This window comes from Cryptomeria japonica, chromosome 3, assembly GCF_030272615.1.
Source record: "Cryptomeria japonica chromosome 3, Sugi_1.0, whole genome shotgun sequence".
Taxonomy (NCBI): Eukaryota; Viridiplantae; Streptophyta; class Pinopsida; order Cupressales; family Cupressaceae; genus Cryptomeria; species Cryptomeria japonica.
Genome location: NC_081407.1, coordinates 194,725,340 through 194,831,292, shown reverse-complemented (window position 1 = coordinate 194,831,292; position 105,953 = coordinate 194,725,340). Strand labels below are relative to the sequence as shown.

The 105,953-nt window shown below is 37.3% G+C and overlaps 1 protein-coding gene across 1 annotated transcript; it reads left to right on the top strand.

The window, feature by feature from the left end:
• The first annotated feature begins 10,790 nt into the window (after nt 1-10,790).
• Nucleotides 10,791-85,806, top strand: LOC131035060 (octanoyltransferase LIP2p, chloroplastic). Its single transcript, XM_057966683.2, has 5 exons — nt 10,791-11,118; nt 72,015-72,162; nt 84,490-84,754; nt 84,924-85,074; nt 85,167-85,806. The coding sequence occupies exons 1-5, from the start codon at nt 11,064-11,066 to the stop codon at nt 85,502-85,504; spliced, it is 957 nt and encodes a 318-aa protein (XP_057822666.2). The 5' UTR covers nt 10,791-11,063; the 3' UTR covers nt 85,505-85,806.
• Nucleotides 85,807-105,953: the final 20,147 nt, after the last annotated feature.

The following is a 105,953-nucleotide window of genomic DNA, read 5'->3' as shown; positions in this document are numbered from 1 at the left end:
GAAGTAAGATGAGAGAGAGGGGGAAAAGAAGAGATACATGCATGTATACAAACATATATACATATATCTATATAAATATATGTGTATATAAATATAAATATGCATATATACATATATAAACACATATTATCTAGGTATGTCTAAAACATGTGTAGTAAATGCTAAGTTTACAAGCATACATTATTATGTCTTCATAACCCGTACGGGTTTTGTGAAACAAAAAAAAATGTTTTTAGTTCTTCATAACCCCTACAGGTTTTGTGAAACAAAAAAAAATATTTCTAGTTTTACATAACTCGTACGGGTTATTTAGAACTATGAATAGTACTTTTGGTTTTTCAAAACCCGTGTGCGCGTTTTGGCTGGGTAAGAGGGTTGGAAAACAACCCTAAGGCTTGCAAGCCCATTTCCCCCCCTTTTTTGTTCCTTTACACGTTTTTCATCTTCCACCATGATTTCTTGACTTCATCGTCATCAGGTTTACAAATGATCAAGTGGGTATCTATAAAATTACCACCATAATCTTACACATCTTCTTAGTTTTCTGACCATATAAATTTTTCTAGTTTTGGACAACATTAGCATAGTAAACTTTAATTTTCTTTATCAGTGCCTTGACAGTGCTCACAGACATATGTCTACCATTTTTTTAATAATTTTTGATATACTTGACCAAATTAAAAATAAATTATATATTATTGTTCTACGCTAGATTCTATACAATTTTTTTTTTTTAAATTGCATTTTTTAGTATTTTGATGCAAGTTATGCCCAGCGCACGAACAGGTACCAAATTTTAAGGATGCAGTCACTTCCAAAAATCATAAAAAATAAAATACTCAACGGAAAAATTACAAAAAAATATACAATTTCTAGATCTCACTCTTACCTATCATCCTACCAAAGGGTTTTGCAAAATACTAAATCTAACTATATATTTTGTGCAACGCACGAAAATAGCTATGTTATATTTTCCTGAAAAAATCAGGAACAATTTTTTGTGCGTGAAAGGTTTGACCCTCTTAATCTTATCCAATTTTTAAAAAAATTAGTAGTTTATAAACTAGATTCAAAGTAATACAATTCTTATTCTTTTCTCAACTCCTAGATTTGAGTGCATGACCTTCAAATAGCTCTTTCAAGTTTACCTGTTTTCAGAAAATAAAAATAAAAAATAAAAAATAAAGTGGCCACTTATACCCCCCTTTTTGTTCACCATCTTGGTGCACTTACCCTACTTCCCATTTGCACAAGTGATAAGTTAGAAGTTGGAAGTTTTCATAGATCATGCATTCAAGCATTCAAGAGCATTCAAGCATTCCTTTCCAGCATTGAGCATTCTCAAGTCTCCCTTCAAGGCTAGGTGTTGCATTCAAGTCAAGGATTCAACCATTGAAGAGGAGATCCCTTTCAACATTCAATTACATACAAGCAAATCTACCTACATTCTATCTACAACCTCCCTTGAGGTGACTTACATTTCAGTCTTTCATTTACATTTACTTGCAAGTACTTTCTTTCATCATTTGGTTAATTCCAAAACTGGGGTTTGACCTGAAGGCAAACCCCCAATCCCAACCCTTTTTCCTCTCTTTTATGTGTGTAGGTTGCAGGTGCGCAGCTGTGCTTGCAAATTTGCACTCCATTTGCAGAGGTGGAAAAACCCTTTTCATTTCGCGGATTTTTCAGAGGACTGTGGACACTTTCAGCATGGTCCCGACAACTTTTCCTCAAATTCGTAGGGCAGCTTCATCTCGACATATTATAACTAGATTCGGGTGCACAGCTTCATCTCATGCTTCTATCTCAAGTTATAATCAGTCCTTTTCTACTTTTACACTTAGTCTTACAACACACAATTCAATCATTTTCCATTCTAAAAGAGGGGTTAGCTTATCATTTCTATCCTATTATCAATTCATTTAGTATTCAATCTCTGCTCTCAGAGATTGGATCTAGTGAATTCCCCCCTCTTTTAAATGTAATGTGAATAAGGTGTTTGAAGGGAAATTCGCAATGAAACTTTCATCTCTCCTCAGAGGGAAGAAAAGCTTTCCACTCGATCTCTCCATCATTCACCCTTTTTCACCATTACATATACATAAAATATTTAACATTTACGTATAAGTTATATTTTCTTTTTAAAATATGTTCTTATACTTTAAAGTTATATTTTATGTATATTTTGGCAAGATGTTTGAGAGTGGTTTCAGATCTCTAGGAGTGATAATGTAGATTCTAGATTTTAAGAGAACTTATGATTTTTCATACGTAATCAAATTTTAGTAATAAGTAGGCTCTTATCATCATTCTCTTTCTATCTCACTTTCTTTATCCCTCCACTAATACATTTGGCTTAAAATTCCGACGGAGGATTTTGATAGAGAAGGTATATTGTGAACAAATTTGATTTTTTTTTGAAAAATTGTCCACATTTGTCGGAATTCTGACGATAATTCATTATTTGTTTTCGACAGAGAAGGAATTGGCAATGAAATTTGTGTTTTTTTACAAAAAAGTGCCCGCGTTCATCGCAATTCCGACGACCGCGAGCATTACTTAAAAAAAAAAAAAGATGACGAAGACATTTCAAACATTATTCTCACGGCATCTTCCCATTCTCACATTGCCACCCAAACATACATTCCCGCCTAGAATCAAACCCATGGAACAAATAGGTTTCCATCGACATAGCCGGGCTTGCGAAAATAGGGGCAATGTCAGCTCATGGAATAGGGCATGCTCCTGGGGGCTAAAGACTAATAGGCTTCATTCCCCTTCTTTCATTCATTAGTATCGGTCACTCATCTATCTATATCCGCCCCTCTCCTCCAGAACTTCCATGCGGATCCCAACCCTTGATTCTTCCTACTAGAATGAGTCAAAGCAAGCATTCGGTCGATCGGTTCGAAAGTGGTAAGGTTTTGACTCTACGGGGTCAGAATCACGACAAGAATCTCCGTTGGCCTGGGCGTAGGTGTAAAGCTCTGTCAACATCCCCCAGCCTGTGCAAAAATGGGAGCTTTGGAATAGGGTGTGGACGTCCAGGATTTGTATTAGTTGGTGTAGCTGCAATTGCCCTGACAGTCATGTATGCAAATTGTGTGAGATGAGATAAGGCACGCTGACTGTTTGGCAGAATGCCTCAGAGAAATTGGAAGTTTTGGAACAAGGTATGAACATCTATCATAGGATAAATAATAGAGGAATTTTGTCACATGTTGTAGCTACAATTGCTAGGGTACATGTTTTAAAGATGTTTTATATCATAGAATCAACATTCCAATGTCTATTTATTTTTTAAAATTTGGATATCATATTCCCAACTAATGTCTATTTTCATGAAACTATTGCAAGCAAAAAAAGCCTGAAAAAACTACACAAGGCTTAAACCATTATTCATGTCCATTTGAATGAATGTCTATTAAACACAGACCTTGCTCTCTCGGTAATCTCAACCACCAAGGGAGTTGCAACACCAGATGCATATGCCATTTCGAAATTAGGGTATGAAAAATAGTTCGAACTTGAATAAATACCTTCTCAAATTCAACTGGATGCTAGGAGTCACTTTCAAATCACTTCAAGCTCAGTTATCACTACTCAACCTCGTTCACCTTGCCCTTCTTCTCTTTTCTCTTCGTTCTCAATGTGAGGAATGAATGATTGAAATGTCTTTTTATCCATCGAAAAACCTAACTTTAAGTTGTAATAAATGCACAGCCCTAAAAGCTTTCAGATACCCTGCATCTTCAAGAATTCATCACCGAATACGTAGATAGGCATGCAATCTTCCCGATATCAACTACACAACTAATCTTCATCATCTGCAACCATGTTTGACCGGTTACAGATCTTCAAAAAGGGGGGTTTAAGAATCTACATGAAAAGCTTCCCACTAAGGTCAAATGCCTTAGTTACCGGACACTGGAATCAGGTGTGGAGCCATTCTGAACATTTGAATCTTCCTTCTTAACCCGCATCTTCTTATGCTTCTCTTTGACTTCTTCAACCTTTGCTTTACCTTTCTCATTTGATCTGTTCTTGTCTACCAGAGCATTCTTTCTTACATTCTTGCTTCTGCAATATTTTGCAATGTGACTGGATTTGTTGCATGCATGACAAACAACATTTCCTTGCACAAGCTCGAAGTTCATCTGATTTGGTCTCATCTTGCATTGGTTAGAAATGTGCCCAAACATTCCACAAGCATAGCATCTCTTATTTTGAAAATTATTTATCACTATTCTGCACATGTTTGACTTATGACCAAAGTTGTTGCATATGAAACATTGACCGATAAAGATAGGACCATTATTCATCATCCCATTATTCATCTTATTGTTGCATTGACTTGCCATATGACGAAATTTTCCACAAACAAAACATTTACCATTGAATTTATAGTCATTTAGGTTGTCTTACCAGAGGTTTCTTGTTCTTTTGATGATTGCTTTGTCCAGAATCGAAGGATTCTCCTTTCTCAAATTCAAGTCCTCGCATGTCTTTCCCATGTCTTTGACTTTCCAGCATCTCATCTAGTCGGGCTGAAATAACTTTGAATTTTTCTCTGTACTCATTAGTAGTAGAAAGCTCGTCTCTCAAAATTATGATCCGCCTTTCAAGTTCTTATCCATCATTGTTGCATTGCACCAATTCAAGTTTCAACTGATCATTCTCAAAGTTCAACCTGCAACATTCATCAGATCTATCCTTCAATAACCGAGTCAAATTTTATTCACTCTTCTTTCAGTCTTCAATATCCTTTTTCAGCTTCATCACAATAGATTGCATCTCATTCTTCAAGGCTGCATTCTCTAGCAAGCTTCTCACATTCATCTATATTGTCTTGTAGGGCTTGATTGTCAACACTTTGTTCTTCTTTCTCCTTGAGTTTATCCATCAGTTCCTTTCTCTTCTATCTAGATGTACTCACTTGTTCTTTCAAGGATTCAATGAAATTCTCAGTTGCTTCTAGGCTTCTCTTTAGGCTACTTTTCTCTTTCATAGTTGCATCAAAATCTTCAAGTGCCACAGTAAGCTACTTCTGCAAACCAGAGTCCATTGATTCAATCTTTCAGATCTTCCTCGAGTTGTTAGGCTTCTTCTGAGGTATTATGCTCTGATACCAATTGTTGGAATCAATGAACACTGAGAAGGGGGTGAATCAATGTTTTGCAATTTACAAACTTATTAAGTTGATTCTTAAACCACCAGATGCATAAGAATGAAAGTGAAATGCAGAAACATAAAGCAATCAACCACACAATCATAACACCAATATTTTTACGTGTAAACCCAGAAAGGGAAAAAACACAGTGGGGTTTGAACCCACAATATTATTATACTATGGCTAGAAGTATGATAATATTACATAAGGGGAATGCACTTGCATTCAGGCACACTGCTTAGAGCTCACTGCTCAAATACAAAAGGGCTACAACCTAGAGGAAGGCTCACTGCCTTACATGATTTTACAATTGATTATAATAATGAATGAACTAAAGTATAGCATCTATATATGCCAAAAAGCAGTTCCGGTTAGGCTCCGATTAACTTCTGCAACTGATCTATCTTTCTGCTCTGTTTTCCTACTCTGTCATACACCGAACCACCAAAACCTTCAATCACATTCACCAAAATTCACACATTCGCTCATACAGACTTATTTGACTCATTACATCCATCAAAATGCTCAACCAAATCGATCTTATATATATCTGCACCAACAAAATGAATCATTTACCATGTCGGCTTCCAAAAACGCATAACACGCAACATGAAACGTGTATTACCAAGTTGGCTCAATCTGTCTACAAATCCATATGCAGACCAAAACACAGTGATAATAAGCTTCCCATAAGTCGGCCCAATCACCTTCAACACGAAACCAATCACCGAAATCAACCCTAAGATTCTGCAACACACATTACACCAAAATAGCTCTGTTCTAATTGAATTACTAGATACCAGACCTTTAATCTTTCTCATGAATCAACACTAGATATCAAGATCAAAAAATAAACTGCCTCGAACCTCGAATCATCTGCCTTTATCATCACAACCAAAATTACCCAATCAAAATAAAGATATGCACACTGAACTCATATTATATCGGTTACTGTGTTCCACCTTCCAGACTTATGCCTCATGAACAATATGACTTCTGGGATGTGATTTGTGAACTGAGTTGCCATTAATCACAACCCCTAAGCATTTATCATGCGTCAATCTTCATCGAAACAATGTCTCTTGCTAACACCACTATCCGTGTTTTTAATCTATACTTGTTCTTCATATACATATTTTTCATTTACATATTCTGCATCTAAATATTCTGCAAATACATATTCTAGGTCTATACCTATTCAATATTTATTGGTTCTACATATACCCATATACCTTCTATATTTATACATTTACCAAAATATTCTTTATCGGTCATTGTCACTAGATCAACAACACATTAGACCCAAATATCACTATTGGAAATTTTCTACATATAACCAACATGGGAACCAAGGACCTAGATCATATGCCCAAAATACCATAGTAGATTATCCCCTCGACTAAGACCCAATGCATTTTTGGCACCAAGGACAAATTCCAAAAAACCCTCAAAACTAAAACTGAACCATAGCTTAATGAACACTAGTTAATTACCATTGTAAAAGGCTTCTGAACTTACCATGGTGGCAAAATTGTTTAACCACTAAGATCCATCTTTCTCAATGCATGTTGCCCTTCGTAGAAACTCATTGCCAATCTAGACCCATATGTGGTGATGCTCTAAGCCTTACTCATCTAGACCGAGGATAAAGAGTTGATGGGCTTTGATATTAGTAGCTTTAACTTCTTTCTTATTGCCTATTTTATTACTACGGTCCTATTTTGCCAAACATGTTGCCATTCGCTGTCATGTTGGCTATGTTGTTTGCTTCTTTGTTGGCTTCCCTATAGACATAGTTAATAGTGAATTCCTTACAGAACTCCAATAGTTCCATGGCTCTCCCAAGTAGTGCACCTAGTTTCCAATTAGGATTCAAACTAGTTCTCACTACATTAACTACTATTGCAAAATCACCTTCTATTTCCTACTTGGTGATTTCCATATCATTATATATCAGTAGTCCTTCATTAAGTGCCCTAAATTCAACAATGTTATTAGTAGCTTCTTCTAATGGAGTAGCTAACTTGGCTACCATTTAGTCATCCCAACAGTGAACAATACATCAAGCTCCCAACGGTCTTAGATTGCCATGAGAGGCCCCATCAAAATTTAGTTTGAACCAACTATGTTGTGGGGGTTTCCATGAGCACTATTGTTTATCATTTCGGCTCACCACACCACTAATGCCAAAGAATGGGGGAACCTTCAGACCATACCATCTTTTCCTGATCTAACTGTCCTAATCAATGAATTGTGTCAACTTTGTGATATGAGTTACATTTCTACTATTGGCAACTTCTATAATGGCAGATTCAATTTTATCTAACAATGCCCCACTTTCCAATTTCTTGTTTTGAAACAATCTCAAATTTCATTTCTTCCACAACTTCCATAGTAATATTGATGGACTAATAACCCATAGATTCCCAAATAGACCTATCTTGTTCTTATAGGGCCAACCTTTAAACAGGCTCATTACGTCATTTAGTAGGGCCATGACCCACCCGAGTTTGGCATAGAGCCATCTCCAACATGTTTGGGATAAGGGATAATCTAGTAGAAGGTGGGAAGGTGGTCCACTATTTCTCCCACCTTCTCCCATAGGGACCTTCAAAATCAATCTTCTTGAACCATTATACCATGAGCACTCTTCCTTGAAGAGCTCCCCAGGTGAACACCCCAACTTTGGGCATTCATAGCTTGCTCCAACAAAGGTTTAGTGGTTTCTTTATCTTTTGCAACTATATTTTCCTAATTATAGCATTATATCCATATCTTGTGTTGTATTGGCCATTTTTTGACCCATTCCATACTAATTTGTCCCACCCCTTGTGAAAGGCGAATGCTGTGTCCTTTAAAATTTGATTGAGTTACGCAATGCCATATTTAGGTAGAGGAAATTCCTCAAAAGTCTTCCTTTTCCATCCAATAGATGGGTGGTTGTCTTCTATCTCAACATAATCCCAAACTCTTGATCCCCAAAACTATTTAACATGTTCTTTAATTCACTTTGTGTTTTTTATATTGTCAATAGTAGGGTATCCCCCCCATGAATCTTCCTAGAATACCTAGGGTATTTATTCCATCTAAGATATCCCAAGAGAGAAGTTCACTGATGACTCGTTTACAACCTAGTATGAAGTTTTATACCCTAGAGCCTTTAGGTGGATTTGGGATTTGAAAGACTCCACAAGGCTCATTGCTCTCTAGATATTTGCTTTGAAGAATTATGACCCATTTTAGATGTGGTTCTTTATACATTCTCCATAACACTTTAGCCCCCAATGCCTTGTTCTGTCATAGTTGATTCAACTCTTCCCATTTCCTTGGGTCTACAAATTTTACCTCAAGAGATCATTTCCATTTTTTTTCTTTTCAGCTAATCCCTACCAATATAATTTCTTCATCTTCAGTGTCAATTTTGTGTTTGCCCCTGTCGTGAGTGTGAGACAGGAAATTAGATATATGAGGATTGCAAATATGACTGTTTTCAACATCACTATTCTTCCTACCTAGAAAAGCCAATCTGCCTTTCCAATAGGAGAATTTAAAATATTAACATTTTATTTATATAAAATCTTTCACGTTTTTTTTATATATTTTTTTTCTAAATATAAGTATACTAAATTATTTGAAATAATTCTTCTTATATTTATAAATAATAAAATATAAAAAACAAGAGCTATGAGCTATGCTATAGCTGGAGTCTCTGCCTTATGTAAAAATAGTTGAGCTAGAAAAAAAAAAAGACATTTGATTTATAGTTTAAAAAACATTCAAATGAGGAATGGAAATAGCTAAGATGAATTTATTGATCTTTATTGTTTTTCTTTGAGGCTTAATAACCTCAAAGTTTTGAAAGACAATGCTTTCATAAATGTGACCTAAGAATGAGCTCTAGCTAAATAAGTTTGCATGCAATGTGGAATTGTAGTTATTGAAACACAAACAACATAGCATTGTATTGAAAGTCTTGCGGTTGTGTTGAAAAATGTAATGTGAACCAAGAATGCTAGCCAAATAAGATTGCATAAAATATGAAATTCTTGTTTCTAAAATATAGGGAACCTAGTATTGCATTGGAAGTCTTGTAGTTGTGTGGCTTTTGTTTAATGCAATCGCAGTTGAGGGGAATGATGTCCTTGTCGCTTCTCAAGAAATCATGAAGTTGGTAAACATGTCATTGGGATTCAGTTATCTTATCTATCTCATCTTAATAGATATATGAACAACAAGTTGGGGTAAGAAATGTACAATGGATTTGTGAGAAAGACTTGATTCTCAATTATTTAAGCATTCAAGTTCTCAGTTATTTGGACCATAAGAGTATCATGTTTCAGATGAGCTTTCTTATGTAGATGTAGCCAAACTATTTGGCAACAAGTCAATGATTGATAGGGGAAGACATGAAATATACGTGCTCACTTAGTATTTGTTGTCATAAATAGGTAAACATGGATCTACTAAAGCCTCTTAAGCTATTGTAGTACTCCTCATCAGTTTATTTAGCACTATTATTTTTTAGCTTTACTACTTATACATTGACTAAAAATATAGAAATATGTATTTGTATATACAACACACTATCAATAACATAGACTTTTTGTTTGGGCATTTGAATGATTGATATACATATATATGCTATATGTAATGGGCAATTTGTTTCGAATCCCACTATGTGATTCATCATCAAGATGATAGAGTTGCAGGAGAAGAAAATGAATTATATATATTATAATTCATATGCTTGATAACTTTTGTACGCCTTTTAATTTTAAATTTTATATTAAAAAATTTATTGATAATAATATAGTATTATTTTTTTTTTAATATATGTTAGATTATATATATTAAATTGAGAATATATATAATAAATAATATTTTATAACATAGTTTAATATATAGATACTATTATTTTTTTGAAATCAATTATATATATTTTATAATACTATACTTAAAAAAAACATCTTAATTATAATTATAATGTATTAGTTTGTCATAATATATATTCATTCAATATTAAAGTTAAATACATATTTATATACAAATCATTTGTCAATATAAAAAGCACAAGATTTAATAAATCAATAAAAATACATATTAGAATAATTTAGATATGACAAATTAAACTAATTTATTTAATTTTAATATCAAATACAATTTATAAATTATAATTACAATTAATTTAAATATTCATATCTATATATATATATAAACTTATATTATTTTATAAAACTATAATTTATTATATATCTCAATTCAATATATATAATTTAACATAAATATTTTTTACTACACTAAATTAATAACTCTTTAAATTGGAAATCGAAATATTCCTCTGCCCATTAAGAGTGCAAATGTACCGCGAAAACTTTGCCATAAACGAACAGCAGCTATAAACTTTGCCGGTAATGTATGGTAGACAAAACATTAGAAAATTAAAAAAATAGTGATATCTGATTGGTTAAAAAAATATCTGTGTTTCAAATAGAAAATTAAAAAAAAACACCCGCAAAAATAGAGACAGCCAATCACAAAAAAGAAAAAAGAAAATTAAATAAATCTCAAAATAAAATAATCTCAAAACATAACGCATCTTATATTTTTTCGTTTGAAACACGATTTTCGATGCAAACTAATTGTAAAGAAAACCTGCATCGAAAACATAAGTCTCCGCCTTAAAAGGCAGAGACTAATAAAAAAACTGTGGTATCTTCTTAGATCTGATAGTCTGGACTGACGAGAAGGTGGGAGGGAATAGTTATTGTTCAGATAGGGCCAGTTCGACGTTCCAATTGAAGCACCCGTAGCAGATTGAGATACAGAGCCCTACTATTCTAATGGGCGAGAGCGAGATCGATAGCCAGCATCCGAGCAAATCACCTACGGTTTAATGGCGGCAAATCCGACTCCTTCTTCCTCCACCTCTGCGTTAATCAAAAGTAATGGTAAGCAATTCATTTCTCTTTCTCCTCCTTGTTACAGGCTTTGTTTTTTCTTATTAAAATCTGACCTATCATGTATATCTAAATTAAATTGAATGCGGATGCATTACACCAAATTCGACTCTGTATGCTTGGCTCATTCCACATTTTTCAAGTATTCGGCGAGAGAAGAGAAGTGGATTATTATATTGTTAATATTTACAATTATTTTTGGCTGCTTGGATATGCCCTCTGTCATAACATTCTTATTATATGTATTGTAATTTGTTATCGCTGAAAGGAGAAGTCGCAATGCTCGCGAATAATCAATATTCTTTAAAGGAGTAATCACGATATACATGATTAGCAGGATTATTAAAGCCCATTTGACAGAACCGTGTAACTATAGCTATGGCAAATTGTCATATCTAATCTTTATAACATCGAATGGGACCTCAGTGCTTTAGTGGTCTGGGAAATTGTACCACATGGGTTGTCTTTCTAGCATCCCTAATTGGATTCGTGAATCAAAAGCAAACCTAACAGGTGTGCTTATCGTATCTAACTTTATAATTGAAAATGGCTCCAAGTCTCAAAATTTGCCACGGCTTGAGCAGTTTTGGTGGAAATCTCTAAGTTGAAAATCCCTTAACTCCCTCGTGGAGTTGCTTCATTAAATTTCAATACTTTTCCCCCGATTTCTTTGCTCTGGCTTGTAGCCTTTAGTTTCTATGTTGGAGTTTGCTTTTCACGCCCTCTTACTTCTGTAATTGATTATACTTTGGACTTTCATTGAACTATTATAGGTGTTTGTGTTTATTAATATAATTAATAATACCTACATTTCTTTCTAGCACTGCGTTATTACTTATTTCTAATTCTGCTTATCAATCACATGACACTTGCTCCTTCAACAATGGTATCAAGACAGTAGAAAAGGTGAAGATATTCCTTCTATCTAGGGTGATGCTGTGATCTGCCCAAGACAGTTAATGGATTTTGCTTCACGGATTCAACATGCCCCTTTCTCCATTTCCCCTTTCCTGTTGAAAAATATGATAAAACTTTACAATGAAAATATGTAGATAATTTTATGTGTCCAAATACACAGATAGCAATAAATCATAGATGAAAATAGATTACAATATAAATGCGAACCATAACTCAAGAGTTACATGGAGAAACCCTTGCAGGAAAAAACTTGTGATTTTATCTGCCTTTTACCTAGTAATGTGCTCATGCAAACTAAAAATTCTTCCTTATCTTCTCCAAACTCATATTTAACTTCCCCTTTTTCATGCTCTTTCTAATTTGACAACTAAAAAACGCCTTACAAGTAGTTGTAGTTGCATTTAGCGACTTTCTTGACAACTAAAAGATAATTACAAGTTGCCAATTAATAATTAAATACTATGTGTTTTCTTCTCTAGCTCCCTATCCTAGTCATGGATCATGGAGTATGATGTAAATGATGTTCAATTCTCAATTCAATATGCAAGTTATATTCTAGTTTATATTTTCTTGATCTATGTATTATCTATTTATATGATAAATCTGACTATATTCTTTTGTATGGCAGGTGAGAGGAGCATTTATTGATTTTGATGTCCTTCTCACAAACATCGATTGATATATATATGCAAGAGGGGAGGATCAAGCAATGCCTTGACTGGTCATGTCTTTTAGACATGACCGATCAAGACATTACTTGATCGCACCCTTTGACTTATAATTACCAATCGGTGTATACTTTAATCAACAGCCCGATACTATCGGTGCATACTTAACTTATTACCCGATACCAATTGGTGTCTACGTAACTTGTTACCCGATACCAATCGGAGATCGTTTAGTTAATAGTTCGATACCAATCGGTGTATGCTTTGCCACCCGATAACAATCGGTTAATCCCGATAACCATTATTTGTTCACTGTTTAATAATCAACCGATATAAATCGGAATACATGGTTAGCCCGATAATAATCGGTGATCACAGTTATAATGCAAACCGATATTAATCGGTATACTATGATATGATATGATTATCGATAGTTTGAGCATTGATCGAACTAAGTAGATTGAACATATACAAATGAAGAATGATCATCAAATGAAGGAACAATAGCTTGAAGTTTTTCCTCATAGCTTATCGATAGGATAAATGATTGAATGAGTGACTTCATTTATCTCTCATTCAATCATTTATCTTACCGAAGCTATCATGCATTAACATATGATCCAAAACATTGATACAAAAAGATACAAGTAGTTGAATCTAGAAGCTTTCATGTACATAAACATGGATTGTGGAAACTTAATGTCGTTAATTGAGACTGTTCATGGGAGGGAATTATGTTTTCTCTTCTTTAGCTCACTATCTTGATGATGGATCATGGAGCATGATCTGAAATGTTAAGACAAAAAGATACATGCAGTTGAATCCAGAAGCGTTCATATACATTAACATGGACTATGGAAAACTTAATACCTTTAATTGAGACCCTTCATGGGAAGAATTTATGTTTTCTCTTCTCTAGCTCACTATCCTAATGATGAATCATGGAGTAGGATCCAAAACATCAATACAAAAAGATACACGTTGTTGAATCTAGAAGCTTTCATATACATTAACAAGGATTGTTAAAACTTAATGTTTTTAATTAATATCCTTCCTGGGAGGGAATTATGTTTTCTCTTCTCTAGCTCACTACCCTGATGGGGGATCATGGAGTATGATCCAAAATGTTGATACAAAAAGATACAGGCAGTTGAATCTAGAAGATTTCATATACTTTCTCCCACTTGTCAAACTCCTTGCAAAAAAGTTGTAATGTCCCCTTCCTGGGAGGGAATTATGTTTTCTCTTCTCTAGCTCACTACCCTGATGGGGGATCATGGAGTATGATCCAAAATGTTGATACAAAAAGATACAGGCAGTTGAATCTAGAAGATTTCATATACTTTCTCCCACTTGTCAAACTCCTTGCAAAAAAGTTGTAATGTCCCCTACTTGATCTATTTCAATATACTAAAATTGATTGATATTCTTCAATTAGTTATTAACAAGTTCTTATTTATTTTCCTCATTAGATGATTAATTTCATTATTCATAGTTTTTAATATAGATATCAGACCCTGCTACTACTTCAGTTTTAAGGGAGAAGGGTCTATGTATGTTACCAAAGCGCTTAGAGACCAAATACAATAGGTTCCCTCAAAGTTTACCGATCCAAGCCCTTACCTATCTTGGGTCTATACCCTCAAGGCTTATGGGTCGCTGATCCCCACCCTATCTTGGGACTTAACCTATTGCTTGTATTTAGACTGCCCCTCTTTGGAACATCTCATTCCCATCTTCTTAAATACTGACAGTAATAACATGATTTAGACTATAAGTATACTAATTTCTTATGTATTATGAATATATATGAAATTAAGTATGACTGTCATACATATTGCAGTCCATATTAATATTACTATTAATCCTGCATAAGAACATTATCAGGTTTCATATATTAAGCATATATACTCAGTTCATCCCCATGCATACCACCAAGAACAAAGATGTTACTGCTTGTAACTTAATAACAGTTCTAATCTTATCAATCCATGGTGATGTTATTGGATGCTTTGATTCCTTTGCTTTATATCTCTCAATGTGAGGGAGAGGTCACACCTCTTCATCATGCATGCCCTTTGGCAAGAGACACACCCTTTCACCATTAGCACCTTTTGAAAGAGTGAAACTCTTCATTATTTCTGCCCTTTGAAAGGGACATAACCTTTCATAAGTTTCTCTTCTCCCTTTTATATATCACGTTTGAGGAAGTCGCAACTTATCATTTCATGCCTTTTGACCTTTCATTAACTTTAATCAAATTTTAATTATATTTAATTATATTTTTTTATATTTATTCTTTTATATTTTAATTTTATTATTATTTATTATTAAATTATATTTCAAAGTAGGGACATTACAAAAGCATAAATGGAAACTGAATAAATCAAGCTTTAGAAGAAGTAAGGTCCATGACCTGTCTGCATCAACTAAATTTTTTTGGTGCTTACTAATTTAGAAAGACAATCTACAACATTCTCTAAAGTGTCTACTTTCTATAACATGACTCTACCACCTTCAACCATTTCTCAAACAAAGTAATACTGAACATCTATGTGCTTCATGCAGGCATGATGCATTTCTTTTTTAGCCAAACATATTGCACTTTGATTGTTACATTGAATACTTACTTGTTTACATTGAAAGCCAATACTTGAACACAATCTCTCTAACCACACTGCCTCCTTACAAGCATGCATCGCAGCGATGTACTCTACTTCTGTAGTGGACAATGCAACTGCAAGTTGTCTTTTGCTCATCCAACTAACTGCTCCTCCAAACAAAGTAAAGACATAGCCTGTCGATTTCCATACTTGTTGGTAAATAGATTTGTCACTGTAGATTTCAATGTGACTTGCCCAATGGATAGTGACAAGTGTTCCAAAAGTTTAAAAAATTATTATGAAATAACGATATTCCTTTGCGTTTGAGGGACAACTCCCTCATATGATGGAGAGAAAGAACAAAACTAAAAGAGAATAGATATCAGAAATACTACTTGTAGACATAGTAGACATATGAATAGTAAATACCAAATAGGGCTTCATGAGTGACAACAATTACAAAGGGGATTTTAGCTCAAAATAAGTTTTGATGTGCAATGATGATAAAAAAGAATGACAAATCTCACCATACAAAGAGATAGGTTGCTTCGACACATTCAAACCAAAATACCAAGATATGAGTGCATCTCATTACATCAATTGCATAGATTACTAATGTTTTATAGATATGCATAAAAAGATTACCAGTTTAATATATTGGAAGTCGGTAATGATAACACAAAAACTAATTTAGAACATATGAACTAGAATGCATTCTTCATTTTATCTTGAAATTACACAATTCCAAAATTCTTTCTATACATATTGTGAACATAAAAGTTCTTCAAAGGTCTCTCAAGAAATTCTCCCTCTGCAAAAGCCCCCCTTACATTTGAATTAGCCTTGCATTTATAAGCTTTTTCTCAATAATCACTTGTAACTACCTAGTAACTATCTCTACTTTCTTGAAATACAATGGTTTTGAAAACCATATACCTTATCTAGTTAGGATTTTTATCACTTTTGCACAAATAAGGCTCATTTTCTAACTTTTGGTTACATTAAGTGACATAAGTCACTTTTACAAAAAGATATGTAGAAACTTGTAACTTTAAAGAAAGACCTAGATGCTGACCTTGTCGAGATAGTTTTTCACCACTTTACCTCTAATAATGAGCATTGTCTACACTTGTTTGAACTTTGTTGCATAGCATGAATCGATGCACATTGCATATAAACAAACACAAGATGGCATATAACAAAGAAGGAATAAGATGTTCAGAATCAAATTCTCTTGAATCAAGGCCTCAATAGTCCACAAATCAACATATTGAAGATCCAAATTGGATGATTTTTCATATGAAAGCAATCCCTTCATTGCATTTTTGTCAAAACTTGAATTGTAGATGCATGTCATAAATGCATACTTTCCAAGTGATCTGCACATTCTCCTAAACATTTCCTACCAACACACTTTAGCAATATCATATGAGGTGACATTAACAATGTCCATATTAGGCTTATTTGAATGAAATACTTGGCGTGGAATTCATTTAGGTAGTGATCCAAACATGATCAAACTTCTTAATAGTACTTAGATTCTCAATTTTGTTAGCAATGGCCCTTAAACAACCTATCCATCATGATGTTCATTGTCATTACAATTGGAAACAAGTTTGCCTTGTTGATGGGTGTAATCGTTTAACCACAAGCAATGACACAGATCATTGTTGCCCTCCCAACCATAGACGATAGACTGCTATCGTCTCCCCTGAGCACTACTTTTTAGGATAATGCAGATTAACTGTATATTTGATTTGCCTATGTATCGACTTGCTTGTCTTCTACACTCTACCCCAATGAGGAAGAAATTAACTTATATATATACCCGTTACGATGACTCTTCATGAAGAGTCAGCCTCTTTCAAGGTGAGGTGACTTTTGGACCGAGTCAACATAAATATAGAGTTGGCTTCAATAGTTATAGATGATTTTGAACTTAGGAGATAACTCCCACCGCTACTAACATCAACACTCCCTCTTAGCTAGGGAGGTATCTTTCCAAATAAACATGTCATGGAGTCTCTCAACATGACATCCACAATGGCTACTCCCATTTGTGGAGAAGAGTTCATCATGGTGTCACTCAACGTGATGTCCACCATGGCTACTGCCATGTGTGGAAAGGAATACGTGCATAGGTGCTCATCACGGAGTCACTCAACGTGATGTCGTCATGGAGTCACTCAACATGACGTCCACCATGGCTACTCCCAGAGGGTGGATAACCACAAGAAAGAGAATCATCACAGAGCCTCTCAACGTGATGTTGTCATGGAGTCACTCAACATGATATCCACCATGGCTACTCCAAGAGGGTGGAAAGAACCACATCTCTGTCTCAGAGATGGACAAGGGCTTTCACCTCAAATTTCTCTGTCTTAGAGAAAAAATGCATTAACAAGGGCTTTCACCTCAAATTTCTCCATCTCAGAGAAAAATGTATTAACAAGGGCTTTCACCTCAAATTTCTCCATCTCAGAGAAAAATACATTATCAACAGATAACACAAATCACTGATGCTAAGCCTCCCTCTCGGCAAGGGCTTCAAGTACTAGTATCAACCTCCTGACCTTCTCGTCCAAAGTTGCCTTTGTCTCTAAATGTTAATTCCTTCTTTCCAAAGAAACTGATCGTAATGACAATCTGTATGGGTTCTTCCTCTTCGAGAGATGTCTCCAGCCACCAACTCAGTCCCATGGTGGTCCAAAATTATTGCCTTTCTTGATTTCTGTTGGCCTGTGCCTCTGCTGAAGTCATTTTCACACGGTCTCTTGTAGATTCATTGAGGATGCGTGGGACAATTAATTTGTGCCAAGAAGAACCAGATTCAACAAGTTCACCATTCACCACTTCGTTGTTCTTCATATATGTCACACAAGTCACCTTGGTCGAGACTCTCGTTTTAACCTTTGAGATGAGGAAGTTCAGAGTTGTGTAGGTTGGGGATTTCGTCGAACATGCGGTCCTCCAGTCTGTCATAGCAAATTAGATGGCAAATGATCCTTGAACAGATCAAAGCCTCCAACAACGCAAATCGTCGATGCAAATCAAACACACAACTTCAAGATCAGTCACAACACTCGTGCATTCACTGGCTATGAAATGAAAAAGATCCGACTTGGTCTGCTACAGAGAAAGGGTTTGTCGTATATGAACCGGCTTCATACAGTGGTGAAGGAAATAGATAATTCACAGAATCAAAGTCTTATCATCTATGCAGCTTTCTCAGGGATCAGCTATTTCACTTAGTCATCATGATAGAGCAGCCTGTAAATAGTGATAGCCACATTCATTGGTGAATTCATGTAGATGAAAATGAAACTCCTCCGACATCCTATGCATAGGAGTGTCTCACAGTTATGAGGCTCACCGTCGGCTAGGCGCTTCAATTCCACCTCTATCGAAGTGAAAATCACTCTTACATTCACCTCGCACTAGAATGAATCCCCCTCGATACAGGCCAAGCCTTGAGTCAAAGGCAATGCAAAAGAACAATTCAAAGGAAATCTAATGTTCAAGAGGCAAAAGTGAACACACCATAATATCATAATACACCAGTCGGCCCGATCTACACACTTCTGATGTGATTGGGTAAGAAAACACGAGCCAAGAAATTGTTAGATCTGGCATGGGCCAGTGAATGAAGGAGCCTTGGATGTCATAACTTCAGAGGATTTTAACAATATTCAGATAGGTAATGCCAAATTCACTATGACCGAGTGCCCTTCTCAACACTTATTTGCTTTTATTTCATGACCGTCACAATTTCTCCGAATAGAAACAAGACTGTTAGAGATGGTAATCTGCCACGAAGGAGAAAGAGATGTAATCTGTTGTAATGAAGGGAATGCCTTATGCAAACTGGCAATGAGAATTTCTAGCAACAATTATCGCTGCCTTTCCTCCTTTATCTCAGACTTCAATGATGGAGTCTAAGAACTCAGAAGCTGCCAACAAATCTGCCGCTGCAATTTGTAACACTAATAGGCACAACATCTTCTTCAACCCCTATTATCGTGCCCGCTTTGATACCATGTTGATGGGTGTGCTCGTTTGACCATAGGCAACGACACAGGTCATTGTTGCCCTCCCAACCATAGACGATATACTGCTATCGTCTCCCCCGAGCACTACTTTTCTGGATAATGCAGATTAACTGTATATTCGATCAGCCTATGTATCGACCTGCTTGTCTTCTACACTCTACCCCAATGAGGAGGAAATTAACTTATATATATACCCATTACGGTGACTCTTCATGAAGAGTCGTCCTCTTTCAAGGTGAGGTGACTTTTGGACTGAGTCGGCTTCAATAGTTATAGATGATTTTGAACTAAGATCAACATGCCTATGACATTAAGCTCTGTACTTTTCAACCGTTCTTCCTCTTTTTTTGAGGCAAGGAAGAATAGAATTGTATGCTATGACCTCTGGTTTGCATCCCTCTTCTCTCTTTTTGTCAAATTGTGTATATGCTTCATCAAACTCTCCAACATTTCCAAATCCCATAACCAATGTATTCATGGCACCCTCTAACTCATTACCTGCTGAAGCAACACCTTCTAGCCTTTTCAATGTATCCACCAATGTCTTTGCCCACCTTGCAAGGGATTAAAGCATGCCATTTATTCTGATAGGAACATAAATGCTTCCTTGGGATACCCATGAAAGAATAACATCTGCTTCTTTTGTGGCCATCAAAATACTTCCAGGCTTATGTTTGAATTTTGAGTAGATTAATCTGGGTAATGATTTTACCCTCACAACCAATGTTTATGTCTGCTACAACAAGCACATGAGAAAACATCATCAACTATTTATCTTCTATTTGAGCCATCAAATGTAAAAGCTTGTCCAGTAGTTTTACCAATGTTTCATTGTTGAAATCCTTGATCTTGAGAGTAAGGTTGACTTATTAAGTGTATCTCTCGAAGCTCTTTGTGGCAATGGCTGTATTGTATGTCTTTCCACTATCTTGGGCTTGTGAATAGCAAAACATGAAGTATCATTAATAATGATAGTGTCTTTTTTTCTCTCTTATTCAATACACTGTAGTCCTGCCTTCAAATCACGTCTCTTCAATACATATTGTCAAGCAATTTAAATGCTATATCCTGTAGTTCACATGTTAATGATAGTTTGTATTGTTAATCTGCACTAGTTTGTATTCTTTTAATTTGGACTATGGGCATAACTAAAACTCATAATCTGCAACCTTGAGTCCATGCTACCACTCCTATAAGTTGTGCTTGAGTTTTGTCTACCTATACCAATTTCAAGAGCACTTATAAATACTATGCTTTGACAGAAGTCTCGATTTGCCCACTTGTTAGGAGGATGTTGGTATAGATTGTGAGTTTGGGGTTACACCCACCAAGCACATTTGTTTAAATAGTTTCTAAATCCTTTTCAACAGCTCGTTTTATGCATAATTTGCAATAATTGCACTCAATGAAATCACATATCTTTGAGGTGCTATTGAACAATTCAAGTGCCTTACTCATGCTTCCATTCTTAGCTTGCTCTAGCAGAGCCAACTAAATATCTGACAAATCTCCTTTGTGTGTTAAGCTTTGATGGATTTTAATTGCCTGTTCCAATGCTCCCACATTGGGGCAAGCGAGGAGGATGATGATAGACGTCGTGATTTTGGCGCTGCCTTGCCAATTTCATTTACTTTTAAGTTTTTAAAGCCCTTTCAGTAAGTCGATTTTGTGCATATCCTGCAAACATTGCATCCAAGAAATGATTTCTCTTTGAGACATTATGTCAAACAAATCACATGACTCGCCTATGCTTCTAGATCCAACACACGTTTCCATTGAGAATTTCCAACTAAAACATCTGACAAGGATCCCTTTCATTATGCTTTGATGGACTTCCATAAGGCATAAAGTTTTCATGTCTCCCATTTTGGCGCAGCAGTGAGGATACTGGCAAATGTTGTGGAACGTGGCTTTCTACTTGCCATTTGCATTTTCTTGAAAGTTTCTAAAGCCTTAATCAATAAATCTATTTTGCACAACTCCTGCAGTTATGAGATACATCTCTTTGAGGCATTTTGTCAAACAATTCAGGCGCTTTGCCTATGATTCCACAGCCCACATGCATTTCTTGCAATGTATTTCAAACTATAATATCTAACTGAAATTCTCTATTTTTTATGCTTCAAATGGATGTTCATACACTGGTTGAAGGCTCCCATTTTGGCACAAGCAGGGAAGATGTTGGCGCAGGTAGCCTTACACTTTTTCACTACATTTGCTAGAAGTTTCTAAAGCCTTATTGACAAACCCATTTAGTGCATGCTTAGGGAGGGAAGAAGAATTCCATACACAGGGAAGGGTGGGCTGTCACAAGGGCAGTTGCAACTCCAACATTTGACAAAAATCCTCCATCCTTTATGCTTTTATGGATGACCGTAAGCTGGTTCAAGGCTCCCAATTTGGCCTAGGCACAAATGGGGAGGACTGCGCGCCTTTGCCAATTGCATTTGCTTGAGAGTTGCTAAAGCCTTTTGAACAATTTTATTTTGTGCCTATCCTGCAAACCAATGCACTGCAAATAGCATGCATAGGGTTAAAGAATTCGCATGCCATTATGCGGACATCACATGCATAAAACACTGTCCATGACCTGTCTCTATTTAGTTCAAACTGAAGTTTGTTTGATAGTGAAGATGATGCATGCATGGGAAAAAGGTAGTAACCACTCAGCACAATAAGCTATTTAATTCTTTCTCCCTTTGAATGCAATTTTTAATTAAAAATAGTAGTTGTTAGTTTTAACAACTTCATGTTTACTATTTTTAGAATTGTGAGTTAGAGAACCTTTTGCTATTTGAAACTTGATATAGTTATAGTTATTTTTCTCTTTGCATTCACTCTTCACAGTTCACAACCTCTTGCAATTTTTGTGTTCACTTTTGACAAGTCACAATCTCTTGCAAGTTTTTGTGCTCACTTTTGACAAGTCGCAACCTCTTGCAAATTTTGCTTTTACTTTTGACAAGTCACAATCTTTTGTAAATTTTGAATTTTTGAAACAAATATTTCGCCATTTTTCACCTATTTGCCTCCAATAGAGAACGTAACATATCTTCAGACAGGCATCGTATATTTCACTAAAAATTGGTCATAATGCAAAATATGTGTTGATTACCAAAGTCCATCAATTTAAAAGCTTGAAAGCTGAGGAAATTCTAAATTTAATCGTTTCTGCAATTAATTGCAGAAAAATTGAAAGTTTAAAATTTCAAAATGGTGAAGTGGGTTGTTCTGAAAAATGGCCACATGGGTTAAACTAACTGAGACATCCTTGCCAAGTAATTTTGCATAAATCACCAAGAATCTTGAATTTTAATTGCTTTCCTGATTTATGTTGATGCAGAAAAGTCAATCTTGAGTGTAAACTGGATGATGGATAAGAAGTTGTCAACCTGGCACTGGAAAAGGAGTTTGAGGTCGTCGGTTTGATTCAAGTACATATGCCCTTCATGCCTTGAGAATGTTTCGAAAAACTATGGGGTGATTCTGCTCAAATAGCACATGACTAACAAATGACAGGGTTTTTGGATGATAATTTCAACCATGCACATATATACATTTGGTCAAAGATACTTGAAAGACGCTCATCCTTGATTAAACTATCAATGGATTTGAGATAAAAGCTCGAGAATTGGGTTAATCAAGAATGAGGGTAACAATACCCAAGATATATTTTGCAGCCCCTAAATCTTTCGTATCAAATGAACCAGATAACCGACTCTTTAAGTTCCCTAATCATTCCCTTATCATTTCCAATAAATAACATATTATCAACATATAGGACAATGATTAGTAATCAATGATCAATTAATTCAAAATAAACACAATGATCTTTCTTACTTCTAATAAAGTCACTGGTCAATGCAAAGGCATCAAATTTCTGATACCATGTAAAAACCCTTGCTAGTGTATCACAAATTTTTGCAACATTTTGTCATACAGTTCGCAGATTGCTGTGTATTGTGAGATGTTTACGTATGCGATTTTGGTGTTTCAGTTTTGCATATGTTTGAATCCACTGCTACTTTGAGTTTCCATGATAATTGTATGCAAGATATATGCATGGTGAATAACAAAGACATATGAATGAACTGAAATTGAGCATTAATAGTCACTGTTAAAACTGAGATAGACAATTATTAAACCTTCAGTGAAGATTGTAGCTACAGAACTCTGGTTACACCATTGTTCAATTTCAGAAATTTTCAGAGATAAATGGATTATTTCTAACCTGGAATTTCTGCAGATGAGCATTCACTGAACGCTTTTCAAATAGTAATAAATTAGCAGACTTGAAACATGGGTTTGCCAACCTTATTTTCTGATTCCAAACAAATGGAAATTCAGATTTAGAAGATACAATGACTCAGATCTCTGGCTATTCCCAAAACGCAGGTCTCCATAAACACAACTATTATGAACTGCCTACGCCACTCTTTGATCTCAACCAGACTACATATATATTCACTAATAATATCTTCATGCCTTTTTCTTCAATAAAGACTTGTCCCCATAAAGAATAGCTCAATAATAAGATGCCCAACACTGTACAAAGCCCCACACATGCTTAAAGATAATATTATCGCCCTTATTATCGACCCCTTGAAAGAAAGTATGTCGGAGATTTCTTTCTCTGCGCTGATGCTTGGAAGCATGGTATGGTTCCAGAAGATTTAATTGCCAACCTTAATCAATCGACCCAATACATATATCAGCTGCTGTAGTATTTCTCTTTATTGCCCAGTACAAAGAGCAAGACATTTTATTCACGCTAGTATCCAAATATTCCCTTAATGTTTTGGGTAGATATGAACCCCATAAAATATTTCCACACCAATATTTTGCGAAGCCGCAATAGTTTTGTTATCCAACTATTTGTATTTATTGCCCAGGGATAAGTGTTGCCATCAATAATAAATCTCATCAGTAATCATTCCTTTATCTTCCACGGATCTCCAAGAATGTCATTGCTCCCAGCAATTATAAATTGCCCAAAAATATTGTAATTGCCCAGCTTAAAGAATCTTTTCATAGAATAATTGTACAACTTATTAATATTTTATTCACCCATTATTATTCTCTGAAAATAGCAATATTTTATTCGCTCCAAACAAAGCATATTTTTCCAGCAATAATAATATATTAATTCTGACAGTTGCAGAATTACCTTTATTTTTTAAAATAAAACCTTTCTCTGAAATGACTCTGAATCAATGAAGCTCCATGTGAATTCTAAGATGAATCCACCCAATAGGTCAGACTGAGTTTTCATCCAATCTGTCGGAAATCCCAAGGGTTTTCGTCCTTAGGTTTCTTGAAAACTGTAAACAGTTTTCCAAATCTTCTCGATAAAATATTTTCATATGATGCTCATAGTCTTCCTTCCACCTCCTTTTTGTAATACTTTGGGCAACTGTTTTAGGCATAAGAAATTTTAATATTAAAGTCATAAAGCGATTTTATTAATCTTTTTATGTTTGACTCCAAAAATCACTTTAATTTAAATAATAATTAATTAAATATTAGTTGCCATAGATAACTTTAGACAACATAATAAATAAATAAATAAATTATTTAATCTTGCTTGTCAAAAATGAGACATTACATACCACATTCTTGGTATCTGCTTCAAACCGTACAAAGATTTCATTAACCTGCAAACCAAGTGTTCTTGTCCCTTTACAATAAAATTATCAGGTGTTTCATAAATATTTTCTCATCAAGATCCCCGTGTAAGAAAGCTGTTTTAACATCTATTTGCTCTACTTCTAAATCAAAAGCAGCAACAATAGATAAAAGGAATCTAATGGAGGTTAGTTTAGCCACAAGAGAAAAAATCTCACCAAAATCCACTCCCTCAACTTGAGAGTAACCTATTGCCACTAACCGGGTGAAGCAGTCACCGGTGAGGAGGGACCTCAAAGAGATCAATCCGGACCGGTCAGCAAGACTAACACAATGGAAACACAAAGATATGATGGAGGCAATGCAGAACAAATTGTTTTATTTCATGAAAATTGATTACAATCAACCAGTAACAACTGGGTAACAGCATAACCGGCTCACATGCCTGGTAGAACATACAGAATAGGTCACAACCGGGACCTTGAATCTTAAGATCTATCTTCTATGCACAGTCTCGCTACTTGATTCTTCAATCCATTACATTATAATGCGCAATTACAATTATATATACGATCCAAAGGATCCAGTCGGCCCAAAAAAGTATCAAAACCCAAAGAACAAGACCTAACGTGTAAAATCAACAAGGTCGGCCAATGCCAAGAGATTCCTCTAGAAAATCCAAAGGATGAAGTGTAGATCGCGGGAAAAGGTCGGCCACATGCCAAGGAACATCGGAATCAACGCCCAAGGCTCTGCAAGCTTCGAAAGGGGTTATGGTAGATCACCAAAATAGGTTCAGGCAACTGGTAACAAGAACTGTCAACCTATAATTGGAAACTGTCAAGGAAACCGATAGCGATATCTTGCCAGAAAATGATCCAAATGCGATGTGGTCTGGAAATAAGAAAGATGATCAAGTCTTCAAGTAGAATCCAACTCCACAGGATCTGGTGAGCCAAAACCGGGACACACAAAAAGAAAAGCTGAAACTGCAAACAGAAAGCAAAACAAAAAGAAAATGTTTTTGGTTGATGCAAGATTGCTATGAACCGGGGATGCTCCTGCATCACCGGGCCTTGTACTTTTCCAACTTGCCATTTGCTCTAAATTTCCTTTTAAATACCTTAGACAACTCAACTAGATTCCATCTGCCACATTTGTCCAAGGCCTTTATTTCATCTTTCATTGCCTCTAACCAAGACTCATGCTCATCATAAGATAAGGCCTCTTTCACATATCTAGGTTTGTTGTCAGTATAAGGTAAAGCAAAAACACAACAAAAATCAGATGGACTATATCCATACCTATCAATATGTATATGTTGTCTAGTGGATCTTCTTAGAGGTGTAACAAGATGCTTTGGTTGTTCCTCTTCAAAATTCTCTTCTAATCCTTCTTCTTCACCTTCATATTCATCATGTTGTACTCCATGTGCATCTTCTTGTGGTTGTTCTACCTGTGTATCTTTTTGTGGTTCAACCCTTAATATCAAAATGCACTATTTTGTTAGGCTTTATGCAAGGTTGTTCATCATTTTAAATTCCTTAAGCTCCCTGAAAATTACATCCTTAGAATATAACATCTTCATTGCTATAGGATCCGAAGCTTATAACCCTTAATGTTCTCGCTATAACACACAAAAACACACTTGTTAGCTCTGAAATCAAGTGTAGAATGTTTTTATTTAGGAACATGAACACATGCCTCGTTGCGAAAGACTCTTAATTGAGAAACTGATGGTCGTTTCCCTGTCCATACCTCATAGGGAATTTTATCAACAAGAGCAGTAGGTCACCTATTAACCAGATAACAAACAGTGTGAACTGCTTCAGCCCAAAAACGTTGTTCAAGCTTTGCACTACACAACATGCTTCTAGTTCTATCCATAAAGTCCTATTCATCCTCTTTTCCACTCCATTTTGTTGTGGGGTGTATGGAGTTGTTTTTTGCATAAAAATTCCTGCATGCTTACAATAGTCATCAAAGACCCTAGAGCAAAATTCACCACCATTATCCATTCTTAAAACCTTTACTTTTCTATTTGTCTATTTCTCAACAAGTGTTATAAATTATTTCAATATAGAAAAAACAATAGATTTATCCTTCAAAAAGTAAACCTATGAATATCTAGAATAATCATCAATAAAGGAAACATAGTAGCGAGACTTTCCAATAGATGGTACATCCATAGGGCCAAATACATCAATATGAAGTAACTCCAAAACTTGTCCAACCCTAGCATTTCTAAATTTAAATCTCTATGTTGCTTCCCATACACAGTGTTCACAAATATCAAAATCAACAAAGTAACCTAACAAACCATCAACTATCTTTTCATTTATGAGGGCTTTGAGATCCTTTTCACCAATATGACCCGTCCTATGGTGCTACAACTTATGTGATACAAAGTTATGAGCTACATTAATAGTGTTACAGAAAGTAGAAGCATCAAGTCTAAATAGGGTGCCACACCTATTACCCTTGGCTAAAACCGAATTCACTTTTCTTAACTTGCAACCACTTTTTTCATAAGTAACATGCACCCTCGAATCATTCATTTTAGATACAGTAATTAAATTTCTAGTTAAACTAAGGATGTGCAATACATCTTTACGGGTTTTAACCCTTCCATCACTGAAAATCAATTTTACCTCCCCCTCGACCTACAATTTTTCATGTGCTATTTCTGTGAAGAAAACTTCCCCACCATCATAAGTTGAATATGTTGAAAATCATTTCTTATGAAGAGCCATGTGGTAGGATGCACTTGAATCTATTAACCAATAGTCATTATAAGTCATATTAGCAGAAAAAATAATAGCATCAATAGCTTTATCATTAGAGTATTTATCTATAGAGGAATCATCATTATTTTTCTTTTTATTCTTACATTCCCTTTTGAGATGCACCCATTTACCACAGTTCAAACCCCTCAATTAACTCTTACTAGATGTTTTAGACCTTCAATTGGATTTAGAAAGATCCTTAGAATTGTCATTTTAACCTTTCTTCTTGTCCTTACCTTTCTCCTTAGATCTACCTCGTACATGCAATGCATCTTTAGACCCCTCAAAGTCCTTATTTCCTCTGAAAGTAGAGTGGCAATTGTTGACTTTGATCAGATTATAATGCAACCTCTACAGTTTAATATTTACGCACTCCTGAATATGCCTTGCTCAATTGTAATTATGAACTGCAGTATATATATATTTGACTTCTTATTACGTTAGCATTCTTCACGAACTGCTGTATTTCAAATCCTTGTTGTATTGCTGTATATATTATCGATCTCTTGCTATGTCCTTTTTATTATTATTTATACTATTGCTATAAAGGAAATGAATCATATTAAAATACGATGCCACATGACTTCCTAAGAAGTCGTGACTCTTCACTAATAGACCCGATGGCTATTGGAATCAAAACCGATTCATATATAATCAGTTATGTATAATCGATTTAACTAAGTTGATTATTAACCACAGCGATAACAATTCAATCATTAACCAATACGACAATAATCGATCATAACCAAACATCGATTATGAATGCAAGTCGATAGTTGGATATGTGCGTTGATGTAATGTTCCCTTGCCAATGTACGGCAAAATTGAGAGCGTGTGGGTGTGATAGTATGGTGAAGGTGAGGGTGTACAATGGAGGAATGACGTACAGTGGGGCGTACGGTTACAGTGGAAGGTAAGGCGTACGATGGGGCGTACAGAAGGCGTACGGTGAAGGAATGGCATACGGTGGAGGTATGGCGTACGGTGGGAGGTAAGGCGTACGGTGGGAGGTAAGGCGTACGGTGGAGGAATGGCGTACGATGGAGGTATGGCGTACGGTGGGAGTTAAGGCATACGGTGAGAGGTAAGGCGTACGGTGGAGGAATGGCGTACGGTGGGAGGTAAGGCGTACGGTGGAAGGTAAGGCGTACGATGGGAGGTAAGGCGTACGGTGGGAGGTAAGGCGTACGGTAGTGATCCGTACGGTGTGTATGCTCCGCCTTCGAGACCTTTAGATACTTAGTCAATTTGTAAAGCGTAGTGGAATTTATTATTATCACAGGCACAAGAGACTTAAGAGTTGATGATGAATATCCACACATGCACAGGAAATTATATTGATAATGATCGCACTGCAGATTACATAGATTCGGAACAGAAGCAGACTAGGGTGAGGAGGACTCCCACCGAAACTGCGGATGCCAAGTAGGGAGGATCTCTCACCTCCGAAATGACAGACAAGCTGAACTCCAAATTGGAATTCGCACAAATAAAGGAAAAATATCAAATTCGCATGCCTACAATAATGACTAACACGGCCATATATATGGGCTCCGGGAAACTTTCCGAAGGGTTACAAACAGGCCGACATGACCAACCAAAACTTGCCTAATCTAATTAAATAAAAGGGGCCCGAAAGATTTGTTATTAAATTTGGGGCCTTACAACAAGGTAATTAGATTTATTATTTAATTATATCGGGGACATCACAGTTGAAGGTAATCATTAACTATATTTATTAAACGGCACATATAAACATTTAATATCATTTTCATTAACAGCCGGCATACGTAATTGTCTAAGTCCGATAGGCCATTTAGACAATTACGTTGTGTCTGTCGGCCCTAATGGAGTCCGACCGTAGCTATTCTATCATCAACACTCCCTCTTAGCTAGGGAGGAATCCTTCTTAATTTCTATAAGTTACATCACCTCATCATGATGATTGACCACAATGGCTACATCCATATGTGGAAAGGAAAGATATCACCTTATTGTGATGTCAACCATCATGGCTCCTTCATATATATCACTTCACGTGATATCAATCATATGGCTTATCTATAGATATCACCTCACGTGATATCAACCATTATGGCATATCCATAGACATCACCTCACGTGACATCCACCATTATGGTTTATACATAGATATCTCCTCATGTAATATCCACCATTATGGCATGTCCACAGATATCACCTCACAAGATATCAACCATAATGGCATATCCATAGATATCACTTCACATGATATCCACCATTATGGTTTATCCATAGATATCTCCTCATGTAATATCCACCATTATGGCATGTCCATAGATATCACCTCACGATATATCAAACCATTATTGTGAGATCATCACCTCACAATAATGGTATGATGTACAAGTGTTCAACATTGTGAGATCGTCACCTCACAATGATATTCGCCATGGCTCAACCAGAGGGTAAACACATGAGTACAAGAAAATCACCACGGATTCTCTCATGTGGTGTTGTCACGGCGTCACACACATGACTTCCACCATGAACCATATTAGAGGGTGGAGATAAGGGCTTTCACTTCAAGTCTCTCTCAAGGAGAAATGCATTAACAAGAGTTTATACATTAAACATCTATTCTCAATTAGAAGAATACATTAGTATAATATATAACTAAATCAATGATGCTGAGACTCAATTGCAGCTATGGCTTCATTCTACACCATACCAAGCTTACCTCGAAAGTACACAACTTTATTCTGAAGAGAGGCTTGGTGAGAATGTCTGTCGTCTGTTCATTAGTACTATTGTATCTTAATTGAATAGCATAACTTTTCACCATGTCTCTAACATAGTGATACTTGATCTCCACATGCTTTGACCTTTCATGAAATACAAGGTTGGAGTCTGCATCACTCTTGGTGTATTCCAAGTTCACCAAGTATTTATCTATCCAGGAATATTATGACCTAGGAGTCAGCATAAAGGCCTTCCACCCTACATACATAGGTCTCCATCCATGAATCATAGTCCTTTGACTGATCACTAGAGAAACCATCTTGACATGGTCCACTCCCTCTGAACCAATATGACCAAGATCCTCGGATTTCAATCGAAGTACATCCTCTTAGTTGCTTCCTCTGTCATGGAAGCATCCCCTACTCACATGGTCCCAATCATGGAAGATATCTTGCTTCAGGAGACTCATCATCTGGTATGATCCTCATACGGCTGGAAGTGCTAGATCCAAAGCCACCATGGATCTACTGTCATAAGATCGAGCCCTAGGCAGGAATATGACCATCCTGAGATTTAGAACAAAATCTCCTTGCAATGCGCTCCCTCTCACTGGAAGAGCCTTCTTGTCTCATCTTGCTTTGTAACCCTAGATGCTATCATCACTTGCACAAATGCCTCTATGGCTTTCACAAGTGAATTGCACTTTTTGCAAGTAAATATTTGTTTTGGAAATGCAGAATCTCAGAATCTCCACTAAAGTCCTCTGCATATTCTTCTTGAATTTCAATCTCTTCATCACAAATAGAACTTCAAAACTCTATAACTTGAAAAACAACAAGCTGTGATTCTAAAGATGTCTTGTATGTAAGGGACAAGTTTCTCATAGTAAATTTGTAATGTCCCCATTTCTAGGTGACATGAGATGAGCAGGGGTTGACCTACCATTCGAGTTCCGTAGGTCAATGACATGGTTAGGGGACTCATTCTGAGGGTCATGGAGCTTTGCAAAGGCTCTGTGAGTCGTTTTGGACCTTCAGACGACAGGTTCCTACTTTTTAGGGAGGTCCCCTATTTTTTAGGGAGAACTGGCAGTTGACTGAATGACCACCTGGGGGACCAAGGAGTAGAGCAGGATCCTTTTGAGCAGTTACAGGTGTTTGGAGAGGTGTTCCTACTTTTTAGGGCGAGTCCCTACTTTTTAGGAGGAACTGTCAGTTGGCCTGCAGGACTTTGACAACATCAGTGATCACAGTGCTTCAGACGGAATTCAAATCTGAGTTGCAGATTTCATGTTATGAATAAATTAGGAAATATTTTATATTTCCTAAGTTGGATTAAATAAATAATAATAAAGAGAAATAATACAGTCACTTTATATTAATAAAGTGGCCCCTTGGCACATTTTCCTAGAAGTTATAACTTAAATATATTGCCACGTTTAATGAGGAATTAGACTCTCAATGGGTCAAACCACTTAGGGGAAGTATTTATTTAATAAAAAGAAACAATTTAACATGTTTTATGATGCCAAAAGTACAACCCTCACCCCAAATTCGAATTAGGGTTTGAGGCATGTTAAAAAGACATTGGGGGCAGCATTTCAATTATTATTGAAGTTGTTTTTTGGAGAGCATTGGTAATTGTAGGTCTGCAACGTTTCTTGCAGGGTTGGTTTTGGGATTTGGAGACGGAAACCTTCAGATCTTGGGTGAGAGGACGGAATCCCCCTCATCTACACTACATTTATTTGTCTGGGAAGCTCATATTAGTTTGTCGGATCAAACAATATTCTTTTATATTCATATATGTACTTGTATATATTTTATATTATATTTTTACATTATATATCTATATATATGTATACTAAGATATTAACATTATACGTATTACTGTAGAGCAGTTCTCACAAGTACTGTAATAATCATAATTATTATTTTTGTTATTAATATTTGTATTATTATTAAATTCTTATTATCAGTGTTATTATTAAATCCTGTACATGAGCCAGCGGCTTCAAACACAATCACATATTAAGTACGTCCCATGCATATCAGCAAGAACAAAGATGTTACTGCCTGTAACATAATAACAGTTCTGATCTGATCTGATCTGATCCATCGTCTGACCTCCTTTTATGAGTATAGACTATACGATAATCCCCCATCTATAAGATGGTTGCCGATAACACCCCCCCTTGGAATGATATTCCAGTCTCCTTTAATATATCATGATGGGTTGCGATTTGGGTTGCAACTCTTTTTAATACAGCTTGTCATCTTACCAATCACACCTCTTTGTAAATGGATTACTATTGTTTCAAGTGACATCACATTCTTTGATAAAACTCTTAACCACCGATTATCATTTAATTAGTGTCTTAATTATAATTCATTCAACATACTAAACCACTAATCATTCTAATTTTTCAATGTCTTTTCCCCGAGTAACAATTGCTGATTGCATATGATCACACCCAGTAAGGGAGTTGCATTCAGCCTCTATAGTCACGGTAATACTAATATTTGATTCATACTAATGCTATGCGCTTTACTTAAGCCTTCGTTTCGTGTGATGAATGTTTGATTCCCATCGGTGGCAATCTCCAGTAGCTTAGTCACCATGATAGGCAATGATAATCGTTGAATTCTTACTCCTCCATCTTTGTTATTATCGATGATGTGTCAAGGATGTTGACCAGATTGCTGCCTTAGCCAATCGCTGTTGTGACTTCTCAATGGTGATATTATAGTCGCTGCCCCATATTATCAATGTCTCTGATATCCTCTTATGAGTGAAGTGGAAATAAAATCAATAATAATTCAAATATCTCCTATTGTTTCTAAAGGCGTGGGTAATATTATTTGGAGGGGATACGAACAGCTATCAGCGGCAATTATACTTGAAGTGAAGGAGAATCTACCTATATGGAAGCTTTAGAAATCAATTCATTATGCTTATAATATAATATTAATTTATTTTTAGTTGAATACTTCAAGAATATTATTAGTAATAAATATTAATTAAATAATAATATTTAATAAATAAATAAATTTCAAATAATCATTTGTTGGTAATTATTATATCAATTAATAATATATATATATATATATAACGATCAAGGAGGGGACATGACACTTCTTTTGAAGCGTCCTTTATTACCTTTCTTCTTTGAGGATTGAGAGGCAAGAACATGAATATCTTCATTTGTAGAACTTTGATCAATGCGTCTTGTGACCAATCTTGACTTTTCTTGAATGCAGTCTATCTTCAATCGATCAAACTTAGGAAGTTTTGATCTTGCGCTCATCCCTTGAATAAATGACTCCCAAGATGAAGGGAGACCATTGAGTGCCAACATGGTTAACTCTTTGCCCTCTAGAGCGTGTCCAATGGTAGAGAGCTCTCAATTCAGTAATCCTCATGAAGAATGAGGTGATGGATTCTTCTTTCGTCATTTTGATGTAGTGAAGTTGTTGCTTTAATGCAAGGACTCGACTAGTGTTGTTTATCTCATACATCTCCTCTAATGCTTTGAACATGCCATATGCTGTCTCCAACTTGGAAATAATTGGCACGATGTGATCTTTCACTAAGTCAACCAACATCTTCATTGCTTTATGGTTCTTTCTCTTCCATTGGAGCTTCTCATCCTCTTCAGTTGGTTCTGCTATGGCTTTCTTCACGAATTCGTCTAATTCATTTTCCCCCAAGGCGAGCGTAATTTTAAACTTCCAAGATACGAAGTTTGATGCTCCCTCAAGTCTGTCTTCAACTCTAATTCCATTCACCATCATGACGTTGATAGAAGCGGTCGAACTTGAAGACAATAGTAGAAGATAACCCTGCCTCTATAAATCTGATCTGATCTTTTCTTAGGCCTGCTCTGATACCATGTTGACTTTGATCAGATTATAATGCACCCTCTATAGTTTAATATTTACGTACTCCTAAATATGCCTTGCTCAATTGTAATTATGAACTGCAGTATATATATATTTGACTTCTTATTACTTATAGCATTCTTCATGAATTGCTGTATTTCAAATCCTTGTTGTATCGCTGTATATATTATCGATCTCTTGCTACGTCCTATTTTTTATTATTATTTATACTATTGCTTCAAAGAAAATGAATCATAGTAAAATACGATGCCACATGACTTCCTAAGAAGTCGTGACTCTTCACTAATAGACCTGATGACTATTGGAATTAAAACCAATTCATATATAATCACTTATGTATAATCGATTTAACTAAGTTGATTATTAACCACAACAATAACAATTCAATCATTAACCAATACGATGATAATCGATCATAACCAAACATCGATTATGAATGCAAGTCGATAGTTGGATATGTACGTTGAAGGTAATCATTAACTATTTTTATTAAACGGCACATATAAACATTTAATATCATTTTCATTAATAGCCGGCATATGTAATTGTTTAAGGCCGATAGGCCATTTAGACAATTATGTTGTCTCTATCAGCCCTAATGGAGTCCGACCGTAGCTTTTCTATCATCAACAACAATGGGGCATCCAACTTCAAATCATCTGAAAAAGAACCACTTATTGCAACAATAAAATTATCCCAAAATTCAAGTAGTGAACATAATTATAAAATACATTTATCCTCCTCATCTATCTTCACATTAATTGACTCTAACTAGCTCAGGATTAGATTAAATGAATTCAATTGTTCTGCAATTGAGTCTTCATCATTTATTTTAAGAGAATATAACTTTCTTTTCAGAAATAACTTGTTAATGAGACTCTTAGTTTGGTATATCTCTCCTATTCTATTCCATAATTTATATGCAATAGTCCCATTAGAAACATTTAACAGAACATAATTAGATAACACAAACGAATAGTGTTGCGAGCCTTTTTATCTAATTCAATCCAGTCTTCATCTAACACACTATTTGGTTTCTTCTCTTTATTAACAACAATCCATTAATTTCTTTCTTTCAAGAGATCCTCAATCTTTAACTTCCAAAGCTCATACCTAGTGTAGTTGAACTTTTCAATGTCCAACTAATATGAGCCAGCCAATCACACTAGATTTGAAACTATGTAATGTCTCTACTAGTTAGGGATCGCTTGTCCTACAAAACAGACTGTTAGAATGCAACAAATATACATATAACTAATCTAATTTGCAATTAAACTTCAATTATTTAATTAAAACCAATCTCAATTCTTATTTAATAAAAAGGATACGAGTGCAGTACTGGGACATGTCCTTGGGCGGTTGTGAAGCTCGCCTTCTTGGAACCCATCTTGGTTCCAAGCCATACCAAGAAATCGAAGGTTAATTCGATTCCTATCTTGTATGTAATTCCTTACACCCAAGCCATACCAGGAAATCGAAGGTTAATTCGATTCCTGTCTTGGATGTAATTCCTTACACCCAAGCCATGCCAAGAAATCGAAGGTTAATTCGATTCTTGTCTTGGATGTAATTTCTTACACCCAAGCCATACCAAGGAAGACCATCAGATATGATCAATTCCTTGCCTTGGATGATGCATCTCATCATCCAAGTCTACTAGAGAGGACCGGCCAAATCCGTCTCTTCTTGGATGAACTTTGTCAACCAAGCCATAACATATATGCATATAGATACTCAGTATATCATAATCCCTGCATGAGGCTAAGGGAATTTCCTCCCACTAGCCTCCATCACAACCAAATTATTGTTATTCATATAACCTTTTAATAACTCATTTCTTCATCATTTAATATATTAAATATATATTAACATCATTTAATCATTTATTTCTCTTTAAGCTATCAAGTACTTGCTAATTTACCATACTAGATAATTAGTCTTATTCTAATTCATTTATAAACTATTTACTTATTAATTAATTGCTAGTTATATGAATTATTATGTATTACTGTAGAACAGTTTCTAAAACATATTATATTAATTATAAATATTATATTAATATCTATTATTATATCAATATCCATATTTATAACCCTTTTATTATTCCTTATTCTTATTTGACTATATATACATATATTTACATAAATATATAAATGAATTCAATAATGTTACCTCTAATTTATATATTTACTAATTACCAATTCTATAAACTATTAGTACTCCCCCTGCTTGTAAATACTAGTTATTAATATATTAAGTGGTTAGTAATGGCATGTGTCAGATCTGGTCTACCACTGTTATGAAATTATGTATACAGATTGCAGTTTATGTTAGTATTTAAATTCTGCATATGAACATTATCGGGTTTCATGGGCCTCATATATTTAGCATACTTACTAAACACATCCTTCGTGCATACCACCCAGAACAAGGGTGTTACTGCCTGTAAATTAATAACAGTTCTGACCTGATCTGATTTGATAGATGTTGTCAGATAATGTCCCTCTCTTCTCCTTAAATATTTATATATTTCATATTTTTAGTTGTATGTAATTGCTGATAATAAGAAGTAAAGAGGGCAGATGATACTAATCCTCAACTGAGTAATAACCAGTTCCGTAAATCTTCCCCCTGAACTCACACTCCTTATTCTCCCTTTATATCGTTACATCCCTTTTTGGAGAGAGGTGACTTTATGGTGGGTGTCGTTTATTCAAGGAGAGGCGCTCTTTTATTCTAATCCCATTAACATTTGATAATAAACAAATATTTAATAGAGATCGCATCTATTGCTATTACTATATGTATGTTATAAACAAATTACTTTCGTCTTGATTATATACCCCGATCACTAATTATAATCATAGCCACTTATTAATATATTTTCCTCGCATTCACTTTAACAATCGGTGTTCTTTTATATGCTATATTTGGTTGTTTAAGATAATCGACAAAAGCTTTTTATGAAGTCTTTTCTTTTTATGGAGTCTTTTCTTCGACTCATTTTTCATAATGTGTATTCAGCGATCTTATTCATATGGTTATCTAACTAGCTTATCCTTGTCAACTGTTAACCACCATTGATGATATTGACCCTATACCTCAGTCATGTGTCATTCTTTGTATTGGTTTTATTTACATATTGTAGGCTATGCTCCTTTTTACGAATAATACAAGAGTTGTATTATTTCATTGTTCATTGATGAGGAGATATAGATATGAAGAGTTGTATTTCACCTTGTGGCATAATAATTAAAAACAAATCAGAATTATTTACAATTAAGAATGTGTAAATAATATTTATAATATTTATGTTTATAATATAATATTAATTTTTTTATTATTTTTATTTGAATATTTCAAGAATATTATCGGTAATAAGTATTAATCAAATAATATAAATAAATAAAATTTAAATGATGAGATAATACTTATTATTTTTTGATAGAGAAAAAATGTCTCTGGGAACGAAAAATCGATGCATTGCATTGACACCCTTTTTCGAGCATTCTTACCCGCAACAAGGAATTTACAGAGGCTTTGTAAATTGGTTCGCAGTTTTGGCTAATATCTCTGGGACTGAGGAACCTGGCAAGGTTATATCATGGACCCGCGATCAAGAAGCCTTCTTTGCAAAAACTAAATATTTTCTGGCTGATACGGTTAGGGCTCCCCCTCCTCTTTGCAAGGGCTGGGATCGGGATTGGCATTTGGTGAGCCGCAGAAACAACAGAGCATTAGGGAAACCAAACTACCTCAAGCGGAATCCCAATCATTGTCGGGAGGAGGGTTTTGTAAAACCTAACCAGTCAAAGATTTTCTCTGCTCACCATATTTTTCCTCCTCGAAGGTCCTCGGGTAAATTATCAAAGAAAATGGTATCCCCGGGCTGTCACTCTTTCATGAATAATCACAATTTAAAGGAGGCTAAGCATCCTAAGACGAATTCACCTTCAAATCCTCTAGCTAATTCTAATGGGCTGGTCATTGAAATTGATACCCATACTAAGATCAGGTATCAATTGCATTGCAACGACCGAATGATCTTTGCTCGGTGGAAAGGCTAGGGGATCCCGTCTGATCAAATTGCTAATTGGGTTTTGGCTTCTCTCAATAACCAGGTAAAAATTGATATCCTTCTTGATAATTTCTTAGCTATTGAATGTGGTAATCAGAGTTTGAGAAATTCTTTGCTAAACGGGGACATATTAACATTCAAAGGTCTAAGGTTTGATTGCCGGGAATGGCAACCCCTCTTTCTTCCATCTCAATTTAATTCCTGCATAGTTAACAGAGCAATTTCACTTGATAAATTCCTTGTAGAATTGCGAAATAATGAGTTCTTAAGAATAATAGGTAACAAAATAGGCAAATTTGTAGAAGTTAAAAAATCAGCCCTAAGCTTCTTTAGCCAACTTTTGATTGTTAATATGAATATTAACATTAAATCTTTAGAGCCCATAACAGTGAAATGCGACAATTTATGCTTAACCCTAGAACTGCCCTTTTATAATGGTTCTTTCGAAGAGTCTACATCGAGGAAGATCCCCTCTGAGAAACCTTTCTCCGAATCGGCCCTCAAATCTAATGGCACCCCATTTAGATTTGTGGAAGGTGGGGGTTTTACCTTCGAAGGCTATAAGTTTAATATCAACTCTAATCATCTCACCACAGACTTATGTCCTCATAGCTCCCCTGTTAAGATATCTCGCCCACCTCTTCCTCCATTGCCAACTATTAATCCACCTATAGTTGACTCATTACTTTGGGATCGAGACCTGGAAGAAGGTGAAATCAGTGAGGTGCTCCCTCAGAAAGAGCAGCTCAGATTGACTAATTTGCCATCATCTAGCTCTCTCATCCCACTAGAGAGGCTAAGTCCTTCGAGGTCTTCCCCTTTAATGGAACTCACCTCCTCCTCTGAGCAATCAGAGAGGGATAGGCCTCCCCTGAATCCAGGAATGGCACCCGTGCAGGGTCAACCGATCTCTCAAGTCTCAAGATTGGAGACCTTTGAGGTGTCAGAGGTCCATCCTCCATCTTTGATGGCTGTTTCATATTCAATTGCAGAATCTGAGAGTGATCAAGTTGCTAGGGAAGTTAACATCATTGCCAAATTTGTAGGGGAAGAAGTAGTAAACGACCTTATGGATCAATTGGTTGATGAAATTTGTGATGATGAGGAACTAGAAAGACAAAGGGATCTCTATGTCAAAAATCTAATGGATGTTGCCAGAGTCGACTTAGAAACAGATAAACTTTTTATAGCATTAGACAACTTAGAAAATGATAACCCAAACACTCTAGGCATTCTCAGCTCTGAAAGAAGTAAAGATTCTCCTGACTGTGCTAAAATCAGTAAGAAAAGAGGCAGGAGATCCCTTGCTGGACTAAGATCAAAGGATGGAGAAGCAAGGGGTCAGTCTAAAATATCTAATCTTTTTAATGCAGGGGGGGGGAAGTTCCTCCCCACAGAGCCATGAAAATCATAACATGGAATGTTAGGGGTCTAAATGCCCCTAACAAACAACGCATCTTAAAGCGCTGCATCTCTGATTCTAAACCAGATATAATGTTAATCCAAGAAACCAAAATGAACTCCTCTTAGGTAGCCCTTTTTGAGAAAAAACTAGGCGTTAGACAGCTAAAGCACTCCCCTGCTACAGGGGCCTCAGGGGGCTTAGCCATCATTTGGGACTCTAGATTCATCTCGTTTATACCTTTAGAGATTAAGCAAAATTGGATGGGAGGAGAAGTAGTAAGTTATAAAAATAACCTAAGATTCAAATTGATTAACGTTTACGGTCCTATCCAAAATAGGGATAAGGCTAGGGTGTGGGTGGAACTGGAGTCTTTCCTCAGAAGTTTCCCAAATGATGTATGCATCATTGGGGGAGATTTCAATGCTATCACTAAGATAGCTGACAAAAGAGGAGGTAGCAACAAACTTCCTCCATCGGCTGTAGAGTTCAATCATTGGATCAATAGGAACTCCTTGTTGGAAATCCAGACGGCAGATAATGCCTTCACCTGGAACAACAGAAGGCTTGGTTTCTGTAACATTGCTGAGAAACTAGATAGGTTATTTATCCATGGAGGGCTCTCGCAGCTTAACTTTACCCTGAATGCAGGACCCCTCCCTTTAGCAGGATCTGACCATTTCCCACTCCAACTAATCTTATTATCTGACCACTCCCCTAAAAAATGTCCCTTCAAATTTGAGAGCATGTGGTTCAGAGATGATAACTTTTTAAACTTAATTGAGAACTGGTGGAGAAGCTCTGTTTTCTTTGGTTCGAAGATGTTTATTATCACAAGCAAGTTAAAGCTTATCAAAAGGAAGCTCTTAGAATGGAACAGGACTAATTTTGGAAATATTTTCGATAAAAAACTCCTAATAGAAAATGATCTTAAGAATGTTAACATTGAGGTTCTTGAGAAGGGGATGGATGAACATCTCTTCCTCAAAGAAAAGGCTCTACTCTCTGAATATGAAAAGACACTCTCAAATGAAGAGATCTTTTGGAAACAAAAATCGAGGGAGACTTGGCTGAGTGATGGGGACCGAAATACTAAGTTTTTCCACAATAGTACTAAGCAAAGGCGATGGGTCAATCGAATTTCTAAAATTAAGAATTGCCAGGGTTCCATCCTGTCTGAACCGGATGATGTTGCCTCCGAGGCAGCAAGGTTTTTTGATAAAATCTTAAACAATATTGAAGGCTCCAACCTCAGGGGCCAACTCAATATTATCAAGAATCTTCCAAAACTCATTAACGATGACCACAACAAAATCCTGTCAAAGAAATTCTCTAAGGAGGAGGTTAAATCGGTCCTTATGAAGATGAATCCCGACAAGACCCCGAGCCCAGATGGCTTCCCCACTAGCTTTTTCCAAAAATGTTGGGGTTTTATGGGGACAGAGATCACGGACACCTTAGAAGGTATTAGGAACTTGTTGACGTGTCTGAAGTCGCATTGCTGCAAACTCCATACGACCAACGCAGAATAGAATAACCAATTGAGTATCCTATCCTCTCTTGAGATAAGGAAGTCCCTAATGCTATTTTTTATATTTGATCAAAGGGGACAACCTCAAGGTTTCTTTTGTCAGGTCTTGACTGCGGGATTACTCAGTGGTTTGATGTGTTTTGCTGGAAACACAAGGGGGACTTACGGTGAAATAGGCAATAAGCTAGTCTGCTGTGATTCTCGAATTACGCAATAAAGAGCAAAAGGAAAGGGTTCAGGAAGCCTAAGGACAAGGATGATAACAACTGATGCAGTGGGTAGACAGATTTCGATAAACCAGTTCTTGTTTCGCCAGAGATACCCTCACAACTAGACAAAAACGGTGCAAGCTCCAAGGGATGAAGGATTTTCAGACCGGAGAGACCCGTTTTAGGCACCCAATTTTGGCGTAGCCTAAGACGAACACCTGTAGTTGAACTAAGCACAGTTTGGGTTCAGACTAACCATGCACGGTGACCTACAATCAGCAGACCCCCAATGGTATGAACCAGAAATGCATCAAATATCCCTCCACACTTCACCATTAAAATCCCTGCACTCTAAAATTAACTAGCTGAAAGAAATCATGCAAACAGACCAAAACAAAGACAACAAACACCATATTTCAATGTTCATATATTTGCTTCTAATAGAATATTAAAATATGTTAATTTTAGTATTAATGCTCATTCAGTGTATATTCTATTTTAGACAGATCGTCTTCGATCTTCTCAGCAGTTTCTTATTAGAAACTTGCTATTCTTGTAAATAGCTTTGTATTATTTATGAGCGTCTTGCTCATTCTGTTTAATCAATCAATTCTTTGAAATCCATTGCGTGTCTCGCATTGTTTTATGGTATCAGAGCCATAGGAGGAATTTTTTCGAAATTTTTTTAATCTTAATTTCCAATTGGTGGAAATTTTCGAAATTATTTTCTGGAAAAATTTATCAAAGTTTTTTTTGGCTTCTGGGGTGGAATCGTCGGTTTTCGACCTGTAGGTTTGTCGTTTTTTCGGCAACCTCTATTTGCAGGGTCGTCGCGACCTGTGTTCGTGCAGGGTCGTCATTTTTTTTCGGCGTCGCGTTTTATCCCGTGACCTGTGTTCTGGACCTGCGGGGTTGTATCGTCGCGTTTTACCGTCTGTAACTTCCGCGTCGCGACCTTCGCCTACAACGTCCCGCGCGACCTGCTACCCTCTGTTCCCGGCGTCGTTCACCTGCGACCTGTTCCCGGCGTCGTTCACCTGTGACTTGTTCCCGGCGTTGTTCGGTGATCGGCAGCAGACTTCGGCTCTGTGCACGTCTGCAGGCTTCGGCGTCGTCACCTCCAGCGTCGCCACCTGCAACTCGTCACTCTCTGCAAACAATGGCGCCCACGACCTCTGCAATCTTCGATTGAGGTGTTTACCTCCAGTTTTTATCGAAATTCAATGTTTCTTGCAGATTCGTGGTGGTTTTTTCAAACCCTAATCTGGGTTGTTGTCCATTTTTTTTGGGCGCCTCGATTTTCGTGCCTCGATTTTCGAGCCCGCGGATCCAGATTCTGACAGGAGAATCCTTCTGGGTTTTTTGCACGCATTTTTGGGCTGTCTTTGGATTTTTCTGGGTCAGCCAGGAATTTTTTTTGGGAAACGTGCAAATGATTTCTCTCACCAATCTGATGTTAGAAGGCAGTCAACGCTTTAATGGTCACAACTACAACATCTGGAAACAGCGTATGTTGACCATTTTTGAATATAGGCGTCTTGACCAGCTTGTTTTGGGCAAAGAGCTCAGTCCTGGTACACCTGGTGCAGACCAAGATAAGTTTGATGAACGCAATCGGGAGGCAGTCATGCTTCTCAAACTCTCAGTAACTGATGATCAGTTACCGCAGATTCCTTCCGGCAAGACAACTTCTGACATCTGGAAGCATCTGAAGGAATTGCATGAGACATCTGACAAGAGCCGAGCATTCTTTCTGAAGAATCAGTTGTTCTCCATTATGATGGACGAACGTATGTCCTTACAGGAGCACCTCACGAGGATTAAGGACATTCGAGATCAACTCGAAGCTATTGGTCGGACTCTGGAGGAAGAAGACATGGTTGTAATCACTTTAAAAAGTCTTCCGAAATCGTATGAACACTTCATTGAAACCCTCAATATTACTTCCACTAATGTTGATCTGAAGTTTTCAGAATTGTGCACCAAACTTCTACATCAGGATCGCTGGAAACAGCAATTTGGTAGTGGTACTACATCAGCCTCCTCGGAAAATGCCTTCACAGCTCAATCCTTTCAGAAGGATAAAGGCAAATTTCAGTCCTCTCAGTCTTCTCAGCAGAAAGGCTCTTCTCAGACACAGGATGGAGCTAAGAAGAAGAATGTGCAGTGCAATTACTGTCACAAGTACGGCCATATGAAGAAAGATTGCCGTCAGAGGCTCACTTCTGAACAAAAGAAGCAGGGAGGGTCACACCAGAAGGCGCATGTTGCGGAACATTCCGAGCAGAAAGAATCTGCCTTTTATGCCTTTATGGCTAAGAGGTCTTCAGATCATGCCAGGTCTTCTGCTTGGTACATTGACTCTGGTGCATCACGTCACTTTTCTCATCGGCGTGACTGGTTTACAGACTTCTCACCTTTCAGTGATTCCGTTGTATTTGGCGGAGGTGAGGAGTATACAGTTGTTGGCAGAGGCACTGTTCAGATACAGTCTGGTGGTAGGACTCTCCTTTTTCTGAATGTGTATTATGTTCCTGGAATGGAACTTGATCTGCTCTCTGTCAGCCAGATTATGAGGAATTCTCCTCAACTAGATGTGGTGTTCAGTGCTCACAAGTGCTCCATCATTGATCGGGAGACTCGTCTTACTGTTGCTGTTGGTCTAGAGGATCATGGCCTATATAGGCTTCTTGACACTGGTGATTCTCCTGAAGTGGCTCTGGCAGCTCGTGTTTCTCCTCTCAGCACTTTGTGGCATCAGAGATATGGACATCTCAACATTCAGTATCTCTCTTAGCTATCTCGGGAGGGACTTGTTTCAGGGTTACCTGATATTCAGATTCAGCATCTTGGATTATGTGGCGCCTGTCAAGCTGGCAAACAGCATCGGACTTCATTCCCACATGGAAAGTCTTGGCGCGCATCTAAGGTACTTCAATTACTTCATGCTGATATATGTGGTCCTATGAATACATCTTCTGTTACTGGTTGCAAATATTTTTTGCTTATTGTAGATGATTTTAGTAGAAAGATGTGGGTGTACTTTCTTAAGCATAAATCAGATGTATTTAGTATCTTTCAGAAGTTTAAGTCCTTTGTTGAAAAAGAGTCTGGACATAGTATCATTACTCTTAGGACAGATAACGGGGGGTAATTTTGTTCTTCTGCATTCTCCAACTTCTGTGATACCCATGGCATCAAATGCCAGTTGACTACACCCTACACTCCTCAGCAAAACAGTGTTGTCGAGCGTCGCAATCGTACGGTTGTTGAGATGGCTCGCTCTATGTTACAACACAGGAGTGTTCCGAATAAGTATTGGGCTGAAGCAGTGTTTATTGCTGTCTACCTACTTAACCGTTCTCCTACTCAGGCTGTTAAGGGGAAGACTCCAGAAGAGGTCTGGTCTGGTCGGAAGCCGAAGATTAGCCACCTGAAGGTTTTTGGCTCTGTTGCCTATGTCTGGATTCCAGATGCTAAGCGCTCCAAGTTGGATTCCAAAAGTCAGAAACTCATGATGACAGGATACAGTGATCACCATAAGGCCTACAGACTGATAGATATAGACACTGAACGTCTTATCTTCAGTCGTGATGTTGTATTTGATGAAGACAGAGGATTTTTTCAGTCCCCTTCTTCTGAGTAGAGTTCTGAGGATCAGCCTCACAGTGTTCTTATTCCATTAGGTTCGCCTGATGGGAGGGATGATGCAGAATCTATTTTCGATGATGCACTACCTGAGTTCCCTCCGGAGAACAATCCTCCTCCTGCTCCTGATCCTGAGCCTCTTCCAGCTCCTCCAGATGTTTGCACTTCTACTCTCCGGCCTAAATGGTGGGCCAAGACCATTGGTGATCTCAGGGATAATGAGCTCATTGAGGGTAGAACCTCCCGTAATAAGAGCAAACAGCAGCATACAGTCAATTTTGCTCTCATGGCTAACATACACAGTGTTTTTGAGCCTCAGACATACTCAGAGGCTAAAGGTATACCTGAGTGGGAACAGGCTATGGAAGCTAAGTTCCAGAGTCTTCAGAAGAATCACACTTGGGCCCTTTCTGATCTTCCTTCAGGGAAGAAGCCCATTAGCTGCAAATGGGTGTACAAAGTAAAATACAAAGCTGATGGAACCCTAGACAAGTATAAGGCTCGTCTTGTTGCTCGTGGGTTCTCACAGAAAGAAGGCATTGACTACGAGGAGACTTTTGCTCCTACAGCCAAAATGAGTACCATACGGCTCGTTCTTGCCTTGGCAGCCCAGTTCAGTTGGAAAGTCCATCAGATGGACGTCAAGAGTGCTTTTTTGAATGGTGACTTACAGGAAGAAGTCTACATGACGCAACCCCCAGGATTCAAGGTTGCTGGTCAAGAACAGAAGGTCTATAGACTAGTCAAAGCACTCTATGGTCTGAAACAAGCTCCTCGGGCTTGGTACATGAAAATTGATAAGTATCTGACAGATCATGGTTTTCAGCAGAGTCCATCTGATGCAAACTTGTATATCAAGCATTCTAGTAATGATATTCAGTTTGTGGTTGTCTATGTGGATGACTTAATCATTACTGGCAGTTCAGCACATTTGATCACTGGGATCAAACAGGATTTGTGCCGCACCTTTGATATGACAGATTTGGGACTTCTACATTACTGCTTAGGAGTTGAAGTCTAGCAGACTGAGAACAGTATCTTTCTCTCTCAGTCCAAGTATGCCAGAAGTCTTGTGGACAGGTTCAGAATGCAGGATTGCAAACCTGCCTCTACTCCTATGGAACCCGGGCTCAAACTTTCAGCTCAGTCATCCTCACCAGTTGTGGATGAATCTTTGTTCAGGCAACTAGTGGGCAGCCTCATCTATCTTACTGCCACTAGACCTGACATCAGTTTTGCAGTGAGCTACATTTCACGCTTCATGACAGCTCCCAAGGCTGATCATTGGTTAGCAGCGAAGCGTGTGCTGCGTTATGTGAGTGGCACTCCTGATTATGGACTTCTGTACACTCGGAGTTCTAATCCTATACTCAGTGGTTACGCAGATTTTGACTGGGCAGGTTCGGTTGATGACCGTAAGTCTACAGCAGGGTATGTGTTTAGTTTGGGATCTGGTGCTGTCACATGGACTAGTAAGAAGCAGCAGGCTGTGGCTCTCTCCTCGACAGAAGCAGAGTATCGGGGAGCAGTTAAGGCATCTTGTGAGGCGGTTTGGCTTCGACGAATGCTTGCGGATTTGCATGTCTCCCAGGCAAGTCCTACTCCCTTGTTCTGTGATAATCAGGGAGTGCTCAAACTCGCCAAGAATCCAGTCTTCCATGAAAGAACCAAGCATGTGGAAACGCATTGTCACTATATTCGACAGCTGGTTGAAGACGGATCCATCCAGTTGCTGTATGTTCCTACCTCGGAGCAGCCAGCAGACATCTTCACCAAGCCCCTTGGTCCTGATAAATTTGTAAAATTCAGGGGGTCCATAGGAGTAGTTAATAGATTGAGCATTAAGGGAGGGTAATAGAATATTAAAATATGTTAATTTTAGTATTAATGCTCATTCAGTGTATATTCTATTTTAGACAGATCGTCTTCGATCTTCTCAGCAGTTTCTTATTAGAAACTTGCTATTCTTGTAAATAGCTTTGTATTATTTATGAGCGTCTTGCTCATTCTGTTTAATCAATCAATTCTTTGAAATCCATTGCGTGTCTCGCATTGTTTTAGCTTCAACTGCCATTACAACAATTTCTGTAGCATCTCTAGGCTACTGCTAAGATCTAACCTATTCTAACTCTAAAATCTACCTATCTAACTGAAATCTCTAACCCTCTAACCCTCTAACAGTCTCCAATTATCTAACCCTTTACAAAAGAAAGGTCTCTGCCTTTTATAGTTTTACAATTTTGAATCAGAGGCCAGGATGGATTGCATCCAAGGGTCCTGATCTGCCTTCTAGAAGTTGGCAGCTTCATCCTATGCCCAATTAATTCTCAGTTATCCAACCAACAAATATCTCAACTACTTGCCACTTTGGCTTTAATTCAGGTTTATCCGGTCTTCTTGGTGGTTGGGAATAGTTATCCACAAAAATATCTTGCGCGGGACCCATAGGCAGTTTACAATAAAGCAGTTTCAGTTTTAAAACTGAATTTCTAGACTTAAATCCAGTTGTGCACTTTCTTGAGAATGCATATTTTGAATTTTCTTTTGCTTTTTGTCTTTAATCTTGCTGGTGGAATTCAACTCTGTGGTTCAGGCTGTGGCATGCTTCCCAATGCTTCATCACTTTGATCCTGCATTGCATCTTTCTCCTCCAGCTTCCAGCGCTAGGCCTTGGATTGCGATCCTTCCTTGGTTTGCGTTTGAGACCTTCTCCTGGTTCTTCGATGACGTCCTGCGATCAATCAACAAATTTTATTTTATTAAATCAATTTGAAAAATTAAATAATTTAATTTAACAAACATTAAATTTAATTACGACATCTGGCTTGAGAAGCTCTTTGTGAGATGTATCTTGAAAATGCTTCTCCTTTCTCTTCGAATGTGAAATTTGATCCTTGGTCTTGATAGTGTTTGGGGGATTTACTTCTGCGTGATTTTAGCTTTGGAGTCTTGGGCGTTTTGAATGGGTTTATGGCGTTTTGAAAACTTCTTATAGCCCGACTCTGGAGGTTTGAAGAGCCCTTGCAAATTTTAAAATCCTAACACTCGTGCCCTTTCTGGTAAATTTCGGAGAATGGGGGGGCACTTTTGCAGACTTTAAACTTTATTTCTCCATCTTCCAAATTACAAACTCTGCGTTTTTTCACGCTTTGTTGTCTATTACACTTTCTGTGCTGTGTTCTTCGGAGGAATGGGAATTTTACCAATCTCGAATCCCCATGCTTGCCTTATGCGTTGCGACTTTGGGCTCTATGGCGAATTTTGGAGACTTAACGTTTTTGGCGAATTTATCCAATTTTCGGACCTTGGGGAGTTTTTGCAAACTAAAAGGTAATTTTCGGACCTTGTAGATGTTTTGCAAATTAAAAACTTCGGACCCTAAGCCCTCTTTTGGAAAATCGGAGAAATTTCGGACCATTAAACACTTCTGCAAATTTGGAGTTTCAAGGCGTTTTTACAAATTTCGGAGTTTTTGAACTTTTGGCGAACTGGAGGCATTTTCGGACCTTAGGCACTTTTGGCAACTTAAGCAATTTTCGGACCTTAAGGCACTTTTTGCAACTTAGTGAATTTTAGACCTCAAGGCACTTTTTGCAACTTAAGTGAATTTCGGACCTCAAGGCACTTTTTGCAACTTAAGCAATTTTCGGACCCTAAGGCACTTTTGGCAACTTTAGCAATTTTCGGACCTCAAGGCACTTTTTGCAACTTAAGTGAATTTCGGACCTCAAGGCACTTTTGGCAACTTAAGTGAATTTCGGACCTCAAGGCACTTTTTGCAACATTTCACATTTTCAACTTTTTGCCCCAGGGTCCGAAATTGAGCATTTTAAGTGAAATTTGGACCTCTAGGGTCTTTTTGCAACATTTCGCTCTCGCCGAAGGATCATTTTATGGAATATAACATTTAAGTATAAGAAAGATTTCTTATACTTTAAGTTATATTCCATATATACTGTCAGGATGTTTGAGAGTGGTTTCGGATCTCCAAGAGTTATATTGCAAATTCTAGTTTTTGGAGGATTCTTCAGTTTTCCAGACTTAGTCAAATTTCAGGATCAGGACATTCCAGACAGCCAAATTTCAGGATCAGGACCTTCCAGACAGCCAATTTCAGGGCATTTGAAGATCAAGATGACATTCTAGACTCCATCACTCACCAACTTGACCCTTCCTATCCCCTTCCTCTTCTGCAAAGACAGAAAGGCACAAACCGGGGGGTCCCTGTCCAAGACGGGGATGGGTGTGCGATTCGCACAACAGAACTCTGGTAAGATTCTCAAAGAAATCAACAATACCTTCTTAGCTCTACTCCCCAAAAAAGAGAATCCTGAAAGCTTTAATGACTTCAGACCAATAGCCCTTTGCAACACTCTATACAAACTCTTAACCAAAACCCTAGCAGCCAGACTCTAGAATCTTCTCCCCATTATCATTAGTGAAGAACAAACCGGCTTCGTAGCAGATAAATCAATCTATGATGGGGTTATTATAGCCCAAGAGGCCATTCATTCGGTCCAGCTCAACAGGGCCCCAAGTATGCTAGTCAAATTAGACATAAGCAAAGCTTACGACAAAGTTGATTGGCACTTCCTATGCAAATGCTTGGAGGCCTTTGGATTTTCCAAATCCTGGATCAACCTAATCTTTGAATGTATATCCACCCCCAAATTCTCGGTCTTGGTTAATGGTTCCCCGGAAGGTTTCTTCAGCAGCTCAAGAGGGCTCAGACAAGGAGATCCTATGTCCCCCTTCCTCTTCATCATCATGGCTGAAGCCCTAGGGAGATCCATCTCTAAGGCCAAAGAGGAAGGTGGGATCCAAGGAATCCCCATTACCAGCAGCCTCCCTCCCTTTACCCACCAGCAATTTGTCGACGACATGATGCTTGTTGGGCAGGGAAGTGTAAGGGAAGCGAGCGCCTTCAAAGGCATCCTTAATTCCTATATGCTAGCCTCGGGTCAAGAGGTGAATCTGGCCAAGTCTGCAGTCTTCATGTTCAACATAGACCCCTCCTTAGGAAAAGTGATCAGCAATGTCCTGGAGATTAGTGAAGGAACTCTTCCTTGCAAATACCTAGGCATTCCCCTTGACAAGGGTAGAAGACCCTCAAAATTATGGGACAACTTGGTGGATAAAATCAAGTCTAGGATTAACACTTGGAAAGGAAAATGGCTCTCATCTGCAGGTAGAGCAACCTTGGTTAGATCGGTCTTGTCAGCTATGCCCATTTACCAGCTCTCCTATCAACATTTATCTTCTTCTAAACTTGCAGAGCTCAACAAGCATCTCATGACTTTCTTTTGGCAAGGTGCTAATGACAATCGTAAAATATCACTCATATCCTGGGACAATATAGGCAAACCTAAAGAAGAAGGAGGAGTTGGCATTAAAAACCTTCATGATCAAGGCAAAGCCTTGGGTGCCAAGTTGGTCTGGAGGATGTTCAAAACCCCCCACCTCAAATGGGCTCGCTTGTTGCACCACAAATACCTTAATGGAGGGAATCCTATCCAAATCTTCAGAGAAACCAACCCTCCCAGAGGGTCCTGCCTATGGAATTTTATGTTAGACTACAGGAGGGTTATCTCTGATAGACTTACTTGGAACCTGGGGTCCGGGGATAAAGCTCTTTTCTGGTCGGATTCATGGGGTGGATATAAGGCTATTGATACTATCCATGACTTTGGTGCTACTCGTATCCTTCTTGAATCTCATAGAGGTCCCCTATTAAACAACTATATCTCCCCCTCAGAGGATGGGGCTGGTTGGCAGTGGATCGAGAAGGAAGATGAGGATATCCCGGTAAGGGATAAACAAAAACTCATGGCAATTCTTAAATCAAGGAACATTGCCTTGGGTCAGAATGAGGACAAGCTCGTCTGGGATGGCTCCCTAAGAGGAGAATACAACTCCAAGGATGGGTACTCTCTCATCTCCAAATCGTTTTTAAGACCTATGCCTGAGCTTCCCTTGAAACTTTGTTGGGATAAATACTGTCTGCCTAAGGCAGGTATCTTCTCTTGGCTTGCTGTTCAGAACAAACTCCTAACTGCGGACAAATTCAGAAGAATGGGGTATGAGGGCCCTAGTAGATGTCCTCTTTGCGAGGCAGACGAGGAAGACACCAATCATATCCTCCTTAATTGCCCCTTTGATTACAAATGTTGGATTTGGTTCACCAACGAACTTGAATGGTCTGTAGCCTTCCCCCACACCATCTTTGGAATGCTCAAGGCATGGCCTCTCCTCAGGCGTGGCTGTCTCTTTGAAGGTTTATGGACAGCTCTTCCTTCTTCCATTATGTGGGAACTATGGAAGGAGAGAAATAGACGTCTCTTTAAGAATGAAAAACTAGAGGTTCCCAGAATCATTAACAGGATAGAGTCAGCTATCCCTGAGCTCATGAACAACCGACTGTCATCAGGCACATTGAAGAATGCCTCTGTCACTTATTGGGATGAAAAAACGATAAAACGTTGGGAAGGCTTATCCTTTCCTCCCTTTGTAGGAGATGGTCCTATTGCAAGTCTTCGATCAAGGGATGCATGCAGATGGTAGCCCCCAGGCGAAGGTTGGGTGAAGCTAAACTTTGATGGGGCATCCCGTGGCAACCCAGGGCAAGTAGGGATAGGTTGTGTTGTTCATAATTGGGAAGGCAAGGAACTAGCAACCCTTGCCTCTCCGGGTGGCATCAACACCAACAATTGGGCGGAACTTATGGCCTTGGTGGAGGGTCTGCATTTATGTAGGAAACTTGGAGTTAAGAACTTGGAAATTGGAGGAGATTCGGCTATAATTGTCAATGCTCTGAGGAAAGGTAGTATACCTAATTGGAGACTAAATACTTTGCTGTCAAAAGCTCTTGACTTATGCAGAGATTTTGATAGGTTCACAGTCAATCATATGTATAGGGAGGGCAATAAAAGAGCAGATGAGTTGGCCAACTTGGGAGCCGATGGCATCAATCTCCTGTCGGTGCCACCTTAAGGCAACCTCCTCTTTTGTTTTCGTGTCCTAAGTGGTCATTAGCATGTTTCTCCTTTCATCCCCTTATGTTTCTCTTGCCTAGACTCTTTTTTAACCCCCTTATTTATTCCTCTTCCTGCCCCCTGTATTTCCGTATAGATACTCAGACAAACATTCAGTTTAAATATGCCCATATATCTGTTCTCCCAAACTTTAACTCAGGTAGTTAGGCTCAATCCATGGTCGGATTGAGCCTAACTATGGCTGTTTCCTCACCGATACCTATCTGATATCCATTGGGTTTTTATGTCGAAGAAACCTCGGGCCTCGGTGACCTCCTTTATTTTTCTACCGAAACACTTCTTCTATCAAAATCATCATGCCTTGTTGATGAATGGATTTATTGTCTCACCGAAGCGCCTTTCTTTATCCTCCCTTATCATCTTCCACCGATAAAGTCGCATCGGTGAAACCATGTATCAGAGGCATGCCTTTTAGCTTCCTCGAAACCTATTTCCTCATCGATATCTTTTATCGATGTAGCTTCCTTTTGTCTGATCGACATTATTCTCTCGATGAGAACATTCCTTTCGGTGAGTTATGTTGCACCGATGGTATTATCTCCTCGAAGACCTTTTCCCATCGATGAAAACCATCTCCGCTTTCCTCGATATCTTTTGTTGATGGAATTACTGTCTTCGATGAGTCTTTTTTGAAGTTCATCGACGCTTCCTTTCTTCGATGGCCCTTCTATATCGATGAGACATCGTTGGGTCTCATCGATATTATTTGAACCCGGATATCTTAATAGGATGCTTGGCTGTTTCCTCATCGATACCTATCTAATATCCATTGGGTTTTTATGTCGAAGAAACCTTGGGCTTCGGTGACCTCCTTTATTTTTCCACTGAAACACTTCTTCCATCGAAATCATCATGCCCTGTCGGTGAATGGATCTATTGTCTCACCGAAGCCTTTCTTTATCCTCCCTTATCATCTTCCACCGATAAAGTCGCATCGGTGAAATCATGCGTATCGGAGGCATGCCTTTTAGCTTCCTTGAAACCTATTTCCTCATTGATATCTTTTATCGATGTAGCTTCCTTTTGTCTGATCAACATTATTCTTTCGATGAGAACATTCCTTTCGGTGAGTTATGTTGCACCGATGGTATTATCTCCTCGAAGACCTTTTCTCGTCGATGAAAACCATCTCCGCTTTCCTCGATATCTTTTGTTGATGGAATTACTATCTTCGGTCACTATAGCTGTTTCCTCACCGATACCTATCTGATATCCATTGGGTTTTTATGTCAAAGAAACCTCGGGCTTCGGTGACCTCCTTTATTTTTCCACCGAAACACTTCCATCGAAATCATCATGCCCTGTCGGTGAATGGATCTATTGTCTCACCAAAGCCTTTCTTTATCCTCCCTTATCATCTTCCACCGATAAAGTTGCATTGGTGAAACCATGTGTATCGGTGGCATGCCTTTTAGCTTCCTCGAAACCTATTTCCTCATCGATATCTTTTATCGATGTAGCTTCTTTTTGTCTGATCGACATTATTCTTTTGATGAGAACATTCCTTTCGGTGAGTTATATTGCACCGATGGTATTATCTCCTCGAAGACCTTTTCTTGTCGATGAAAACCATCTCCGCTTTCCTCGATATCTTTTGTCGATGGAATTTTTGTATTCGGTCGCTATGGCTGTTTCCTCACCGATACCTATCTGATATCCATTGGGTTTTTATGTCGAAGAAACCTCGGGCTTCGGTGATCTCCTTTATTTTTCCACCGAAACACTTCTTCCATCAAAATCATCATGCCCTGTCGGTGAATGGATCTATTGTCTCACTGAAGCCTTTCTTTATCCTCCCTTATCATCTTCCACCGATAAAGTCGCATCGGTGAAACCATGCGTATCGGAGGCATGCCTTTTAGCTTCCTCGAAACCTATTTCCTCATCGATATCTTTTATTGATGTAGCTTCCTTTTGTCTGATCGACATTATTCTTTCGATGAGAACATTCCTTTCGGTGAGTTATGTTGCACCGATGGTATTATCTCCTCGAAGACCTTTTCCCGTCGATGAAAACCATCTCCGCTTTCCTCGATATCTTTTGTCGATGGAATTACTGTCTTCGATGAGTCTTTTCTGAAGTTCATCGGTGCTTCCTTTCTTCGATGGCCCTTCTATATCGATGAGACATCGTTGGGTCTCATTGATATTTTTTGAACCCGGATATCTTAATAGGATGCTTGGCTGTTTCCTCACCGATACCTATTTGATATCCATTGGGTTTTTATGTCGAAGAAACCTTGGGCTTCGGTGACCTCCTTTATTTTTCCACTGAAACACTTCTTCCATCGAAATCATCATGCCTTGTCGGTGAATGGATCTATTGTCTCACCGAAGCCTTTCTTTATCCTCCCTTATCATCTTCCACCGATAAAGTCGCATCGGTGAAACCATGCGTATCGGAGGCATGCCCTTTAGCTTCCTCGAAACCTATTTCCTCATCGATATCTTTTATCGATGTAGTTTCCTTTTGTCTGATCGACATTATTCTTTCGATGAGATCATTCCTTTCGGTGAGTCCTTTTTATGTTGCACCGATGGTATTATCTCCTCGAAGACCTTTTCCCGTTGATGAAAACCATCTTTGCTTTCCTTGATATATTTTGTCGATGGAATTGCTGTCTTCGATGAGTCTTTTCTGAAGTTCATCGGTGTCCTTTCTTCGATGGCCCTTCTATATCAATGAGACATCGTTGGGTCTCATCGATATTATATGAACCCGGATATCTTAATAGGATGCTATTACACCCGCTTGTTGACTTGTGGGCTACCATGGTATTAATGAAAATGATGATTTCTTTTAACAATAGGGGGCTTTTATAATTTAACTCCACAGATAATCATTCAAATTTGATGTTCAACAGGTGGCATCACTTATCTTCCTTTAAACTCCTAAATTTAGCTTTTTTAGTCTTGCCGCTCTGCTAGGATAAGCTTTAAGACTAGAAGGAGGCAATACCTTACATTAATGAGCATAGGTATATAAACGTGCCTCCCATTTTCCTCTTTCTTCCTAGTAATCTCCAGCATCATATTATTAGATTAAGGGTCGACTTGATAAATTTTTATCTCACTTAAAGCTTTCCCACGACACTCAATTAGGGCCTGAAAGGCTCTCAAACCATATTATTTAAGATGGTAGCTCCCCGCTATCTCTTTGCAGGAATATTTATGGAATTTGCCTCGTTAATATTAATTGAGTTTATGCTCTTCGATGGGTAACCACTCTCGCATTATGTTTCTAGAGATTTTTTGAGACTAATATTTTGAGCTGTGTATCCTAATAGGGTGACCATCCAGGCAGGTATGATATATTGTATAAGTTGACCTGTTCGGTTTTCCTTTTCCTAACATTCTGGTGAGAGATTTTCTCAAGATTTTGTGCAGCATAAGGAGCAGAGCAAGCTTAACCCTGTGTTTCAGGAATAGCAAGAACTGTCGCCCACAAATGGCAGCATCACCCCAAGAGATGGGCAATCTGCTGCTCAACTTTACACAGAGGATTTCTACATACAATCTTCATTATTTTGGACATGTTCCCTTTCTGATCTTGTATCTCCATTTTGTATCGCATTCTTAATTTTTTTTTCTGATCCTTGAGGGATCTGGGCTAGACCAGAGGTTTTTTTCCCTCCATTCTTTCCTATCGGTGCCCACACCGAATGGAGGTGTAAATGTAAATCTATCTATTTTTAAATTAATAAAATTCTTTGGCCTCAGCCTTTTATCGATCAAAAAAATAAAAATAAATTTTAAATAATCATTCGTAATTAATTATTATATTAATTAATAATAATAATTGGTTCATTTAGGATATATATAACGATCAAGGAGGGGACATGACAATCCGCCCTTCCCGAAATTGTTTGTCCTCAAGCAATTGACAATTTTTCTCAAACTAAATCATCTCCTAATATACATGAAGTATACACAGAATACATGTAAGGTCATGAGGCATGAAACCCTAAATACATGTAATACACACGAATACATGCAAGGAATGATGTACGAGGCATAAGAGTATGTAGGACATACATGCAGGGAATGATGTACGAGGCATAAGAGTATGTAGGACATACATGCAGGGAATGATGTATGAGGCATAAGAGTATGTAGGACATGAAGCATCTACGTAGGGTATGAAGTAATACACATGAAGTCATGTAAATACATGCAAGGCTTGAAGTATACATGGAAGTCTGAAGCATAAATGTGAGCGTATGTGGAAATGAGAGAGACACTTATGTAGAACAAGCATATAGGAAGCATATACATAGGTACAAAGAACATGAAGCACAACAAGGTATGGAACTTGTATGAATATACGTAGGTGTTGACGTGTCTAAAATCGCTGAACTTGCGACTTCATCCGGCCAACGCAGAATAGAATGTACTCCCTGAGTATCCTATCCTCTCTTGAGATAAGGAAATCCCTAATGCTATTTCTTACGTTTGATCAAAAGGGACAACCTCAAGGTTTCGTTTGTCAGGTCTTGACTGTAGGATTACTCAGTGGTTTGATGTGTTTTTGCTGGAAACACAAGGGGACTCACAGTTTGCAACAAGCTGGTCCGCTGTGATTCTTGAATTACGTAATAAAGAGCAAAAGGAAAGGGTTAGGAGATCTAAAACTAACAACGCGGGTATGCGGGTAGACGGATTCAACATAACCAATTCCTGCTTGGCCAGAATAGCTCACAACCTTGCAGGAACGGTGCAATCTTCAAAGGGACTTGGAAGATTTTTAGACTGGAGATGCACGACTAAGCACCCAATTCTAGCTCAGCTCAGATGGACACCTGCAATTGAACTAAGCACAATTAAAGGCTCAGGTTAACCATACAAAAGGATACACAATCAGTATATCCTCAATGGTATGAGCCTGAATCTATCAAATACCTGCACACCCAAAATAGAAAGATCTATCTAAAATGCTGAAAGAAACCATGCAAACAGGATGAAAACAAGACAATAAACACCAAATCAATGTTTATATATTGATTTCAGCTGCCTATTACAACAATATCTGTAGCATCTTTATGCTACTGCTTAAAATCTAACCTATTCTAACTCTAAAATCTAACTCTCTCAGTAGAGTAACTATTTAACAAAAATCTCTAACTATCTAACCCTTTACAAATGAAAGGCCTTTGCCTTTTATAGAATTTACAATATTGAATCGAAGGCTAGGATGGACTGCATCCAAGGGTCCTGATCTGCCTTCCAGAAACTAGCAGCCGTAACCCATGCCCATTAAATTTTCACTCATCCATTCAACCACAATTTCAACTACCTGCCACTATTTGGCTTCAATTTGAGTCTATCCGGTAGTTGGACATAACTGTCCACAACTGACTTGTTTCCCCTTTCTTTCAAAATATCTGAGTGGGACCTACAAGCAGTTTTACAATAAAACAATTTCAGCTTTTTAGAAATTGAATTCCTGGAATTAAATCCAGCTGTGTGCTTTTTCTCGAGAAGGCATAAACTTGCAGCATTCAGAGTGTTCTTTGGTCTTTGGTGGTGAACTTTAACTTGTTTCCCGGGTGGCACGCTTCCCAATGCTTCATCGCTTTGATCCTGCATTGCATCTTTCTCCTCCAGCTTCCAGCGCTTGGCCTTGGTTGCAATCCTTCTTCGATTTGCGTTTCAGGTCTTTCTCCTGGTTCTCTAATGACGTCCTGCGACCTGCGAACGATCAATTTCATTTCAATAAATCAATTTGAAAAATTAATTAATTTAATTTAACAAATATTAAAATTTAACGCCTGGAGGGTCATTTGAAAATTTCCCAAGTTTTAACGCTTTTACTCCTTCTGCGGATTTAGTTGTTCCTGGCAATTTCGGGCAAGAGGGGCGTTCGGAAAGTTTTAAAAGCTTTGACATTTTCACCCCTTAATGGTGAATTTCAGGATTTTGGGCACTTTTGCAAACTTTTCACTTTTCACATTTTGGCTAAAAGGTCCGAATTTGGCCCTTTGAGGCAATTTTGCCAACTTTTCACTTTTCACATTTTCACTTAAAGGTCCAAATTCGGCCCTTTGGGCACTTTTGCCAACTTTCACTTTTTAACATTTTGGCTAAAAGGTCTGAATTTGGCCATTTGGGGCATTTTTGCGAACTTTTCACTTTTCAGATTTTCACTTAAAGGTCCAAATTCGGCCCTTTGGGCACTTTTGCCAACTTTTCACTTTTCACATTTTGGCTAAAAAGTCTGAATTTGGCCTTTTGAGGCATTTTTGCCAACTTTTCACATTTTCACTTAAAGGTCCAAATTCGGCCCTTTGGGCACTTTTGCCAACTTTCACTTTTTAACATTTTGGCTAAAAGGTCCGAATTTGGCCATTTGGGGCATTTTTGCCAACTTTTCACTTTTCAGATTTTCACTTAAAGGTCCAAATTCAGCCCTTTGGGCACTTTTGCCAACTTTTCACTTTTCACATTTTCACTTAAAGGTCCAAATTCGGCCCTTTGGGCACTTTTGCCAACTTTCACTTTTTAACATTTTGGCTAAAAGGTCCGAATTTGGCCATTTGGGGCATTTTTGCCAACTTTATCTCCTTTGTATCCCTTGGCGAAAATCGGCATTTCAACGTCATTGCAGGCCTTAACTCTTTCTTCACATTTAGGCGATTTTGCGAGAATTGGGGAGTTTTAAGTTCGCAATATGGCCCTAGAGGCCAAATTTGGTTTTAGCGGCACTTGACCCTTCATATCCCCTTCCTCTTCCGCAAGGACAGAAAGGCACAAACTGGGGGGTCCCTGTCCAAGACGGGGATGGGTGTGCGATTCGCACAACAGTATGGCATGAGCCATACACTTGTGAATACCCGCTAGGTAGGGAACATATATGAAGAATAAATTTAGCAATCACAAAAATTCGCAAGGTAGCAAGCATACACTTGTAAGGAATGAAATATTCATTTGGAAAGTGTACTCATATTGAAGAGCAATGTTGTAGTTTAGTCCCACAGGATGGCAGGATTATGCTGTGATATATATAACGATCAAGGAGGGGACATGACAAACTACAAGGAAACACAACACACTCCCACTACGTAAATAAACCTAATCAAACACTACAAGAAAGACATCGCTTTCTCTAATTAGGCATGAGAGTAACCACATTTTTTTCCTTCAACTCAAACACTAAATATTTAGGCATGAGAGTAACCACAAATCACGAATGGTTTCTAAAATCATTTAGGCATAAATCACAAAAGTAAGAAACTTCCTCTTCCAACTTGTGATTTTATCCACCTTTTAGTAAAATGTTCATGCAAACTAAAAAAAATCCTCCTTATCTCCAAGCTCACATTTAACTTCCCCTTTTTCATGCTCTTTCTAATTTGATAGCTAAAAAACACCTTACAAGTTGTCATAGTTGCATTTAGCAACTTTCATGACAACTAAAAGATAATTACAAATTGCCAATTATTAATTAATAATTAAATACAAATATGGTCAAAGCAAGGTTGAAACATTTTCTCAATAGTTTTGTTGTGACCTTTTTATTAGAATAATTAATTCTTTTAGTTAGTTACCTTTTTAGTTGTTCTATTAATGGTTATTTAGCTAGTCATTTAGCTTTTTAGTTTGTTTAGTCGTTTAAGTGCAACTATTGCTTCTTTTATAAGAATGCATAGTTTGCTTTTTAGTGTTTAGCTTTTTAGCTTTATTTAGTGTTTTAAGCTTTTTAGCTTCATGTTGAAGCTTTAGATTAAGGGTTTGTTCTTTTTAGAACACCGTTCTGTAATTCCTTTATATACGGTTGTACATTTGTAATTAATTCATTTGATTATTCAAAATCATTTAATTATTTTTCATGGTATCAAAGCGGGTCGATGGAATTTTTTAGAGTTTGGCGAATTTTTTAATAAAAATTCAAGCCTCCCCTACCTGGAAAAAATTTCTAGAAATTTTGTGTTCGATTTATTTTTATGAAAAAAATTTCGAGGTTTTTGCTGGTGAGGGTTTTGTTTTTGTTGGTCACGTGGAAGAATTTTGAGGATTTTCATTCTAATTTCCTTGTGTTTGCAAGGGTTTTCAATTTTCGTTTTTCCAACCCGCATCTTTTTGGTTTGCATGGGTTCTGAACGGCGGATGATTATTTTTTGACACGATTGTGTTCATCTAGTTTGGGTTTTTTTCTAGCTGTGGGTTTGGATCGCGGAATATTTTTTCAGACGAAGGGTTTTTGGTGCATGTTTTTCCGCATTTGATTCCTGTACCTGTTGTGAGAGTTTTTTTTACAGTCTCTAGTTTGTTTTTATTTGTCTTGCAATCTCTGTTCTATGCTACACACAACGCAGTATTTTTTGGTCATGCAATTTTTTTCAGCGCTTGTGTCAAGGTCTTTTGCGATTTTCGTTGGGTCTTCTGCGATTTTCAACGCCTGCATCCGTGTTCTTTCTGCAATTTTTGTTGGGTTTATTACGATTTGGCAATGCGATTTTTCATCGTAAACAAAAAATCTTCAGGTTTTTTTTGGCCTCGATTCTCTATTATTTTTTGGCAGTGGTTTCGAATCTCCTTGATTTTTTTGGCAACCTGCGACGAAGGCGGCTTGGGTTTAGCCCTATTTTTTTTATGGTTTTTAAAACAAAAAATTCGTTTTTTTTTAAAATCAATCTTTTTTTTGCAGATTATTATTTTTTCTGATTTTTCAGAAAAATTACAGGTTTCAAATTTGCAGGAAATTTTAATTTTTGGGTTTTTCATCAAACCTTGAAATTCATGCATTGGGATTTGTGCCTCGAATTCTGTTCCAAGGTCTTAGATCCTTTATGTAGCTATTTCTATTTTGGTTTTTAATCAGATTCTTCTGTCTCGTTTTGTGTGCCTTCATAAGGTTGACCTTGTTCAACCTCGGTTTTCGTGATGGCATCTTTGACCATCATCATGTTGGAACAAATCAAAAGTTCAACAACTGCAACTACAACACCTAGAAACAGTGCATGTTGACGATATTTGAATTTCGTTGCCTTGGTCAGATTGTTTTGGGCAATGCCGCTCATCCTATAGGTCCCAAGGTTTTCATGATTTTTTCTTGAAAAATTGTCTGAGGGTTTTCACGATTTTTAACCTGAAAAATTGTTTGTGGGTTTTCACGATTTTTTCCTGAAAAATTGTTCGTTGGTTTGTTTCAAATTTTGTCCTAAAAAATCATCTATAATCCGTGAAGGTCATGTGAGATTTTGGTTATTTGGATTTATGATAGGTGTTCCTATCTTTGGGGTTTTATCGGCTTTTTTTAGAAAAAACGATGATTTGTGAAATCCAGTTTTTAGGGTTTCACGGTTTTTTCCTAAAAAATCGTACTTTGTTGCAGTCAGTTCTGGGTTGCACTTGGAGTTACTAGGGCAAACATCTGCAACTGTGGTATCTTGCAGTCTGTTTTGGAGTTGTTGGAGAAAGCAATGCTCAGTACTCTTCGGCAAAAGTTTTTGTGGTTTTTATCTAAAATCATGTTTGTTGCTCTTTGGTGGGTTTGTTGATTTTTCCTCAAAATCATGGTTTCAGGCTCAGTAATTCGCATGCGACAATCCTATAATTTGTGTGTGAAGGTTACATCAGTCGGACGAAATCAACTATTCTTGGTCATTAACACTTTGCAAATCCTGGGAGGGTCTCCACAACAGTAGAGTGTTCTTGCATTTTTTATCAAAAGACTTGTAGTGTCTTCTATCAGGTACTTAGTTGATACAATGACCATTAAGGGAGGGTATTAGAATAATTAATTTTTTCAGTCAGTTACCTTTTTAGTGGTTCTATTAATGGTCATTTAGTTAGTCATTTATCTTTTTAGTTTGTCATCTTAGTTGTTGACTTATTTAGCTTTTTAGTTCTTTTAGTCATTTAAGTGCAACTATTGCTTCTTTTATAAGAAGTAGAACGCATAGTTTTATTTTTAGTGTTTAGCTTTTTAGCTTTATTTAGCGTTTTAAGCTTTCTAGCTTCATGTTGAAGCTTTAGATTAACGGTTCGTTCTTTTTAGAACACCATCTTGTAATTCCTTTATATACGATTGTATATTCGTAATTAATTCATCCAATCATTCAAAATTATTCAGTTATATTTCTTTTCACACGTCGCCCCATTGCAAATGGGACCTCCCTCTCTTTGCCGAGTAGTCTAGTCGTTTTCTAGGGTTTAGTGTGTTTGGTAGTAGTTTTGAGTCTTGATTGCGAACTTGTCCTTAAATTTGCGATCAAGTCATGAGGCCTAGTTTAGAATCTATGAACAAGTGTTAAGATTGAGAATTGATGGCGAGATGGTGAGGAGTGCAAAATGATGTCAGTGTGCAAAATATTGTCAATATTGTCAATGTTGTCATAGTTGTCGAAAGTGCAAAAAGTGTTGTGATGTCCCCTTTTATAAAATGCCCTAGTTTACCCTGGATTATAATTCTTAACTATTAAGGGTGTGTTAGAGAGGTAATATCTTTATCTCTTTAATAGAAAAAACCTAGAGTATCGCCTTATCTCCTTGATGGTTGCAGGTTTAATCTGTTCTTTATGCTCCCCTTTTTTGAGATTATTTGATCCTCAAACACCAATGCAATACTTAAGCATTGATCAGTAATTAATTACCAATACAATACTGATTATAAACAGTAATACGTTATTAGTCAGTAGTATGCAGATATAAACAGTATTCATTATGCTATGTATGGGGAACTCATACCACAAGCATTGTATAGAATTGAACCGCCGTATATTTACTTTCTTATAAATGCCAAATCTCATCTCATCTGATGATGCCTTCAATGCATGGGTGTTGTCTTCGTATACTCCTCCATCAGGCTTGGAGGGTTACAACCTTCCTTCAAAGTGGTGACCGTTGGAATGGGATGTATGCCTTTGCTACTAACCGTATGTCTCTTCATGATTTAATCACTCTTTTTAATGTATTGTTGTTTATTCTAATTAATCCATCACTCTATCCTAGAGAAGATCACTACTAGAAGGGAAGAGGATCGGTTCTTTCATATAAATTTTATTTACTATGTATCAAATCTTATCATATCTGCCCTACAATATCTCCGACTGTTGAGGATAGACAATTGTAGCATGTTCTACGCTCAATGAAATTATGAAGTCTTACTTGTGTAAGATAATTTCATATTACAGTTAGGGTCTGTTTACTGTTTTGGTCTAGTGTCATTGCGGGGACATGGTAGTCTATATTTATATTACTATTAAATACTACATAAGAACATGATCAGGCTTCATATATTAAGCATACATATTAAGCACATCCCCATGCATACCACCAAGAACAAGGATGTTGTTGATGTGTTTTTTAGGCACATGCGAACACAGCATAAAATACCCAAAAGTATCTTATCCTCTCTTGAACAAAGTTACTCAAATGCTGAAGATTAGCTTAAGGATCACTTGAGACAACTCCAAGGTTCATAAATGTCAAGTCTAGACGTGTGGATAAGCACAGTTGGTTGATGTGATTGCTGGTATCGCAAAGGGACTTACATTGAATTGTCGAGTGCTTGAATTGCTGGAACTCGATCATCTGATGTTGCAATCTTGTGATGTTTTTCGTGTTCTAAACTAGCTTGACTTGAAAAAAGGACAAAAGGAAAGGGTTGAGAGAGTCTATTCTAAGACCTAGAATGTAAGAAGATAGATGAATGATTAGATGGAATCCTACTGGGCAAGGTCTCACCATCAAACTGAACAATTTGACACAAGCTCAGTGCAAACTTCTAAGGACATTTCAAAGATGTTCAAATCATTACCATCGAACATTGGTCACCATTCAAGTTAATGCATAAACAATGGACGCATAACAATTTGAAGTTAAGCTCATATCATTCCAGTTGACGACGCAAGGCACACTTACAATCAACAAGAGGCTAGTGGTATGGACTAAACAGATTCCACACAAGTGCATTCAACAAGTTCTTCCACTCAATCTAATTAACATGAAAGTAAATTGAGAAGTAAAGACCATGCAAATTGTTGAAGTAACAAATCAAATTCACCATAACTTCAATGAAATCAATTGTCCCTTACAACAAGGTTTGGCAACAATCTTTGCCTTCTCCTAATCTAACTTCTACTCTAATTGCTATTCACTATTCTATTCTTCAAAAACTATCTATTAACTATTCACTACTCACGATTAACCTTTACAAAATGAGGAGCTAGAGCTTTATATTGAGAGCTCATTACAATGAACGGTCAGGATCAAATCTCCATCAACGACCAAGATTTTATAATGAAAACCCTAATTAGGGTTTGTTACAACAAACTCAATTTGGCCAATGAAATAATTACAACACTTGAGCATAACCAATAGATAATAAGGGTGTCTTTGGACATGTAGTGTCGCGGTTTAAACACTTTGTTGGTGAAGCGGCCACCAAGGTTCAAATCCCTGCTGGGCCATTGTGCTCGTGGATTTGAACAAGTGAAGTGTGGGGATGAGGTCTCCTGTTTGTGGCCTCACCGGTTCATAGCTCCGGGTCAAAAGCATTCACGTGGAGTCGGAGGGCGTGTCGTTCCAGCGTCACCAGTCACGTTAAAAAGTTTACTAGGCATAGTTTAAAAAAAAAAAAAGATAATAAGGGTAGGTGCCCCGAAGTTAGTGCCTTCATGTATGAGTCAAGTCCATTGCATCTAGATGTGCTGATGTGGAACTTCTTTGATTGGTGGAGGAGTGACTAGGATGCCACCTCAATTCGCTTGTAAACTTGGAAGATTTGATACTCAACATTACAAGTTCGCTCGATGCTTGGTGTGATGATGGGAAGCATCATTCATCCATCCATGTTTGCTTATCCTGCCTTGAGATGATTGTATGATCTCTCCCTTATACTTTGGAGTTTTGCCTTCCTCATGTCCTTATGATGTGGTGAGAGTTCTTGAACACCTTGAGTTCCTTCCTGTGTAATTGCCTTCCTTGATACCCCTGTGCTTGCTTATGCAGTTTTTCCCTTGAAGTTGCATGATGGTGTTGATCTTGCAATCTCCTTTTTTCTATTCCTTCAAGGTGCTGCTTTGCAATTTACATCATCTTCCTTTCATATCTCAACTCATGAAGTTCGCTCCCCTCCTTGAGTTCATGAAGTTCGCTCCCCTCCTTGGATTCATGAAGTTCACTCCCCTCCTCTGATTCTTGAAGTTTGCTCCCATGGGCTTAAACATGAAGTTTAGACATGGAGTTCGCTCTCCAAGGCAAGCACATGAAGTAATTCTTAAATCTTGCCTTTCATCTACTTAACAACAAAATTGCTCTTTCCAAATATCAAATCAGCTCAAGGTAGTAGTCTTGTAAGCAATCTTGCAGGTTCACCTTCAATTAGGGGCTCATGAAATTTGCTCTACTTAGCTCCCACATGAAGTTCGCTCCCCTCCTTGGATTCATGAAGTTCGCTCCCCCTGCTTAGTTTACGAAGTTCGCTCCTAGCCTTTGATTTGTGAAGTTTGCTCATGTGGGCTTAAACATGAAGTTTTCTTTCAACTCAAAATCGGATCAGCTCAAGGTAAATGCTCTCCTATCATCTCCCGGGTATATGAAAGAAATTCGCTCTCACTTAGGAATTCATGAAGTAAAATTCGTTCCACTACCTTTGCATATGAAGTTCGCTCCTGTATGCTTGAAGGTGAAGTTCGCTCCTGTGGGCTTGGAGATGAAGTTCGCTCCTCATGCTCAAGACACGAAGTTCGCTCCCCTTCCTTAGCACATGAAGTTTGCTCCAAATTTGCTCTCTTCCTCTATTCCTTAGTCGGTTATATTGGATAGCATTGCAAACCAAAACATGATCGGCTAATTTAAGCAGCTTTACAATCCATTAGTGAATCGGCCAATTTGGGAGACCTCTGCAACTTGCACACTTGATTGGCCAAATTAGGTTCCTTTGTACTAAAGCTGTTTGGTGAAAGCATTTATCATCTTTGCATGAACAAAAATCCTTACTCCGGAATCGGTCATTGGAGCTTCATTTGTAGCAGATGATTGATCAATCAAATTTACTTGCCTTCATTCATCAAACAGTTCAGGTCTTGAGGGTCTGATTTGTACAAAACACAATTTTCTGAGTGCTAATTCTCTCACATTGTCAAGTGGTGCTTTCTGCTCTTACTTGCACAATTGAATCAGACCTGATTTTCACAACCTTTGGTCTGATTTTAGGATTTTTCACCTCTGTCCATCTGTGTTTGCAGGATTAATTCTATGTGAATACATCCTTCATGTGGTAATGCACAGATCTTTTCCCTTATGTTGGGGAGTCCCCATTCTTGGTTTATCATCATCTTATATTCCTGGTGCTCCATTCTTCATTTGTTTACAACCATACCTGCAAAGACACACAACTTAAATCAAACATCATGCACATTAATCATATTTCTGAGTATAAAATAATACTTAGGTCTGATTGTGGTCTAAACTCAGAAATTAATCCACAGGAAATTGCATTTAAACCGAGGGTGAATGAGGTCTGATCACTTCCCCAAAGATCTAATAAAATTCTCAGTGATGAGGAACCAGCCTATTTGAATCTCCTCTTACACAGCTTATCCTTTATAATTCACCTCATTTATGCTTGAAAATCTTCTCTCCTTTGGAGCCAAATAGTGATTAATATCTTCCTTCAAGGTGAATCTGTTTGAACAGGTACGAACCTAGAAGTTTTGAATCAAATTTGAAGTGAGTTGCTTTATATTCTTCATCCTAAAGTTTTAGTGGAGCCCAAATATGCCACGGATGTGAAGAGGAAAGGGAAAGGTGTGATAATGAAGGGGATATTGTGGCAAAGAAGATGGGGTGATGTTCTATATTCCCAAGCCAAAAGTTAGTGGGTCCCAGCAAAGAGTCTTTCAAAACTTATTTAATTCTCTATTTTGAGTTTAAAGTGGGGTCCAAAAGATGATGTGGCAAGGATGGATAAAGAAATGTGAAGTGTTGTGGAAGGGAAGAGTGGTAGGGGAAATGCCACGTGAGGAAGGGAAGGAGAGGATGTTTGGGGAAAGGGAGATATAAGGAGTATGGATGATGAAGGTAGGAGATACGTGAGGTAAGGAGGTTTAGGATGTGGGAGGAGTTAGGAGATGTTCGGGAGTAAAGTGGAGTGGGAGGTAAAAGGGGTAATGGAAGGGTAAAAGGGTGTAGGCTATAACAGGATGGGGTTTAGGCTACGGGAAGGAAGATGCGTTAGGGTAGGATAGGGGTATGGGTATGGGTAGGTAGTGTGGGTAGTGAATGGGTAGGTTAATGGGTGTGAGGTAGGGGTAAGTGAAAATGTACGTGAAGGGTAGTGAATGAGAATGCTAGGATGGGAAGAGGGTTAGGTAGGTGAGGGTATAGGTGAAGGTAGGTGAAGGTGAGGGTAAGGTAGAAGGGTAAGGAGGTTAGGATGGGATATATGTGGATAGCGAATGACGTTTTAGGATATGATAGGAAAAATGGAAAGATAGGGGAGTAAGATAATGGATGGGTGAAAGGAAGGGAGGAGGTAGTGGGTAGGGAAATGAAGGGAGGTCTAGAGAATGTTGGTGAAAGTAGAGGTATGTGGAAATGGAAGGAAATGGAAAGGTGAAATGGGGATGGTAATGAGTGTGATCGGGTTTGGGCACCCACTGGCAGTGCTGGGAGAAACAGGTCGAAGGCTTAGGAGGGCAAAGGAAGTGTTGAACCTCACTTCATCTCAAAGAGAGAGATTTAACCAACTTTTGAGCAACTACATGCAAAAGGTTAATAGCAAAGACTCGACAACAACCAACAACTAAGCTAAGACAACTATCCTAGAAAGCGAAAAAAAATGGGCGTCCCCATTTACAATGGGGCGATGTGTGAATACATAACAACAGATGTTACTGCCCGTAACTTAATAACAGTTCTGATCTGATCTGATTGATGGTGATATCACTGGAGGCTTTTGATTCCTTTCCTTTATATCACTTAATGTGAGGGACACAGGTCACACTTCTTCATCATGTACGCCCTTTGGCAAGAGACACACCCTTTCACCATTAGCACCCTTTGAAACAGTGCAACTCTTCATTATTTCTGCCCTTTGAAAGGGACACAACCCTTCACAATCAGATCTGCACTTCCAATTCCCAAATTTTCCCCTCTCAAATGAGGTACTCTTCTTGCGTTAATATCTCATGTTTGAGGGAGTCACAACTTTTCATTCCACGTCTTTTGATCATTCATTAACTTAATTAAATTTTAATTATACTTAATTATATTCTTTTATATCTTAATTTTAATTTTATTTCTATTCTTGTGAATTAAAATTTTATTATTATTATTTGCCAATAAATTCTATTTCAAAGTGGGGACATTACAGTTGTCAAGAAGATTGAGATTTCGGAATTGTTAAGTGTTGAGAAATGATGAAATGTTTTGACAAGGAAATTTTTTGTCAAGGTTGGATTTTCCGACCTTGATAGGATATGAAATAAAGAACTTTTTATGAAAATCCTTGTCTAAAATGTGGAAATTCAAAATTGGAATTCAAAAATCCAAGTATGAATTGTGGAATGCAAAGATCAAATGTTAGAATCCTTGTTGAATTCTTAGACAATGTATGGATTTCCCTTAGTAACTTTACAGGCATTCATCCTTGTCCTTGATCACATGTTAGATGCACTCACCTCTTTGTCCCTGACAACATAGAATTTGCGCCCATGAGTCTTGGTGAATGATGAAATTTGTCCTTGCATTGTCTTGATTTGAGCCTTGTTAAGCCCTTGTGCACCCTTTCTTGTCCATGATCAAGTTGAAAATGCGCCTATCCTAACACTTGTCCATCTCACTTGTATTAAAAGTCCTTAACTACATGAGAAATGCACCCTTGGTCCTAAACAAATTGTCCTTGCCTAACGTTAAAGTACGCCACATTGTCCTTAGTCAATTTGAGTATGCATTAACCTTGTCCTTGGGGATTGCTCAAAACCGCTTTGCCTAGTCCTTGATCACCTTGCCAATCTGCCCTTCCTTGTTATTAGTCCATGCACACACCAAATTTGCACTCAAGCTTGTCCTTGCATGGGTAGGAATCCCGCCCAGCATTGTCCATATACCACCTTCAAACCTGCCTAGGTAAGTCCTTGAGTATGCCTCAAACCCACCTAGCATTTGTCCCTAGCTCCATCTCATCCGCACCATTCATTAGTCCCTAACCCCATCTCATTTGTGCCCTTCTCCTTGTCCCTATACCACATGAAAATGCACATAGGTAAGTTATACATCGTGAAAATGCACCCTTCTCCTTGTCCTTAGCAACATGTAAAATAATCAAGCATCGCTGACCTGAGGTGGTTTAATTAATTAAAATGCAAACAATTAAAGAGCAGGTCAGCCTAGTTAGAGGATTGCAAATTCAAACTTGATGGTGCACTATAAAGAGCTGATCAAACCTCTCATTTCAACATCAATTCAAATGCATTCCCAGCGATTCTAAGGTAGAGAGGTGCGAATTAAAGGAGCAGATTTCACAAGCAGACCTGGAGTGAACTTTATACCAGACATTTGAGCTTTGAAGAGGATAGGTGTGCATTCAAGAATAGTAAAAGCGAATTGAGGTTTGTTCAAGATCAAGACACTTATCCAAATCAGAATTTTCATCATATCTCCATACATTTCCAGATTTTAGATAAGGAGGTGGATGATTTTTTCAGTTTAATTAACCGTCATCATAAGAAAATCCTCCGACTTGTGTTTAAGTACAAAAATTTGGTAAAGTTTTCATGATTTTATCACAACTACTTCTTGCATTTTACTTGAAATACTTTGAAATCATTTTTGGCAGCCTTTCATTTGTGTAACTTAAGGTGTTTATTTTCAGGAGGTAAATGTTAGGTGCTAGAGCCAGAGGAGTTTCAAGGCAAACACAAATGAAGTATGATTACAAAGGAGTCCTTCTGGAACCAAGGATTGTCTCAAAGTGGAAGAAAATTGGAGACACCAACCTTGGACATGTTGACATGGAGGAGTTCAAAGAACGATTGCATGGATACAATCTGTCCAAGATAGCCAAGAGGATGGTGAGGAATGGAATTGTTCAAGTTGCCAGTTTCCTCCCTGCAATCCAGTGTACCGAGTTATTGGTGGAATGTGCAAGACATTGTGATCCCAAGGAGAGACAAGTGATAGCTCTTGATGGTAGAGTGTTGGCATATCTTATGGATGAGTCCTTTGCGGAGGCTTTAAATATTCCAAGATACAATTCCATAGTTTACAAAATGAAGGAAGAAACGTTGGGGATGTACAATAGCATACCCAATTCTTGTGCGGAGGTCATCAACAATACATGGATGTTGAAACCAAGGAGACATCATACCAAATTATGGAGATCTTGTTACCTTGTTGAACTGAGTCATGGGATGACCTCAAGCTTCTAACTTTGAGCCATGGATTTTCTAATTTATTGAGGAGATAGTAACTGGGGTGAAGATGATGAATTGAGCCAAGATAATTAGTGATAACTTAGACAAACAGCTGAGGAACCTGGAACATTCATGATCATTCTACATGAGTTCATACATGGTCTACATGTTCGCGAGAACTTATAGATGTAGAGGATTGACATGTAGGGGACAAGTTGGGAACGGAGAAAGACAATTCAAAGTCTATGAATGCTATCCTCAACTGCACATTTCAGGAGGGTAAATGATGCCTTTTCCATGTACATTGTCCGAACTTTACAATGAGGCACTCATAAGAAGTTATCACAAGAGGCTAAAGAGTAGGTGAAGAGGTATGGTTCCTGGTTTATTCAGTTTCCAAAGTTCACCTATATTAGAATGCAAGGATTTTCATCTTCTCCCTACCGCTTTCCAAGATTCACATAGGTGGACAATTGTTTATTCAGTTTCCAAAGTTCACCTATGATTGTGTAAGTCTCTTTGTGTTAACCAACGATATCACATTGATACACTGAGTCTATCCATCATTAAAGTTGATTGTTTGCATTGTAAACCTTGGGGTTGCCTTACTTGATCACATTGCTTAGCATTTAAGGTTTCCTTGTTCAATAGAGGATAGAATACTAAGTATTTTATTCTGTGTTTGAGGTGTCACAAAAAACACATCAACAAGTTCCTCCACCATGTGTAATTGATGTGGTGCCTTTATGAACTACTAACTCTCCACTGTCAGGGATTTTTCATCTGCATTCCTTGCCATGCGTTCCAGTTAGGTGATAATCCGTGTTTTCTAAGGATTTTGGGCAGCAAATATACGTTTTCAGGCTTCCACGCTCCTAACTATTATAAAACATCTTATAGAAAAAACCTATGGTAAGTTTTTGATAAGATGTTTCCAAATCACACTAAGTAATCATACTTTCCTTGCATGAATGATGAAACCCTCTCGAGTCTGAAGTATTTGACCAGTTCCGCAAGCCAAATCAATTGCATCTTAAAATGAGCTGTTCATGTTAAATTTTATTGAAACAAATGCATGCATTTTTAATTCTGAAAATGGCTATTTAATAGTTTACAAGGTCAATGTGGTATTTGAGTCTCAGTTTTTTTCAGGCACTTCTTGGCATTGAAATAATTTTACGTGTATTTCATGCCAAAATAAGTGAACAAAGCAATTATGCAGCATTGCACATCTTCCTTTTGCATGTTTTTGTCTTTATTAGTGCTCATAACAAATGAATTGATTGTTTTCTGAATATCTCACTTAAGAATACCTTATTCTGTATCCTGTTTGCAGGCTATTATGGTTCTAAGTCTTTTGAATATGGCTCAGTTAAACACACTCTGATAAGATGTTCACCATCTATCTATTCATGGAAGTGGAAAGCTAAACTTTGTGGATTTGTGAGCTCTAAACAGCAAGTTTTTGCACAAGCAACATACAAGTAATGTCCTGTATCTCTATTGCTGAATATTTTTGCCATTTTATCTGTCTCTATTCGGGCTACTAGATGCAAGAAATGAGCTGTATTTTGCCAAGAAGATGGCTACATGGTAGAAGTGAAAATGTGCCATATTACTGCAATTCAAGAAAAAATCAAATTACTGAATTGCTTAATGAGGCCGGTCAGTACATTTTGCCACGATGCACTTATCTTTACACAAAATTATCTTTCTCTCTAGTGTTAATGGAAACTTATACATTTCTTTAATAATTTGCAGAATTTGATATCATGATAACAATTACTTATCTTTCCACAAAATTATCTTCTACATTTCTTTAATAATTTGCAGAGTTTGATGTTCTGATAAACACGGTTGAAGTGAAAAATGTGACATATTACTGCAATTCAAGAAAAAATCAAATTACTGAATTGCTTCACGAGCCCAGTCAGTACATTTTGCCACGATGCACTTATCTTTGCACAAAATTATCTTTCTCTATAGTGTTAATGGAAACTTCTACATTTCTTTAATAATTTGCAGAGTTTGATATTATTTCCTTTAGCGTGTGGCATGTTCTCTTCTATTTTCTCTATGGAGATCATTGCATTTGTGGTTACACCCAATTGTGCATTTATTTCTGTAAGTTGTTTCCTCCAAACAGATCACAAATATGTGAATGTATTTAGAGATTATATTGTTTGTTCCATTGTCCGTTACAAATTCTTAGTTAGAAGCAATCTTCAAATAAACAAAAGGATGAAGGTTTTGTCAAAGCAGAAGAAAATAAGAGAATCATAGGTCGACAATGTTAATAAGATCTCCACAGTTCTGTAAGAAAAAACATGGAAATTGTAAAAGGAGCAAATTTAATTTAAGATGCAAAGTTCTTATATGAATTTTGAACCTAAAGTATACTTTGAAGACAATTGTAGCATTACAAAAGTTTTCATGAAATATAAATAAAGATAACACATTGGTTAAAGATGGAAGCATTAATAAAAATATAGTTAGAATGCATTTATTCTAGCATTCTATGTCTAAAGTTATTATTCAGTCTTACACTATGTTGTCGGATCCTCCTAAATTGGGTCCCGAACTCATACTCAACCAGGCCGAGCTTGGGAGTGTTGACATGCGTTTTGTGATAGTGTCTAACACAGAATAAAGTTGCCCAACGGTCACTTTACTCTCTCTTGATCAAAGTTCAATCGTATGCTAAGATTGCAATAAGTTCAAACAATTGACTCCAAGGTTCTGGTTGTGCAATGGATGTGACTCAGTTGGCTTGATGTGATATGCTAGTAATACAAGGGGACTTACGTTGGATCATTCTTTCACTTCTTTGTTGTGGCTGGAACTTCATCATCGGATATAGCAATTTTGTGATGCTTCTGCTTCAAATTAACTAAACTGGAATGGATTGAAATTAAAGGGGAAAGGGTTAGAAGGATCTAAATCTACTCCTAAGGGCAGTGATATCAATAGATAGTGTTGTAATGGACGAATTCCAAATAAACCAAGTTCTGCTTCGCCAAGATTAACTACAACTCCACGAGAACTGGTGCAATCTTCCAAAGATGTTGAAGGATTTCACATTGAGAAAGTGCATTTGAATACCCAAAACGGCGCAATCCAAATGACTATCCACAATCGAACTTAGCACAAATTCAGTGGCTTATGCTAACTTTACACTGCGACTTATAATCAACAAGATGCAAAAAGTATGAACCGTGGAAATTCATCAAACACCATTTCATTCTCCATTGAAATCAAAGCACTACTCTACTTCTACTCTAAGTGAGGAAGGTGAAACCATGCAAGTTTTGAAAAAATAACTCAAGCGAACACCATTAGAGAACAATGCATCATTGTTATTATCTCAAAAACTTATCGCAACAATTTCCTACAAATCTCCCTCCCTTACAAATGAAGGGGTCACCCCCTTATATAGGCCTCAAGCCTTGATTACATGCAAACCCTAATTAGGGTTTGACCCAAAAGATTCCACACACATGACGCAACAAGCTGGGAATAAAAATATTAAATGCCCATTAACAATTGATTACATTCCTGCCAAAAATGGTGCGTATAAAACATCAAATGCACCACTTCTTTCAAATTCGCCCTATGTGTAATAAATGCACCATCACCTCCAAAATTGGTTACATGCAAAAGATGCTCCACCATTGCATTAAGTACGACGGCTGCCATGCAATGAATTAGCCGCCACCTTGGTCAAATATTCCAGCAATGAATGCGCCATTATGCCTTCATGTACTCAATAGATTCTTGCCATGCAAATGGACCCCACCGTCATTTATAATTTTCCTGGTTGTGCTTCATTAATACGGAATATTCTCTTTGCATGTCGACAACATCTCCTTTACAAGAACCTTTCCATTCCGAGCCCACAAAAGTCATTTTGGAAGATTTTTTTGCCTTGGAAGAATTTTAACAAATTTATTCGCTACTGTAAGAATCTTGCACATCTGGAATTCTTGGAGAGAGAAAATTCTTGAAGAGAGAATTTTGTCCTTAAGGAAAATTTTTGTGCACGCTTCGTCTTGAAGGAAGATTTTCCAGACCACTGACCATTTTCCATGCCTAAGGAATTTTGTCTTGTTTTGAGCTCTGGAGAGAGAAAATCTTCTTACTTAGCCAATTTTCCTTGTGCCTTGAAATTCTTCTCCTTGGGCATATTTCTTCCCCGAGGAAGGAATTTCTTCAATCTTTGGCCAAATTTCACATTTTCCAAGAATTTTGTCTTGAAGGAAGGAAATTCCAACACTTAGTCAATTTTTTACTTTCTTGGAATTTTGTCCTGAAGAAGGAATTTCCAATACTTAGTCAATTTTTTAATTTTCTTAGAATTTTGTCCTGAAGGAAGGAATTTCCAACACTTCGTCAATTTTTCACTTTTCCTACTTTTTAGGAATTTTTCAAAATTCGAGTTCTGGAATCCAGGAGAGGGAAAATTCTCTCCCTTGGCCAAGTTCATCGTCGTCTCAAAATTTGGGCGAATTTTCATGCCTGAAAGCGGACTTTTTGAAAAATTTCCCGAGGGGATTTTCTTTTTCATTTTCATCCTCGACTCCTTCCTTGCCTTATAATTTCTATCTTCAATCCATCCCTGGGTGTGGAATTTTGATGCTATGGAAGAATTCATCTTTGGAAGGAAAATTCCTTATGTTTGTTTAGCACGCTGATGCACACTTGGGCGCTAATTCACCCCCATGGAGGAATTTCATGTCTTGGAAAGAATTCCTGTACCCCCCCTGTCTAACGCTCTATCCTGATGCCTGGGCGCAAATTCCATGCAGTAGAGGAATGTTGACTTCCTTGACTTTTCCTTGACACCTCTATTTTGGCGCCCAACTTCCTATCAGGGCGGAATTTCTATGCAAGGGAGGAATTTTGGGGGTGGAGGAAAATTCCTCCACACCCTCATTTTGGTGCTCTTCCCTGACCTTGGGCGCCAATTTGGTGTGATGAGGATTTTTGGGGGTGAAGGAAAATTCCTCCACACCCCCATTTTGGTGCCCAACTTTCTACATGAGTGTGAATTTGGCAAGGTGAAGGAAAAAGTGGTGTGGAGGAACCCTCAATTTGGCACCCACATCCTTGAAAGCCATTCTGCCTTGGCAAGGATTTATCATTGATTGCCCATCAGACTTGGTCAAGTTTTTGCTCATTTCTGGATCAAGATGTGTTACTTGGAATTGAAGTGGATTTTCTCTGCCTTAGAAGATTTTCAATGCTTTCCACTTCTGGAATGAATCCAGACTTAGCCATTTCTTGCTCAAAAGCCTGTTTTTTCAAACTTTCCGGATTTAGACAAGTATTCAAGAATGCTCAGTCTTCAATGTCGGGATTCCTACTAGTGAAGAACTTGGCAAAAATAGACTTACAAAAAATAGAAAGTATTTCAAAATGTCAAAATTAGGGCACATCGGGACATGACAACATTTACTAAAAATAGAAACTTACTAAAAATAGAAACTGCTAAAAATAGTAAGTATTTGATTTTTGGCAATATAAAGACAACCTGGGAGGTAGTGAAATTCCCTAAAAAATAGGAACTTTTTAAAAATAGAGAGTTGCTCAGAATTCACTCAAATTTCACTGGTAGCTTCCTTGAAGGGTTCTAATTCCAATGCAATGTTCATTTTTTTCAAAACCCTAAGGAAAAGACCTCAAACCTAAGTCTGAAGGGCGAAATCCTAAAATGGACCAAATGAGTTCCAGACTTCGCCAAATTTGCTCAAACAACTCGTAGACTTGATCAAATTTCATCCAAAACACTTGCTGCAAAAAGGCCCAAAGAACCAAAACCAAAAGACCAAGAGGACCTAAAAAGTAGGGGGTCCCCATTTGCAATGGGGCGATGTGTGAAAACATTACAACAGGGAGCAGGAACGAGAGTGGCCAGGGAGTGTCTCATAGGCGTACCCATAGAGAACCTGGGGTGGTAAGGACATTCCCTGGCCGCTCCCAGCTATTCCCAAATGTTCTGGATGGCTCCGTTGTAAAATCCGGTACTCAAATATTTCTAAATTTTTGCAAATGTCATAACTTCACATACATACTTTGATACCGCTATAATGACCCTACCTGGAAATTTGCTCATAGACTCGCAATATTTCTGATTTTTGGCTTGTAAACATTTCGTGAAACACTTTGCATAAGTTCAAACAAGAAGTATTCTTGAATGCAAGCACATTGAGCTGCTGCACCTAAAATTGTAAATCATGAATTCACTATAAATTTATAAAATCACTGTGTTGTTTATAGATTCCGCATGGACATTTTGTCAAATAACTTGCATTTGACTGATCTGAGATAGTTTTTAACTTGTTTTTGTAGGACATTATAAATAACCATCATAGCATTGAATTCCAATTTCCAAACATTGGTATTATTGCATAATATAATTAATAGATAATTATTCTGTAACTTGATGTACTGAATACTCAGATCCTTGCAAGAATGGAGGTTCATAGTAGCTCTAGAGAATAAATCTTGAGAGGTACAAATGCCTTTCTTGTGAAACCACAAGGCACAAACCCAAGGTAACCTAGCCAAAGGGAGCCTTTGGAATTGAATAAGCAGAGACTACCAAAGTTTGTGCTGGTTGAAGTAGAGCCCTTCCCTAAAACTAAAACCAGCCCAAAAAAGCCAAGGCTTAATGGCTTCCCAAGCTCGCCAAATGCTTTTGGCAACAAAGGTGCCCTTGATATGCAAATCTTATTTCATAAGTAGAAGGGTTTGAAAACCAATCCCCTTTCAAGTAGATCGATTGGCCGGAAAAACTAGAGAAGATAAAATGCCTAAGAAGAATTTTCCAAACCTCATTGCCAAAAATGGCTCACACAATTCATTTAACACGAAGAGCCAGCCCTTGTCGTTAGATAGAGAGGAGCCCAAGATCTCCAGACTCCCGTGGGAGATAACAAAATTACCAAGCCACATGGTAAAAACGTTTGTGGTCTTTAAAAGAGGCCTAAAGAAAATCATAGAGAAGTTTCTGAAGCTTCAAATAAGAAGCCTCAGAGGGAGCCCAACAAGAGTAGTAAACATGGGTGGCCGCAAGAATTTTGGAGCATACTTGGAATTTTCCAGCCAACGAAAGTGTCTTGGTGATCCAAGAAGAGAGTTTTTGCTCTATTTTGGTGAAGATTGCATTCCAAAGGTTGATCGGAGAAGCCTGAAAGGCGAAGGGAATGCCCAAAAACCTGAATATCTCCCAATGTCCAATCCACTTCCAGCCAAAGCTGAGGTGCCAAGGCGGCCTAGGAAGAACAAATTGACGATAATATTGCATCTTATGCCACTGAATTGTGGATCCAAAAGATAGGAAAAAGGTGTCAAGGCACTTAAGAGCTTCTTTGATATTTTGCTCCTCTTCAAGAAGAGTAAGAAACAAGCCATCCACAAAGTGGCCATTAACAAGTTCATTAGATCACTTAGGCAGGGCAATTCCTCCAATCCTCTTGGAGGAGATAGAGTTTGCCAACAAATAACCAAACTCTTCAACATCAAGCACATACAACGATGGAGCAAGGGGGCATCTTGCTGGATGGAACGATGAAAGCCAAAAGCTTGAGACTGGCAGCCATTAATGGTGATGCAAGCATAGGCATTTGCAAACAACATATTGATCAATCGAATAAATTTGGAGCCAAACCCCAAAGCACCAAGCACAGAAAGAATAAAAGGCTACTCAATGCGGTCGTAGACTTTGGCGAAATCAATCTTCAAAAAAATGACTAGATGTTTAGAGCATCAGGCCCATTCCATTCCTTCCTAGACAACAATGATGTTATCCAAGATGAATTTGGTCTTATAAAACCAATTTGTTCAGGACGAACAATTTGAGGAAGCATGTGGTGGATCTTTAGAGCCAAAGCCTTGGCAATAATCTTATAGGAAACATTTAGAATCATGATCGGCCACCAGTTGCATGTCTTCAGGGTCTCCTGGGTTAGGTATGAACTTGATGTTTCCGTTGTTTATCAACTTGCCTAAGGACCGAGTATGAAAGGCCTCAAGATAAACCTTATGAAGATCGGAGCTTACGCAAGGCTAAAGAGTTCTATAAAATTCATAGGGAAATCCATCACACCTCAACACTTTATTATCAGCCATAGAGCTGACGACTTCCATTAGGTTCTCAAGGGAGAGAAATTGCACGAAAAAGGACTCTTGACCTTCACAGAGCCTACAAGGGACAACGCAAAGGCAATTGTGAAGAGCACGCTCTCGCTCAGGGGAAGGGTCTTGAGTAGTGAAGACCTTCTCGTAATGGTGAACAAAAGCTGGAGAATATCCGGAAGCTCAAAGAGCACCGCCTAGCATTCCTTGATTTTTTTGATGCCTAGGGTGGAGTGACATGCATGAAGGGCCAAAAACAATTCTTTAGAGGCATGGTTACCCACTTTATGCCAATGCATTTTATCCTTAATCTGAGTGCCTTTTACAACATAACTGTTTGCAATTTGCTTCTACTAACGGAGCTGAGCCACATGAACTTGCAAGGTGGGAGAGAAGGGAGCCATAGCAAGCGCCTTCGTGGGACAACAAAGATCTGTGGTAGTAGCCTTGTATGATCGTCGATGGAAAATGGCCAATTGCTGACCACAAATGCAAAGGAAGTGGGATGTGCATTGGATAGCATGATTCCACCAAGCAATCCACCTGGACTACTGAGTAGGACAATTCTTGAGGTTCCAAACCTTTTGAGTGTGGGTCAATGTGGGCTGGTGAGTCAACAACGATGTATTAAAAGAATTGGGATTTGGAAGAGCGCTCTGGGTCCACTTGCCAATTATTGTTGAACTTGATGGGAAGGCGATCTGACAAGGTGACCTTGAGAAGAGGCATAACTAGTAGATCATGACAGGAAGCAAATGAAGAAAAAGAATTTATTGTGATCATGGCACGATCAAGTTGTTTAGAAACTTTGTCATTTCCCACTTGGAAATTACTCCATGTATGCCAAATGGTTTGAGACTGACAATGGTATGAATTAGGGTCTCCACTGCCAAAGAGTAGATCTCTCTATAGCTTCATTGGGAGCATAAACATTAATGATTCCAAAATAATGATTACTGATTATGATCCAGACAAGACGTTGAGTTGGATTGGATCCATGATCAACCACACAAGATTGGCTCCATGGCGTAATCAAAGTGACAACTCCTCCACAATCAACCTTGTTATTAGAGGCAAAAACCAGGCCAATTGGCCAAATAACACGACATGCTGTAGAAAGCATGAAGGCAACAATTTTAACTTTTTGAAGACATAACATACTAATACCAAGATAATTCTGACAAGTGTCTCACACAGAATACTTCTTGATGAGGTCAGTTAGATCTCAGATATTCCATGAGAGGAAATTCATGATTGAGAATCCTGCATATCATCTCCATCCTCTGAAGAGGAGTAACGTTTTTGTGAGAATTCTAAAGCCGTTTGAAAACTTGGCATTCGATTCTACCACTTCTCTGAAACAAGTTTGCCATCTTGCAACTTGAGGAGCAGCGTAAACTAGGTGGCTGAGAAGAAAGAATTGATGTCAGTTGAGATGTTCACACAAATTTTGGTCAAACAAGAGCCTCGTAGGCTACGGGAGGAACAATCTCTTTCTCTTTGAAGAAGGGTTTGAACTAGCTTGTTGTGGTTGGACAGCAAAAGGCTCTTGGGATTTGCTTTGCATACTGCTAGACAGGGTATTCTTCCCCTTGCAGGTTACTGTAGTCCATTTCTCCTCTGGTTTAGAAACCTCAGAAGCTCGCAGAAGGTCAGGGACTCACGGGGGGTTTAACCGTTGGAGCTACCATAGGGAAATCCTTGATTTTATGCTCTGATGGTTGGCATCGGAAATAGGTGTTTGGAAAGTTTAGATAGAGCACTAGTTGAGTATGGCAAAGGCTGCCAATTTGAATATCGACTGATTCCCTGAGATCCTGAGATAAATTCATCTCCACACAGACTTGTTTCTGGGGTCGAGCTTGATAAAAACGGCATGGATCAACACAATTATCTTCCCTAACAATGGAAGGAAGAAAATGCCATAATGGCAAAGGGAGACTAGGAAACTCAAGATAGACAAACACTTAAAGTTTCTTATCATCCGAGACTGAGAAGTCTCGAGTCCAAGGCTGAAAGACCAAAAGTGATGACTGGACATACCAAGGGCCATGCTGAAAAATAGTGTTTAACATTTTGAATAAAGTGCAGTGTTAATTTACTTAACTCTCAAAAGACCCATAAACAAGGGTGTTTTCACTCAATCGATGATTTCCCTCCTTTGAAGAAGATTTGAGCATCATTTGGTGCTTACCTAGGGGGACCTTTTCCTCTCAACCTCTGTCCAACCATGCTCTGATTGAGGGTGAACCATTGTGTTTTGGTTCACTTCTTCTTTTGGACTGTTTTGGTTCACTTCTTCTTTTGTGCTATTTCCTTATGTTGAGGAAGCTGCAGAAATGTTTGAAATCTTAATGTTAGCATCCTACATAGGAATTGCTGAAACATCTATTATAGATCTGTTAAAGGAAGTTGCTTGAGGAGCTCTAGGAATAGAATCATGCATTTTAGAAGGAGCCTGAGTAGAATCTTGAGCATTCTGATCATCAAACATTGATATTATTACATAACACAATTAACAAATAATTATTCGGTAACTTCATGTATTGCTTTTACATAATAATATGCTCAGAAAATTACATACAGAGATTGTGACATTAAATAAATTAAAATATCAAAATTTATAATTTAAATTGCTGACCTGAATAGCAGATTGGTCCACAAATCCAAACAACCTAATACCTCCAAACACTTGTATGACCCTTTTTAAGGGGTTACAGCTCCTTTAAATCATGTAAGACAGCATAAAGAAATCATATGGCAGCTTTTTAAGAGCTGTAACAACCTTTTTAAGGCTGCGTTGACCTTGGTCAGCCTTATGAGGGCTGTGCTACGGAGTTAATAAGGATATGAAGTCATCTTTGTGTATCGCTTCCCCTTGGGGTGGAATAAATAAGGTATCTAACTTACCCTTGGGTCCTTATTTGGTACCGCTGGGCAACCTTAGCCTAATAAAATATAATATTTAATTTATCTCTGTCCTCTGTACACACTGCACTTGTAATTTTTGTTCTTTCCATTACTTGCACACACTACACTAACAAATTTATTATTTGCCTGCAAATCTCAATAAATTTGTACCCAGAATACGTAAGCCAACAACTGTCAACATAACTTGTATCAATCTGCACACCTGTGAATTCTAGATGAATCCACTAAGGATTGGCTGAGTGGGTTTTCATCTGCAACCAATATTCGCTTTAAGGTTTTCGTCCTAAGCTGAATATCTGGACAATATCTCAGACTCCCAAAGAGGGTTTCACCAAAACTGAATAACCAACAATTATGAAATGAGTTTTCACAGTTGTCCTTTTAAAACCTCCTCGAACTTTTAGGGATTTAAATTATAAATTTATTTTTTAAAATATTAATTGTTTTTGCTCCATAAAAGTGAATTTATAATATTTTAATCTTTTGGCTCTAGGTAAAGTCACTTCATAAAAATATATTCAAATCAATAACATAATTAATTGAATACAAGTTGCCTGAAAATATCAATTAGACAACTTAATTTAATTAATTAAATTATTTCTTCTCTGAAAACCTGGGCTGAAAATGGAGGCATTACATTCCTGGCCATTTGATTTCAACTTCATCTTTTGCAGAATCAGATTTCAAAGATTATACAAGACTTTGACCAGATCAGCTGGCAGCATATTCCTGGAAATTTTAGCTCTCTTGACGGAAAGGCCAATGAAGGCATACATCTGCATCCACATTCAGCTTGTGTCAGACATTTTGAACTTGAGAATTTTTTTCTCTGACGGATTCAGAGAGTTTCTCTAACTTTGCTGAACCCTTCTTGGCTTGGTCTCTTCATTACTTTTGTCATTTAACTATTGTATTTATTTGTAACATTTTCTGTGATTAAATAAAGCCTTTCTTTTTATATAAAAAAATGCTGAAGATAATTCTAGGAATCTGTACAGTACAAGTAAAATATGTAGAATAGATTGTCAGCAGAACCTCCTTTAAATCCTTCTGAAAATGATATCCTTGAGACTGTTCCACAAATGTCTGTGACAGTTATGTCATAACTCATAAGGCAAAAGATTGTACGTCTGAAAGTGGTATGTGGGCACAGTTAGGAAACGACGAAGCTGTTCCAAAATCTAAGAAATAAGTCTGAAGAAATGCTTTCTATGAGCTAAAACTGTGTGATGTAAATGATATAACTTTGTGTGAAGCATTTCAATTTCAGCCTATACATCCTTATAGTTCGTGCTTCTGAAGGAACTGTAGTTTTATAATAAACCTTTCTAGAAATTTGGTTAATGTTTTGAATGAAGTATGTTGTATTCTATTAGGTATTATGTTTTGCTAAGTTAAGGGTTTTGTAAACTGATCATTTGGAAACGAATGATACCTATGGTTGAAATCTATTAAAGTTATGTGAGTAATTGCTTTGCCAGCATACATATATAAAACTGTGAAGCTCTATATATGTTCTTGAAATCAAGTTTAGTAGTATTTACAATGATAATTAGGATGAATGACAATGATAGCAGTACTTAAACTCTATATTTACAATTCTGTATATTTTAAAAAAAATTTGCAGATATATATAATACAGCCGTACTCAAATGTGCTGTACCTGACCCCATAACTGAACTGGCAACTTAGGTCTTACAGAACTCTAGACTATAGAGGAATTGATAGAATATGCAACTTTGCTGTGTAGTCGAATTAAATCCTAATTTTAGGGCAATCAATGGTACACAAAACATATAGGAACTCACATAAAATATAACATGAAAATAAGAGTATCTATACTGTTGCAAGGTCTATTTATTTCATAAACTCCTTGCTCAATAAATATTTCTGATCAGCACAAGTGTTTTAAGCAAAATATAACTCCCTACAATGCTAAATAAGTAATAACTAATATAATTTCCAGAGTGGCTTCTAGTCCTACATCTAACTTTCTTTAATCAAGTCGGTGTTCGAAGCAAATCATCTGGGAATCGTAAGGGTAAAATCATTAGGGACTGCATTTGTATTTGCTTTGCTTCTTTCTGGAGATTGCTGGTTCACTGGATGAATCTGACCCATTGATACTTCTGATGTAATTGAAGTTTCTTCCAGAGTGTCATAGTTTTGACAAGGTACAGGAATATCTGTCCTAGCTAAGTAATTATGTTTGAACCTTAGAAGTTTCTCATCTATAGCTATTTGACTGTTTGTAACTAATTGTATGCTAACTCCAGAGACTTAATATCCTTAGACTTCCACAGTTATTGTTTTTGTTGAAGGTTTTTGGGTAGCTGCTTCTACTTTTCCAGTTGTTTTTTTGGACCTCTCTTTGGAATGAGAATGATGGATTATTGTGGAGTGAAAAGTTCAATAAAAAGTGAAAAGGTTATTATGAGCAGAAGGTGCCGAGTTTATTTCTTTGAGGAAATGAATATATTTTTCACGAGGCCTCACTATTGATTTTGTGGATGACTGCTTTCCAAGTTTTTCATAGACTATAATAATCTTGTTACCTCTTCATACTTTGTTCCTTTACACTAATTTTGTTGAAAAATTTGCAACTCATTCTTTTACACGCTGCTATTATTTTGTCCAAAGCATTTAATGATAAAATTGTTAATAAGAGCATATCTCAATTGTGTGCATGAGATTCAAATTGTGCCTTTTATGTTTATCAATCTAAGATTTTTTGTTCTACACAGATGTGATTACTATAATCTATCAACTGAACTAATTCCATATAAAGATGCTCTGTCCTGGCAAAAATGCTTGGTGGAAGCTAAGCAAGCCTTGTTGAAAGAAGATGAGGATGTATGTAGTTCTCTGGTGGTTCTTCAGCATCCTCCAGTCTATACTTTGGGCACTAGGAGCTCAGAGAAATATTTACACTTTGATTTGCAGCATTCTCCAATTGATATATTTCGGACCGATCGTGGTGGTGAAGTAACATATCATGGCCCTGGCCAGGTAATGCTAAAATTCGATCTGGCAATATATGATCACTTCTTTAGTAGTTCCTTTACTTTCATGTCAAAATATACTAGCTAATTATGTAGCTTCATGTTTGCATGAGCGAAATCAAACTTATAAATTATTTTTGGCTCTGATTTTGTTCTAAGATGCATTGGAGTTGCAGCTTGTGATGTATCCTATTATGAATTTGCGCCATTACAAAATGGATCTTCACTGGTATCTCAGAGCTCTAGAAGAAGTGATTATAAGAGCTCTGTGGTCTGAATTTTCTTTAAAGGGATCGCGTATTGATGGGCTTACTGGAGTTTGGATTGGTATGTGTCTCATATCTGTCATGATTGTTTTGGCAGACTGTAATCGGGAGGCAGTGAAGATTATTTCTCATTTATCCTTTCTGTCCAAGCAGGAAATCAAAAAGTGGCAGCTATTGGTATCCATGTTTCTCGGTGGATAACATATCATGGTCTTGCAATTAATGTTACCACAGACCTTAAACCCTTTTCCAAAATCATTCCTTGTGGCATAAGTGATCGGGCAGTTGGCAGCTTATTTGAGATTTTAAATTCAAGTCAAGATGTAGCGATTCCAAGGCTAAAAGGCAGCAGCCAAAAATTAGATGCATCCACATTATTAGATTTGACTCTAAATTCATTGCTTAAAGAATTCTCAGAAGTTTTTCAGGTAGATCTAATTGAGAAAACAGCTCTTGATGTTAGGAGCATCTCGGAATTTGCAAATGCATGAACCATTCACTCATTCTTTTGCTATTTAGAGTAATTCTATACTTTTCACCTTATAGCAAAGGGTTGTACCGAGATGTATTTGGATGCTTCAATTGTATGTCGAGTGAGAAGATAATAAACCCTAATATTGATCAAAAGCTGGAATTCCGCCCACTGCATGGATTGGCACATTTGTATGATGAGTTGGTCCAGTTGAAATGCATGCATTCATGTGCATATACTATTTAATATCATACATTGGTGTATGAGCAAAGACCTTTATTTCTCAGCAATAAGAGAATCCAAAGATTATTTGATGCTTTATGTGCCATTTTGTACACTGACAAACAATGTTTGCATCCTGAATGCACATATATTGTTTTATGGTGTGCGACAGCCCTTTCAATGTTGAATTCTTATCCAGTTGTGAGGGATATTAAGAAAAAGCTTTCATTTTGTGTGGGCACGTTAAATCCAGTTTCATTGCAAAGAGGCAACTTTCAAATCTTGAAGAACGACTTCTGGATTTTCAAAAATGGTTATAACTATTGATGAAAATGTTCAGTAAATCTAGCACAAAATATAATTGAAGAGGTGAAAAAGTATTAAATTGAATTAAGTGCGTACCCAAATATATGAGTTGTTGAGGGTCTGTCAGCATAAAATTTATGCCTTTGAGTTTTTTTAAATTTTTAGATGTAATTTTATTGACATGATAGGTAAGGCGTACCTGATTACCCAACTCACCAGTGGATAAGGATTATCATGAAACTTGATTAATTCTCTAAACACAGTTTCTAATTCCCCATATATATGAAAAATATTTATTATAACCAATATGGATTTATTTCAAATACCCTTTCAATCAGACGTTTTGTCCTCAAAGTACAGGTAAAAATATATTCAGATCAATGAAAGTTTGGTTAGCAATTCACCCTCCAAATGCAACATAATATCTACAGTATGGTTTTTAAAGGTATATCCTCAACATTCATAAGTATTAAGGCCATTGTATCAGACCATATAAAAAGTTAAAAAAATCTTTGATCTATAAGAAACGCAAGCATAAAGTGTTAGTTATGCTACAAATCTATTGCTATTATTTTTGTTATATTTATCATGCTTTAATATTAGTTTATCATTAGCTGAATGTTAGGATTATAGTTAGACAAATAATTAGTGTTAGTTTTATGCTTGGGTTTAGGATAATGGTTTATCTTACAATTAAGTTTTGATTTGAAAAGCATTTCAAGTGGAAGTTTAGATAAAATTATATAAAATGAATAAATTATTTTGAGTTATTTTTTAATTTTGTATTTTAGATTTTTTCAAATTTTTGAGTAGAAATTAATTTTGTATTTTTAATTTTTATTTTTTTAATTTATGTTGTCTTGACATGTTTTTAAGACACTAGTTTGTGGTCAATGTTTACAAATATATATTGAAAATTTAGCTTTTGAGTTATGTGCTATGAATTGTGATTTTGATAATTGAAGTAGCAAAAACAAATATTTTAATATTTTTTAATTTTTAATAAATTTGTCATTTTAAAAATTTTTGGTTTTTGATTTAAAAGAAAGAGAGTAGTCATGATCAAGTGTTGTATCTTTTCTACTCTTAATAAATACTCAAATTTAATATTTTTAGTTAGTTTCCAATTTTTGTGTTGTAAATCTATGTAATTGGCGAGTTTGAAGTATGAAAGTATTATTTATAAATAAGAAGGTATGTTTTACACCTTGCATAATATTATTTTAATATTATTGTAATGTTGGTTTTCATACATCTAGGCAACACATTTAAGAAAGTATTTGGAAATTCTTTTTGTAAGGTTGACTTTGCCATGTGGATTGTTTCTTATGATGCATAATGATGCATACAAGTTACATTGAGCATCAAAATTGGGGGTTATAAAGAAACTTTATGGAGCATCTTTAATTGATTAAATGCAAGTGTGTAATAGTAATTGATTGGGAGTCATGCTTGTTAGTGTGTTTGGGTGTTGGAACAAGGTTGTCATTCATATGACCTTATATTATTGACTCAATGAACCATTAACTAATTGAACATCTTTCCAAGTGAAATGGTGAAAAATGCATATCTTGTGTAGACACTTAAAATCATTGTGTCAAAAAATCCATTGTTATTAATTCATTCATATCATCACTTTTAAATAAATTATATTTATTTAATTAATCATCGTGATTTGTCTACCAAAATTAATTTTTTTTATTAATTGACACTTCTTCTAACATTAATTGAATAAATCAAGGCAATTGATTGAGTTAATTAATCATTCTTTTAATGTCCAACATTAAGTAAACAAATTTAATTTTTATTTATTTAGTCCCATCATGCCCATTCCTAAAATTAATTTATAAAATTTATATATTTATTTTTTCTTTTTACCCTCACATCATTAATATGCTAAAATTAATTATTATACATAGCTAATCATTTACATGAGTCAAAACATGATAAGTCAAGTCAAATCCTGCCTGAGTCCATAGAATGCACATGTTCATAAAAGGACTTTGCAAGTACATTGACCCATGCTTCCTACTACTAAAAAATCCTCTCATGTATCCATTTTATCAAGAAGAGCTTAGCTCTTCACATAGATCCAATAAAAAGACTTTTTGTTCTTCTATAAAGGTCTTTTTTATCCTTACTATCAAATTATTTTTCAAAAGATCCCCACTATCTAATCTATTTGACTCATGGATCTCCTTTTGTGCATCAACTACAAGGTGCCACTTGGAGGTCTCTCATAGCTTCAAACCTCTCAAGAAATCTTCACCTTTGATCTTCACAATCAATCCTCCCTCAAATCTATAAATAGCTCCTCATGTGATCTATTTTGATGTACTACTTCATGAATGCAAGGTTATAACGCTGGTGGAGCATCAAAATTTCATCATTCTTTAATTTAAAACTTGAGCACATCCACACTCCTAGTGTGCAACAAGAGGCCTTTGAGACACTTGTTTTGAGTCTTTTATTTTGGATGCACTATCCTCTTAGACTGGATTGATGGTGACTAGAGGTTTTTTTTTAAAGTTTGTTGTTTCTATTACATTAATTCTTCATCACATTTTAGCATGTTCAATGGAATTGACATCTATAACTAACAATATTTTGTAGTGTTTTTGTAATGTTTTATGTTAGAAATTGCTGGTTTGATGCATCTATCTTTGTTTTTGTGTCTACATTACAATATTTGGTGCATCCCATCTAGATGTGGTGTATCCATCTACATCTTAAATATGATGAATTGACATATTTTTGTGTTTTTCTTGCAAAATTGTAACTCATTTGGGCATTTTTTGACAAGAATTTTTAATCCATTGTCCATTTAGTGTTTTTCTAGTTAGTTGAGTGCAAATTAACCTTGCATTTTGAAGGTATCTTATCTTTTAAAGCTCTATTTTGGATTTTCATACCTTCTTCGTACATTGAAGTCTATGTTTTCCCATTTTTCATCCATTCTATGGATCAATATCTTGGTCGTTTACATCAAAATCACTATTTTTTGTCATTATGGATGATTTCATTTTTTGCATTTTTAGTTTACTTATAGCCCCTATCGATTCTAACTTGTTTGTATGGCTCACTTGATCAATTTTACTGCAAGTTACCCTTTATTTTTGTACATCTATTTGTGATCTACTAGCCCTTATGATAATTCAGTGAATCTATCCCCATATTGATATTTGTGTCACCCTACAAAATCTTCATTTCCCGATTCAATGCCTTTGTATCATGACCTTAAATTTATATTCTACATCATTTTAGATCCTTATCTTCTTCATATTTTAGTTTCTCTCAAATTTTTAGATTATTAACCTATTTTTCCATCATTGTTAACTCTTTATTTATTTTTTTTTTTTTTTTGGGGGGGGGAATATTGCTAATCCTTATCATTTTGATATGCAAGCTCAGGTTTTCCTACTGTAGCGTCATAAATTGTACACACTTGCTAGGGTGGTACAATTTCACACCTAGTTTAGCACCCGCCTTGGCGCATTTTGCATTGCATTTCCCCTTTAGCACTTAATTAATCAAATTAATTAGGTCTAAGGTCCTATTTCATCATCTTCCACATCATAAAGTTGGGCCCTTTTCATTAAAGTGTGCCCCTTTCATTTTATTCTTCCAATACATCATTTAATCAAAAACCCTGATTAGGTCCTATTTTGAACTTGGGGACTTGATTTCGGGGGTCAAAACATCTCGAAATCAGCTGTAACTTCGAGATTCACTCTAAAATCATCATATCCGACGGCCCTAAAAATTTGGTGAAAAGTTGTCGGGACCATGGCGCCCGGAGAGGACCATGGCACCTGGAGTGCACATGGTCCCGGACATTTTTCCCGAAATTTTAGGAGCGCAATCCAATCATAAAATAAAGCTTAACCCCAAGAAATTGGCGGGATATTCAATCTCTAAGTCGGCCTAAAGTTGAAATTAAGACCTAGGGTTTCATATATAAGAGCTCTCTTTCTTCATTGGAAAGGATCCAGATTTTTGGTTTCAAGGGCCTTCTATGCAGCGAAAGAGCAGATCTTTGAAGACTTCAACAACATTCAACATCCATCCATCAAGCATCTATCAAATTCATTCATCCATTTAGGGCTTTGAAGACATTGAAGAGCAATAAGGGATCACCGACTGAAGATTGGCTTGTACCCCTCCCTTGGGGTTGGGTATGATTTCATGTTGTTTTCATGTCTTTGCATAAGCCTCATTATATCACTTGTATTCATGCTTTAGATCTCTTTACATCTTGATTTGGAGCATTTACATTATCATTTACAAGCAATTAGGGTTTACTTTCTAGGTTGCTCTAGTTTGCTTACTTGCATTTTAGATCTTGCACACACACAAGGTCTGCACACACATTACTTTTACAATACAACTTGGCTATTCGTGGAGGTGGAAATCACCAAAGCGGGGGTTTGACTAAGGCAAAACCCTATATAGCCGCCCAAAACACCTTTTCAGATATAAGTGCAGATTTCGGGATTCAGACGACGCCGTAAGTTGTAGATCCGAAAGAAGCAGACGGAGACCGAACAACACACCAAATTCCAGCCCAGAAAGCTAGGACAGAGGCGTGGGGCGCCATGGTCCTGCCAGGACAGGGGCGCTGGGCGCCCTGGTCCTTTTGTCAGACAGCAGTTTTCAGCATTTTTGACAGCTTTCCAGGTTGCAAAACAGCAGTTTCCGGAGCAATTTCAGGGGCAGAATCAGGACAGTGGCGCCCGCGCCCCCGTCCCGAACATTTTCACTCATATTTTAACTCCGGGTACGCATTTGCATTCTTGTCTTGTCCTTGTGTTTACAGCTTTTCATCATTTAATCTCAATCTTGCAATCTTGTTACTAGTTCGTACTTGCACTCTAGGGCTAGTAGTTGAGCTTGCATCATTTTATCTATCATTTGCAACAAAGGAATAGAAATCCTAATAGGTAGCCCGTGGCTCTCTCTTCCACAAAAAGAAGTAGCCAATTGTGTGATACCTCTGGGCTCTTTCGTATTCCACAAGTGTGTGATTAAAAGTGAGATTAGGGCATGTTTGCTTAGTGTCACTTTTTCCCCCACACATTTTGGTGAACCCGACGTGAACTCCAATCTTCTCTAATTCTGATTGTGTTTATGCTATTTCAAATTCAAATTTGTACTTACAAGTTTTAATTTCTTGCAAGATTCAAAAATTTTGAGGAAATTTTTGCTAAAAACCCTAATTTTTCAATTCAAAGTTGAACTTGTGGATAGCTTAATTGGGATCACTAATTTCAAATCTGATTTAGGAACTCATTTTAATCATAAATTTCATTTTCTAAATCTACATTCTAAGTGCTTGCATTGGTTAAAATTAAACATTTCCTTCTATTTTGCATGTGTTATCATTTGAAAGAGGAAAATTGTTGTCATGATGCATTCATTTCATAGATGTGATAATGGGTTAGCTTCCTTTGTTTCAATTTTTCCTTCTCCTAAAGAACCTCCCCCAATCTATCACAACATTTTAGTGCCTAAAAGAGTTGCTACCAATCCCTTTGAGACTCTCCCATGCTCTAAGGATGAAGACTTTAAGAGTGATCTTGACAATTCTCCTAAAATGTGCCATTCCTATTTAGCTATCCTAGAGGAAGAGAATGATATCATAAACACCTTTCTTAATGTTACTTCATCTTTCCTACATGATTCCTCTTTAAGTGAAAAGGTATTGATGGACATTGACTTATTTTCTCCTAAAGTTGGTCCTTCCAATGGGGGCATGTTAGTGCAACAAGAGGTTATGAACATTTCTTTCAAAGATCTCCTTCCTAAGCATGAATCTTTGGAGAAATATGTTCATGTTCCTCCTAAAAAACACTCCCTTCATGAGGATCCTTTTGTGCAAGAAGATGACATTATCCCTACATTTCCTAGTGATGGCATTTCCTTTTCCAACAAAATTCCCACTAGAGATGATGAATTAATGATAAATGCTTACCCTTCTCCTAAAGTTTGTCTTACCCATAAGCATCCCTTAGAGAAAGAAGATGAAATAATAAGCAATTTCCTTAACTCTCTCTCCCCTAAAGATCATATTGAACATATTTTGAGGAAAGAGGATGAGTTTAACACATCTATTGATCCTCTCCCTCCTAAGGATGAGGAATTAATAAACAATGTTATCTCCTCTCCCGAAATTGACAATACTTCAAACATTCCTTTCAACAACCTCACTATTTGGGATGAACCATTAGAAGAAGGTGTAGATTATTCTCTTCCCCATGAGAGAACCCTAGCCAAAGGGGATGAAATCAAGATTGAAAACTCCCTTGATAGTTTCTCACCTTCCTTGAATCTCAATTATTCTCCCTCTAAAAATAAAGCATCTCCCTTCCTCAACTTGGTTCTACTCATAAGGAAACCCTAGTTCAAGGCAAGATGGTTAACATCTCTTTCAAAGATCTCCCTCTCAAAAGTGAGACTTTAGAGAGTAATGTTGATCTTTCTCCTAGAGAGTTTATTCCCCATGTAGATCCTTTGATGATAGAGGATGATATGACCTTTCCTAGTATTACTCTTCCTACTGGAACATCAATGCCTACCCCTTGTCTCTCTCCTAAAATTGATTTAATCCGTGATAAGATTTTAGTGCAAGAGAAGACTATCAATAATTCTTCCAACACTTTTGTTCATTCCTCTAAACCATCCTCAATCAATTTGATACATGTGAATGAAACACCTAACAAACCTCTCTTCATTGTCCAAGGTGCTTGTCCTTCTCAAAATTCTCAACCTTTAAATAAGCCTATCTTAGTGGTTCAAGGTGGTTATGCTATTGATTCTTTTTGCACTCCTAACAAACCTATTATTACTGTGCAAGGAGGTTATTCTACTAAGAGCCCTTATGAGTATGCTAAGCAACTGACTAGAGAGAGTTATAATGCGGTTGCTCATACCTATAACACAAGAAACAATAGGCAACCTAATCCTCCTCCAGTTATCCCAACTTCACTTCCTCCTTCCCAACCTATTCTTCCGCAAGCTCCACGTATTTCACAAGTTCTCGGTAAGGAATATGATCTCATAGAACAACTTAAAGCTACCCCTGCTAAGATATCCCTTTGGGATTTGATCCAAACTTCTTCCGCTCATCATGGAATGTTACAAGATGCCTTGAAAGATTTGAATGCTCCTCCACCTAATACATCTAGTAATATAGTGTCTTTGGTTAACTCTGTGATGAATCCTAAAACTCAAATTGTGTTTACTCAAGATGAGTTGCCTACTAGTGAAATTCAACATCAATATGATCCCTTGATGATTGTGGTTATCATAAATGACACTGCTATAAGACGAACACTGGTAGATAATGGTTCTGGCCTTAATGTGTGTAGCATTAATCTATTGCATAAGATGAATGTGGATACATCCCTTATTGAGCCTGACTCTCGTCCCATTCGAGGCTTTGATAATGTGGCTAAGTCTTCATTAGGTATTATCACCTTACCCATCACAGTGGGACCTGTTACTTTGCCTACTCCTATCCATGTTATGTCAGGAAATCTAACATACAACTTGTTATTAGGGAGACCTTGGATTCACAGTATGCAAGTTGTCCCCTCTACATTGCATAGACAAGTTAAATTTATTTATAATAATAAGACATATACCTTGATAGGTGATACTAATTTTCAAGCTTGTTTGCAAACATCTACTTCCAAAGGGAGTTCTTCTAAGCCTTTCTCTTCTAGTGATGACTCTTTAAACAAGATACCTATGAACAAATCATCATCCTCTGATAGTCAAAATTCTTTGAATGAGTCTGAAGTTCCTAAAGAAGATTATTCTCAACTTGAATCTACACATGAAAAGGCTTTTGATCCTGAGAAGGTTCTCGCAGAAGATGATTGGGGATCTCTTTATTTCAATCCCACCTTTGTAGGTGAGTATAGGGTTCCTCCTAGAGAGCTTAAAGTTAAAAAGAAGGAAGAAACTAGAGATCAATCAGTCTTACCTGAACCTATGAGCAATAATTTTGTGGCCGCTTCTCAAACTTCTTCTCCTCACACCTCTAATTCTGAAGAATTTGATTCTTTGTCTTATGAAAAACCACCTTTTCTTTCTGAAATGGCTAATCGTTATGGTCGTGGTTTTCATATTTTGGCTAAGAGTGGCTATAGTGGAAATGGTTGTGGCGCAAATGAACAAGGAATTAAAGTTCCTTTAGAACATAACATGCATGAATATTCATTTGGACTTGGATATAATCTTTCTAAGCCCACCAAAGCATCTAAAAGACCATCTCTCAATGTGAATGCTATATTTAATAGTGATGATGATCTCACCTCAACTAAATCATCTTCTACTTCTATCAACTCTCATTCCCCTCATAAGGAAATCTTGGCGATGAACAAATCTCTTTATGAATCCCCTCAAATTTCTAAATCCACTTATGAATCTTTATCTCCTATTCATCATAAAGTCCTTTCCTCCAGGGATAAGGCTCTAATAAATTACACTCATCCCTCTTCTAAGATTTATTGTGACTTTTCTTCTTCAATTTTTATCATTTTATACATGTTTTTTATCTCACTTATAGTTGAGCATTTAGCATGTCATATTCAAATACCTCATTCAGTCTATCATGTCTTTAAATAACATTAATGGCTATTATGTTGCTCATCATTATGTGACATTGGTAGCTCATTTACTGGGGGCTCATTGTCATTCATGATGGTACAATTTCAAGTGCAATCATATTTTTTGAAGCAACATAATAGCCTAATTTTCTATGTTATCTCTTGTTCCTATGGGGACAAGAGTGATTTCATACATCTCTTCTTTTTATGGTTAAAATTTCCCTTTGGGGTAATAGTGTGGAAATATTGATCATCTTTTCTTTAGAATCCTCTTTTCCTAGATATGAGAGAAGATGTGTATTCTCTTTCTTATCCTACCCACTTCTTGTGAGGAGCATTTTACATACACTAATGTCTTGCTTGCATGAACTCATGTGAGTATGTAGTACATTTTGCTTATGTCTAAATCTCTCTCTAGAAGATTGTGTAAGTCCTTCTCATTGTCCTTATCCTTGGGAGGCAATGATCTTTCCTTATTTTCATCTAAGGATCCACTTTTTCCTATTTCGTGGATGGTGTGAACTTTATTACTTGATGTTATTCCTTGTATGCATTTGTTGTTGTTTTTTCAAGGATTCTCTCTTACAAGAGGTGTAAGTCCTTGACTACAACCTCTTGTGCACTTGGTAAAATACATCCATAATGAATTCACCCTCCCGATTGGGTTAAAAAGAGCGTCATCCTTCATTAAGAATCACTTTCACCTCGCAAAAGAAGGAAGTATTGCATTCTAATTCTCTTCTTTGTCTTATTCTAGAAAATGTTATATTTGTCTAAGACAATGCCTCTCGGGGATAGGTGTCTTTTGTACAAAGATCTCTTCTCCTCTAAGGATCTCCTTTACACATACTACAAGATATCCCTTTTTCAACTATCTTATCCTTGCTTAAAGAGTGCAAAACTCTCTTGCTTGGATCTATGACATTGTTGCATTTTTGGGGGTATCTTCTTTTGTGATGAAGGGAGGTATCCTTGTTCTACTTTGCTTATGACATAAACATTACACTTTTTGAGCAATGGGTCATTCTCGAAACTAGAGCACAGACTCTTAGAGCGAGATGTCTCCATTTTTCTTTTATGCAAGGTGATTATTCTCGGAACCAGAGCACAGACTCTTAGAGCGAGATGTCACACTTTTGTACTATACATATACAGGTTGTAGCATACTCGGGCATAGACTCCTATGAGGTGCTTTTAACCTCCCGTACACACACATGCACGAGGTTGAGTGGAACTAGCAGCATAAGGCTAGACTTTCTCACTCTCCTCCCTTACATGGATCACCTAGACAAGATCTAGGGGCGAGAAGTCCATGTTTTCTCTCTCACTATTCTTCTCATGGATCACCACTGTGTGTATTCATGCTTTTTTTCCTTTCTTTTCTTCTCTTTGCATTTTGTTTCCATTTACATCCTTCATCTTGTGTTAGAGAACTCTCAAATCCTCACACTCTTTGTTGTGTTGGAATTGAGATTTAGTCCTCTTTCTTACCAAATGATTCTCCATTAGTTTTTGATCTCATATCAAATCTTCTTGTGAGCATTTGTCATCAATATTCTTTAACAATTCGAAGTGGTAAACATGATACCCTGTTTCAACTCACTAAAATTAGCAAGCCGAAACAGGGGGGGCCATATAGCTACCCTCGAATTTTCATCACCTTCCTTAGTAAGCATTAGGTGATTTTGTGATCTAACGTGTGTTTTGTAGGGTGCGGTTCCTAACTGTGTACTGCAGATGCCGCTGGGGGCTTCATCCGACAACTTATGGATATATCCTTTTTCAAATAATGTTTACTTTTTTGTACTTTATCTTTCATATGCACGTAGTGTTCATATGACCGCTAAAGTGGGGGCTAAATGTAGCATCATAAATTGTATGCACTTGCTAGGGTGGTACAATTTCACACCTAGTTTAGCACCCGCCTTGGCGCATTTTGCATTTTGCATTGCATTTCCCCTTTAGCACTTAATTAATCAAATTAATTAGGTCTAAGGTCCTATTTCATCATCTTCCACATCATAAAGTTGGGCCCTTTTCATTAAAGTGTGCCCCTTTCATTTTATTCTTCCAATACATCATTTAATCAAAAACCCTGATTAGGTCCTATTTTGAACTTGGGGGCTTGATTTCGGGGGTCAAAACATCTCGAAATCAGCTGTAACTTCGGGATTCGCTCTAAAATCATCATATCCGATGGCCCTAAAAATTTGGTGAAAAGTTGTTGGGACCATGGCGCCCGGAGAGGACCATGGCGCCCGGAGTGCACATGGTCCCGGACATTTTTCCCGAAATTTTAGGAGCGCAATCCAATCATAAAATAAAGCTTAACCCCAAGAAATTGGCGGGATATTCAATCTCTAAGTCGGCCTAAAGTTGAAATTAAGACCTAGGGTTTCATATATAAGAGCTCTCTTTCTTCATTGGAAAGGATCCAGATTTTTGGTTTCAAGGGCCTTCTATGCAGCGAAAGAGCAGATCTTTGAAGACTTCAACAACATTCAACATCCATCCATCAAGCATCTATCAAATTCATTCATCCATTTAGGGCTTTGAAGACATTGAAGAGCAATAAGGGATCACCGACTGAAGATTGGCTTGTACCCCTCCCTTGGGGTTGGGTATGATTTCATGTTGTTTTCATGTCTTTGCATAAGCCTCGTTATATCACTTGTATTCATGCTTTAGATCTCTTTACATCTTGATTTGGAGCATTTACATTATCATTTACAAGCAATTAGGGTTTACTTTCTAGGTTGCTCTAGTTTGCTTACTTGCATTTTAGATCTTGCACACACACAAGGTCTGCACACACATTGCTTTTACAATACAACTTGGCTATTCGTGGAGGTGGAAATCACCAAAGCGGGGGTTTGACTAAGGCAAAACCCTATATAGCCGCCCAAAACACCTTTTCAGATATAAGTGCAGATTTCGGGATTCAGACGACGCCGTAAGTTGTAGATCCGAAAGAAGCAGACGGAGACCGAACAACACACCAAATTCCAGCCCAGAAAGCTAGGACAGGGGCGTGGGGCGCCCTGGTCCTGCCAGGACAGGGGCGTTGGGCACCCTGGTCCCTGGGACAGGGGCGCTGGGCGCCCTGGTCCTTCTGTCAGACAGCAGTTTTCAGCATTTTTGACAGCTTTCCAGGTTGCAAAACAGCAGTTTCCGGAGCAATTTCAGGGGTAGAATCAGGACAGTGGCGCCCGCGCCCCCATCCCGAACATTTTCACTCAGATTTTAACTCCGGGTACGCATTTGCATTCTTGTCTTGTCCTTGTGTTTACAGCTTTTCATCACTTAATCTCAATCTTGCAATCTTGTTACTAGTTCATACTTGCACTCTAGGGCTAGTAGTTGAGCTTGCATCATTTTATCTATCATTTGCAACAAAGGAATAGAAATCCTAATAGGTAGCCCGTGGCTCTCTCTTCCACAAAAAGAAGTAGCCAATTGTGTGATACCTCTAGGCTCTTTCGTATTCCACAAGTGTGTGATTAAAAGTGAGATTAGGGCATGTTTGCTTAGTGTCACTTTTTCCCCCACACACCTACATCCATTTTTTGTGTTAGCATCTATATCTTTCTATTAACATTTTTTTTTGTACCATTCAATGCTTATGTAGATAATTACTGATAGATACAAAATCCTTAGTTTAACAGTTTTGTTATGATGTCAATGTTTCTTTTTTTGTTGTTGTATCTAGTACATGCAAAATTCTCTCATTTATCTTGGTTTTTATGCTAACTCTTGTTGCAACTTCTTGATGTAACTTGGTTTTGTAGGCTATCACTTATCCGAGACTTTTGATATTCTACCAACAAATATGTTTGATTGACAAAGTACTTATCTTATTTACACTCATCTATTTGCAAATTTATTTTCTAAGGGAAAGAAGATTTGCGTAGTGTGCTTGTGAGGATATTTAAAGTATATACTCTCTTCTCACCCTAAATGATGATCTTGGAGATAAAAAGAACCATTTTATCCTCTCTTTTTTTTTAGTTTAGAATTTAAACGGACCAAGTCATATATGCTCTCTCCTTGTGCCACAACGCAATCTTAGATAAAAAAAAAAAACACCCGATCTGTCTGTATGTTGCTTTTGGATTTAGTTGAGTGTTTTTTGCATCAACATTTCAGATCACACTATGATACATCATCATGATGGTAGAGAACATAGAGAGATAAAAAGTATCTGATTTGTCTATATGCTACTTCTAGATTTGGTTGTGTGAGTGTTTTTTGCATCAATGTTTTGGATCACACTTTGTGATACATTATTGGGATGATATAGAGCATACGAAGATTAAATGACGATGGATCACAAAGTGTGATTTGAAATATTGATGCAAAAAAATATTCACACAATCAAATCTAGAAGCAACATACAAACAATTTCATAGATTGTGAAAATCTACCAACATTGAGCACCTGATCTCCTTTCCGCTAGAAAGCTTGGTGTGCATTTCATCAATGAAGGGAAGACTTGAACCCTCATGTTCTATTGAGGTATAAAAATTGGGAGGGAATCTAAAGACTTTCCCATTGGAGGATATTTTTTATTCTTGATTAGTCTTGTGAGGAGATGTATACATTGCAAAGTAAAGGCAAAAAAAGAGTTACCCACTCAAACAAAGGCATTAGATATACCCCTTATTTAACTTAATATAATATGACGTACCTTTGGATATATCAAGGATATACCCTATCCAACTTGTATATCATAGATATGACCTATCTATCATGATTGGTTGTGATACACAACAAGCAATTGCCCTCAAGAAGTTGCTTACATGTGTTGATCTCCTCTCACACCTTTGAGTGATAATAAATGGTTAATGCCTCCCCATGGTCCCTACATTTCATGCCTAAACAAGGCATATTGGTGGTCTCATAATAATTCACACTACTAATTGAATAATCTAGGTTGTTCAAGTGCATTGCATGCTTTCTTGTGTAGAATCCATGCTTCATCCTTAAAAAAACCAAAAAATATTTCCAACATAAACCTTAAATCAAAAACTAAATGTTGAACTTGATCGCTACAAAAATCTTCTTGCAAGGCTAAAAACCAAATATAGTCCCTAAATATAATTTTCATAAATCTTAATCGCATTATCCAACAAACCTCAAAACCTAAGTTTCCAAATCAATACTAAAACATAAATCATAAACCAAAATCAACCAATTTAATTTTCAAATCTAAAATTTAACCAAAATGTAATGTCCCCTTTTGGGAGGACACTAAATCTTTCCCACTATACTTTTAGAATTATTGTAGGTTATGTATTTTCAGTTTGTTGTGTGTTGGTTGAATTTTTTGTACACTTGGAGAAATATACAAAATTGTGGTTTCAACCACAACACATGAGTAAAAACTCTCCTAATTAAGGGAAGGCTCCCCCTATCTAACTACAACTTTGAAAATAAAATAGGATGGGACAACAATCTTTCTTATTTTTTCAAGAAAAGACAATATCCTTTTCTCTTCACTGAAAAGGATAGCGATTGAATATGAACAACAGTAACCACTTTCAAGTGAAATGAAAGAAAGGAAATGAAGTTTCTTAAAAGCGCAAAGACTTCCCTCACTTCCTTCGGGACGGGACAACAATATCAAACTCAAAGACTTGATTATGTGAAGTCCTATCTACCCTTTGCTATATTAAATTTAACAACGAATAGAAGACAATAGCTCAAAGACTGGAATAATCTATTATTTCAACACAAAGACAAGAACTAATGCAAGCTCAAAGACTTGCTGCTATTTCTTATCAAACAATAATTTTTCCTCAAGAATAGACGCAAGCTCAAAGACTTGCTGCTCCTTCTAGAGATTTTTCTATTTTAATTAATCTTCTCTACTTGCAACTCAAAGACTTCAAATCATATTAGACTAAGCTCCTTTTAGAAACACTTTGCATGGAAGAAATAAAAAAGATTCAAACTCAAACATGTAGCTCAAAGAATCAAAACTTGAGTAATCCTTCTTTATTATTCTTCAAAAACTTTCAATTCACATACATAAGCTCAAAGACTTCTTGCTATAAATTTGGTAGAGTTTTTGCTTGCTTTCCAAAAAGATAAATATTACAATAGACCCCTCAAGTATTTATAGAAGAGGAGCCTTGAGAAAAAGGTGGGAGGATCATAACTAACTTGAGAGATTCTCTCAACCACCAAGACTTATTCAATAACTAACTAAGACTTCATTAACTAACTAAGACTTATTCCAACTATAGTCCTAATCGGACACAACTTGTAGTTGCCTTACATGTAATTACAAAAGTGCAAGTAATGTGTAACTTGAATTTTACAAAAAAATACTTTTACATGTAACTTGTCAAAACAAAATTACAACTAAGGATTACAAAAGAGGCAAAATTCAACTAAGTGTTGAAAAACACTTAACTTGAATTTTGTGAAGACACAAATCCTTGAAATTTTTGGATGCTCGTTTGTAGTTCTTCAGGATTTGGTTCATGGGTGTTCTTGGCAACAACCATGGTCTTCACAATACTGTCATGACATCGGAGGAGCGTAGAATTATTTTTATCCAGGATAGACTAGATTTCATGTAGAAAGGCTTGGTGTTTCATCAATGTCTGAATTGAAGCGTCCAAGAATTGTTCGCTCCTCCATTCATTATGAATCCTCATTTGTAAATCAACAAGAACTTCTTCTTCTGGAATCAACTCTCCATCCTGACTTACTATGTTGCAAGAGGCCCTTTCACAATGTGAGACAATATCTTGGAAAACTTCACCCCGAAATCTCTTTGCATCACCGATCTCCTCAATGAGGGATTTAAAAACAAGGGTCTTGTTTTCCAGGAGTTCTTCAAATTCCAAGTACATGACCCTGGAAGAGATGATGGCATGCTCCTGTAGAACACTCAGCTGTTGTTGGGGCATGGTACGCCAGATTGTCAAACTTTCTTCAACACTTTCCAAATTCTTTTTGAAAGTATTAGAAGTCTGATCTAGTTTCTCCTCAACAGTCTCCAACTTAGACATCATCTGAAAAATGTCTTTAATTACCTATGCACATAGATCATGAAGCTGATCAACCCAGGAATTGATTCTTGGGAACCAGAAGAACCTATGGAGTTACTCCCTTCAGCAGCAGGTTTTGTAATTTTATGAACTACTGCCATAAGTTGTCGGTTTTCCTCTTCTAGCTTGTCTTTCTCTGCTAGAAGCTCATCACACCTTTGCACCAATGAAGCAACAGAAAAATGAGCATCATGTTTAATGACCTCATGCGTCTGTTTACCCAACTCTATCCTTGTAACCTTATAATCGGCAGCTGACATTTCTTCAAGTGGCTTATCTGCAATAGGTTCCACAATTTCAGCTACCTTCATCTTGTTTTTGTCAACAGTTACTCTGGAGATAATCTTGGCCTTCTTAGCAAATTTGGATCTGGACTGTTTCAATTGCTGGTAATCAAAGGAATCAGGTGAGAGTTCTTGCTTCTTCCTTTTTGGGGTAAAAGAACTAAGCCATAGAGGCAAAGTCATCAACTCCCCTCCAGTAGCAGTCGTAGGCAAAGGAGAAGCAGTTTCTGTTTGAATCACCGTGGTCATCCTGGGAGGAATATCTGTTTGGATAGCGACCACGGTTTTCTTAGTTACCAATGGGCATGAAGATTGCCTCATGAATTCTTCAAAACCAGAAGTGGAAGTATCAATTTCTGATAATTGGATACAAGTAGGAATATCCTCAGGGACTTCCAACACACTCTCTTGTTGAGGATTAGGAGATGGCTCATATGCTAAAATGGAAATAGTATTCTGAGGAGACTCATCCACAAGCAAATCAGGAGGAGAAAGAGGCGTCTCAATGGAAACTGGAGGAAAGATCTCATGAGGCGAGTCTGAAACTCGAGATTTGGGAGCATCATCAGATTGCTGCCCCTCTTTTGGATTATCCAGATCGATCACCTGGACATGGAATCGTGATTTTTCCTTCCCACGATCTGTCGTCTCCTCAAGAGGAAGCACTACTGCATGATTGACTCGCAACTTGATCCTTATGCCCGAAGATGATGCACCCTCCTTGTTGTCAACCTGAATCTCAGACTTACATCCAAGAGGCCCCATAGAATCATCTTCTTTACCAACCTTGATTTTTATAAGTCTAACAACATTACTTTTTAGCCATGCGTTGGTGTTGGCCAAGATAGGCTGAAATCTCTCAAGGATGGATATGCACTCTTTGTGTGACCATTGGATCAAAGGAAGTGGAGTTTCCTCAACCCTTCGTGAAATGTATTTAGGATCAAGTATGTGCTCACCTCAATCATCTCTTGTGGGATATCCACCAAGTTCAAATCAACAATTTGCTCAACAGTGAGCCTGCAGTAATCCATCTTCAAAACTTCGGCTTCTGTGCGGAGATCTACCCAGACATCCTCAATACGATGCACATGCACAAAATATTTCTTGATCTTCTCCTTCATACCCCTGTAATCAAAATCAGCTCTAGGTTTAAACCTTTTGAGCTTGATTTCTTGTAGTTCAGTCTCCATGGCCTTAGCTTTCACAGATGTGACAAGGGAGTACCAACCAATTTTCAGTGGATTTGTAGTAGAGATCCCCATTCCAACCTTGTGTCTAGCAGACTGAAAAGTGTGGACAACCATGATCTATCTTCTGAACTCCATAAGAATGATCTTATTAGTTGGGTATCTGGGAAGCATATATGGTTGACCACCATAGCATCCGGTCCTCATATAGGTGAAGGTGGGAAACTGCAAAAACAAACATCCATACTCGCACACCTTGTTGCATGCCTCATTTGATACTCTCTTGTTCCTAAGATTTCTATCAAACTGACACATGAAATACCCGAAGAATGCATCTTGGACTCTTTTGAAATGCAGTCTGCTAGGTCTCAACGGCAACTGGTCATAATACTCCCAAACTGGTATAAGTGAGCGATCACCCTTGGTAGAAATACCTAGAAAGTCTCCAAGGGATGCTACCAAATATACTAAATATGAATTCATGAAGGTCATGGTGGTAGGAACTGCTGCAAGTTGTTCACACAAGGCATCACTGATGACTTCTCCCCATGAAATGTGATGAGACTACCTTATGAACATGATGAACTGGTACATCCATGGCTCAAAGACATTGGAATGCTCAAGGCACATCATTCTGCTGAGAAGAGTTATGGTGTCTCCTATCTCCCATTTGAAATCATAGCGGTACAACTTTGCCCACCTTGAGAAAGAGGCTCGTGGCTCTTGGATCCACCTATTGATGTGCCGTTTGCAATCTTTTTCCCTCTTCACATAATACTATGTTGTACTTCCTTTGGAGATTTCCATATAAACAGGTGCAGGAGGTATTCTGAAGACCTTCTCGATCGTATCTGCATCAAGATGGATTATATCTTCACCATCATCACTTTTGATGACTCTTGACTCTTTTTCAAAATGATGGGCACCGGCAAGAACAAACTCAGGTTCTAGGGCAGCCACCGTGAAAGATGATGCATGGTGGATATGGCTGTCCAACAACCGCTGCAAGTTATTATCCTGTGGATCTTCTACCCTCTTGACATATTCTGACATATCAATGTGCCCTATTTCCTAGTCTCTGATGCGATCCAAAGGAGAAGAAACCTGCGACGGTGCTACCTCATTTTGATATTTGTCATATTTATATTTCATCTTCTTTGGAGCTGGGGATGCCGGCGAATCTGACATTGATTGTGAACCAGGAATACTGTGATGAAGACTTAAAAGAGTTAAGGCAACATCATAGTCAGCTGCAAATATCATTCTTCCTTCTTCAAATGGGAAAAACTTCAATTTTTGAACTTCACGATTTTGTGAGAGGAAGAGGGGAAATATATGAAAATGGGAAAATCTTGACTTTGACCAATTTCGGATCTTGGGGAAATTTTCGCAAGTATACAAGTTTGAGAGAACATACATGCAATCAGGGTTTTAAAACCCGAATGCAAGTACACTTGTAAAATTGCAAATGGAGAAATGGATGGAAAATGAGATTTTGACTTGCGGAAAATAATGGAAATGAAAAGTACGGATATGGGAAACATGAATGAATAGAAATGGGAAAATCTGGGAATTTCATTTTCATGAAAATGGGAAGAACTCTTCACCATGTAATCCGGTTTTTAAAACCCGAATTTGAAAGGGAGGGGTATTTCACACTTTTCAACTTGGAATTTTAACCAAAAATGGTTAAATTCCTTAACCGTAAGGGAAGAACAAGAATTTCCAGCGAACTTGTAATCGGGATTAAAAATCCTGAATACAAGTAAAGAGGGAAATATGGGAAGAACAATGCAATTCAAAAATTGCATACCAAGGGGAAGATTTCTCTCACAAAAACCGATTTTTGGGGGAAGAACAACACATTTCAAAAATGCAACTAAGAAAGAAAACTAAGAAAACAAGAAAATAATAAAATGAAGGAAAGAAAGGAAAGAGAACATACCTTTCTTCAAACTAAAAATGCTTTTCCAAAAATGGAACAATCTTTGGAATGGAGAAGACACACCAATAAATAGAGACAAACCGAGATGCCAAACCCTTGCCACGTTTTTAGAAAAAGCGTCTTATATGGAAAAACGTGGCAGCAAAAGCAAATAAAATGGCACAAATAAAACTCCAATCTCCACGCTTAGGTAGGAGAGTTCAAGTTGTTTTAGGAGAATGTAGTTTGATTAAGTTTTAATCCCCCAAAATGTGGCATTTTGGAAAAACGTGGTTGCTTATTTGAAGCAAAAAACCAGTAAATGCAACCTCCAAATGGCGTGACAAGTGGTTTCAAACGCACAAGAATAGGGTAGAAACCAAAACGCCTCTCCTTCCTAGAATTCCTCCCCAAAAATCGATTGAAATCTTCAACAATTTTGCTTCCAACAGAAAATCGGGTTTTTGGAGGAGAAGAACAAGTTCGAAATGCACAAATATGTGAAAATCGGGTTTTTTAGAACAAATAGCAAGTTCTAATTTCACTTTTTCCTCATATTTAGTGAAAATCAGGATTTTTTAGACAAATAGCAAGTTTTATTTTTCACTTTTGCACTAACAAAGCAAATTCGGGTTTTTTGGAACAAACTGCAAGTTTAAAATAGTCAAAAATGCACTTTATTGGCAAAATCGGGTTTTTTGGAGAGAAACACAATTTTTATTTACTTGTAAAAGGGAAATAAAATCCCTACAACAAGCTATACTTGCTTGCACATATGTAATGGGGATTTAAAATCCCTATTACATGTAAAAACCATTAAAGTAGGGGTTTTTGGAGAGAACTACAAGTTTACTTGTAATCTAGCCAAA

Bases quoted from the DNA above. Each gene is read 5' to 3' on its own strand.
- LOC131035060 (XM_057966683.2), top strand. From the start codon at position 11,064: ATGGCGGCAAATCCGACTCCTTCTTCCTCCACCTCTGCGTTAATCAAA. The intron at 11,119-72,014 runs GTAAGCAATTCA...TCCTGTTTGCAG, and splicing joins TGCGTTAATCAAAAGTAATG to GCTATTATGGTTCTAAGTCT. The intron at 85,075-85,166 runs GTATGTGTCTCA...CTGTCCAAGCAG, and splicing joins GCTTACTGGAGTTTGGATTG to GAAATCAAAAAGTGGCAGCT.